The following is a 144,179-nucleotide window of genomic DNA, read 5'->3' as shown; positions in this document are numbered from 1 at the left end:
CCTTTAAACTCTACAGACCCACCGGCGGGTCCAAAAGGGGCACTATATCGTGAAAAACATTTACACTTAAAATGTTAAAGTCTCCATATACATAAGTCAGGCATGTGAGGTATCATTTGAAACATTAGAATCTGAGCTTTTCAGAGATCACTTCTGCATTTACGTTACTTAAAATAACAAAATAAGGAACTATTTATATAAAAATAAAAGTCCTTTATCTAGCACATATATGGACAAGTCATATATGAAATGAAAGCTCTCCCTCACAGGAATGTGTACAGTTACTTCTGAACAATTTTCAAAAGAATCACAAAGTGAAATATGATTTCTGTAGGTCATCAAATACAAATGTTTATGCTCCAATAACTGCTGCTGTAAGTTCCAAACAGCTAAAAACTTTATATCTGCTTTTACCTTAGGAAGTTATCTAAAAAATGAGCAATTGATTACTTGTCTGTGAGCTTGCTTGGCTGAATAATCAAATGTTATATCGTAGATGTCCAGAACAAAATATGCCATCCAGAAGGAAAAGCATACAAAACAAATCATCAGAAAATATGTTTTCGGCTATTGATGATAAAATGCTTTATATCTTTGCAAAGGGGAGGCCCTCAGCTTTCTAATGACACTTAGATTGAGCTTCTAGACCACTGAAAGGCTAAGATATTCAATGAAACAACAAGGGTGGTGCTTGAACTGAAAATTAGACTGAATGTCTATGGACGAGCATGTCTGTGAGGGGTAAAATGCAGTTCTCTGAAAAATCAGACAAATGTTTTGCAATTATTCCACAGTATGTGTGAATTTGAGTGTGAAAAATTGCAGGAGGCATCCCAACAATGCCCCAGATCTTAAATAACACCTGTTTGTAACTTTACACTGCAAAATATTCCTGTTCCATGAGGTAATTCTGTGTAATGTCTAAATTGTAGTTTTGAGGTAATTTGATCTATTAATTAATCCTTTTTATGTAGCTAATGAGAATCTCTTAAATTATCACATTTACTTTTAGACAAAATACTTATTTGTCATTTTCAGTTTTGCTCAATGTGATTAAATCAAAATTGTTTAAAAATAACTATACCCAATAAGCGAATGGAAATTATTTGGGGTAAAAAATAAAAAATAAAACCTCCCTGTTGCAGGGGCTCAAGTGGGGCAAACAGATTTGTTATGAAAAATATTCAAAGTGGGCTCACATTGACTGATCCATTCACAATAGAGATAATAATATAATTATATAGCCTATAATTATAATTATATATAATTATATAACTTATAATTTGTAAATAGAATACTTGAGATGTTTTAAATGCAAAATATTATTGAAAGAACAGAAAATGGTTAACCCTTTTCTGAAGTGGTTGTTCTGAATAAGTATTATCTTATTTTGTTACTCAAAAAAGCATCTTGCTGTCTCAATTTTCTATAAAATCTTGATACACAGAAAAAAAGGGGAAATTTTCCTTAAGGTGTAGCTACCTTTAGCCCCGTTGCACCCTATTATTATTACAAACTATCACTAAACCCATCGTCTGCCTAATTTAATAATTTGTTTATGGGTTAATGTTTAATTACACTCAGATAGGGTAGGATAGCGCCATCGTCTGGTCAAATATGAACAGTATTATGGGCTACTTGCAGAGGACACATGCACGTCTACAAAATAAAATGAAGCGCAATAACTTTGATCAAATTAAAATCGTATTTGTAACACAAGTAACAACAGAACAGAAGTTATGATTGTATAGCTATAAAGACTCATTCCTTGAAAAATAAAGAGTAATTCGGCTCTGACCTCCCACACACAGCGCTGTAGGATAAAAGCGCAGAGCATCCTCAGTCACTCTCTGTTCAGGTGGAAGAACTCAGGAAACAACCTGAGACACCACAGGTCAGAGAGTATCCCCACTCACAAGGCACGCTTCTATAACAGTTTTTTTTTTTTTTTTTTTCAGCCACTGTCAGATTGATTGCAAAGGACATTATGCTGGAGATCGTGTTTTTATACTTTACTACTTCAGCCCCTCTTACTTTTTTGGGAACCTTTAAAAGTTTGGACACCCCTGTCTTAAAGGGATAGTGCACCCAAACATGAATATTCTCTCATCATTACTCACCCTCATGCCATCCCAGATGTGTACGACTTTCTTTCTTCTGCTGAACACAAAGATTTTTAGAATAATATTTGAGCTTTGTTGGTTCTTTCAATGCAAGTGAATGGTGATCGGACATTTGAAGCTCCAAAAATCATATAAAGGCAGCATAAATGTAATCCATACCACTCCAGTTGTTTAATATATCTTCAGAAGTGATGCAATCACTTCTGAGAGAAACGGATCAATATTTCAATCCTTTTTACTATAAATCTCCACTTTCACTTTCAGAATTTAAAAGTGAAAGTGGAGATTTATAGTAAAAAAGGACTTAAATATTGATCTGATTCTCACCCACACCTATCATATCACTTCAGAAGACATGGATTAAACCACTGGAGTTTTATGGATTACTTTTATGTTTCCTTTATATGATTTTTGGAGCTTGAAACGTCTGGTCACATTTCATTTGCATTGTATGGACCTACAGAGGTGAAATATTCTTCTAAAAATCTTCGTTTGTGTTCTGCAGAAGAAAGAAAGTGATACACATCTGGGATGGCATGAGGGTGAGTAAATGATGAGAGAATTTTCATTTTTGGGTAAACTATCCCTTTAATTAGGTCAAAATGACCTGCTCATGTTACAGGGCAGCCAATTTCAGCAGTGACACCAGACATGCCACAAGATTTTAAAGTGAAACCACCCGCAGTAAGGACCAGTGCATGTGGTCCACCTGCAGTTGCAATAATCATCCCTTTGCCTAGACTAGTCTTGACAAAGACTAAACCCCTCAGAAGATCAATAATTGAGAACATAAAAATAACAAGTGACTTTATTTTGGAACTTCAAGAAGAGCTGCTGACATAAATATTTTTTTATTTATTTTTTTATTTTTTTACTCTACCCTTACTAAAATAAATAAAAAAAATAAAAAAGCTAAAACCAGCCTAAGATGGTTGGCTGGTCTTAGCTGTTTTTTTCATTCTGGTTTTAGAGGGCTTTGGTGCACTTTTTTTAGCTGGGTCTGGCTGGGAGACCAGCTTGCACCCCAGCTAAAACAGCTGATCAACAGCTTGGCCAGGCTGGGAGATCATCTTAGACCAGCTAAAACCAGCCAACCATCTTAGGTTGGTTTTTAGCTGTTTTATTTATATATTACATTTATTATGCAGCTTGTAGAGAGCAATTATTGTATTTCTGTTTCACTTAAATTGAAGTTATTCAAAAAGTCTATATTTTATTTACAAGATCATAGGTCATTAAGAAAATCCCTTATTATTCCAGTCCCTGTGGAGCAAGACATCAAAACATGATGCGGTGGAAATGAGATTCCAAATGAATTTAGTAGCTCATAATGAACATGATTAAGGTTTAGAACAAGCATCTATGTGAAACTGCCCATTATAGGGACCGTGGTGGACCGCGAGTGCCCAGATGTATCACGTCACGTCAGCAGCAGGATCATAAGCACCAGACAGCACCAGATAAGGCGTTACAACCAGCTGGCTTGTGTATCTGCTGGACTTCACACCTGCAAGGAAACATGGAGAACCGCTGAGTTGCTTTTACCAGATTACCTATGAATTGGAAATGATTGAGTGTCAATATCATCGGAGACTCTTTCTTATCGGACCATGAAGCCTGAAGACTCGCGCGCACTTCACAACATTTCGCCAATTTTGGAGCAGGACGGCATGGTCAACTGTGGCATGCGTTTTAGAGGAGAAATTAAAGGCTAAAAGTATATACTCCAACCTATAGTCTTCCTGAAACCACATACAAAGGTAGGTTCACTCGAATAAGTTATATAACCTAAATACTGTACGGGATGATACGCAATTGTTTTGGCACTACACAAACAAAAAAGTAACAAAAAGTAGCATGGTACTACCATGTTTTTTAAAAAAATTTTTTTATATACATGTACCCGAATAGTTTGGTATTCCTTGAAGTATCTTGGAGATAAATACCATAAATACCATGTACAATGTAGACTAAATATCATGATATCAAAGTACCATAGTATTACCATCTGAAACCATAACTGTACACTGAAAAAATATGCTTCCTGTGCTAACATCTAAATTATCTGGTTTCATTCCATTCAAAAATATTATTTAAAGATATAGTTCAATCAGAAATGAAAATTCTCTGATCATTTACTCACCCTCATGCCATCCCAGATGTGTTTGACTTTCTTTCTTCTGCAGAACACAAATGAAGATTTTCATAAGAATATTTCAGCTCTGTAGGTTCATACAATGCAAGTGAATGGTGACCAGAACTTTGAAAGTCCAAAAAGCATATAAAGGCAGCATAAAAGTAATCCATACGACTCAAGTGGTTAAATCTATGTCTTCAGAAACAATATGATAGGTGTGGGTGAGAAACAGGTCAATATTTAAGTACTTTTTTACTATAAATTATCCTCCCTGCCCAATAGGTGGCGATATGCACAAAGAATGCGGAACGTAAAAAACAAAAGAAGAATGTGAAAGTGAAAATGGTGATTTATAGTAAAAAAGCACTTAAATATTGACCTGTTTCTCACCCACACCTATCAAATCTCTTCTGAATATGAGGATTTAACCACTAGAGTCTTACGGATGACTTTTATGTGCTTTTTGGAGCTTCAAAGTTCTGGCCACTGTTCACTTGCATTGTATGGACCTACAGATCTTTGTTTGTGTTCAGCAGATGAAAGAAAGTCATACCCATCTGGGATGGCATGAGGGTGAGTAAATGATGAGAGAATTTTCATTTTTGGTTGAACTATCCCTTTAACAATTGCAGGTTACCACTTTTTACAGTAGCATAAGGGTATGAGTGATGATATGAGCATGACTCTGGCTTTGAGGTGTCATATGGTTTGAAAATTAGGTGAAAAATCAAAGGTGTTATGGAAGGGAAAGGCAGAGGAAAAAGCTAAAAAACATTTTAAAAAAATGATGATGATGATGATTTAAAAAACGGTTTTCGATTAAAACAGGCAACAAGGTAACATTGTCAAATGTCTCTTGGAATCATGATCCCGAACATCAACTGCAATCATAATCCTGGGAATAGCCTTTGTAACACTTTAACAGTTGGTGTTTGACAGTTGACTTTAATATGTAAACTCATGTCTTCATCTCATTTCACACACCTATACAATTACTTGTACCAGTTTATACATATCTATTAACACTTGCTGTAATTGTTCCTTACACAGTTACGCAAAGCTACTACTGTAATACTTATGTGTTTTATCTAATCTTATAGGCTATATTTCTACACCTCTAGCTGAATAGGAACCTGTTGTAAAGTTCAGAGAAACAGAGATAAATATCTTTGTTTGGCCCTAAAGTTTTGTTGTTTTGGTCAGTAGCGTGCACAGACGTCAGCAGGGGTGGAAGGATAAAAAGGCACTGATATTTTTTTTGAATGAGTAGTAATTACACTGGCAGCCAAAAGTTTGGAATAATGTACAGATTTTGCTCTTATGGAAAGAAATTGGTACTTTTATTCACCAAAGTGGCATTCAACTGATAACAATGTATAGTCAGGACATTAATAACGTGAAAAAGTACTATTACAATTTAAAAAAAAAAAAAAACTACTTCTTAAACTACTTCAAAGAGTTCTCATCAAAAAAATCCTCCACGTGCAGCAATGACAGCTTTGCAGATCCTTGACATTCTAGCTGTCAATTTGTCCAGATACTCCTTTGTCCAGATGCACCTTACAGTCTAGCTGATCCCACAAAAGCTCAATGGGATTAAGATCCATAACACTCTTTTCCAATTATCTGTTGTCCAATGTCTGTGTTTCTTTGCCCACTCTAACCTTTTCTTTTTGTTTTTCTGTTTCAAAAGTGGCTTTTTCTTTGCAATTCTTCCCATAAGGTCTGCACCCCTGAGTCTTCTCTTTACTGTTGTACATGAAACTGGTGTTGAGCGGGTAGAATTCAATGAAGCTGTCAGCTGAGGACATGTGAGGCGTCTATTTCTCAAACTAAAGACTCTGATGTTCTTATCCTCTTGTTTAGTTGTACATCTGGCCTTCCACATCTCTTTCTGTCCTTGTTAGAGCCAGTTGTCCTTTGTAAATAACAATGAAATGCGAATATAATAATCATTCAGTACCATAGTATTGCCCTTGTAGCACCACAGTGCTGATCCTTTCTTGTCTCATCACTCTTTTCACTTTCTCTCATCTCTGCTTCCTTTTGGCACGAAATCGCAGGCATACGTCATTCGTCCTTGCGTGTTTACGTCATTTCTGTAAGCTCAGAAAGAAGGTCCGACTGTGTCGCATGAGTGTCGGCGAAGCAGGAAGTGGGTGCAACAGCTTTTCAGCAGCGGTGTGAAATCACTCTCCTGGTGGATTTGTAACTGTTTGGTGAAGTTTTTTACCTGCTATAATGCTTGGATATGTTTAGGGGTAGGGTTATTGAAGCTTATATTGCTTGTTATGCTTTAATGAATCGAACATTACTGGTGTACGGAGCTCAATGTGTTTATAAGTTTCGTTTTTACCCGGTGAAGTTTCATTTACATATTTATTAATATTCATGACTTCTGAGAATTTTATAACATCGCTGCAGTTTCAAGATTCCCAAAGTGTGTGTCTCTAAAGTATGTGTGTGCAGCTGTTTTCTTAGGCTTTATTATTTATTTATTTATTTGATCTCAGTCACAAATGCACACGTTGAAAGAGTACTATTGTTTAATTTAAATTTTTTTTTTTCTGATGAAGACCTAATGAGCTAAACGTTGCAAGCAAGTGTAAGACAATAAAGTAGTTTTGGAGCAAAAAATCGTGCCATTTTTTTCCCTTTTACCAGATAGCCCATTTAAACAGATCTAAAAGCCACTAGGTGGTTCCCCATGAATATATGCTAAACTCAAGTTGTTTATAATGTACCGATTTTATTTGTTTGTTTAGCGTGTAACCATCTCTGTTGTAACTTTACTTCCAAATAAACTATCAATAATGTTTTAATTGTTATATTGCATATTTATACAAATTATTTTCATGTTCAATAAAATATATTTTGCTTTTTTATGTTATAGTCTTATTGTTTGCAGTGCATAGACCTACTATTGTAGTATGATGGTTAATTTGCATTGTCCACTGAGGCTATAAATTGTAATATAAAAAAAAAGTGTCTTTAGTTTAACTCATATCAGCAGTTTCACGAGTTTCACCTCTTACATTGATATGTGTTGTACAATTGTGTAGTGGATTAAACACTTTAATAATCATATTGAAATATAATTAAGAGTGTTGTTTATCCTCCTCAAAGTAATATATCGGTTATAAATGTTTAAGTGAATAACATAATATCATCGTGAAAATAGCTCGTCATGACTCCACTCTGCAGGTCATCTCAGAGTCCACAAACCATGAGATTCATCCGCCAGAAGAGCAGTGCCAAATCACAACTCACATAAAGTGTTCCTCCGCAAATAACATGCAGTTTTATGCTTCAACCACTAGAAGGCCAAAAGTTAGTGTAGCTTTATAGAAAAAGTAAACTGGTTTTGGCTGAATCAGACTGTAACGATGCGCTGGCGCTGGCAATGACAATGGAGACGATGACGATGGAATGAAGAACCCAAGTGCAATTTATTTGACAAAAGTGAAATCCAAAACCCTAACTGCAAACATGAAACATAAACATGAACTTAACTATAAACTTGATTAACATAAACTTGACTTGGCATAAACAGACATGACAACGTTACCAAACGTACATAATACTTGACAAAGGACAATGGAATACATGAAGCTTTAAATACATGGACATGGGAGAACAAACCAATGAACAACCAGAACTCTAAACAATATAATTAAACAATCAACCAATGAAAACAAGACACATGAACATGGAGGGAAAACATGAAATCACATGACAAGGGAACCACATGACATGAAACAGGAACTAGAATTTTCAAAATAAGACATGAAATACAAGAATCAACAAAATACACATGACACAGACAGCTTCTTCAGTTTATGAATGTCTATCTACACTGAGAGTGACGAGACCATTCCCATTATAAATAATAAAGCAGTCTACACTGCAAGTGTGCGATGTCAGAAATTTTTTTAATGCACTTACACTACAATACTATACATAGAGTGGACTTTTTATCTGACCTGTTACTTGTCCGAGGCAACGGCACTTCAATAATCACAACCCATATCTCATGAAAAGTCGTACATAATTTACAATTTGGCTGTTTAGTATGGTCTCGCACAATGTTGTTCGCATAAACTCGTACGACTTCATCACGTGCAGATTCCCGGATGTTTAATGCGGAAGTAAGCGCAAGTTCCACGCACGAGGCGTTAAGGACATACTTATTAATATTATGCCCTTACTCAAACTCCTTATCTAAACAAAGAGTGTGTAAACATGATAGGAAGCTGTCGTGTGAGACAGAAGCAAGTAATTGTCATGTATTAGATGGAAACGATGTCCAGCGACGTCATTGGCTGTAGTGAAAGTCGTTGGAATTCAAACGAGTGCAGTCGCACGATATCATACGAATTAGCCAAATTTAGAAAAGTCATACGAATCTTGACGATTTCACCATGAGATTTTGTTGATAATCCCGACATTTTTACACCCTTGAAGGGCACTGCTGCGGGAAGGGGATGCCACTAAAAGAGTTGTTCCAAACAAAAGTGAGGAAATGAATCTAATTTCTCGAAGGGTCCTTCCACAAGACTGTTAGCAAAGGGAACATTCATACAGTAATGGTGCCATCATGTTTCAGAATACTTACTTAAAAGGCTCTGCTCTTCGGAGTGAGTCATTTTATGTTTATTATTAAAATGTCCCCACTTTTTCTGGTGCCCCTGCTGTATATGTTGTCAGATATTGTAGCAAAAACCACTATTGGTATAAACACTGTATAATGAATTTTCAGGAAACCTAAAGAAAGGTGTTTCATGTGGTAGGCTGACCTCTAAATAAACTGGTCTATTAAAGTAAAACATATTTAATATCACAGAATTATTTAATACAACTACATTAGATTACACCAATAAAAGTCATTTTTTTACAGTTACATCAGGTAGAAATAACTACTTGAAACTGCACTAGAAACCAAAAAAGTCACCCAAGGCCAACTGGTCAGGACCAATTAAATTCTGACAGGTGTAACAACATATCTAGTGTCCTGGGTGTAAAAGGTGTGTCATCATTACAGTACCATAAAATAGAAAAAATTCTGTTTTTCTTCTCCATGGATACAGGATTCTTGTTTTTGGTACTAATGTACTTAAAATATGCAAGATTCAAGAAAAAAACTGAGAGTAAAACCTTAACATGTTTTTGTGCTTAGGTTTAACCAGATTAACGGATCATGCACAAAATTACTGTTGATAAACAGAATCGATTCTGATATACACTGAACAGCCACAACATTAAAACCACCTGCCTAATATTGTGTAGGTCCCCCTCGTGCCACCAAAACAGCACCAACCTGCATCGCTATTCTTCTCACCACAATGGTACAGAGTGGTTATCTGAGTTACTGTAGACTTTGTCAGTTCAATCCAGTCTGGCCATTCTCTGTTGACCTCTCTCATCAACAAGGCGTTTCCATCCACAGAACTGCCGCTCACTGGATGTTTTTTGTTTTTGGCACCATTCTGAGTGAATTCTAGAGATTGTTGTGTGTGAAAATCCCAGGAGATCAGCAGTTACAGAAATACTCAAACCAGCCCGTCTGGCACCAACAATCATGCCACGCTCCAAATCATTGAGATCCATTTTTTTCCCAATTCTGATGGTTGATGTGAACATTAACTGAAGCTCCTGACCCGTATCTGCATGATTTTATACACTGCACTGCTGCCACATGATTGGCTGATTAGATAATTGCATGGATGATTGTTGGTGCCAGACGGGCTGGTTTGAATATTTCTGTAACTGCTGATCTCCTGGGATTTTCACACACAACAGTCTCTAGAATTTACTCCGAATGGTGCCAAAAACAAAAAACATCCAGTGAGGGGCAGTTCTGCGGATGGAAACGCCTTGTTGATGAGAGAGGTCAACAGAGAATGGCCAGACTGGTTCGAACTGACAAAGTCTACAGTAACTCAGATAACCGCTCTGTACAATTGTGGTGAGAAGAATATCATCTCAGATGCTACACTGAGATGCGGGTTGGTGCTGTTTCGGTGGCACGAGGGGGACCTACACAATATTAGGCATGTGGTTTCAATGTTGTGGCTATCGTGTAGGTTGTGTAGATATATTTTAGGTCATATAGAAAAGTTAGTAGTTTTTAATGCATAAATAACAGTTTATCACAATATAACATTTTCAACACATTTTTTAGATACACTAATACATTTTACATACTCATGATTTGTCTTCAGTGTTTGCTATTCAGTAGCTTTATGGCAAGTTGAGTTCCCATGTGATCATGTTGTATTTATATAGGACTTCTGTTTATGACAAATTTTGCAGCTGCATATTAAATGTTCATTTGAGCAGATAATGTGTATGTAGGCTGTTGTATATATAATCCGTGCATTTTTTACATTTTTTTATTGGCAGTTGGAAATCAGAATGGATTTCAATGCAACTCCCACTGAGAATTCCAGTGACGAGTCCAATTCATCTCAAAACATTAATGCAGGTAAACACAGTTCACTGTAAAAATGTTTTGACTGGTAACTAAAATGTGCTTCATGTGGTAACATCTAAATTAACCAATTTTATTCAAGTCAAAAATATGATTTAATATGACTGAATCAACTTCATTTCAACTTTTGTATTTCATTTAGTTTTAGATTTTAAGGGCCAGGTCAGGTAGAAAATAGACCCTTAAAGGGATAGTTCACCCAAAAATGAAAATTCTCTCACTCTCATGCTATCCCAGATGTGTATGACTTTCTTTCTTCTGCTGAACACAACCGAAGATTTTTAGAAGAATATCTCAGTAGGTCCATATAATGCAAGTCAACAGGGTCCAAAACTTTGAAGCTCAAAAAGCACATAAAGGCAGCATAAAAGTAATCCATACGACTCCAGTGGTTAAATCCATGTCTTCTGAAGTGATATAATAGATGTGGGTGAGAAACAGATCAATATTTAAGTCCTTTTTTACTATAAATTATCCTCCCTGCCCAGTAGTATACGATATGCATGAAGAATGCGAATCGCCAAAAACAAAATAAGAAGAACTCTTAGGAGGGCGGAGAGAGAGGAGCACTTAGGAGAGCTGTTTGAAAGTGGAGATTTATATTAAAAAGGACTTAAATATTCATCTTTTCTCACCCACACCTATCATATTACTTCAGAAGACATGGATTTAACCACTGGAGTTATATGGATTATTTTTATGCAGCCTTCATATGCTTTTTGAGCTTCAAAGTTTTGGACCCTGTTAACTTGCATTGTATGGACCTACAGAACTTATATATTCTTAGAAATTGTCATTTTTGGGTGAGCTATTTCTTTAAGGTAAAATGCACACTTTGACCTTTTACATTTACATGTGATAAAAGCATTTAAAAAACTTTATATAGCTTAATTTTCCTAATTTATATAATTTGTGTTTTTTTATATGCAAGTAATATTCTCAAAAGGCCTAATTAACAAAAATGAATTCAATAGTTGTGATTGCTGATACAGGTTACTGCCTGATGAAAATGTTCTGTTTAGTAATTCCACACTAAAGTCTCTCTTTGTTTCCTGCAGATACTGACGAACAGTATCACAATGTTCTCATGCCAAGTATTTATGGAGTCATCTGCTTCGTCGGCATCATAGGCAACTGCACTGTCATCTACACCATTGTCAAAAAGACAAAGTTCAGGGCGCAACAGACGGTGCCTGATATCTTCATCTTCAGCCTATCCATCGCAGATCTTCTGTTTCTTCTGGGCATGCCATTCCTCATACACCAGCTCGTGGGAAATGGTTCTTGGTGTTTTGGTGCAACCATGTGCACTGTGATTACAGCATTGGACTCCAACAGCCAGATTGTGAGCACTTATATCTTAACTGTCATGACGTTAGATAGATACTTGGCGACAGTTCATCCCATCCGCTTCAAACATATACGAACCCCATGCATAGCTGTGGCAGTTATCGGGCTGGTATGGATTCTCTCTTTGCTCTCCATCACGCCAGTATGGATGTATGCCGGACTTATGCCATTGCGAGATGGCTCTGTTGGATGCGCTCTACTTCTCCCAAATCCAGCTACAGACACATACTGGTTCACTCTCTACCAGTTTGTGCTGGCTTTTGCATTGCCGTTGGTGATCATTTGCGTAGTCTTTTTCAAGATCCTCCAAAATATGGCTGCCACAGTGGCGCCGATCCCCCAACACAGCCTACGAGTGCGCACTAGGAAGGTCACTCGAATGGCTGTTGCCATATGCCTGGCGTTCTTCATTTGTTGGGCGCCCCATTACATCTTGCAGCTGGCGCATCTGAGTGTGCACCGGCCCAGTTTCGCCTTCCTCTACGCCTATAACGTCGCCATCAGCATGGGTTATGCCAACAGCTGCATTAACCCACTACTTTACATCGTGCTTAGCGAGACCTTCAAGAGGCAATTTATTGTTGCCATTCGGCCAGCACACAAAGACTTTCGGGACGATCCGGGAACTGCCGATGGGAGCGTCAGCCTACGTTTGGCCCCAGACCGAGGACAACAATCCCAGTCCTCTAGGGAGCTGTTGCCGGTAACCGTGGCTGTGCATTGAGATCAGTTGAAACTAAAGGCGAAGTCCCTTTAAGGCGAGTCACTTCACTTAAGGGCCATATTCGTACATATTCACAAGTACAGCTCTTATCTACTTGAATGGTGAAAGACCGAAATGTCCAAAACTGTTGGTCAAGATTACTTTCAAATAACATATTTCATAACATAAATCAGGAATAACATCTGGCAACAATGGCATCATAAATCGCACTTCTCATAAATCACGCAAACAAAAACTGCTCCAACATGGTCTCATAGAACAACATTACTATACCTACATTTTTGCCAAATGGTTTTAAAGTGGCCCGTTGTACTGTAAGTATTTCTGCAGTTTCCTGGTGAAATAAACACTAGAGGCTCTACAACAACAATGAAATGTTTTCACTTTCACATACTTTGAATTGCAAGTTAAACGGCAGATTTTCAGATCATAAACACTTTTCGCCTTGTTCCTCACACAGTGCTTTCGTATGACATCTAAACACTTACTAAAATGCATGACTTGTAAGGCAATACGTTTTAAGGTTTGCATTTCATAACCAACACATTCAAGTTTATTCAAGCATGATTAAATTGCACCATAGCGCAACTGATTGAGCGTTGCACTTGCAATGAAATGGAACGGGGTACAAGTCCTGAAGAGCACACAAGTTGACACGTGAGCCGAAATGGTCAGAAAAGCACCACAAAATGACGTGGTTGCTTCAGCAAATGCGTTTTTCTTCACTCATTTGATTTTTCTGTCACTATCGGTTATGTTTAGGTTTAAGGTTTAGGGTAGGGAGGTTGGTTTTGTTGATTTTAAACTTGATACAACATTAACTGTAAAAACCTTATCTGTTTGGGAGAAAATGTAACTCTCTTTTAGAGCCATGCAGTGGACATTTCACCTCAGAACTGCTTTGATATGTGTGAGTAACAACAGACTGGTCTAGCTAATGCTCATGAAATGAACAAAGAGGTGGTTGACTCTTTTAAAGGGATAGTTCATCCCAAAATGAAAATTCTCTCATTTACTCACCCTCATGCCATCCCTGATATGTATGACTTTCTTTCTTCTGCTGAAAACAAACGAAGATTTTTAGAATAATATCTCAGTTCTGTATGTCCTTTCAATGCAAGTGAATGGTGGCCAGAACTTTGAAGCTCCAAAAATCACAAAAGCAGCATAAAAGTAATCCATATGACTCTAGTTGTTTAATATGTCTTCTGAAGCGATGCCATTACTTTGGGTGAGAAACAGATCAATATTTCAATCTTTTTTTTACTATAAATCTCCACTTTCACTTTCAGAATGTGTTTCTCACCCACACCTATTAAATCGCTTCTGATGGATTACTTTTTGCTGCCTTTATGGGATTTTTGGAGCTTGAAAGGTCTGGTCACCATTCAATTGCATTGTATGGACCTACAGAGCTGAAATATTGTTCTAAAAATCTTCGTTTGTGTTCAGCAGAAGAAAGAAAGTACATATGTAACAAATAAAGTTCATGTATGATATTTGGTAAGTAAAATTATGTTATTTCAGATGGACAGGATAATAAAGTGGCTGGAGTAGCTCTGCAGCATGTCAGCATAAGAACGGGGGATCTGTGCAATGAGCTTCCAGTGTAGATAGCATCATTGATTATAATTGGAGCTGTTTGCTTTTGACGTGGCACGACGCTCGCATCTGGTTTAGACAGGGTGTCATGTTGTTCCAAACCCTTATGACTTTCTTTCTTTCGAGGTGCACTAAAAGGGATGTTAGGCAGAATGTTATCCTCAGTCAACATTCACTTTCCCTGAATGAAAAAAAAAAAGATTAAATGAAAGTGAATGGTGACTGAGACTAACGTGCTGCCTAACATTTCTGTTTGTGTTCCTGTGAAGAAAGTAAGTCAAATGGGAACAACATGATAACAGAAAAATATAAATTTTTGGGTGAACTATCGCTTTACCTGTAAGACAGGACTACAGCCGCCATAATTTGCGTTACAATTTCTCCCATTCATACATATTTGAGGGGTCTGCCTCCCTCCTTTTGATGTTTCTGCTATAGCTCAGCAAGTTCTCAAAAAAAACAAAAAAAAAAAACAGGAAACTGCACTGATCCATGCTGAGCTGAATTGTGTGAGGATGTACAGTATATAATGAGCAGCAGGTTTAAAAGAATTCCAGGAAGCTTTTTGCAGAAAGTCTCATTAACAGAGTTCAAGTCAAGTCAAGCTATTTTTATATGTATAGCGCTTTCCACAGCACTCAACGTTTCAAAGCAGCTTTACAGAAATCATGCATTAACGAAAAAATGAAACTGTACTATCTATAAAGTCTTAGAGTCATCATTGTGTTATTGCAAATTGTGTATAAAAATAAATAATTAAATAGTTTAATAATAATTGTATTTAGAACCCCTGTGAGCAAGCTGAAGGCGACTGTGGCAAGGAACACAAAACTAAGATGTTGGTTAATGGAGAAAAATAACTTTGGGAGAAACCAGGCTCACTGTGGGGGCCAGTTCCCCTCTGGCTAAACAACATGAATATAATGCCAATATTAGTTATTTATGTGCAGCGCAAGTCGTGGTTTAAAATTAGTAAACTAAGTAAGTGTTAAGGGTCAGTGTTTAAACAAAGATTTTGTTTGAAGTGTAAGATTAATGACTAATGTCTTTGAAGTTCATCCTGGATTAACTGCAGAAGTTCACATAGATGCAATTGTCCTTGTTAGTTGGCTAATGAAGAGTTTTGTTTGCAGTTAAATGATAGTCTATGTATTCCATTTCAAGAGTGTAGTCCATCATTAGACCGAGGTGATGCAGGCAGAGATCAGTGATGTGCATCGCAGTTCAACCGGCCGGTAATTTCGGTGAGGTCTATCCTAAATCCAAGGTTCAGGCAATGGCATATGAAGTATCCCATGTCTGAGTTCACGGTATGAAATAAATGTGGGAAGATGCATACTTTCATTGTCATGTTACTGTGAAACTTCTATAATGTGATCCAGTGAAAGTGAAGTAATGTGTATACAACTCAAGTATAATGACACATCTGCATCAAAGTCAATGGCTTAATTGCAGTGGCATTTGAAGTCACTTGCCTTCTTTAAAAACTGGGCCCCAAAAATATGTACAGTATATTTAAATGTGCAAATATTCCTGAAAGAGAGGCTTTTTAGGCTAAAATAATTTTCTCCACTCATGTAGAGGCATACTGTATCTAGATGTAAGTTTCTTCGATTTATGTATTATAAAAGTTTCACTTTTGCTACCGCCAAAAAGCTTGTTTTTTCATTATTTAAAACTTTGTTTCATTTTGTAGTGTCAGTGTGATCGCTACTATTAATCATGCTATGAGAAGATCACTGCATTTTAGTGGAAACAATGTAAATGTCATTGTGTGTAATGATCCGACTCTGGAAATGACTTTATCATGTTTTGTATTATGGGTGCAATATATGCAAAATGTGTTTGTTTTGCAGGAACATTGTAAAACTCATCTTTGATCATATTAGTGTATTAAATTATTTAATTGTCTGAACATATAACCAAAATATGGATTTCTATTAAATGTAATTTATTGTCAGTGAGTATACCAGTGTGAAAATACAGTATATCTTCTCTAAGTGTGTATTTATAGGGAAACAACAGTGACAATGGAACATTGTAGACAATGTCAAGCATTGTTGTTCTGACAGAACACTGTATAATGGCTGAAACAATTGCTTTCCCTCATTTTATGAGTATTGTTTGCTCTTCAAATCAACATATAAAGTAAATTCTCATCAAAAAAGTTCAAAGCGTTCCATTCCCTCTCATGATTACATTGCAAGAACAGGACATGGCAAGTTTGTTTTTTAAATATTTTATTATGGATTTAAAGTTCAAATTCATATGCTTGTTAATGAATTTTGGTTGAAAGAACACTGCAAAAATAAAATTTAACCAGTATTTTTGTCTTATTTTCCAGTAAAAAAATTCTAAACAAACGTAAAACAAGATACATTTACTTAAGAAGCAAAACTGTGTAAGACATTAGGACCTTTAATAGAATATATCTTTATTTAATTAAAGTTTTCTTCCCCCATTGGCATTTTTTTATTTTTATTTATTTATATTTTTGTATTATTGTTTTAAGCATAAATTTGTTAGATTTATGCTTTAAACGAGAAAAAACTCAAATATTCAGTTCAGTTGTGTTTGTTTAGTGCTTTTTACAATACATATTGTTGCATAGCATGGGGGGAAAAAAAGGAAAAATAATATTATCTTATGTCATTCATGCTTCTCAAGTAAATGTAATTTTGCTTCTCAAGTAAATGTATCTTGCTTTAAGTATGTTTCGATATTTTTACTGGACAATCAGACAAAAACACTGATTTAGAAAAGTTTTTTTTTTTTTTTTTTTTTGTAGTGAGGGCTGACTATGCAGACACAACCTCACATTAAACCCTAATAAATTAGCAGAACTCAAAAATGTAGGCAATCAGTTACATCAAATTGAAGTTAATAAACTCCCAAGTTTAAGTTATATTTTGTTTTAGTCAAGGTAAATTTATTTGAGCAATTAAATAAATAAATAAAAACAATTATATTCTTCCTCTGTTGGTGTAAATGTTCCTCAAGTAAGGAAATAATTCCCTGCACATATGTGAACTATGGAAGCCCTCATGTCACATATGATAATGACTGTGTAAGCCACGAACTGAAATGAGTATAAGCCGTAGTTTAGTGTTGTTTCTAGGAAACCATGTGAACTCCTGTAGAGTTTGTTGCCTGCAGTGCTCGGAGACTGTGGCGAAAGTTTGGACTGCATTAATGCATTTAGTGGCTTTTTTATTTTATTAATGCGAGTACACACTTGAATAGAAGATGTAATAATGTCGAGTGCCTGAACCTGGTTTAGAAATGAGCCACTTGCTATTTATGAAGATTGTGCTGATATCTCCAAACTTGGCCTAGTAGATTACGCTCTGTTGTGATAGAGTTGTGGACAGCAGAAAAAAAACCAAAAACAAAAAAAAAAAAACAATGCTAAATGGAAATAATAAAATGTAACAACCAAATAATCATGTATAATTAGGATAGCAAGATAAGTAGATTTATTTTTTAAAAGGGAGGAGACATAGGTTGCGTGACATGCCACCTTCCTTTACAATTGCAATTTGACCAAGGATATTTATGTTTACTTTTTATGATAAACAATTTTGGTACAATACTACGTTACATTGCAAATAAATAGTTTAATTTATGTTTAGTTGAGATTTTCTATTTCTGTGGATGCAAATCAAGATATAGTTCTACTAAGTAGTTTTTAGTATCCAAATGAGTTAGTAGAAATTTAAATGTTAAATGTTTGTAAATAATTTTTTAAAGGGATAGTTCACCCAAAAATGAAAATTCTCTCATCATTTACTCACCCTCATGCCTTCCCAGATGTGTATGACTCTCTTTCTTCAGCTGAACACAAATGAAGATTTTTAGAAGAATATTTCAGCTATGTAGGTCCTTAAAATGCAAGTGAATGGTGGCCAGATCTTTTAAGCTCTAAAAAGCACATAAAGGCAGCATGAAAGTAATCTATACAACTCCAGTGGTTTAATCCATGTCTTCTGAAGCGATATGATGGGTGTGGGTGAGAAACAGATCAATATTTAAGTCCTTTATTTCTATAAATTCTCCTCCCTGTCCAGTGGCGATATGCACAAATAATGAGAATCGCAAAAAACAAAAGAAGAATGTGAAAGTGAAAGTGGATTTATGATTTATGGTAAAAAAGGACTTAATTATTCATCTGTTTTTTCAACCACACCTATCATATCACTTCAGAAGACATGGCGTTAACCACTGTAGTCATATGGATTACTTTTATGCTGCCTTTATGTGCTTTTTGGAGCTTCAAAGGCCTGATCACCATTCACTTGCATTGTATGGACCTACAGAGCTGAAATATGCTTCTAAAAATGTTGTTTTTGTTCAGCAGAAGAAAGAAAGTCATACACATCTGGGATGGCATGAGGGTAGATAAATGATGAGAGAATTTACATTTTTGGGTGAACTATTCCTTTAATGGCAGTGTCATAAATTAATATTTTGCCTAGAGATATACTGTACTATTTTAAAAGTAGATGGTGGCCAGAAACCAGAAAGAATTAAAAAACTTGTGAACACTAAGAAGTAGTAGACAGACTACAGCTGCATATTTCAGACTGGTTTTGCTTTTCACTCTGTTTCTATGCTATGAGATGTGGTAGGTTATATGTCACAGAATCGAGTTAAATCTCTTGACAGTGTCTTCTTGACAGCAGTTGCTATGATTGCCATGATCTGCGTTTTCAACAATAAGATATCTAGTTTTCTAAGAAAACTGAATTTCTTGTGATACCTGGGAGCACGTATTGGATTTAGCCTAGGGCCATATAGAATGCTCATGAGCAATTTTTGAGTTGATGTGAACAACAACCACCAACATCAACTGTAATAGTGGCTTTGTGATAAAATCAGTAATTGGTTATTGATTGTGCTCATTGCTCGTCACTCTTCTTTTGTTTAACCTGGCAAAAGATAGACATGCTTACAGTGATCTGAAAGGAAACTAATGTTTTGCAGACAATGAACACTTTTCATCTTTAGTAGATTAAAGGCGGAATTGGTGAATTGCTCCCAAGGTTGCACAAAACTTAGATAGGACACTAAACACAATATATGAGTAGTTGAAACGAAACACTATCACCATTTTATTTTATTTTTTGAACTTTTATGCCTTAAAGTTTAAATGGTACTGTTGTGTGAAACATTTTAAATTACAAATATTAGGCTACATGTAGTCTCACAATTGAAATGAAGCTGCTCATTAAAGCTGCATGCATAATAACTATAAATTAATTATCAAAATGTTGTTTATAATATTTTTTAGATGGACTTTCATTCTTTTACCACTGTCTCCTCTCTAGTTGTACTTCTCTTAGCAATTTGCAACTTTGTATTACAGCACAATTACTGCTTCCTTAGGATGAATCGCTTCTGTTATATTCCTCATTTGTATGTCGCTTTGGAAAAAAGCATCTGCTGAATGAATAAATGTAAATGAGTATAGCAATGTGACACTGTAGAACATGTTAACCTCCCAAAAGTTTTCCAAAAACACAGTTTCTCTTTAAAATAGGTTAAAATTAGTAATGTATATTGACTGCACAGGTCTATGACTGCATTCATCCGCACTCACAATTATATGTCACGACTGAATAACTTCTTGATATGGAATGAAAACTAATTACCAACTACTACATCAATAATTTACCAACTACCACATGAATAAATAATTTCCTCCACATTCCCGCTCGACAATAGACAATAATTGTCAGAGAATATTGATTATCCTGGCAAACTTTTAAAAAGAAGTTTCACTACCCCATAATTAAAAGATGGGTCTCATCACCTAATACAGTAAGAACACATCTCATATGAATGCAATTTCAATACAGAATAAATGCAATATGTCAAATGAGTAGGATGTCAATACTCAAAGTACATGACAACACTCGTGTTAAAGGTGCACTTAGTAATTGTTTCCTCATTAAAAAAGTTTATCATTAAAACTCCTTTAGACATGAATTGTTATTTTACAATATACTGTATGTAGGAAATCATGACCACTCACATTAAAATAAAGACTCCAGTCTTATCAATAACCTTATAAAAGCTGTTTTATTCTACATGGAGAGGGTCCGCACATGGGGGCTGCCATGTTAGAATCACATGACCAGCCGAATACTACTCGCTTAATCTCAGTAAGCGTCCTGTTATTTGACATTTTCACTCACTGATTAATGATATCTTGACTGACTGTGTACTACATTTCTACAATGGCATCTGAAACTGAAAACTATTGATTTTAAATGATGCTGCATCCAAGCCACTAGGTGTCAGTGTAAGTCCAAGATGACACAAAGACAAAAGTTACTGAGTGCACCTTTAATGTTTTTGCGGTTGTTGTTAGTATGTCATAGGTCAAAGAACATACAATATGAGTCAAAGAGGGATAATGGCAACATGGTGGATGTAGTATAGACCTTATTCACAGTAGCGCCATTTTTGGCTGTGAGGGATAGACTTACCATCTCTTCAATGGCACACACAGTAAGCTGTAAAAAGCTCCTAGATTCATTCTGAATTTCCACAACTCATGTTGTCTAGAGTTTATTGTCAACTGAATGATTGTCTGTGGAACGATTCAAAAACACTTTAAACTGCAGTACAACCCATTGAACAGACTACGTCTATCCCTTGTTGTCATTCCTGTCAAATATCAAAGATAGCGCTACAGTGAATAAGGTCTGGGGATGTATTTATATGAGCAAGATGCCTTGTACACATACTTCAGCAACTCCATGAGACCTCACTTAAATGTAATGCATTCTAAATACAGAAAAAATGCTTCCCTGGTTTATCTTCATGTTAACCCCACTGTGTTTGCTTGTTTGTTTGTATTGCCAACCATAAATGTGAAAGACCAGGAGCGGACATTTCAGGTATAATGTTGAAAGCTTATCCAATGAGTACAGGGTTTTAATTAAAGCCAGTGCTCTGATAGTGATGATGAGTGAATCTGATCAACATACTGTAATTATCTTTAATCTATCTTTATGATGATTTTAATGTGAGAAAACAAAATATAAATCAAAATAATAAATTGGGAATGGATTACCTGTATGAGTATTCCTTTGTCTCAAATCACACATTGTCAGTTGTACATAGGTATAGCTGCAGGCTGGAAATCTCCAAATGGGGCGGAATCTCAAAAAGAGGGCGGTTCTACTCCAGAAGTGGGATGCGCCAACTCCACACGTTAGCGTCACTTCCACACACAGTTAGGGAAAGGGTTAGGTTAGGGCAGTGGCAGACTGTGAAGAGAAATCGGCCCTAGATTTTAAATAAAAACCGGCCAAAGGGGGGGTCCCTTCGGCATATCGCGGCCGGCCCACCGGGAAAACACCCAGTTCTCCCTATGGCCAGTCCGCACGGCCCGTGGGTTAGGGGCTAACTACAGGTGCATCTCAATAAATTAGAATGTCGTGGAAAAGTTCATTTATTTCAGTAATTCAACTCAAATTGTGAAACTCGTGTATTAAATAAATTCAATGCACACAGACTGAAGTAGTTTAAGTCTTTGGTTCTTTTAATTGTGATGATTTTGGCTCATATTTAACAAAAACCCACCAATTCACTATCTCAAAAAATTAGAATATGGTGACATGCCAATCAGCTAATCAACTCAAAACACCTGCAAAGTTTTCCTGAGCCTTCAAAATGGTCTCTCAGTTTGGTTCACTAGGCTACACAATCATGGGGAAGACTGCTGATCTGACAGTTGTCCAGAAGACAATCATTGACACCCTTCACAAGGAGGGTAAGCCACAAACATTCATTGCCAAAGAAGCTGGCTGTTCACAGAGTGCTGTATCCAAGCATGTTAACAGAAAGTTGAGTGGAAGGAAAAAGTGTGGAAGAAAAAGATGCACAACCAACCAAGAGAACCGCAGCCTTATGAGGATTGTCAAGCAAAATCGATTCAAGAATTTGGGTGAACTTCACAAGGAATGGACTGAGGCTGGGGTCAAGGCATCAAGAGCCACCACACACAGACATGTCAAGGAATTTGGCTACAGTTGTCGTATTCCTCTTGTTAAGCCACTCCTGAACCACAGACAACGTCAGAGGTGTCTTACCTGGGCTAAGGAGAAGAAGAACTGGACTGTTGCCCAGTGGTCCAAAGTCCTCTTTTCAGATGAGAGCAAGTTTTGTATTTCATTTGGAAACCAAGGTCCTAGAGTCTGGAGGAAGGGTGGAGAAGCTCATAGCCCAAGTTGCTTGAAGTCCAGTGTTAAGTTTCCACAGTCTGTGATGATTTGGGGTGCAATGTCATCTGCTGGTGTTGGTCCATTGTGTTTTTTGAAAACCAAAGTCACTGCACCCGTTTACCAAGAAATTTTGGAGCACTTCATGCCTCTTTCTGCTGACCAGCTTTTTAAAGATGCTGATTTCATTTTCCAGCAGGATCTGGCACCTGCCCACACTGCCAAAAGCACCAAAAGTTGGTTAAATGACCTTGGTGTTGATGTGCTTGACTGGCCAGCAAACTCACCAGACCTGAACCCCATAGAGAGTCTATGGGGTATTGTCAAGAGGAATATGAGAAACAAGAGACCAAAAAATGCAGATGAGCTGAAGGCCACTTTCAAAGAAACCTGGGCTTCCATACCACCTCAGCAGTGCCACAAACTGATCACCTCCATGCCACGCCGAATTGAGGCAGTAATTAAAGCAAAAGGAGCCTCTACCAAGTGTTGAGTACATATACAGTAAATGAACATACTTTCCAGAAGGCCAACAATTCACTAAAAATGTTTTTTTTTATTGGTCTTATGATGTATTCTAATTTTTTGAGATAGTGAATTGGTGGGTTTTTGTTAAATGTGAGCCAAAATCATCACAATTAAAAGAACCAAAGACTTAAACTACTTCAGTCTGTGTGCACTGAATTTATTTAATACACGAGTTTCACAATTTGAGTTGAATTACTGAAATAAATGAACTTTTCCACGACATTCTAATTTATTGAGATGCACCTGTATATCTTTGTTGCCGGTTTGGAGCTCCCGCCCCTTATTGGGGACCTCCCCAATAATCAAAACAAGCAAGTACAATCCCCCCTTTATTTATACCATGCTTCACACTGCACACACTAGCTCCATACATTACCATGCTAGTCTGAATGCAATCAATCTTTCAGAGTGGCAGTCCAAGTAGGATTGCAACCTGTCCCGTAAAATATGGGATTGTTCTGTATTTAAAGATTAAATTATGCATCCCATATTGAATCAATACGGGATGCGGTTTGTCCCGTATTTGAGCGTATCTGATGGTGTCTTACAACTTGGTGGATCATGGATTACTGGCACTCAAAAAAAGGGGGTTGCAGTGGGCAAAAGGTTGAGAAACCTTGCTGTACATTATATCTCTTACAATTGAAAAGAGACACCTGACTCACACTTCTCCGCCGTTCTTTTAAATCAAATGTATTAAACGTAACATCCTCAACTCCCGAGGCATTATGGGATAGCAAAGTTCTCAGTCAATCCGCATTTAAGAATCTTTCCGGAAATAGTAGGTCATTTTGTTATTTCTCGCTTACTGTTTTATGAATCCTGACAATTCTGACATACTACTCCATTGGCGTACTGTTTTTTGGCATACTATATATATATGTAGGGACATATGGATATTATTTTTGTAGTTTTGGAAAGTTAGATTAGTTCTAATGAATAGTTTTTTTCAGACAGTTCATGTAAATGAAGAAAGTTATAAACCAATTCACCAGTTTGAGTCCCTGCGCTGTTTTTTATGTCCTCTATATAATATTGAAATATTAAGTGCTGGTGTTCATTACTGCTATGTTTTCGACTACTGTTTTCGATATGAATTAGATTATATTGTTTAGAATTTATCTGTTCAAATTGGATGCAGTCACTCTAATTGAGATTGTTCATGTAATCAGAAACCCTCGTTATTTTGTACTAGAAAATACGGCTTTGATTAAATTGTATAGTTATACAATGATCTAACCTATTAAGTAGCTTCAGTATAGTTAGCTACTGTTTGCTAGTAGCTTGTAGTGTATCTAACTACTTTTTCAAAAGAGTACCCTGACAGTTTAACTACTTTAAATTATGAGTAGCTTGAAGCTTTTTCAGCATGTACATTTAAAAGTCACTTCAACAACACTGGCATTTCAGGAATAAAGATAAACATTGAGCCCATTTTTGACACATAAGGCTACCAACAGTTGGCACCAAAGAGTGCTAGCATCAAATCTCAGGGCATCTTGTTGTGAAACTGTTATAAATTGGTTTTTGGAGAGCTTTGGTACCAGTGCACTTGGTTTTCTCTTTGCTTCTGTTCATGAGCACTATATACAATTCCCAGGAGAAGGCACAGAGTTTCATACTGGATCATGATTGTCCCACTGCAGGCAATTTTCTGTCAATTGTCTTGAAATAGAAGCACATTTCCACCTAAACAGCAGTCAAAATAAATGAAATGCTATGCTGTACTGACAACTAGAAACTGAAAGGATTAGTTTTAGAAGTAGCCTATGTTTGTATGTGGGGCAGTGTCACCATTTCAGGACGATGATGATGTGGCAACAGTCTCACCAACTTGAGTCAGACAATAGACTCAACTGGTGTATATGAATAGTGCTCCATTACAAAATGGGGCCATGAAGATGGAGGGGAGATTTTGGAAGTGAGTGATATATAAATAATTCAGACAGCCAATACTAGCAAGTGAGGAAAGCTTTCGGAAACAATTTAATTTGTTTTGGGAATAATGAAGCACTGACTAATGGGAAACTTACAACCTCTATTTAGATCTTAGCAAAAAAAAAAAAAAAAAAATAATAATAATAATTTGTCAACGGCTCTGCAACCAGTAATGTATACTAGAAACTTTGCCAAGAATTTGACAGAGAGGAAAGACACCAGCTCCATATATATGACCTTTTCTTTACTTACTTATTATACTAAAAAAGAGAAGGCAATACCTTTTTTGATGAAAGATTATGACTTAAACAATTCAGACAGATCCTCCTGTCTAAGTGGTCAGTTCTTGGCCAGAACAACCTGCAATGAGGACCTCTTGACATTTAGTCAAAGATCTGGCTACATCCCCCATTACCGTGTACTAAATGGCCTCTGAAGGCCATACTTCTCATTAGCTGAAAATCAATGGATGGTGTGACGTAGTAGCTAAGACACAAGTCTGATCATTGCTTGGTCAATACCTGCAAGGAGAAAGCCAAGAACTATGACCACTGTGCCTTCGAGCAAGGCACTTAACCTCAGGTGACTCCAGGAGGATTGTCCCTGCAATAAATACGCTGTGAGTTGCTTTGGATAAAGTTGACAGCTAAATGAGTACTTGGTTATGTGTACATATTGTCTGTTTCGATTATTTTGTCCAAGTACAAATGAAGGGCAGGAAGAAATCCAGTGACAACAATGGTAAAGATCGTAAAAGCATAAAAGTAAGCAATAATATGCCAGTGGTTTAATCCATGTCTTCTGAAGCGATATGATAGGTGTGGGTGAAAAACAGATCAATATTTAAATCCTTTACTACTATAAATTCATCTTCCTGCCTAGTAGATGGTGATATACATGATAAAAGAGAATTGCCAAAAACAAAAGTAGAAGAATGTGAAAGTAAAAGTTGAGATTTATGGTAAAAAGGACTTAAATATTGATCTGTTTCTCACCCACACCTATCATATCGCTGCTGTAGACATGGATTTAAACACTTAAAGTTGTATGGATAACTTTTATGCTTCCTATATATGCTTTTTTAACTTCGAAGTTCTGGCCACCATTCACTTGCATTGTATGGACCAACAGAGCTGAAATATTCTTCTACAAATCTTCATTTGTGTTCTGCAGAAGAAAGAAAGTCATACACATCTGGGATGGCATGAGGTTGAGTAAATGATCAGAGAATTTACATTTTTGGGTGAACTATTCCTTCAAGCCAAATAGTGTTTCTTAAATATTGTGGAAAACTAATACAGTCCAGAAAGAAATATATAGTTCTGTCACAGTTATTTGTTACAAATGGAGATAGTTTTTGCTTATTGGTCACAGTATTATAACCAATTTTCTCTATGCTTCTGTGCATACGGTAGCATGTGCATAGAAACGATGCTCCAATCTTCATCTTTTGCACTCACGACTTTGCTTCTCATAGGTTTTTTTTTTACATTGGGAGCTTAAAATAATCATATTTGAAGCTATTTTAAACTCCCTGTGCAATAATGCAGGAACGTATGGACAAATTGAAATTGGTGGGGACGCATTAAGGCACATATTTTTGAAAAGCAATGATAATCTCATGGATGATTTGAAATTTCTCAAAGCAATGTCATATTCCTCCTGTTAAAAAAACTGCTGCACCTGCAAAAACATATAATAAAAGTAATGATTTATGCAAAGCAATGTGCAGATCTTGTGGAACATTTTGCGTACAGTAACAGCAACATTTGGACTCCCATAGGAAAGAAAATTCCCAAATAAGATCTCTAATATCTCAATTGTTTCTCAGAGACAACAATGAGATTAAAATGGAGAGCAAATGGTGACTTTTGCTGAAGTCTCCTGCTTCTCAGATGTTTCTCCTATGGAAAAGACTCCAGTAATCTCACATGTATTTCCTGTAGTGTTTCAGAAGAGATCTCAACCGTGTTTGTCAAAGTCTGCCATCAAAAGTGTGAGATTTTAATATGAACTCAAACATTTCTCATCCAATTCTTCCAAGAACAAATGATAAGATATACATTCATTTTATAGCTCTATTCTCTTACTTTATGTCAACAATTGTCTCAGTTGTGTCTTGTGCCAAACATCTGAGACAATGTTGATACTTCAAGGGATAGTTCATGATGATGGGTGAGAAAATGATGACAGAAATTTCATTATTGGGTGAAGGATCCCATCAAATAAACCGTTAATGAGACCTCGTTTAAATACCCTGGGCAACAAATGAATAACCTCTGATCAATACGATTGTCCTCTGGGCTGACCCTGTTATCTGGCATCAAGCACTTATAGTTTCATCTACAGGATCTGCTGGCATGTGAGTCAATATGTCTTCTACATACTTTAAGAGGCCGGTGACTCAGAGAACCCCCTGGAAACTGTGATGTCAAGCTGTGTTCAATATGATGGGTTCACTTTCTTTAAGGAATCAATAACTGTGTTTTCATGTTGAGTCACACTCAGTCATGAGCACTGTAATGTGAACGGTCAAAATCAATGGTGCCTTGCGTCATCCTACACCAGCTGGACTCCTAAAGGTCCTGCTCAACAACATCTGCTATATTTTAATAAATTAAAATTATTGATATTATTGCAAGAATGCTTTACAGTATGTAAGTCACATGATGATGTTCTCCCATATTTAACCAAATACACATTACCTACAATTAGGGCTGTCAACTGAATAAAAAATGTAATCGATAATGCTGATTAATAAATTGAATTAATTGCAAATAACCACATATATATTTACAGAGAAAACAGTCCCAAACGAAGATAATTCAAAGCTATTCCTGTAGTAGATGAGTAAATAATTGAAAAGACATTACAAAAGCTGGCTTTTAGAAATCAACTGCATTCTGAATTAAAGGGATAGATCACCCCAAAATGAAAATGCTCTCATCATTTACTCACCCTCATACCATCCCAGATGTATATAACTTCCTTTTTTTCAGCAGAACAACTATCCCTTTAACAAAAGCGCAAACTGTCCCTTTGCGCCACCTGGTGGAGATTTTGCATACAAATGTCACATATGGATTGTGTGTATTCACCGCGTTAGCTTTATCGCGGCGATACATGTGTCCGCTACGTGTCCACTGGAGCGAGGTGAGCGAAACTGAGCTGGCAGTGGATTTGAAAAACATAGGATGGCATGAGAAGAGTCATTGATATTTGAGTAAAGTGCTACCTGATTTGTAAGGGTTAGGTTTAGGGTTATGGTTAGGTTGTAGTTTCACCAAACCAATCAGGAAGCGCTTTCCTGATGAATATTACTGAATCGTCCAATCAGGTTTTGCTTTTCTCATGAAAATAAATGACTCTTCCCCTGCCACCCTAAACTTCAGAAATTTGCGAGCGGACATTTGCAATTCATCGAATGCGAGCTGAGCGACATGGTCGCACGGGGGATTGTGGGATTGACAGTGAAGCGGAGCAAGCGCTGAGATTGGTCGAGAGCATCAAACATTTTTAGAGACTTTATGCAGCTATATGTCTATATTTAATTTACGTTTAATGCAAATGAGGACTGAATAACGCTGGGCAATTACTGTGAGCTGAAGGCAGTGTCGTCTGTCATAAGCGCTTACTAATCTGATGTGTTGCAGTTTCTGGTTTATTTTGTGTTCAAATAACATTGTGATTGTTTAATTCAGACTTTAAACCGACTTTAAATGAAGATTGCATGCAGTCATTGTGGCAATGCTGTGGATGGGTAAACAAAAGTGTAATAAATCAACAATGTTTATATACTACGGGCATTTGGAAATGCATCTTTCCAACTGAAATCTCGCATATATAAGTTTATATTGACCATGAACTGAAAACAATGATAAACAATACTTACTCGGTGTACATGTTATAGACATGCCCCAAAAGTGGCAGCTCTCTAGCACTGTGAAAGGCATTGAGCAAATTTCTTCTGTGCCAGTGTACAAAAACTGGGTCAATTGGGTTGACTACCTGCTGTATTGTTTCAATTAATGCTAGCAGTAATGATTCTTATAGTAATTTTGAGAATAATTTGTGAAGGTGCATCCCAAATCACATACTTCTGCACTATTCTATGGCATTTTGTATAGTAAGTAGTGCAAGTAGTATATTCACAAAGCAAATGCAACAAAAAGAAGTTTACTACAAGTACCCGGATGATGTACTTCTTAAAAAAATAAATAAAAAAACCTGGAATATTGGACACTTCATGCACTCAGCGGTCGGGGCTTGTCTTACATACCGGAAGGGGCGGAGTTACCAGCCTGCGATCCTAAGTTGACAAAACAATTGTAAATAATGGTGAATGTGGCATCTAGCGAAACTTCTGTGAAGACAGCAGCTTACAAATGTGATTTGAATGCATTACCATCACTCCACACTGTGTGAATTATGTACTTTATTTGACATATAGGGTATTTTCCAAAACCTAGTGAGCTGCCTCCGGAGGCAGCATTTTAAGACATCAAAGGTGCGCTCCCGACGCAAAGGCTGTTCCAAAAGGTAGGTATGTTAATCAGTGGTGTGCACAGACATCAGCAGGGACAGGTCGAAAGGATAAAAAAGGGCACTGATATATATAAATTTTATATATATATATATATATATATATATAGATGGATAGATAGATAAATAGATATACATACATACTGCATATATTTATTTATTTATTTTAAAGAGTAGCACTTATATACTTAACTAATTCTTTGCTTTTGAATATTTAAACATTTTCTTGTATTATAAACATATTTTTTTCCCCTTTTTTACACTTTTTTTTCCCAGTCTTTGATAATCCCATGTTTTTGACATGTGTCATACAAAACCATGGTATTTTTTGAAGTAACTTTGAGTATTATGACAGTATTATGAAATACAGTGGCGGGCCATGCATTTACAGTCTAGGCCTTCAGTGTGATTCATGTCATTAAGAAAACACAGTTTCACAATAAATAAGACACCCTATGCTTTTGGGCATCATACATTATGTTGCAGCTAACTAGTAATACCAATTGACATATTAAAAACACACCCACGCAGGAAAGTCAGAACTTGAAAGGACACTTAATGCTCAAGCAAGCATAATTTTAACTGCAGCATGACTGTTTTGTGAAATGAACGTCTCCCAAACAGACATTCAAAATCATAATTTTTCATATGAATCTACCAAGGAGGTCAATAATACCTGGAAAAATCTATCGAATAATATTTGCAATTTAAATGTTGCTTGCAATAAATTTCATTTCGACATGGTACACGGTTATGCTGCGTTCCATTCAAGTTGGATGAGGGATATTCCTACTTGATATCTCCGACCATAAATGCATTCCATTCCCTGATATTCGGAACTGCAATGTTCCTGTTAGCTTAGCAGGGGTTTGACCCTCATTAGAGATGTCTCCTAGCAACCCAACCGATAAACAATGCTGCAGCACTAGCATTTGTGCATCGGGTGTACGATTATCAAAAGAGATTATAATTTACCATGTTTTATACACCTGTTTCTGCAGGCGTTTGTTAAACAAGTTTTAATATCATGTAATGTGGAAACAAACTCATTTATCGATATTACTTAATAAAGTGAATGTTTATCACTTTGTATATCTCCCTGAGTGCTGACATGTTTGTGTGACATCATGCACCTGCATCTCGGTGAAATCGGAGTTGAGAATTTCTGCACGGGCCTACAAGTTGTAATTCTGACTTCAAGATGCATTCCATTGCACTTTTCCTTGTAGGAAGTTGTAAAATCCGACTATGGAATGCAGCACTACTTCTCAAAACATGATCCGACACTAAATGCTCAAGCAACCTAATTTACACTTAGAAAACTCCTGATGTTGCTATAACAATGCAAAAAGCACTTACCAATTTACTTGAAGTGAAAATCAGTCCTCCTTTCCTGTTTAATAAATTAAGCAATCACACGGTCATGCAGAACATCTCCTGTTTTTAAATCCATAAGGATCTCTTTCTCAACGGCAATACCAGCATTAATGACAGCCGACTCATCAGACAGCTTGATCTTACGATTTTCGCTCTTGAATTACATACATCACATAAAGCGTGACTGCGTCACTCAAGGCCAGCTAGAAGGCCTCGACCGGGACATATCCTAAAGATCACACCAACCAAGAACAAATAAATCAATCTGATTGGCTGATATAATCTGACAATCTGACATTAGTTGCTCATTCATTTGCACTGTTGAGGGATTCTGTGGAAATTCTGAAAGGGTGGAGCTCAAACTCAGGCGCTGCTTCGGGCATGCGATTTGTGAAACAGTTGTCACACTTTGCTGTAAGAATCAAGGAATAAATTCTGACTGGATAAACTTTTTGTTTTTCTCTATTTGTAGATTAATTAAGAGTGGAAAGCGATTAAAAATACATAGGCAAAAAGGTGATTGAAGCGATCAAAATATATATATATATATTTTTTGGCATGTTAGGCCAGCAGAGAAGGCTTTGCTGGCCCTGAGAATTCGCCACTGATGAAATATGAATATAATCATTCAGTCAATAATACCATGGTATTTTTCTGATAGTGATTTATCTATTAGTTTAAACAAAAACCAAACTGGGTTTGCCTGAATCAGACTGCTCCTTCAGTTAATGGCAGTATTCTATAAAAGACGTATTAAATTTCTATCACTGAAAACGATGCTACCAATCTCATTATAATTTATAAAGCTGTTTACACTGCAGGTGTGACATATGATGTCGGAAATGCGGTAGCAATCGAGTATTAATCTGTTGATGAACTTACAATACAAAACACCTTTAAGTGCACCTTTAATGGTCGAGTGCATACTGTAAGTGCACAGTGTATAGTGCGTCATTTGGGACACAGCTTATGTCTTTTTGACTAATTCATTAGAAAGAACCGACTTATTCAATCATTTGTTCACTTATCGGACTACACTGGTAGTAGTTTGTTGCTGTGTGCAATAGTGAGGACAATGCAATAGAAAGATGTGTTGATTGTTTAATGTCTTTATTGTTCCATGGTATTATTATCAATTCCTAATCTAACTGAAATGCAGGACTTCCTTTCCTATAGCTGCAAAATGTAGCATTTTTTTTATCCCATTAATTTGTTCATGAATGGTCTTTCTGTCTCCTGCTTATATACAGTCTATGGATTTAAATGTATGCATGATCGAGATCAGACACCCACTCTGTCTCAAGGTAAGCTAAGGTGAAACTTAACAGTTGCTGAGATCATAATCCAGTTCTATTGTTATTTTGCCCTTGAGCCTCACTTAGCTCCTGCGGGCTGTTCCTGCAATTACTGTGCGCTAATTTGTTTTTTTCACATTTAATAAAACCTTTTTGCTGAAAAATTGGCTCATCAAACAAGGAGAACACCTAGAGGGAGTAAGTTAAATTGCAAATTAATAAGATTTATCACACATTTTCTCAAAATCAGACATAAATAGATTCATATAATGTTCAGCAGTTGTGCTATGCTGTAAAACACTGTTTTTAATGAGTCCTGTGACAAAGTTGCCTTGACCTGTTTCCAGCATATAGCAATCACACTTTTTTTTTTGGAAATATTTCAACTAGTTTGTAGCAGAAGGCCTGAGATTATTTGTAGAATGTAGCATTGTAGAATTTTTCTTTTCTTTTTTTCTAATTTGTTATAATGTACATTTAATATAATTGTTCGACAACAAAGTTTGGTTATATAAGTTTGGACTCTTAAAAATGTGGTTTCCATGTCATGGATGAACTCTGGAATATAATGGGATGCCCTGAGCGCTGGGACTATTTCCTTCAATATTATACAACAATTTTGCAGTTTAATATGCATAAACTAAACACAGACAAAAATATGTTTTCTGTCCTCTATCTTCAATACTTTTTAGATATTTTTACAGAAAAAGAATATTTAAATTCTCATTAAGAATACGATTTTTGCAGTGTATCTTTGCTCTAATATCAAAGGTCTTAACAGAGAAAAAGGTTATGCTCCGACGTGCATTTTCGTCATAGAATTCATTATAAAATATAATTGCACCTGGTAACAGAAGCATGTAAAGGCAAGAAATAGCATTTTAGCTTAGCATAAAGCTAAATGTTCATGACAATTTACACAAGGTTAACTATTTTGCTGCTCCAAACTTCAAAACCCCACATATTGTACACAACGACATCCTTTTCTGATTGTATGTGGATTCTGTTCATAGAATGAGGCAGAAAAAATATTATTTGTAGCTTTCTATACAATGTTAAAGGCTACATTGGTTAGCATTGCTTGTCAAAATACCCTAACCACATAAAAAACATTGACATGGTATGTTATCGTGTATTTATTGGATTTATGTTTCATCTGTCAAAGCGTTTCTAACTGTTTTTTGTTAAGTTGACGAAACATCATGTAGCTCCTTGATTAAGCTCCAAATGAAAAGTTCCTCAGTGACGTCATATCCACCTTTTCATTCACAACAGTATGAATGTAACACATCATAAGAAAGTGTTTCATTGCTGTTCAAACGCTCCTCAGATTGCATCGTTTATATGGATAAATGTTTTCCAACTGAACAGATTAAATATGAAATTAAACAAATGATAATAAAATGCAAACTGTTTCTGATTACTGATGATTTAGTCGGATGTAGTAGAATACAGTTACTTATGTTTTGTATTTTAAAAACGTAATCCCGTTACATCAGCGGTGTAGTAGTGTCTGAAGTGGTGGGCATACAGTGAATTTATTAAGATTGTCCAGCATCGGAGTCACGTGACTCCATGCGAGGAGCAGATGTGTAAACAGAGAACTCTGTGCACTTTGCTAGTTTTGAATTATTTTTGTGTCATTGTGAGATTCGATACATCCTGCTACATATATGTTCTTTGAAGTCAACATGGCAAAGAAGTCAAAATCCTCAGGCTCTGGAGATATAAAAAGACACTTACGTGCTCAAGCTGAAACCTCTGACGGGTTTACAAACTACTGTATATTTTATATATACTATATATACTATTTTTATTGTATAATGTGTATTCTATATTGTGTGTATTGTATAATGTACATTGTATGTTATTATTTGTATATTGTGTTGTGTGTAATTATGTGTATATTAGATTTTAAATTGTGTTGTGTAAATCTGATGTTTATTGTAAATTGGTATGTGTCCCATCACTGTCATGACTGCTATGTTGCTCGGAGCTGCACCCAAGAATTTCACACACTATTACACTTGTGTATATGGTTGTGTGACAATAAAGGTGATTTGATTTGATATATTTATTTATTTATTTATTTATTTTGTGCTGGTTCCTCTAGAGACTAGAGCTTGTTTTGTGGAGGAACACACCTTCGAGACAGTTCTGTGAATGAATCTACACGCTCTTTGTGTTTATCCCGCCTATTGGCTGGAGTTTGTTTTATAGATTATTTTCTATTATGTAATTTTGCCTCACAAAATTTATACAGAAGCACCGGACTTGAGCAATCCGTCTGCAAAGTTGTCGTGGGGGCTCTCGTAGGCGTACATGGATTCTTTGAGTTTAGAGGGACTGATGCCGGTTGGCGCTGTCGTGCGTGGGGTTAATGCACATGTTTTTCTTTTTTCTGTTTATTTGGTTCTGAGGGAAGTTTGGGGTTTGATTGTTGCACTAATGGGGAATGTGGTCTTTATAATCTTGTTTTTGACACACAATCTATGTTTTCTAATATGTCAAAATGTAAAACGTTAATATGAGTGGATTGTCTCTCTCCACGTGGTATGTAAATGGTTTGGGCACCCCATAAAAAGAAGGAAGGTTATTTCTTTTCTTAAGTGTAAGAAATATGATATAGTGTTTCTTCAAGAAACACACCTTTCCCTGCAGGAAGCTGAAAAATTTGGGAAGACATGGGGTGCACATGTTTTTTTAGTGCTGGTTCAAGTAAGAGCAGGGGGGTCATTATATTGATAAATAAACATCAACAATTCAAATGTGTCAAACAGATTAAAGATAAATTAGGAAGAGTCATTATTGTTTTAGCAGAAATTCAGGGGCAAAGGTTGAATTTGGCTAATATTTACACACCTCACGTTGATGATCAGGGCTTTTTTATAGATCTTGAAGGGATGTTGCAAGCCGCTGGCACCCCTCATGATATAATATTGGGAGGAGACTTTAATCTTTTGATGGACTCAGTCCTTGATCATAGTGAAGCAAAAGTGTGTAAGCCCCCTAGAGCAACACTGATGCTTCACAGGATGTGTAAAAATCTTGGTCTTACAGATATTTGGAGACTTTTTAACCATCTGGTAGGAACTATATGTTTTTTTCATCAGTCCATAAGATTTATTCTAGAATATATATATTTTTTTATATCCAAATCCCTCATTTCATCTGTTGTTGATTGCTCAGTTGGAAATATCTTAGTCTCAGATCACGCCCTGGTGAGTGTAGAGCTGTTGCCACATAGAGAGAAAAAGAAATCATATAGTTGGCGCTTTAATCTATCTCTTTTGCAAAATCCTGATTTCCAACAAATGTTAAAGGCTGAAATCAGTGTTTATATGGAGACCAACTGGTCCTCAGTATCGTCTGTGGGCATGGCTTGGGAGGCACTTAAGGCAGTTCTTAGGGGTCAGATTAAACAGTATGCCTCATTCATCAAAAAATTACGCGATTACTTGTCATTACTTGGGTTCAATGTGGGGTCCGAACCCGGGTCTCCCACACTGCTGACGCGACATGCTTCCAGACGAAAAAGGTTTTTCATAAACTTATTTATGTTATCATTATCAAAATTTGACTCAGAAGAAGAATAATATCTGATGATCTTAAAAACCTTTGTTCTAAATTTTTATGCTTAAATGCTCAAAATTACTTTTGTAGACAAATATAAGTTGTACTAACCAAAAGTTAGACAGCAAAGTGAGCGAAAAGTAGCATAAAGTGGCCAGCATACTTTGAATCTCCTTCAATACTGTTTAAAAAGCATCACAGGTGGCACCTCACGAAGTTGGTTGAGAGAATCACTGTAAAAAAAGTGAGCTCGCTAATATTGAAAGCTTAAGTATTGCTGCCATTGTTTTTTTTTTTTTAAGTACAATCAAAGTGGTGCTGAAGTTGCAAAAAAATTAATTAAGACTTTTTCAAACACTTTTCGAGTTGGATGTTTCACCCAAAAATGAAAATTCTCTAATCATTTACTCACCCTCATGCCATCCCAGATGTGTATGACTATTTCATCTGCAGAATCCAAATTAAGATTTGTAGAGGAATATTTCAGCTCTGTAGTGCAAGTGCAATGCAAGTGAATGTTGGCCAGAACTTTGAAGGTCCAAAAAGCACATAAAGGCAGCATAAAAGTAATCCATACGACTCTAGTGGTTTAATCCATATCTTCAGAAGTGATATGATAGGTGTGGGTGAGCAACAGATCAATATTTAAGTATTTTTTACTATAAATTCTGCTCCCTGCTCGTCGATATGCACGAAGAATGTGAATCGCCAAAAACAAAAGAAGAATGTGAAAGTGAAAGTGGAGATTTATAGTAAAAAGGACTTAAATGTTGACCTGTTTCTCACCCACAACTATCATATCACTTCTGAAGATATGGATTAAGCTACTGGAGTCATATGGATTACCTTTATGCTATTATTACTATTTCATTGTTTTGATGACTCAACTATTATTCTAAAATGTGGAAAATAATAATAGTAAAGAATGCATAGATATTTCCAACCTTTTGACTTGTGATGTATGACTAGAATTAATGTATGTTTAATTTAGAACTGTTATTTTGTTAATCTAGGGTTCAATTCTACATTCTTTCATTGAGTGTTGTACAATCAGAGAGCAAACCCAAGGTGTGGAACATCTCTACCAAGCTCATAATCAGCAAGAAAGTGGTAAATGGGACACATTGGAATTAAAGCTGACAGATCTGAGTTGTTTAAATGGCTTGATGTTAATCCTACTGAAGGGCTAAATGACTCATGCAGGAGAGAAAATGACTCACGTTCTTTTCTACAAGCAAAAAGACAAATTTAATTGCAGTAAATATATGCAATCCTGAGAGCGCACTTTTCATTTGACCTCAAAGTGATTGAAAGAGTTCAAGCACCATAGCTTTCAAGGGCTTTCAAGACAAATAGGGTCATTATATAAAAGTCTCAAGTATTCATTTTCATACATAGGGGAGAGAAATATGAGAAGATTAAACTGATTCATGTATCTCCTGTTATTCAATATCTTTTTCTGGGCTCTTTATATTCTGTGACATACAGCACAGCTTTTCTTGCAGCAATGTGTATTATGTGTATACAATGACACCAAAATTACTTTTATTGATTTTGGATAATTTAAAACTTCTAGCAACTAAGAACACCCAAACAACCACAGAGCAATCACCCATAACAGACAAGCATCATGGTGGTGAGTTTTATACAGGACAAACTATATATGCATTCAACTTGACTTGCTGGAAAATGTAAAATCTCAATTATCTTAGGAATGGTATAGTGGCAAGAAAAAATACGTGAACCCTTTGGAATAACCTGTGTTTCTGTATAAATTTGTTTTAAAAATCTGGTTTGATCTTCATCAGTTGTATGATTGTGCACATGTCACTTTGATTGATGAGAGGGCGTGGCCGGAAGTAGCTGACAGATGTTTATGTTTGATAACAGTAGCCGGAAGTAGACCGGATGTCTGTTTGGAAGATAACAATAGCCAGAAATGGTAGACCGGATGTCTGTTTGAGAGATAACAATAGATCGGATGTTTTGACAGGATGTGTATTTTGTGACTGATAAAGTTTGATAGGATGCGTGGTTGTGGTTACAGGATGTATGTTTGACCACTGGTTTGATGTTTGTGACTGATAAGCATGTGCCGACTGATTTAAAAGGTGTCCTTTTCCTGATTGTGGATAAGTCAGCACATTCAGAAAATATTCTGAACGTCGGTGACCATGGTTGTTTCTCCAGTGCGAGTGTAAGTGGAATTACCTGAAAGGTTGATTTTTCCCCCAAAGTACAAGAATGGGGCGAGTCCGCCCACGTCAGACATTGTGAAGCGTTAGTTTCTCATATCTGGTAACTATTTTGCTGGATTCGTGTTTAATAAAACGACACGTACCGTCAAGATCTACACTAGGGAAGTTTATGATGACTTGTTCGACAACTCACCTTTGATTTTTGTGGAAAAAGATTGGTTTTATTTCTATACTTACATCTGGAAGAGGGTGACAGCCGCCCGAGACACACCTTTGTCCATTATCGTATGGAATGGCGTAACCCCAAATATACGATTCAGAGTTCCCAGTGATTTTATGAACAAGAAGCTGGACGATCATGTCTTTATAGGCACTTCGGGGGTTAATACAGAAGATTCTGATGATGACTCATCTTTTTAAGAGACAGTGACACCGATTCCTGTGATACAGACTCTGAAGACACAGATGATGAAAGCTATGACCGTGTTCTTGACATGCCAGTCTCAGTGTCTGAGCCTGTGTTGGTCCAATTGCTTGAGGAGATTAAAACAAACTTTATTTTTGACTTTGCGATGTAACGGTGCTGAATGAGATGTACGCTATTTAAACTTGATTATCAATTTAACAATAGAGTGGCTTATTTAAAAGTATTTTTGGTTTATTTAAAATGATTTGCAAGCTGTACAATATTGATGATAATTAAACAAAATGGTAACCATATGATGCTAAATTACATGTTTGAACCAAATGTAAATAAAATTAGGACTATGCTTAACACAACATTCCATATCATACACACTTCTACTAAAGACAGATTTAAACAAATGTTTAGTTAGATGTAAATAAGTTTAATTCTACTTAAGTTTAGTGTGAATACTTTTAATTCTGCTAAGTTTAAACGAATATGGATAAACAAATGTACTTACACTGGTCATTTAACTAACAGACGTATCTAAAACTATGTTTTTAAAGATTATACATCTCATCTTCAATTCAATATTTCACATTTATTATTTTGTTCTGAATCATAACATGTATCCTATTTCAGACTGATGAAATCTGATGAAATAATTTGAAGTATATTATTTAAAATTAATACATATTTTTAAATGTCTGAGAAGTGTCTCTCTCTACCAAATTGTTAACTTACCAAGGCACTTTTCAGTGGATTTACTCTCTCACCAAAGACCATCTGGCGAAACTTAAAGATAAGACAGAGACCTCCCCACATTTTTGACACCACCAAATATTCACTCTTTCTGGACAGCACACGCTAAAACATAAACCTTTTACTGGAGAAAAGACTTATTTAAAACTTGTAGAAAAGACCAGTTGAGTGTGCTGAGTGACTCCAGCCAGGTCTCCTTAGCAACCAAATTGGCCCGGTTGCTAGGGAGGGTAAAGTCACATGGGGTAACCTCCTCGTGGTCACGATTAGGGGTTCTCGCTCTCAATGGGGTGCGTGGTAATTTGTGTGTGGATCGTGGAGAGTAGCATGAGCCTCCACATGCTGTGAGTCTCCGCGGTGTCATGCACGACGAGCCACGTGATAAGATGCGCGGATTGACGGTCTCAGAAGCGGAGGCAACTGATACTTGTCCTCCGCCACCCGGACTGAGGTGAGTAACTGCACCACCACGAGGACCTACTAAGTAGTGGGAACTGGCCATTCCAAATTGGGAGAAAAGACCAATTGATGTATAATCATAGTTCTCTTCTAACAGGGTATTGATGTTAAAGTAAGTATTGATATTTTTGTCATTTTTTGATCTTTCTAATTTTCACCTATGGTTGCAAACAATACATAGACTTTTATTTTTAAAGTGTTATGCATGTACAATTTTATTAGAATGTCAAAGTTCCCATACCAGGAGGGTAGTCATACAACAATACAATTATATATATCAAATAATTACAGATATTTCTTAATCTCACTCATCAAAGTTACGATTAACACAGAAAATATGATTTTAGCACAACACTGATAACATTGAATAAGTGATTAATCACTGCTGTATTCATATTATTTCAAATGGCAGAGACATAATTTTGGGGTAGAAGCAACAAACATAAGCCTGTCGAGTACATGTTCCCTAGTTTGTGATGAAAACATAGTGAAATAATAACAATGCCAATAATATTAATAATAATGTTTTAAGGTAAGCACTTACGATTTTCTTTTACCGCTGTAAATGTATATAAAATAGTTTAGAGAGTATAAGCAGAGGTAGAACTAAAAAAAAAAAGTATTTAGTTAGTTATAAATGCTCAGTCTACTCTATCTTACCCCGCTGATCCAGACATGGTACTTACTGAGGGTATATTAAGACAGAGAGGAGTAGCTAGGAGCCACTCTCTGTAACACAGGACAACTAAATAACCGAAATGCAAACTTTTGTAAAAACCTATAGTTTTAGTTCAAACAAGTTTAATATTCAGTGATCATAAAACCTATTAAGCTAAATTCAATGTTGTAAATTAGAAAAAAAACTGGTTGTTAGTAAACAACACAGCAATTTATGATAAGCATAAAGAGAGTATGCATACTGATCTGCTGTGGTTCACAATTTGAAGGTGGTCTTTTTCTGCTCTTTGTGCAATTCATTCAGTGGATGAGACTGATCGTAGTTTTGATTCAAAATATCTCTTTGAATGTGTCAGTCAGACAATGTTATTATGTAAAATAGAGTAAATATGAATATATTTAATATAAGAAACAGGTTTTACTCTCTGTGTAAGACATTGTTTGTTGAGTTTAGTTGCTTTCATTGATTCAAATCTGATCTGTTAATTTTACAAATAGGCTTCTAACTCAAATTATAACACTTAAAACTAAACATGCTCTGATTTTTATTTCTTTAAATTTTTTGGATATCCCCTTTTATTCCCCAATTTGGAATGCCCAATTTCCAATGCGCTCTAAGTCCTCGTGGTGGTGTAGTGACTCGCCTCATTCCGGGTGGCGGAGGACGAATCCCAGTTGCCTCCACGTCTGAGACCGTCAATCCACGCATCTTATCACGTGGCTTGTTGAGCGCATTACCGTGGAGACATAGCGCGTGTGGAGGCTTCACGTTATTCTCTGCAGCATCCACGCACAACTCACCACGTGCCCCACCGAGAGCGAGAACCACATTATAGTGACCACGAGGAGGTTAACCCAACATGACTCTACCCACCTTAGCAACCGGGCCAATTGGTTGCTTAGGAAGCCTGACTGGATTCACTCGGCACGCCCTGGATTCGAAATTGCGACACATGCTCTTTTAAGTTGCCGGCCATGCTCTGACACAGATATTTTGGTCCACAGATCTAGTGTTTACAGTTTTACAGAACTATATTAACTCCAGGTACGGTTTTAGGATCAGTAGATACATATGAGGGATCATTCTTTGATGAAAATAGGAATATAATACATTTTATAATTAAAGTTTACATCTGTGAGGACTCATTCATGTAAAGTATATTTTAAAATATTACTGAAAACTAAAGGTAGCACTAACATTTGTCTCGCCTTCAGATAAGCTCAATGTACTTTTAACAGTATTCACTATTTTAAAACATAATCACAAAAAGCTCTTTTTGTGACTTTCTGTAGTTCAACGTACATTGTGTACAACTGACAGTTTAAATAATTGATTTGTCGGTTGTTTTTAGAAGATAGCAGTCCAATAGTATAAAGTAGTTGCTGGATCTGGCAAAGTTAACAAATGTTTTTGTTCATTGTTAACATAATATAACTACTTTTACATTTGTCAGCAACATTTCCACACAGTTTGTATTCAGACTTACACTGTAAAAAGTGGTAACCTGCTATTGTTACCTTAAGGTGACAGTCTAGAGGAATCTGCCCAAAAACTGTGAGTTCCACTCAACCCGACTGCATTTTAATTACCATATTACTACAACAGCTAATGAAAGTGTTAAAATACCCAAAATTCTGGGTCACTGTGCCATCAGGGGATCATACCCTGTGTAGAAGATTATTATTTATAAATTGGTTTTGGAGGTAGGCTATTGAGAACCATTGCAGACAAAGGAGTGCCTGACTTAAGAGACTGTAAATATTAAAGAAACATTGGAATGTTTGTCTGATGAACAATTGAGATTGAAAGATTATTTACTACTTCTAATTATGCTTCAATTGAACTCATGTACGTTTTAATAGGAATGAAAAAAAAAAAAACATGGTGGAGACTAAAGATTAAGATTGTTTTGTTTTTTTGGACAGATGTGTGTCTCGGGCGGCTGTCACACTTTTCCAGACGCAAGTATAACACCAATCTTTTTCCACAAAAAACAAAGGTGGATTGTCGAACAAGTCATCATCAACTTCCCTAGTGTAGATCTTCACGGTACGTGTCGTTTTATTAAACTTGAATCTGGCAGAGAAACTAACGCTTCACAATGTCCAAAGTGGGCAGACTCGCCTCATTCTTGCGCTTTGGGGGAAAAGTCAACCTTTCAGGTAATTCCACTTGCACTTGCACCGGAGAAACAACCATGGCCACCAACGTTCAGAATATTTTCTGAATGTTCTGACTTATCCACATTCAGGAAAAGGACACCTTTTAAATCATTCGGCACATGCTTATCAGTCACAAACATCTGTTAACCAAAAACCAATGGTCAAACCAGTGGTCAAACACACATCCTGTAAGAAATGAAGGAACTTTCAGAAATCAGATATTTTGCATTTTTTAAACTATTTTATAAATACATTTGAAGTCATAAAATAATCTCTAATATTCTGGGTGGGCCTGGGTCTAATTTGGGTGGGCCCAGGTCCACCCTGGCCCACCCTTGGCTACGCCACTACTTTGACTTTTCACTCAAACATTTTGAGTTTGGTTTCATATGAAGCATCTGCTGACGTGGACCATGCCTCACAAAAAAAGAGATCAAAGTTATCTCGAAGAGCTTAGATATTCATCTGTCCACAGTTAGACAAATTGTCAATTAATGGAGATGATTTATTACTGTGGCTACTCTGCCTAGAAGTGGCCGTCCAGAATGCTCAATAAGGTAAAAATGAACCCAAGAGTGACAGCTAAAGATTTGAAGGAATTTTTGGAACTGGTTAACATCTCTGTTCATGAGTCTACTATATGGAAATTATTAAACAGGCATGGTGTCCATGGCAGGATACCGCAAAGGAAGCTGCTGCTTTCTAACAAAAACATTCTTGCGTGCCTGAAGTTTGCCGAAGACCACATTGACACTCCACAACGCTACTGGGAAAATGTTTTGTGGACTGATGAAACTAAGGTTGAATTGTTTGGGAAGAACACACAGCACTACGTGTGGCGTAAAGAGGGCACCGCATACCATCATGAAAACATCATCCCAGCGGTGAAGTACGGTGGAGGGAGCATCATGACTTGGGGCTGCTTTGCTGCTTCGGGGCCTAGACCACTTGCCATCGAGGGAAAGATGAATTCCCAAGTTTATCAAGATATCCAACAGGATAATATCAGGGTGGCTGTGTGCCAGCTGAATCTTAGTAGAAGTTCGGTGATGCAGCGGGACAATAACTCTAAAGTAAATCCACTACAGAATGTCTTCAAAAAAAGAAAATCCACATTTTGGAGTGGCCCAGTCAGAGCCCAGACCTTAACCCAATAGAGACCAAACGATATGGCAGTGGATAGCTGTGTCTGTTGTGTGAGAATGTGTGTGCATTTTATTTTATCACCGGTCTCCTCATTGGTGTTATTTTGTCATAAACCATACATCATCATATGGTCTCTGTTTAAACACTATAAAAATATAATCTTAAGTAAAATTTGTTTAGTTCACACCAGACATCCTAAGAATATGGCTGAGCTGAAGCAGTTCTGTAAGGAAGAATGGTCCAAAATTCCTTCTGAACGTTGTGCAGGTCTAATCCGCAGCTACCGGAAACGCTTGGTTGAGGTTATTGCTGCCAAAGGAGGATCGACCAGTTATTAAATCCAAGGGTTCACTTACTTTTTCCACAGCACTGAGAATGTTTAATGGGATGTGTTCAATAAAGACATGAAAGATTATAATTGTTTGTGTGTTGTTAGCTTAAGCTAATTCCAAAGGGTTCACATACTTGTTCTTGCCACTGTATATTACTTGCAAATGTATTACCATTTATTTGTGTTGTCTCTATTTTCCTGTATTCATACATGCATTTATAAATTATTTGACCTTAGGGTTAGAACGAAAAGTATCACTGGTTGAAGAATAGATAATATCCAGCTACTGTCTGTGTTTGCATTGGAATTAATATTAAAGTGGGAGCTTCCAGGAAAACTGTTTAAAAGACACATAGTTGAAACTAATTTTAGTATTAAATTGTAGTCTGGGCAAGGTGTTTTGACACCTTTTACTGGAAATATAAGCGCAGCGTAGTTCTAGCGGGAAGACTCACAGCTGTTCATCATTGCAACATTAGCAAGGTTACTCCTAGCCAATCATGCGTCAGCCATCGCTTTATAAGCCTGCACACAATCTATCACATTGCTGTTTCAGTGTGCCAACACGGCAACCTCCACCAGCCCACCGCCACCAGTTGAGTCCCGTCCTGCACAGGGGTAGGCTTCTCGCCCCCTGCCTCCTATCTCCAACAGGATATGACGGTTCCGAGTACAACTTCTTCGGACCAAAGAGAGACATTACATTTCTGTTTTCTATATTCATCAAATAAATGTCACGAGTTCGAATCCAGGGCGTGCTGAGTGACTCCAGCTAGGTCTCCTAAGCAACCAAATTGGCCCGGTTGCTAGGGAGTCACCTTGGGTTAACCTCCTCATGGTCACTATAATGTGGTTCTCGCTCTCAGTGGGGCACGTGGTGAGTTGTGCGTGGATGCCGCGGAGAATAGCGTGAAGTCTCCACACGCGCCATGTCTCTGCGGTAACACACTCAACAAGCCACGTGATAAGATGCGCGGATGCACGGATTGACGGTCTCAGACGTGGAGGCAACTGAGATTCATCCTCCAACACCCAGATTGAGGCACTACGCCACCACGAGGACCTAGAGCACATTGGGAATTGGGCATTCCAAATTGGGCAGAAAAGGGGAGAGAAAAAAAAAAGAAATGGAGGGATGAGTCAAAATTATTTTTTGTGGTAATCAACATTATGCAAAAATGCTGTCAATTGAACCCAAAATATAACAAATACAACTTTATTATTATATACTATTTTTTATATTATAATTTTGATTATTTTGTTTATATTATTATTTTAAATAATAATAATAATAATTATTGGTATTATAACTTTTCATGCAGAACAGACACAATATAGGGCCACAATGTTTTATTTGTATCTTTATAAAGCTTTTATCGCTGTAACAATAAGCAGGTTGGTAGATATATCAGGCAATGCCATGTAACAGCATACTGTATGTTGCTATTGACATCCAGAATGCACTGCTTCATTTCAAAGCATGAATTATTAAAATGATAATCTCAGAGTCAAGGAAATTTTTTAATGTATAAGATTCTAATCCGTCTGGGTTTTTGTTTTGTTTTTAGAGCGGAACAAACAGCCCACACAAATCTTTAAAAAAGTGCTTTTTAGAAGTTGTGACAAAGTGTTTAATTTCCTACACTAAAAATAACTCCAGTTGCAATGTATTATATAAAACACACAATTTTGAAGTTCGTATTAACTTGCTCCCTCATAAGCAATAATAATACAGCCAGTGTACATTCATTAGACTGTGCTGTTTAAAAACGTTTGCATATAAAACTTTTATCCCTTCGAAGCAAAAGGAATTTTTTTTTTTTTTTTTATATCTTTCTTTGGGTCTTTTTGTATAAATGTACCCAGTAATAATTCAATCCAACAACCTTAAGTCATAACACACTGATTTTTAAGTATTACATAACCACAGCTCTACATGTTTTTTGCACATTAGCAATAACAAAGAGACTCCAATTTCAGGTCCACAGCATTGTCATATTTAAATTGAGTAGGTATATGAGAGGTCCCTTCACTTAGGGACTGCACAGGAAAAGGTTGGGAAAGAGCATTCTGATTATCATTTAATGAATTACTTAATGCGTAAGTGGTATAATAGAGTTAAGTAAGATTACATGAAGCTTGTTTGGTAATTAGACCCCCTGGCACATGGCAGTGACATCTATAACAGCAACTTTGATGAGTAGTACTCACATTCAAATATACAAAATGAATAGATAAACCCAGTTAAACTCTGTATATTAAGCTGGGACAAGAAAGAATTTTAACATGAAAAAAATTACATATTATATCAGCTTTAATATATTGTCCCCTTTTTATGACTCATTGCATTTCCATTCTCTGTTCATTTCCCTAAATGTACACATATAAAGGTTTAAGCAAAATGCAGTAATGATACCAATCACAATACAAGTATTTATTTGAAATGTATTGCGGCTATTGCTACTTTGCAGAATCAGCATGCTGATTTGAGCAATTTAGAGGTTTCAAGGTACATTAGTGCTCACTTTCCAGCTACTGCTTAAACACACTGATGATAATAATAATAACAGAAGGGCAGGATATATACATGCACCATGTCTGATTGTGCTTGCATAGCCCATTCGTTTCGTAAAAAAAAAAAAAAAGTGAATCAAGTGCACAGTGATGTGAAATGTTTAATGCATTTTATATGTGCCATTTGGGATATTGTGGAGAGTGACTTAAATTATTGCATCCCTGTGAGTTTGTGTAGGTTTGTGTTGTTGACCTGTGTCTATACCGAATGGATTTATTATAACTGTGGAGAGATGGGCCCATGTATATTCAGACATGTATATTCAGTAAAACCAGACACTCTGTTCCAATGTTAGATTGTTACTCTCTTGAGATAATTGCAAAAAGGCACTTGGATAAATATACATGGCAGTTCTACTAAATGCATAAAGCAGACTTCCATTTTGTGTCATCAGACAGAGTAGTTTGACTCTTTTGGCAAAACTGTCGTGGATCCTACAGTATTATTAGTTATAATGTTAATTGGGTAATTATTCCACTTACCAACTCCTTCCAAGTGTAATACTGCACATGTGACCCTGCTGAAAGAAAATAGCTTACATCAGCCTAAAGTGGTTAGGGTGGTCTGTTTTAATTTAGAGGGGTTTAAGGCACAGCTGGTCAGGCTGAAAGACCAGCTTAGGCTGGTTTAAGCTGTTTTTTCCTCAAACCAGTCTTTGAGATATGCAAGTTATATATTGTTAAAACCACAAGTAGAGTGAGGCCCTCTGTTATAACAGGAAGAAAGAGGGGCGAATTCATTTAACCAGTCTGATCTCATAAAAATTACGTGACTGTGGCGACATTTTTGTAAATTATATTACATAGTTCATTACACGTATCGCAGCAGTTCTGAGGTGAAATGTCCACCGTGTAGAGCTAAAAGCGGGTAAAATTTATCTCAAACAAACAAGGTTTTACGGTTAATGCTCTATTGAGTTTAAATCAACAAAACCGACCTCCCTACCGTAAACCTTAAACCTAAACCTTACCGATAGTTTCATAAAAGCAAATTTGAGATGAAAAACGCAATTGCTGAAGCAGCCACGTTTTCTATGACACTTTCGGCTCACATGCTCTTCAGGACTCGTACTTTTCTTGAGCTACCACGCAATTTGACCAAACTAGTACAAGCTTGTAAATGTAGTTGGTTATGTAACGCAAATGATAAAATTAGGGTTGTCGATTTTAACATGCTAATTCAGTGCAATTAATTATATATATATATATATTAAAAAATTATCACAATAATGTCCCCGGACCGTAATAAGTAATATTCCAACGGAGCAATTCAAGCTTGAAGTACCTCCTGTTTTCTCCAGGGGGCAGTAAGCGAAACTCCAGTTGTATATGCAGCACGCAGCTTATACAGAGAACAACAAACCACACTTATGGACAGCAGACAGCACAAGATGCATTCTTGCATTCAAACACAGCTTGATGGAGCGCAAATCCAAACGCAGGGATCTCAAGACGTGTTTTTCTAAGTTTCAAATTACGTTAAACGTGACACAGCGACCTAAAAATGGTATGTTTATGAAGCAACGGAACCAAAGTGAGACGTTCCAAAAGCGTCTGTCTGATGCAGGTGTACATTGACATGTCCTTAGATAATCCTTTCTAATAAATCTATCTTGGACTGATTTATGAATACAATTGAAAAATGGATTGCTGTGAACTGTAAGCCAATGAATGTTCAATAATAATGGAAATAATCAATGCTTTAATGTCATTCATTTTAATTATCTGAATTATTATTTTGTATAATATATTTTATTTATTATTATTTAAATATAACTATTTCTAATTACTAAATCAATATATATTGAATTATTGTTTTTTGAGGGATTTTTCAGCAAATATTTAGATATGCAATTAATTAGATTAATTAATCAGCATACCATGTAAATAATTTGATTAAAATCTTAATCAATTGAAAGCCCTAGTTAAAATGTATCGCATTACAAGTCATGTACTACTGTAAAAGTGTTCTAATATCATGGCCGCGTAACGAGTCAAAAAAAAAAAAAAAAAAAAGGTACTGTAGGTATATTAACGCAATTCTATGAGACCAGGTTGCATTAAACAGTTGTGCCACTGTAGTACCTTGTATTTTAGCACAAAAACCAGCATTTTATTTACAAACCTTCCACAGTCCTTCATAACAAGGCACTATTTTGGTGCCATAGCGCTACAACATGAACATTTAAATTAAGCTATTGTCATTTTTTCTGGGCAAACATGCCTAATTTCTATGCAAATAAGGCTAATTTTAGAATATACCAGATACACAAACAACACCCCTATTTGCTTGACACAATTCACATTATGCCATTACAGCCCACAAAATGCTAGGTGGTTAAAAGGGATGTTTGTGTACATTTTCTTGCGATCATGGTAGCAGTAATTGTAGCCAGGCGAATTGGAATATATTCTAAGTTTCTGTGGAAAAACATTGAGTTCCCATTATGAAATTTGACCACTCGCTGTCTTTCAGCCATTGTCTATGCACATATGTTCACTGTTATTGCCCCCCGCACAATTTGCAATCAGCACTAATTTCACCTTATTTGTTTAATTGGGTGCATCTCCCCAGCGCAAATTGTGATCAGTGCTAATTTTATGGCCGTATTCGCGTCGTTAGCTGATTTGCCTAATTCCTTTAGTCAATTGGGTGCTCAAACAATGCAGACAGTGCATGGAAACATTCATTAGTATACTAATAACTAATTTTCTTACTACATAGTGTCAAGATCTGGACTATAGTTCTAAAGGTTGGAGGTTCGATCCCCACCCGGCAGGTATTACACTTGAATTTCTATGAATGGGTTACTGTCGCTCAACTGGTAGAGCATGGCGCTAGCAACGGCAAGATCATGGGTTAGATTCCCAGGGAACAAACAAACTGAAAACATTTATGCCTTAAATGCACTGTAAGTCACTTTGGATAAAAGTGTCTGCCAAAATACATAAATGTTGTTACAGTATCAGTGGGTGCAATTCTTTCTTACTAAATTCCCCCCAGAGTTTGTAGGGGAGACTATGTTATGCCAGATGCCTACATACAAACAAAATATATAAAAACCACTCTTTTCCACAGTGAATATGAAACATGTCAGAAGCAGGACTCAGGAACAGGTCTCTGTCTGCCAAGTGAAGTGCTGCTATATCTAATTCTCTGTAGCGTTGCATAGGAGATTTTATCTACCGCAAGTCCCTTATGGGTTGTCACCAGCGGACCGTTTCTTTGGAGAGACAATGTCCTCTTCAAAGTCATATCTAGCTTGCTTTGAATATTGGATGAGCTGTGGGCACGTTTTATATCAGCTGAGTTTGAAGAAATCTGGATTTCTCTTGGTTTATTGGTGATCCTGTGGGTATAACTGGTTTTCCTCACTTCAACACCCTTACCATTTAGAGTGCCATTGGATTGAGATGATTTGGCCAAGCTCTTATTGGAAAGAGATTTCCCATGCCCCACCTCCTTAGACCTCCCATCCTGGAATTGGGCAATTGTATGTGTAGGGCCAGAGTTGACGGAAAGGATGCCATCTTTAGTCCTACGTTCCTCAGCTTTGGACCCAGTGACCACCTGTGTTTGACCAAGATTCCTGTTAGTTGCATCTGGTTGGCTTCGGAGTCTTTTTAATGTAGTTTCTCTGGAATGAGAGGCACCATTAATTGCTGATCTAGTCCCATTGTGTAACCCAGTAGGGGAACCTCGAAGAGACTTTCTGTCCTGAGTCCTTTCTGCTTGCTCCTGCCTGGTTGTTTTCGAACTGTTCTTGGCCACTGTGCCATCAGTTCTTGCATTGCCATTAGAATGAATGCTGTGAAGATCCAGCGCTAGTCTGCTCTGGCCTTCGGGTAATCGGGGCGAATCTGGACCTTGATAGCTCCTTCTCTCCACACCGTTGAGACTGCTACAACCACTTGGGGAGCTAAGAGAATCATCTTCACCAAGCTGAGCTTCAACCTGTGAAGGACTTGCTACAATGCTAACTATGGGCTCCTTGGTACAACGAGGCCGTCGGCCAGACTCAAGGTACTCCACCAGCTCGTCAGTTCCAGTTTGTGGTGCTACAGTTGAGGGTTTTCGACGATCCTTGGAACCAAATGACCAGCGTAGTGGAAGAACTTTACCTGGGCCTGCCTTGGATTTGGAGTTGTAACGCATACTCATACTGTGGCCCCGACTACCCCTTACAAATCGCTTTGGCTCAATTCCATCTAAAAAGTAGAAAATGGGGAATTAGTAATTTGAATGTGGACATAAAGGTGCTTACACACTCAAATTTACTCAAATTTGCGTCACAAGGACCTACAGGAAAAAATAATAATATGTGTGTTTGATAAAGTGATAGTATAGTGTGTAAGCATCCTAATGGTGAAACAAACCAATTATTGTGTATTGTCAGGTGCAGTGTCAGAGTAGATGTAGAGTGTACTGACCAATGTCTTCTTTAGGGGGCTCATGGATAACAGGAATGTGTGGGGTTTGGGGTTCAGGAACTGAAGATGTGTTGGACAGCTTGCTAGAAGGACTGGAAATGTGGTTGTCCGCAGTCAGTCGGAAAAGCCAGTGATCTGATGCAGAGGAGCTGGTGGAGCCTGTAAGACTAACTACTGTCAGCCAAAATAATGCCAACATTTGGAGGTGTTTTAATGCATAGGTGCTCTGGGGCACACTTTCTTGGTATTAAATTACATAACTACATTCAAATCATGACGAAAAACACTGAAATTGATTGCCAACACTTCACAAATGTGATTACCATTGAATTCAGTAACCAATTTCAAACTATTGCTTGAAGCTGTTCACAACGATTGCAGAGTTATCTCGATTCAGACTCCTAAAACTATTTTCTACCGCTTGTGAATGGTAGCTACTGATAACAGGTCTATGTTAATTTCTCTCACAAACATTCTTAAGGAGATACCTAAGGCCACTGCCTGACTTTTCATGGTTAATTACAAAACCTTTGATGTTATACTATCAAACTATATTATTAAGTAAGTGTAAAATGCACTACTTACAGTATATGCACTGTGCAATGTTAAATATAAATAAATGTGGCTTGCTGCACTACTAATCTTTTGACATTTTAAACATTTTCCAATGTTTAAAAAACTTTAAGTTCACAAAACTCAAACTGATTCTGACAAAGTCAGAATTATCATGAAAGATGTATTGTATTATACTGTATACAAAGTAACAAAATACAACACATTTAAATTGAGATAGGACAGGCTTTATATAAATGCATACGTACTCTTCTGATTTTGCTTTATATGCAGGTCTATTACCTGTACATACACTATTTCATCTGTTAATTCACTGTATTGTAATCATAACCACAGTTAGCCTGTCTGTTTCAATAGAAAATAGTATTCATCCTGCCTGTTTTGACTTGCAGAAAATTTGCTTTTGGTCAGTCAAAAATACATGCAAATCTAATTTGTGGAACATGTCAAACCCTCAAACCTCTGAACAAAAAATCAACCCGCAACAAGAGTTTTGAAAAGTTGCTGGAAAACCACAAAGTTGGCAACCCTGGTTGGTAGGCTTAGTAATTATGGCTAAACATCTAAATTGTCTTTACATTATTATAATTTTTCAGTTTTTTCACACAGTGAATATTCAGCATTACAAACTTATTTTATTAGGAATTACTTATTTCTTATGTGCACTTGGTGGTTGCAATCAAGGCTGACATTTTTAGACCTATTAGGTGCTACTATATTTTATTAATTTTCTTAGGGTGTCTAAATTTAAATGTTTTTAATTGACCATTCACTAAGACCCGCCTTTTAAATTTTTCTGACTAATCCTACCTTAGCGACCGATAATTCATAATATTTGGAGACCGACAGCCGATATATTTGCCGATAATTCTAAATCTGGATATAAATCAACATTCTGTGTGCCTGATTACAAAAACAAAAGGTTCAGCTCATAAAGCCACATCCAGAGCTCTTCAAATTAAATCAAACATGTAAAGTGGATTATTGCTTTTATTTAAAAACAACTTAAAATGCAGAAAACAAGGAACTTACAAGGAAACATCTAAAGCTTTCTCTTCCCATAATCATTTACCAAATGTAGCCTACTGTACTTTAAACCAATTAAATATATGGCCAACATTTTTTTATTTAAAGTCTATTGACTGCAATTTATAATTAATTTGACGAGCTACTTTTATAAATACAGTCCATTGTAATTAATTCAAACTTGTCAAAAGACCACAATAAGGAATGCAAACAAGTCTCAATCTCACTAGAAACATGATAATATGCTTTAACATACAAAAAGAATGAAGAAACAAAATGCATGTGTGGCATGGATAAGTAAAATGGAGTGTTTTCTCAGATCCAGTCTGATCTTCTTAGACAAAGTCTGCTGCGTACTGACGTGTCACGTTATGCAGAAGGCACCAATCAAAACCCTCATGGTGAGTAGTGTGTGCCTGAAAAAGCCATAATTTATCGGCTTTAAAATATCGGCTAGATTTTCTTATCAGACCAACAACCGATAACTTTAAAATTCACATTTATCGGCCGATAACGATATGGCTGCTGATACATCATGCATCCCTACTATTCACTAACATTAAAGGTGCACTCAGTAAGTTTTTAGCTGGCTCTAAAGGCCCAAATATACTTCATACGATATCAAAGAACTAATGGGTATGATGTCATTTAGAACAAAGTCTGGCCAAAAAGAAGGTGCATTTGCATTCATTTCGGTGGTTCGTAACATCTCGGATGGGCAAACTTTTAGGAAAACTTCTAACCAGCTGCTAAACACCTTCTTACTGCCATTGGTCCATGCCATTGGTAGCTGTGACCTGAAGCTCCACCTACTACTTTGTTTACGTTTTTCAGTCAGTATTCAACATGAACACACCGGCGGCGGTTTTTGTTTAATTAGTCTACAAAAGGAATCAAATCTACTCAAATACTGTCAAGTGACATCTTCAGTGAAAGCCATTCACACATCTGCCCAAAGTAAGATACGCCTCTCTTATCATCATTCCTTTGTCTGTATTTTGTCCATTAAAGCTCTTTTATACACCCATCTTTGCAGTAGTATCAGTGTCATCATAAATTACAAAAACAGAGTCTTATCGGCGCATATTATGGCCGCATATAGCATGTTAGTGCATTAGCATCATGAGTTCAGAATCTAAACAAGACAAATTAAACATTTTCCACTACATATATTTTACTTGGTTAAAACAGCTTCTTTTACTGACCTAATGTAAAATCTACTCATTGAATGAGGCATAAAGTCATTGATAACATATTTTAATGGCACATTAGTTTAGGTTTAACATGTAGTGTCCTCATATTTAAATGCAGTTCTAAACGATTCCCACAGCGGTGTAGCGGGTGTCTGAATGTTCGCAAACAGTATACCATTGCTTGACTGTTTAGAACTTCTTTTTACCCCTGAACGAACAATGAAGAAGAGCTTCTCCCGAAGTATATCGGGCCTTTACTCGCCTCATCGATCCTAGTTGTGGTTTTGGACTGACATCCATCATTCTGGATATTGAAAGTTTGTTCACTAAGTGCTGCCCTTTAGACAGTAAATGTTTGTTTACCTTCTGTTTAGTTACTTTTAGTATGTGTTTTTCTCCGTCTCATACTACACACATCACTATTATGGACATTCTTGGATTTCATCTAAACAAATTGCCACGTGCTGGACTGTGACCGGGCAGCCGCGCCGTGAGAGCTGCAGGTAGTAGCGGTTCGTTTCATCACTTCAGCAGGGACCTCTTGTTTGGACATTTTATCTTTCCATTGGCACTCATTCTGTTCATTCATGTTATTATTGCTGTCATTATTAGTGGTAGTAACACAGAGTCATGTGCATTGCAGCGCCCATGAGGGGGCGACCCACTCTATGTAAAATGAAACAGCTTTTATTGAGTTACTGATATGACTTGAGTCTTCATCTAATTCAAGTGTACATCATTTTTTAACATATTTCTAAAAAATGCTATTCACGTTGTGGTGGAATGACCCGCCCCTCACATCCTGGACCATTCCTCTGGACACTTCCCATCCTGCACTGAGCCCCATTTCACAGTGAGGACGCCAGATTCCCCTTTTTTTTTTGGACACTTTCCCCCATGAACACTTTAATTATCTTATTTTGAACATTTTATGTTGATTTATTTTTTAAAATAAATGCCTCTTTGAGGCCTGGCACCACACCCACTGTATCTGTTTCTTGCTAACCCCACCACAATGTCTTTATGTGTAAAACTTTTTTAATTAGTAAAAACTTACTGAGTGCACCTTTAATGTTATCAGTTGTAATTGCTATTAAATTAGCCTTTCCTCTTTTCAGGCGACTGTGGTAAGCGTTTGCCTCAATTCTGATTCACAGTCTCCACTGTTCTTAATCATGTAGCAGCATAATTTAACAATTTCTTGAAAGTGAAACAGTAAAAAGGTGCTTTGAAATGTCACATTAAACTTCAGCCCACATTAGAATAATATCCATAAAATCTTTACCCCTTTATGCGCACATTTTACTGACAATCGCATTGTTCACGGAATCTCCAATTAATTCCTGTGGGATGTTCTGTAAAGCTCCTTTGAGCGAGCAACAGTTACCAAGGGGACGGAGATTTGCGAAGGGTCAGTTGTGATGTTACTGGAGAGATTTGATTTGTTGAAGTAATTGACAAGCCTGAGCATAATTTCAGAGGAATGGTGATTAATTTGGATCAAAAAGCCAAACAACAGCAGAGACAGTGGGCCAGGAACGGAATGGGAATCAACTTGTGTGTGGGTGTCCTGTTCCTTGTGATAAGCAACTCAAAGCCATGTCTATGTCCACTGAGGCTAGTCACCAGCTTTTGTCCCTGATTCCTGCACCAAGGTCTTGTTGTGGCTGCACAGTGATTGAGCCGACTTTGAATGGTATTTAATACATATCATTTTTGGGTTTTTTTTGTGGTAATGTCTGTCTTTATTTTTTGGATTCTGAAGAAGTAAATTTCCTACAGAAGTTGAAAAAGCATCTTTTTAAGAAAAGCCCTTAGAGCATACCAGGGGTTGGCTGTGCCTTGGTCCACTTGTGATTGTAAAGCTAAACATTGTCGCTACAAAATATTTATTGTAAAACAACTTGCTTTCGAGAGGGAAAGAGAGAAAGAGAGTTTTAGCTGGAGGCAAAGTCCTCCTATGTTTTCTTAAAAGGGGTAGTTTACCCAAAAATTACAATTATTATTTACTCACCCTCATGTCGTTTCAAACCCGTATGATTGTGTCTAGCTATTTTTTTGGTGCAAGAACACATTCGGTCTGAATGGCCCCTTAGGGGATATTCTTTTACTTTTTAGAATGTATTCTTTCTCTCTCTCTCTCTCTCTCTGTGTGTGTGTGTGTGTGTGTGTAAACAACTGTCTGTAAAGCCTGCACTGCAGACATAAGACATCAGCACTTATTAGTGTGAGTATACAGGATGTTAAGTCAGAGAGAGAGAGATGAGTGCTCACCTCGTAGGGAACAGCTAGCTGACCAGGATGGAATTGCGTCACGTCTCTGGTAAAACAGGATATAAGCACCACGTGTGCACACTTCCCCCTCGGGTACTAGCTCAACACTGCTGTCATCATAGGCGTACCACTGTCCATCCATTGAATTCCTGCAGTATGCTGCTCAAAACACAGATAATGATGTTCAGTAAGCAGTCTACAAAGTACTTCCTATTAGTGTCTCTACTTACACTGGGAGCCAGAATTAATTATTTTCATTTTTGAAACAAGTATTTAATAATTTAGCACATGATAATACTAACAGTAGATAAAGTAGTTAAAGTTAGTATTTTGGCCTGTACTTTGAAGTAAGAGATTATTTAACTTGGTTTTAAGTATAAGATTATGTAACTTCTAAATTTACTTCTTTGACAGCTACTATTTTTGGCAAATTCTGGCCACTTTATCCAGCAGTTTGTGCAGAAATGAGGCTGGAATACTGTTCCATTCCTCCCGGGTGAACATCAGGAGCTGTCTCATGTTGCATGGCTGCCTCTTTTTCACTTGCCTTTCAACTCTGTCCCAGCGTTGTTCAATCGCTCAGAGGACCGGGGTGGACAGACCATCACCTTACTACACTATTCTGCTCTAATTGGTTGGTGCAGAATTTTGGAAAGAGTTTGGGGTCATTATCCTTCGCTCAGCAGCCTGAATCTACTGTACGTGGGATAGTATGTTACACTGTAAACCCTAATGCTCACAATAATTAATTGTTTTGAGTAGGGAAAAAATTAATCATACAAATTAGTTCAAATAAATTAACCTTGATGAGTATTTAGAGAACTTTCTTTTTCTTTTGAGTTCACAAAACTGACACCTTTTAAGTAACCTGAATTGTTTTAATGTTTTAAGTTTAAGGAACTTGTTTCTTTAAATTTACAGGAACGTAAATTGTACTGAAACTGGCAGAGGATTTCTATTTCCCAGCATGCTTTGCATGGCACTTGACAGGAAGAGTAAATGTTAAAATGAAGTGTTAAATAATGTGTCTTTGTGCAAGATGAATGTAAATAGGGAGACTTGTTAGTGTTTAATGTTTTGTTGTGTTATTTAGAAGAGTTTCTGTTATATTGGAGTTTTGGGCGTCACCAAGGTGAATAGTGGAGCTTACAATGAAGACAGGTACAAGTTAAAGGTGTACTCAGTAATTTTTTTTCTCATTAAAAAAAGTTTAAAGTGCACCTATTATGATTTTTAAGCATGTCTAATTTTGTTTTAAAGGTCTCATACAATAGATTTACATCCATCCAAGGTCAAAAAACACTTTAATTTGCTCATAATTTAAATTGCAGCATTACCTTTTTTTCCCTGTGTCAAAAACGACTCCTTCAATGATCCGTTCTAAAGGATTCATTCTAAACTCCTCCTTTCAGAGAGCCTACTCTGCTCTGATTGGTCAGATGTCCCAGTCTGTTGTGACTGGTCAACCGCTTACAGCACGTGTCGGAAAGAAATGCCCACTACCAATGTCTGTTTTACCTTAACAATTTGAGCCCGAGTCCGATAGTGATACATCGGAAGATCAACCCGAACCACCATCGCAAGCACGAGAGAACAGGACGTTTCTCAGTGGTAAGTTTATATGTAGTTTGACAATAATGTGAGTTAGCTGGTTGGCAGAGGCTAACAGCTAACAGGCTAACAGCGTGCACTGGCTGTACATGTAAACAGACCAGAGGTGGGTTTTTTGTTACCAAATTACGTAGGTTAGTACAGGAAGTAAGTCTGGAATTACTAACGACTTGTTTCAGGTGTTCAGAATCGGTTCTTTCTTTTGGTTGTCAATAACTCCATATTTCATGCACTTTGATTTTTGAGACTTTGCAGACTTTTTTACATTCACAAACAGCTATATAACACACTACATGAAAGGTAATATTTGAAAAATCATAATAGGTGCTCTTTAACTCCTAAAGACATTAATTGTAATTTTGCAATATATGTAGGAAATCATGACCACTCACATTAAAATCAAGACTCCAGTCATATCAGTAACCTTATAAAAGCTGTTTTGTTCTACATGGAGAGGGTCCGCACGTGGGGGCTGCCATGTTAGAATCACATGACCAGTCGAATATTACTCGCTAAATCTCTGTAACCGTCCTGTTATTGGACACTTTCACTCACTGATTAAAGTAATCATGTCTGACTGTGAATACTAAATTTCTACAATGGAATCTGACACTGAAAACTATTGATTTTAAATGATGCTGCATCCAAGCCACTAGGTGTCAGTGTAACTCGGAGAGGACAAAGACAAAAGTTACTGAGTGCACCTTTAAAAATGCTCTATATTGCTTTACTCATTGATCAATTTCTATGCTAATCATAGCATAGTTTTACCAATCAGCATGCTAGCATTCAATGTACTAGCTAATTCTAGATAGTACTAGCTGTTTCCACTACTTGAAGTATTTAAGAGCAGATTACTTGTTAATTTTAAATTCAGCAAGAGTTAAATTTTAAGTGCCATCAGAATGATTTAGCTTACTCAATATTTCAAGTAAAGAGCAATTAACATACATGTGTAGTACAAAGTTCTATTAACGTAAACTATGAAGTTTATTAACTTAAAAAATTTATGTAACTAATTGCCTACAATTTCTACTAACTTATTAGGGTTTTGTTACAATTAAGTAGCACATAGAAGATAGCTGTACACAAATGCAGGGATATTTATTAACTGAAGTTCAAATAATGACAGGAACAGAAGAAAACGAGTGTAAATAGCGCACACACAAATAAGTCTCTAGCAAAGGCTGGCAAGGACTTGAGCTTGTCAACGACAAGACTAGACAATGAAGTGAGGAGTAGAGGATTATATATAGCATCCTGGTGATGAGATGATTGAGAACAGGTGTAACTAATGAGTGGTGAGGCTCAGAAGACCAGGGAGTTAGTGTGGCAACAGAGGAAGGAGAGACTGACAGGTTTACAGTGAACCTTCTTTGTGATTCCATTATTTTGGCAAAGATCTCCAGACCATCACTCTGGACCAAGAAGGTCTATAATACCAAAGTAGTCTCCAGTATTTGGACATTTAAGCCAAAAAGTTAAAAGTAATTTGTTTCTGTGGAAAGGTCCACTTTAAAGTGTGGCTTGTAAGTGTAGCTTAAGTTACCAAAAAAAAGTTTAAGTGTCAGTGTAGCCGATAGTGCCTTTAAAGATGCAATGGTGATAAATCATCCTAACTTGGGAACAGAATTGAGGCAGTTAGACCTTTTTTTTAAATGGCATGTCATTAATTAAGGTACTTTATCAATGGAACCATCTAAAGACATAATTTGGTGCCACAAAATAAGCTTTTTTCGGTCATCCTGATCACATGAAAATTACATGACTGCTGATGTTTTTGCAAAATTATATTACATTTTTTATTACACGTATCGTGCCCATTCTGAGGTTCAGTGTCCACTGTGTGGTGTTAAAAGCGAGTTAAATGTTCTCCCAAACAGATGAGGTTTTTAAGGTTAATGCTCTATCAAGTTTTAAATCAACAAATCCTACCTACCTATCCAAAACCTTAAACCAATCAAATAGTGTCATAAAAAGCCAGCATGAAATGCTGAAGCATACGTGTATTTTTGTAGTGCTTCTATGACACTTTCGTGATGTTCACGTGTCGACTTGCGTGCTCTTCAGGACTCCTACCCTGGTTCTTTGCATCGCAAGTCTACGGCACAAAAGCTACTGCACAATTTGATCGCTCTCAAACAAACTTGAAAATGTAGTTGGTTTTGTAATGCAGACGTTAAAATGTATCGCCTTAAAAGTCATGCATTATAGTAAAAGTGTTTAAATGTCATAAGATAGCAATGCGTGAAAAAGAGGGCGAAAAGTACATTTTTTAATTTATGAACTGACAATCTGTTGTTTTACATGTGATTTGTTGTTGTAGCGGTTCTAATGTTTATTTCACCAGGAAGCTGCCGCGATACATACAACAAGCCAAGTAAAAATCCTTTGGTGAATTTGTAGTTATAGTAACGTTATTCTATGAGACCATGTTGTTCTCCCTCGCTCACACACCTGTGTAATGGCCCCCATGCATGCCTCCATGATGGTTACACACAGCATACAGGTCGTACAGGAAGTCTGGTGAATTTCTGCTGCTGTCAAGCCTGTTGTGGGCTTGATGTTTCGAGCCAGGTGGCAGTCGGGCGCAGTTGCTCCTCTTGACCACATGGCGGCTCATATCGAGACCCGTAAGGGGGAAGTGGACCAGTGTGGAGAGCTTGTTGCGGCGGTCTCCTACCTGTCGGAAACGTTTGAGGTGGAGGATGAGGATGTCGGGGAGCGTCCACAGACTCATCTGCACCATACCCTGCTGTAGCTGCTTACAGTGAGGGCATTTCCATGCATCATCAGGGGCCAGCTAAATAAACAGCAAAAAAGTTGTACTGTATGTACATGTATGCATTTGACAGACACTTTATCCAAAGAAACTTATAGTATATTCAGGGGCAAATTCACTAAGAATGAATTGTGGCCACTAAAAGCACTGTTTTTTTGCACGCACTAACTGCGCTCGTTTAGCGCCCGATTCACTAAAGGATGCTGCAGATCAGGCAACGACGCAAATGCGGCCACAAAATCACTGCTACATAAAATTTGCACATGCAATTCTGATCTCGCGGTCCAATTCTGAGCACAATATAGCCGAAGATGCAGTAGACCACCGTATTTGACCCACCCTGTGGGGACTGAACAGGATCATTTTGATCCAGACACATCGATCATCTCTTAAACATGAAGAACGTGTGCTTGACAGCACCACGCATCTGTATATATGCCAGGTTATAATGCTCTTCAACATCATTTGATCATTATTTGACTATTACTGCTGAAATGATTGGTTGAAAATGTTCACAAACATCTCTTTTAAATAAAATTAATTTGGCGGTAGTAGCGCAATGTAAATTGCGCAGGGCAAATTGCATGGAGTTTTGTGAATGAAGCGCAGTCTTTAATGAGCCTAATTTACACTATTGGCCAAAACTTTTGAAACACTTGACTGAAATGTTTCTCATGATCTTAAAAATCTTTTGATCTGAAGGCGTATGCTTAAATGTTTGAAATTAGTTTTGTAGACAAAAATATAGTTGTGAAACTATTGATTTAATTATAAAACTAAAATGTAATTAAAAAAAAAAAGTTTTTGAAATTGATGACTTGGACCAAATAATAAAGAAAAGCAGCCAATAATTGCCCAACATAGATGGGAACTCCATCAGTACTGTTTAAAAAGCATCCCAGGGTGATACCTCAAGAAGTTGGTTGAGAAAATGTCAAGAGTACATGTCTGCAAATTCTAGGCAAAGGGTGACTACTTTGAATATTCTAAAATATAACACAGTTTTGATTTATTTTGGATTTTGTTTAGTCACAACATAATTCCCATAGTTCCATTTATGTTATTCCATAGTTTTGATGACTTTACTATTATTCTAAAATGTGAAAAAAAAAAAAAAGTATAATAAAGAATGAGTAAGTGTTTCAAAACTTTTGACCGGTAGTGTACATAGAAAGGAGGTGTGTTTGCGCGGAAAGGAATGACAAAGACTTGATTTAAATATTGAAGATGCAGCACAATTTCAGTGCTGACTGCCCCTCCTAAACGTGATTGTGGGTGGTTAGTGAATAAGATGCAGGTATTTGCGATGAAATACCACACGAAAAAGTGCCGCACCTGTTAGTGAATTTGCCCCTCAGAGTATAGTATATTTTTTTATTATACTCTGGCATTACTAAAGCCTTGCTCTATCAGTTGAGCTGCAGGAACACAAATCAAGGAAATATTACTTTAAGGATAGTGTGCCTTTAAAAATGTTCATGTCACAGTTGATTAGATGACTCTGTATTTAAACTAATTCCCATGGATTAACAGAAAATAAATAAACAGTAAAGAGCTGCTAAAACGGCTGGTAACACTGTACATACTAATAGTTATCTCAAATTGTAAAAAGAAATATTTTACTCAACTTAAGCTTAATTTTGTATTATTCTTTCTAGTTTTAATCAAGTTACCATTACTCTCTAAACCCTAAAGTTGGGGGGCCTGGGTAGCTCAACGAGTATTGACGCTGACTACCACCCCTGGAGTCGTGAGTTCAAATCTAGGGCATGCTGAGTGACTCCAGCCAGGTCTCCTGAGCAACTAAATTGGCCTGGTTGCTTGGGAGGGTAGAGTCACATGGGGTAACCTCCTCGTGGTTGCAATTAGTGGTTCTCGCTCTCAATGGGGCGCGTGGTAAGTTGTGTGTGGATAGCGGAGAGTAGCATGAGCCTCCACATGCTGTGAGTCTCAGCGGTGTCATGCACAATGAGCCACGTGATAAGATGCGCGGAATGACGGTCTCAGAAGCGGAGGCAACTGAGACTTGTCCTCCGCCACCTGGATTGAAATGAGTAACAGCGCCACCACAAGGACCTACTAAGTAGTGGGAGTTGGGTATTCCAAATTGGGAGAAAAAAAAGGGGGATAAATAAATAAATAAACCCTAAAGTTGTCATTAATAAAAATAAAAAAAAATTCAGTGGTTCTAATGTAACATTTTGGAATCATAACTCAAATATATACGTTCTTTAAAAGTTTGGCTTTGAGTACTACTAACTGAAAATAATCAAGCACAAAATTGCAGCTGTGTCGAATACCCATAAGCCCTTGCGCTTGAATTATTTTTGTTTGGTCAAAACAAGGGAACTTATGCATAAAAATAATAATTGTTATTAAAAATGTGTGTGTGTGTATATAATATATATATATATATATATTTTTTTTTTTTTTTTTTTGGGGTGGGATTTTCTCCCCAATTTGGAATGCCCAATTCCCAATGCGCTCCAAGTCCTTGTGGTGGCGTAGTGACTTGCCTCAATTCGGGTGGCAGAGGACAAATCTCAGTTGCCTCTGCATCTGAGACCGTCAATCCAGGCATCTTATCACATGGCTTGTTGAGCGCATTACCGCGGAGACCTAGTGCGTATGGAGGCTCATACTATTCTCTGCGGCATCCACACACAACTCACCACACGCCCCACTGAGAACGAGAACCACATTATGGCAACCACGAGGAGGTTAACCCAACATGACTCTACCTACCCTAGCAACCGGGCCAATTGGTTGCTTAGGAAGCTTGACTGGAGTCACTCAGCACACCCTGGATTCGTACTTGCGACTCCATGTGTGGTAGTCAGCGTCTTTACTTGCTGAGCTACCCAGGCCCCCAATGAATATAGTTTTAATTCTTGTTGTTTTCTTGTAGCTGGTTGATAGTTGTGTTTTATGTGAAGTCACAATTAGGGTGATTAGTGTTACCTCTGGTCAACTTGGAGCCTGTTTAATTTTAAGCCATTCTTCTTTACTCAATAATACTTCACAAAATTGCAGATTTATGTGCACTACGAAGTACTGAGGAGAATCCAAAGTGCCATATGGCTAACCGAGATTCCAGTCATAATTTTATCTTATACGTTATGGAGACATGCTGTATTCAATTTAAATAATTAAATACAAACAATAATACTTTAATTACAGATGAGTTAAGTTTACTTGTAACTAGTTAATGTTACTTAAAAAAATTACGTTCAGTTTACTTGATCCAAATGTTTTCTTACAATAAGCATGCACAACGATTGCCTTAAAAATCTAAGGTCAACTAATTCGATTGTACATTGTATAGAATTATATTTTTTTGTGTGTTAAGGTTTTTAAGGGGTCTTGTAGCCTTTCTGAAAATCACACTTCCCTCTAGCACAATTTGCAAAAAAAACATTTCATTCTATTTTAATATAAACAGCACAATATATTTCACCATTGTTAATCTTGTCCTGCATTTGTCCTTTTTCATTCTGAAACACCTACATGTCACTGTTCTAGTTGGTCAGGATCAAAGGGCAACTTCACAATAATCACAATACTGTATTTCAGACAATTTCCAGAACTCAGCTCCTATGCCTGTTTATCTGAAATTTCAAAAGTTACTTCAAAGGCTTTCCACTGTTATGCTTATGAACCAAGAGTGGGAGTAAACTGCTTCTATTTCCTTATTTAGAAAATATAACATCACAAAACTCCAACAAAACTAACTGCAGAATGAAAAGACCATTGTAGCGAATCCAATAATGCTTAATTAAGTATTATTCTTGAAAACGGGGCAAAAATACTCATTGGCTGTGTTGGATATCATCTAATGATCTACAAAAAAAGCAAATATTTATTGAATACAATAGTTGAAACAGAATGATATGTTGAAAAAAACCGAATGGAATCTTATAATTTATCATAATATATTAAGACTTGTTTTCAGAGAATATTAATGCTAATATTAATATTAAAGTTTTTTTCCCTTACCCCAATGGCAAATAGTTTTTCTTGTTTGAAGCATAAATCTAACACATTTTAATGAGGTTTATGCTTAAAACAAGAAAAAACATGTACGTTTTTGCTGTGTGTGTTTATGTATTCTTTACTTGTTCTTCTTTGGTGTAAAGCTCAAAGCACTCGTCCAGTGTGCAGCTTTGCTGTTGAACGTGGTGTTGCTGTTGAGTACGAACACTCTCTGAGTCCTTCACCACCTCCTCCTGTATATTACCAAACAGACTATACACACACCCACCCACACACACACACACACACACACACACACACACAGAGTAACCCAGGCTCATTGGAGCATCACCCCTGCTTTGTTTATTTTAAATGCTTTAAAATGAGGGGCTGATAGAATGTTCTGTCTTTTTTTCTTACGATTGTAAAGGGACGAAAGATTACATTACCAGTCTTTGATTCTGTGCTCCCATTCAACAACGAGCTTCACATGTGGAGGTCCACCTGCGCTGCACAGCTTTAATGCCCTGAGGAGATTAAGAACAAACCAAATGGATTGTGTTTACAGATTTTCTCACAGATACAAATACAGACATTTATGTTTAGTGTTCCAAACGTAAGGAAGGCTGCTCAGTTAAAGTGATAAGGCTGTGTAGGACCAGATATACTGTAAGAGCATGAATAAGGTAAAATTGTACTTATTATTTGTTTTTAAATTAATTCTAGTAAAATTATTTAATTAAATACATATGTATTTATTTACATTTAATTATATTTAAATCAAATTAAATTACTATATTAATATAATATAAATATTATTTATAGCTAGGTGATTGTTTACTGGCCCAAATAAATAAAGCCCATCTCAATGATATTGTGGTCCCTCTATATGGTGTTGTCAGGTGAAAATTGTAAATATGAATGCTTAGAAAAGTAAATTTTCTCCTCAGAATTGGATAGTATATATACTGTGTGGGATGAGTTGAATACTTGGGGTTAGTATGAGCAATACTAAGTTTGGCTTCCCTTAGCAAATACTACTAACTATACTAAAACTACTAAGCATGAAAATTATAAAATTATTTAATTCAATAAATATTTATATTTATATATTTTTATGTATATGTATTATTTATGTTTAATTTAATTATAATACAATTATTTATTTAATTACATAAATAGGTATATATTTATATTTAATTATATTTACATCAAACTAAATTATTATATTAATATAATATAAATATTATTTATATTATTATTGTTTTAACTTATATTTATTTGAGGTTATATTTGCTTATTCATAACCAAGGAATGTAAGAGATTAATATGCAAACACAATAAATAGTTATCTGCTTCTTTCTGTTGTTGCTTGGGTAAAGTTAAACTAAACAAAAACTAAAAAAGAAAGGATACTTAAACTAGATTTTTACATTTAAGAAAATGTGAGTGATTCTAAAACTACTGAGTATGAATGAAAAATGTATGCTATTTAATGGGTGCAAAATGCTGCAGTGAACTGGACTTTGGCTTATAAAAATCTGGGGGTTTCTAAAAACCTGTAATTACAGCACATACAGAATATGATTGAGAGAATAGTCAAGATAATTTCTATTATAATAATTATTATTATTATAATTAATTAATTATAATTATTAGATAATTTCCGAAGGAAAAAGTGGAAATAGGCTTTAAAATGATTATGAGATTAGTGTCGTCTTTAATGACGCAGATCTCCACAACTGTGTGCCATTGATTATTCATGAGTCTCTTGTGTTCCCCAGGCCATGACAAAAAGTTATTTGTGAAAATATTTCATAATGAGGGTTGATGTTAAGGTAAAGTCTTTATTTACCCGTGCATGCTTTAAAATAATAATGAACATCACCCCTTAAAGAGTGTAGAAATGTTTATGAAGGCCATAAACATTGGTGTCAGCTCTGAAGCTGAGATAAATGAGATGCATTTTAAATTCCATAAATTTTCTGTTAGGCAGTGTTATGTAATATAATACATTCTCTGTTATGCAGTAATGATGCTTGTACATTTACATATTTACTATGTATTGTTGCTGAAGATCATATGAAATGTGTTCAACTGAATCTTTATTTCATTTGGTGCATTAAGTCAGGGTTTTTCACACAATAATACCTGTCCACTGCAGGGTGATAAAGTGGTCGTCGATCTTGTGGATTTAAGTAGCTATATGATGGAGATCCCCCCACAACACGAATCTTGAACAACACCCTGAAGTTCTGATGAAAAACATATGGAGGCTTTAGTGAAAAAGGTCAAAAAGAAAGAATAAAGCATTGAGAAAATGCTGTCGATTTCTGCTAACGTGTAACTATATTAATACTTTAATATTGCTGTTGCAATATTGTGAACTTTGCAGAGGCAACCATAGATTATATGAGATGTTGTTTCTTTTGGCCATAATTAAAAACTAGATTTTTACATTTTCAGAAAACAACATTCTGGTCCCTAAATATGGCTCCGGTCCTACTTGAAGTTGCTACTTGATCTTTAATGTAAAATCTGGATCCTCAAGCAAAACCACAAACCACTGTTCTATATATCTGTTTACGGATCATTTGTGTACCCCCATTGAAAACCCTTGATTTGGACTGATATAGTGAGCTATGCTGGTTGGTATTTCTAAAAAAAAGCCCAGTAGGGGGCAGCCATTAACTACTCAAAAGCACAAGAAAGTGACAGGAAGGAGTGTGATGTTTCAAAGGAAGTGATGGAATCTTGTGAGAGACTTGACTGTTTTATTAGCCTTTATCAAACGTTCATTCTCTGAAACCTAAGAATCTTGGATTGTGATAGTCTTTGGTTATTTGGTATGCACTCAGTGCTGCTTGCTGAAAGTTTACTGTGGGCTTGGCAAAGGACCCCAACACTAAATATAGTATAAAGTGCAGAGCTGCAGAGAGATCGCTTTGCAGCCAACAAATCACTTTTGTGCATCATATTCCAAAGTCCCTCCGGAAAACAGTCAAAGACAGAGAAATCTGTGGAACAGAGATGAGCTGCTTGGGTTCAGATCACAAATATCAGTTTCAAAGAACTTTGTATAAACAAGAAGGAAGCCATCTGTTCAAAGTCTGCACTGATATACTGAAATTGTGTATTTTTACTTGGGCTGTCAATTAATTAATACATTTAATTAATTAACTACATGATATGTAGATAACTTGATCAAATTAATAACATATATTTCAAAATTTTCCATGAAATACCCCCAAATGAAGATATATCATTACATTATGAACGATGCTTTAGAAGTCTATATCCCCCCCCCAATATATTTGATATTTACTTATGTTGCATTTTGTATTGTTCTGCATTATCTGTAGATTTAAGGTATTGACACCATTATCTGTGAGCTTCAGGGATAGTTAACCCCTTGGGTGGGGGGGCTTGGGTTGTGTTGCGGCAACCTCCTCTCTGGCGCCCCTCCCCAGCAGGTGGTGCCCTAGGCGACAGCTTAGTTCGCCTATGCCTATGGTCCTGATCTACTCTATATCAAACAGTATCCAGCTCTAAAAAACTTCAAACAGGTAAGATAAGATAAAAACAGACATTTTCAGACTTATTATTTGTAATAATCGAAGTGTTTGTTCAGAGTTACTTGAATAAGAGCGCACGCTCTCTCTCACTCTATCACATGCGCAGCGGGCGTTGAGATTGAGGGAGACATGCAAAGCAAAGCTGGTTAAAATTAAACTGACACTGGTTCGACTGGAGGACAATGAATTAACTGACTACAGAGAGCACTTCAATGTGAAAACATGCAAATCCCGGGCATTTAAGGCAATTTAGAAATCTCGGTCTGACTTTTTAAAATCCCTTTTGGGGTAAGGATGTATTGTCACCCTAAACAAGCAGATATTACAGCTTTTCCTACTTACATTACAACTTGTGGACAGTTTTCCTGCTTCCTTTGGTGATTTTTGTGCTGCACTGATAGACTGGGCAGGTGAATGCTCTGACATCACGATCCGCAAATATCCATGAATGTTATACATAACAAGCAAATCAAACATTAAACATGATTGTCACTTGAGCACGTAATGCAACTTTCGTATCCAAAGGTCGGAGACGGTGAAATGGGGGTGTTTTCTTCTGTCAGTCATTGACGCTGTATGAGAGGTTGGGCATACTAAGATAGCCGCTCGAACACTTCCGGTGGCTTCACCTCCTGTTGGCAGTTTAACGTTGCATCAGCGATCCAGTTCTATTTATATATCAGTGGTTCGCACGGTTATCTCAAGATGTGTTTTTCTAAGTTTCAAACTACATTTAACTAAGGATGCACCGATACCACTTTTTGTCTTCCGATCCGATATCGGAAATCTCAGTATTGGCCGATACCGATCCCGTTCCGATACCAGTGTTGTTTTTTTGCATAATCAGTTTAGAATATCTTTACAGTATTGTGTGGAACTAATTGGGTGTGCTCTTTAATATGTAAAGTAACACAAACCTCTAACTGCACATTATTTCAATATAAATGTATATCTTATTAAGAAAAACTTTATTGTTAACTAGTATACTGGATAATGTAGCAGCAAAATTAACAGTAACTCCAGTATAAGTCATCAGTAGAAATGAAGCCGTTTTTTTTTTTGCAACATTTTCTCAACTTGTATCTGGACTTTAAAGGATTCAGATCTCTTTTTTTGTTCAATTTAGTTATAAGATATCAGCTCAATTTTCATTCACACAGTTATTTTTTGAAACCCATTCAACTTAAATATTATTATAATTTGTAAACAAATGATAATAATAATAATACATTATAATAGTTATATATAGTAATATATCTCAATCGTGCACCTTTAACTTTTAAAACCTCACGCTTTCATTTTGACATTCTGAACTCTCCAGGAAGTCCTGTATGTGTCTGTTTGTAGGCAAGATCACAGTAGTTTAATTCGCTTCTTTTTCAAATTCTGGTAAAAAAGCACCCCCAGTGCCATTCTAAATGCATATTATAAGTGAACCAAACTATTGAGCATCTGCATCTGAGATGTTGTTCGTGAGTAGCGCTCAAATATTGCGCACCGTGTGAAGGCTAAAAATAGCTGCGAGTGTGTGTGTAAACAGAGCAGCTCCATTCACTGACGCGCTGGAGCTGCACGTGCATTTTATATATTTACTTATTAAACACAGCCTTTTGTGATTCACAGAGCTATTGCATGTCTTCAGGTGGCTTTGAATAAAATGCAGGAGTCATTTAAACTACTTTAATGGTGTTTTAATGGTTCTTTTATGTCATTTTTGGAGCTTGACAATAATGAACATGACTAACACACAGTATCGGATTTGGATCGGGCTCGTCGGACCGATACCCGATCCGTTTAAAAACATCAGTATCGGAGCCGATACTGATCCAGGTATCGGATCGGTGCATCCCTATGTTTAACTTGACACAACAACCTAAAAACTGTTTTATGACGCAATGCAACCAAAGTGTGACGCTATAGACCAGGGGCGTAGCAGTCATTTTAAAAGTGGGGGGGACACAGCTGTCAGTAGGTGGCTCGCACAAACCCAACACTTACAGTGCAGTATTAATATATTACAGTATATATTAAGATATAAGTATTATATTAACATATACATATTATTCACTTTTAATATTTGTAGTATTTTAAAGATTCAAGTATTGCAAAATTTGGCAAAATGATCTGCAAAAATAAAGGGCATCTTGTAGAGCACTTGCTTCTGTTTCCCACATGACAATAAAAGACTGAGCACAAGCTGGTCCTGAATAAATTATTTAATCAATTACAATAATGACAATTGTGCATGTGCACAAATTTATTTTTTACCCTGTGCTTGTGCATTGTGGGATTTAAATGTATCCAAGTGGCTCGAGTGTTTTGACTACGTTCACCAAAATTGGTTCAGATCCATTTAATGATTCGGTGACCATTTCTGGTGATGTCAGAAGGTGGTGACAAATGAGTGTCTTGTGTGAAATTAATCCTTTAAAATGTGTATGTCTACATACCTACAAAGAGACTTTAGCAGAGGTAAATAAGCCTTATAATAAATCTCAGACTGATTGACGACTGATTGATGATTTTCGTATCAATGCTTTACTCGTCTACCACAATAATATAATGCATTTTAATTACCTGTATTATTATTTTTAAAATATCAATATTTTGTTTATAATTATTTAAGCATTGAAAATTTAATTATTGTTATTTGATGGACTTTCTCCGCAAATATTTATATATGCGATTAATTGCGATTAATTTGATTAATTAATTGGCATACCATGTAATTCATTTGATTAAAAAAATTTATTCCATTGACAGCCCTATCAGTAACTATTCACTTTCAAAAAATTAAAGTGAATGGTGACTGAGCCTGTCATTCTGCCTAACATCTCATTTTGTGTTCCACAGGAAAAGGAAAGTCATCCAGGGGTGGAACGACATGAGGGTGAGTAAATAATGACAGAATTTCCATTTTTGGGTGAACTATCCTTTTATCTGTACCTCTCAGTATGAGCGTGCATATCTCTGATTAGCTCTATTGCTTGTGATGGTAATAAAGTTGATGTTACCTGTGCTTGTGACCCATTGATCATTAGATAGTAGAGTTTATTGAGGATGCTCTGCTGTAATTGGTCCCAGGACACTGATCTGTCATCTCTCATCAGAAATGGAGGGCCAAATCTGTAAAGGCAGACAGTATAATTTTGTTTAGTACTTAAAGTAATATGCTCATTTAACATTTGTATGTATGCACTATTAAACTACATACAGAGTATTTTCGAAATAGGTTAAAATATTAATAATAATAATATTAATAATATTAATATACATTATTATGTGTCCTTGTGTTTAAATGCAGTACAACAGTCCATAATTACAAGATAAATTAGATATATAATATCATATAGATTACATTCTCACTCTATATTCCGATGTCCTCAACAATGTCCTTATAATACACAATGTTTTAGCAGAAGGAGGGTAGTGATCATATTTCTAGCCAACATTCTGCTATAGGACTCATGCGGAATTAATACAGGAGACAAAACAAACAAAAGAGAGGATACCACAGGATACCAGAAAGTGGCTGTTTACACAGAGGTAAACCCAAATAAACAGACGTGCATCCTCTTAGAAAAGTAGTCCCCCAGACAACTTTGCAGCTAAAATAACACACGTTGTTGTATGGAAGACTTAATTAGTGCTTTAACAAAAATACGAGTTGCACATTTCTTCTTTGAAACCAAATGGAATGTCTTGCCCCATTGACTTCCATTGCTGTAAACACGCTTTTTGTTTGTTTTTACGAACCGAGGGATGAGTCAAAATGATTTCCTGTCAATATTATATGTCGATAAAATTTAACCTGTATGGAACCTAAAAAAATCCTGTTATGGCATCTGCCTAACATTTGTGTAATTGATGAGTCATGTTCTATATTTACAAATTCCCAATTAATGATCTCAGTGCTATAACTGTACAAGTGAAATCTAGTTCTTCCCAGACTCTAACTTTACAGTGATGGGAATATAACTTGAGTCAGTCCCTAGAGAGATGAAGAAAATATCACTGTCTTCAAAATGACACCTACTCCCTCAACCTCATCAATAAGAGACAACCATATGTTCCAAGCACACTTTCTCGCTGCCTCTCTATCAGTTCCATTAAAGTGTGAGAGAAACATCAGAAAAGGCCATGGAACAAAATTAGATTTCTGCAGGCATTCACACCTTGCACATTCGCAACTGTTACTCTCAAAAGTCTGTCTGATGGATCGCTCTGTCGCTACAAATGTCAAAGAATCTCTGAGAAGCTTTAAGAGCAACAGTTAAAAAGGTGACGGAAAACTTGTCATAAGCAATATTTGATCAAGTCAGCTTTACATGGCTCAGCATGGCTTTACATGGTGCACTAATTTTTTCCTCATTAAAAAAGTCTTACCCCATTAAAAGGTTTTAAACTTGCACTCAGAATATGTACATGCCATGATTAATACATGACTAGTAAATATTATAATTATCATAGTAACGGTACTATATGTATCATGATATAGTTAACCCTTAATTATAAGGTTTGTACATTAAATAATGTGGTAATTCCATGTTGTTGTTGTTTTATAATTCACTACATTAAATACTACAGAGCCCCTTAGAGGACAGGGCGGGAAATGTTTTTTCTGAAATAGCTTTGCATTCCCTCGCAATAAGCTTTGCGCACCCTCACAACAGTTTGCATTTCTTCGCAAAAAATGTACCATGGTTTTACTACAGTAACCATATTTTAACCTTGATATTCATAGTGAAACCATAGGTATAATACAGGTATAAAAACATTTTTGGGGTTATTATGGTTTTACTGTACAATTACCATAGTTTAACTATGGTTTTACTATAGTAATATTGTAGACTGTAGTAACCGTTATTTTTGGTGGAATTTCATTTTTCTATAGTAATATTGTAGACTGTTGTAGGCTAACCATATTTTGTTTTTTGGCAGAAACCATGGTTTTACTATAGTACTTTTGTAGTAACTATGAAAAGAAAGTTAAGTAACCATGTTTTTTGGCAGAAACCATGCTTTTAATACAGTATACTGTATCCATATAGAAACCATGGTTTTACTAGAGATTAACCATGGTCATTTTGGTATAGCAAAATTATAATAACCACACAATTATGATTTTTATTACTATAGTTTTCATTTTCCTGCATTATTACTAAGGTTTACTACGATTATCAAGGTTAACATATGGTTACTATAGTAAAGCCATGGTAAATGTATTGCAAGGGAATGTAACACTATTGCGAGGACACACAAAAAATTTCAGGGGAATGCAAACTATAGCGACTTTGCGAGGGAACGCAAAACATATTGCGAGGGAACACAAACTGTTGCGAGGGAACGCAAAACGTATTATGAGGTAATGCAAAACTTATTGCAAGGAAACGCAAACTATTGCGAGGGCAAGCAAAACTTATTGCGAGGGAACGCAAAACGTATTGCGAGGGAATGCAAAACGTATTGTTAGGGAATGCAAACTTTTGCGAGGGAACGCAAAACTTATTGCGAGGGAATGCAAAACGTATAGTTAGGGAATGCAAACTTTTGTGAGAGAACGCAGAACTTATTGTGAGGAACGCAAAACTTATTGCGAGGGAATGCAAAACGTATTGTTAGGGAATGCAAACTTTTGCGAGAGAACGCAAAACTTATTGTGAGGAACGCAAAACTTATTGCGAGGGAATGCAAAACGTATTGAGAGGGAACGCAATCTGTTGTGAGGAACGCAAAATGGATTGTGAGGGAATGCAAACTATTGCGAAGGAACGCAAAACTTATTGCGAGGGGACGTGAAACTTACGAGGGAACGCAAACTATTGCAAAGGAACATAAAACTTATTGCAATGACACGCAAAACTATTTCAGAAAACAAAATTCTCACCCAGTCCTCTAAGGGACTAAATACTTCTACAAATTAAAAAAACAAAAAAGAGAAAAAAGAAATGAACTGTTCTTTAGACAAATTTTACATTTTAAAATGATGTACACTTGCATGAGATGTAATATCCAGTCATATCAATGGCCTAAAAAGGTTGTTTTATGCTATGGAGTGGGTCGCCATATGGGGGCCATGATAACATGACCAGCTGAATACTAATCATTTTATCTAGCTAACCCCCTATTTTCCTCATGAAATAAATTAATCATGGCTGGTTACATAATCAAAAACAGTGGGTTTTTTCTTTCAAGCCAGATACAGTCATGGCAGAGCAACAGTTTAATAGCAAGTTAAAGTCATATTTATAGCAACTTACTCCTACTAATAATAATCACATTCAGTTTAGTGGCACAGACGTTTTACACAGAAAGTAACTCTATCACCCCTTGAATACTGAAGATTATTTCTGCAACAGTAATGCAAGAATGCACATTAAGCATGTTCAACTGGACCGCGATGTGTTGGCCAATCGCTCGCATCTGCATACGCATTCTTGCGTAAAGTACATTTCTGGCCTTAATGTGCCCATGGTTATGACGTCATAACCATGACATTTCTGAATTACCCATTTTTGTATTTATGTTTTAACGAATGGTCTGGTGGACTCTATTTTAAAATTGCAAAGAAACATCCTGTTTACCATGATATGTTCCATTGACAGGTTTCATTAATGACATGAATGCCGCAAATACTGGGATATTCTGAGAATAACACAAAATATATGGTTTTTGCTCTGCTGTACCTCACTGCCTGCTGTCCCACTCCGGCTGTATTACAAACCAGCAGCAAGATCTTTAGCATCCCATCAGCCTGGTTGAGGAACTCAGAGGACAACGCTCCAGACACAGCCAGTCTCTGACTCTCCGGCCCACAGGACGAGGCATACGGGGAGGACGGAAGACTGTGGTGGAACCCTGGAGACAAAGGGAGAGCCAAGGAGAGGTAGAGGTCACCTCCTAACACTGATCTGAGCTCAGATTTATAGTCTCCATGTGGCAAAATAATGCAAACTTTATTGAGCAACAAAACAAGGAGAGAGACTCAAGGATAGGAGAGAGAGACAGATGGAGACATGCAAATGGAGCACAGCAGACGGTAGACTGTACACAGTGGGGTGTATGATCTGACACCAGCCTTCACACACACACACACACACACACACACACACACACACACACACACACACACACACACACACACACACACTAAATGGAAGTGAAGCTTTCAGATGTGGGTTTCTTTCTAATACATTACAGACAACTATAAATAAGCCATTTGTTGACTGATTTCTCCAAAAACCTTAAACACTGTCTGTCCCAACAGCCAAACAGCCCAACATAGCAACATTGGCTCAACCAATGTCATGTCGGGACTATTTGTGCATCCAACCAGTGGTGATGCTAGTTACGCAAAAATTATTTCCAGACACCCAGTTAAATTTATTGAGGTTGCAGGCACTGATCTTCTGATCTTCAAGGTTATGCCCCCCCCATCCCTCCAACACAAAACATAAACAAACAAACCATAAAAACATCTACTGAAAACCAATGCTGTATAGGTAACTTTATAGGTATAGGTACAAATTTAATGTGAGTCTAATAAGAGGCTATCCAGAATTCATTTAATGTGAGTTAAGAATCTTAATGTGAATTAATAATATGCTTTTTGTTTCAGTGTTTTGTTTATAACTAAGACCAGTTACTCTGAAACATATAAGAAATGTAGAGACTTAGAGAATAAAGTTACTATTTAAATTTATTTAAAAATATCGTGTAATCAATTATCAGTTATTTAAAAACAAGGTGGAATTAAAAAACAGAACCACCAAACTATCTGTATTGTGTCTGTAGATGTTGTTCTAAATAATCTGATATCGGTATCGGCACACACATTTTTTTATTATTGAATTTATTTCAAAGTTGTGTAATTATAAGTGATTTGAAACAAGGTAGTATAAAATAGAAGAATTTACAAATTATCTGTATTTTGTACGTAGATGTTGTTCTAAATAATCGGATATCGGTATCGGCACATACATTTTGTTATTATTTAATTTATTTCAAAGCTGTGTAATTATAAGTGATTTGAAACAAGGTAGTATAAAATAGAAGAACTTACAAACTATCTGTATTGTGTATGTAGATGATGTTCTAAACAATCGGATATCGGTATCGGCACACAAATTTAGTTATTTAAATTTTGTTAAAAGTTGTGTAATTATCAGTAATTTAAAACAAGGTAGTATAAAACAGAAGAACTTACAAACTATCTGTATCGTATCGGTAGATGTTGTTTTAAATAATCGGACATCGGCACACAAAATTAGTTATTAAAATTTCTTTCAAAGTTGTGTAAAATATCATTTGAAACAAAGTGGCATAAAAAAGCAGAACCACCAAACTATGTTTCACTATCTGTCACTCACTCGATGTTGTGTCGATGTAGTGACACTAGGGGTCACTCTTGGGAGCCCGAGACACCTCTGGTAAAAGGTCAATGAAAATTGGCGAGTGGTATTTGCATGCCATTCCCCCGGACATAAGGGTATAAAAGGAGCTGGTATGCAACCACTCATTCAGATTTTCTCTTCGGAGCCAAACGGTCATACTCACTGAGCTGAATTCCCACGAATGTTCATTCACCTCTGCTGGATCTGACGGCGCATTTCAGCGGCTTCTCCCTCCTCTGCACTGGTGCACTGCAGAGAGTGCCCCTGGGCGCTTCGGCAGATATAAGAGTATATTTCTCTAAAAGAGTATATTTCTCTAAAAGAGCGGCACACATGGAACGTCTTTTTAAAGATGCCTTTCCTTTGTGTGTTATTCCTGGTTGCGCTCGTTATCTCTCGCCTTCTGATGGTCACGATCTCTGTCTTTCGTGTCTGGGCACTGCTCACGCGGAGACAGCGTTCGTGGATGGGTCATGTACTCATTGCGAGGCCATGTCCATGGCAACGATGCGGTCGCGGCTTGCCTTTGTAAGAAAGTAAGCCTCCCCAGAGGCTCCCCGCCTCAGTCCTTTTACCCACGGATATGAGGCCAGCGCGGCTAGCACTGGGGGCGATTTGGGGACCCCAATGGGACCGCCTCTGCCGGGTATCCCCCCGCGGACCTCCCATTCCCCAGCACGCTCGTCTGCCCTGATCGGGCTTCCGGATGAGTCCGCCGGCTCGTCTCATGGCGAGTTCGACTTCTTAATCGGAGCCCGCGAAAGTGATGAGCTCTCGAGCGCAGCATCGGAGAGTGGGCTCGTCCAGTTGGACGCGGAAGCTTCAGCTGGGCTCCTCCCTTCGGGTGCGGTCGCCCGGTCACAGGCTGACGCGGATATGACAACATGCTTTCCTGGGCAGCCGCGAGCGTCAGGCTAGAGTGGAACCCTCCGCTCTTCCCTGAACCCTCGCGGCTCGATGATTGGTTCCTGGGCTCGCGGCGCCGCTCAAAGCCACGCCCCACCCCCGTTCCTTTCTTCCCGGAAGTGCATGAAGAGCTGACATGGACGTGGAGGCACTTTTTACTGATCTTTTCAGCTTCCCCGCCCTCACTACCCTTGATGGTGGGGTGGCCAAGGGCTATTCGGCAATCTCCCGGTAGATAAAGGCGCTCGCGGTGCACCTATGCCCGCAGAGCACTGCCACCTGGCGCGGGTGCCCAAAGCCCCCGTCCATAGCCTGTAGGCTTACGTCGTCTCTGACTCGCCAATTTTCATTGGCCTTTTATCAAAGACCAGAGGTGTCTCGGGCTCCCAAGAGTGACCCCTAGTGTCACTACATCGACACAACGTCTCGTTCCCTCCATCAGGGAACGGAGGTTACGCAAGTAACCATGACGGTATCGTATCAGTAGATTTTCTAAATAATAAGATATCAGTACCGGCACACAAATGTAATTATTATTTACATTTCTTTCAAAGTTGTTTACTTATCAATGATTTGAAACAAGGAAGTAAAAAAACAGAACCACCAAACTATCTGTATTGTAGCGGTATATGTTATTCTAAATAATCAGATATCAGTATCAATACACAAATTTAGTTATATTACTTAAATTTCTTCCGAAGTTGTGTAATTTATCAGTGATTCTAAGCAAGGTAGCATAAAAAAGCAGAACCCCCAAACTATCGGTATCATATTGGCAGATGTTTTTCTAAATAATCTGTATAGGCACACACATTTTTTATTGGTGCATCCCTAGTTAAAGGTTTGTTTAAAATTCTAAAATTAAAAACCAGAGGATTTCAATTCCATTTGTTTTAGTTGTTTCACTGGTAAAGTGTTTGCATTTGTACCAAATTCCTTGTATATCTTATTTTTGTTGAATAAAGTTTAGTCCAAACTAATCATCACTATGCATGCAACCATTCAAATTTCTTACATATTTAACAGAAAATAGGCATTTTTCAAGTACAATTCAAACATAATGAAGTAAGTCTCAATCATAGGTGTCATCCAATTGAGTGTATAATGAGGAAATATATGTACCTCTCTCCATTTATTAAAGACATTTTTAATCTAGCTACTGATCAAACCTCTTGCAATAATCCACTATCATTTGCATAAACACTGGCCAATGACTCATCATGATTTATCTGAAATCAACTAGTCTGTGATGATAAGAGAGACATGCTACATGATATGAACACATTACAGCAGGGAGCCTATATGTTTCATCACAGACACACAAAGGGCTCCTCAGTGATTAATCAAGGAGGGACGGTTTTATGGGTGAACATAATTACACCTGTGTTTCCCAGCATTAAATCTCAAGGTCTTCTCATATCCAATTTCAAAATGAAGAAAGTGGAATGCATTGGAATGACCTGTGCTGACTTAATGTACTGTAGGTATGCATGTGCAATCTTTGTTTCTCACTTGATGAGCCCTACTGAGCAATCTTTATGAGTGTGTTTGACGCAACCTCTCAGGAGAAACTCAGTAAGGTTCTTAATTAAACACCTCTGCTCTCCACATATATCAAATGCACAGGGTACTGCCACAGAAAATCACCTGAAGCCATTAGAAAACCCAACTAGACATTGACTGAAGAAAATGCCCATGCAAAGTCACCATGTGTTGCTTTCTCAATGGAAGTCTACGGGATTTTTTTCACCCACATTTTTTCACAGTATACGGTCAGAAGCATAATTATTGTTATTTTGTTGTGGTTATATATAAAAATTTAAAACATTCCTTAATACATGCCTGTAGTGCTGAGACAAACACATTCTCAACAGTATTTGCCCACAGTTACCTGAGATTCGTGCAGATCCACCCCTGATGTAAAGGGGCGGAGCTTGGAAGGCATAAATGATGTCACTCTCTGCTATGCTGGTCAAGTCATCATCATCAAAGAAAGAACGCTGGAAGCCTGTTGTGTAGATCTCAGTCAATATCACCTAGTAGTACAGAGCATTAAGATTTAAAACTGATTAAAATGACATTATTGTGTCAGGATATTATCTGTAGATAAAGAAAAAAAACATCTTCCTTCAAAACTAAATTCACATGTTTGAAGCACATTGATTTGTCAAGCTATTTAAATAATCCACATTTATAAATACCCATAACATCTATTACAGTTAGGACATGAAATAAAAAGGGTTAAAAAATACATTACAAAATGACATTATCCATTAAAAGCTGATAATGCTCTCATGATGGATAGCTGTATGTATATATTAGTTGTATGTAAAAAAAAAAAAAAAAAGGAAAATTTTTGGACATGGTACCTTGGTAATACCATGTTTTTGGAACATATACCATGGTAATACCATGGTATTCTTTGAAGTCCCTTATGTAAATACCAATTGTACATGAACATGGTAATTATTCAGTACCATGGTGCAGTATATGTCAAAGTACCATTATATTACCCCCTGATATCATCACTGTACCATGGTACTTTTTATAAAGGGTGTCAGGGGAAAGAGTAGTCAGGTAATTTGCATGCATGAGGTCTGTCTGTGTGCAACTGTGTGCACATCTGTCACCTGATCTGGAGAGATCTTGCCCTCATCTGCCACCATCCTGCGCAAACATGCCAAAGATCCGAAGAGAGGCACAGTGAGCCCCACTCGCAGATACCGCTGCCCTTTATTACTAAACACCAGAGTCACACAGACGGGTCTGCCGAGATAGAAAACATCCTTTTATGATCATAAGGTAGTAACATCTCAAAATCTAGCAACATCTATCAAAATATCATCGATTGAGGGCAGGCTTGATATTTTGCAGCGCTCTCATATGTGTTTGATATTTGTTAGTGTAATTCAATGTGTCACTCTGACCACATAGTCATTTCTACCACATCTCAAATTCTGTATTGTGTTCAATAGAAGTGTGTGGTGGTTATGATTTGATGGAACTGACATGTTTTATGTTTTTGAAATGACGTACTCCTTTTTCCTGCTATGGCTTATTTCATAGGTGTCATTTATGGGTGGGATGGGTAGGACATGTCCCTACCACTTTTAGCCTTTGCCTGTTTTGTCCCCACCACTTTTTGAAATAGCTTTCGTCAGGTAAGTGTCTAATGTAAAAGAAACATCTCCAGTTCTTGAGCAGGAGTTTCCAGTTTGTTCGTGTGTGTTATCCAGCGCTGGAGTTTGTTGTTCCCTATCTGTCACTCACTCGACGTTGGTGTCGATGTAGTGACACTAGGGGTCACTCTTGGGAGCCCGAGACACCTCTGGTCTTTGATAAAAGGCCAATGAAAATTGGCGAGTGGTATTTGCATGCCACTCCCCCGAACATACGGGTATAAAAGGAGCTGGTATGCAACCACTCATTCAGATTTTCTCTTCGGAGCCGAACGGTCATGTTCATTGAGCTGAATACTACTGTTCATTCACCTGCTGGATCTGACGGTGCATTTCAGCGGCTTCTCCCTCCTCTGCACTGGTGCTCTGCAGAGAATGCCCCTGGGCACTTCGGCAGAAAAACTAGAGAGTATATTTTCTGAAAGAGCATTTTTCCCCTCTAAAAGAGTATATATTTCTCTAAAAGAGCGCACACACGGAACGTCTTTTTAAAGACGCGTCTTTTTAAAGATGCTTTTCCGATTGTGTGTTATTCCTGGTTGTGCTCGTTATCTCTCGCCTTCTAACGGTCACGATCACTGTCTTTCGTGTCTGGGCACTGCTCACGTGGAGACAGCGTTCGTGGATGGTCACATTCTCATTAGGAGAATGTGTCCATGGCAACGTTGCGGTCGCGGCTCGCCTTCGTAAGGAAGCGAGCCACCCCAGAGGCTCCCGCCTCGGTCCTTTTACCCACGGGTTTGAGGCCAGCGCGGCTAGCACTGGGGGCGATTTGGGGACCCCAATGGGACCGCCTCCGCCGGGTATCGCCCCGCGGACCTCCCATTCCCCAGCACGCTCGTCTGCCCCGATCGGGCTTCCGGGTGAGTCCGCCGGCTCGTCTCACGGCGAGTTCGACCTCTTATTCGGAGCCCGCGAAAGTGATGAGCTCTCGAGCGCAGCATCGGAGAGCGGGCTCGTCCAGTCGGAAGCCTCAGCTGGGCTCCTCCCTTCGGGGTCGATCGCCCAGTCACAGGCTGACGCGGAGATGACGACATGCTTTCCCGGACAGCCGCGAGCGTCGGTTAGAGTGGATTTCACCGCTCTTCCCTGAACCCTCGCGGCTCTGTGATTGGTTCCTGGGCTCGCGGCGCCGCTCAAAGCCACGCCCCGCCCCGTTCCTTTCTTCCCGGAAGTGCATGAAGAGCTGACAAGGTCGCGGGAGGCACCTTTTACTGCCCGGTCCCGATCTTTTCAGCTTCCCCGCTCTCACTACCCTCGATGGTGGGGCGGCCAAGGGTTATTCGGCAACCCCCCGGTGGATAAAGGTGCTCGCGGTGCACCTATGCCCGCAGAGCGCCGCCACCTGGCGCGGGTGCCCAAAGCCCCCGTCCAAGGCCTGTAGGTTTACGTCGTCTCTGACGGTCAAAGCCTACGGCGCTGCTGGACAAGCCGCCTCCGCCCTGCACGCCATGGCTCTCCTGCAAGTCCGCCAAGGCGCTAAAGGAACTGCACGAGGGTAGTTCCGCCCCGGGATTGATGCAGGAACTGCGCTCGGCGACCGACCTCGCTCTCCGAGCGACGGAGGTCACGGCGCGGTCTCTCGGGCGGACGATGGCCACACTAGTGGTCCAGGAGCGCCACCTTTGGCTCAACCTGGTCGAGATGGGTGAGGCCAACAGGACACGATTCCTTGCTGCCCAATCTCCCAGGCTGGCCTATTCGGCGACACCGTCGAGGACTTTGCCCAGCAGTTCTCGATGGTAGAGCAGTAGATGGATGCTAGCCGGCTTGTCCTGCCCCGGCGTGGCTCAAGATCCCGCACCCCATCTACTCATCGCCGAGGGCGTCCCCCTGCGGTGACTGCACTGGCTCCGCCGCAGCCCGCCCCTCCGGCCCGGCCCCGGCGTGGAGCCCACCGCAGGAAGCCGACGCCACCCGTCTCACAGCCGGCACCGAAGAACCCACGGAGGTCTTCGAAGCGCCCCTGAGACGGGCGACCCAGGGACAACGAAACCCGCTGCTCTGGAGCTGGTAAGCAGATCTTCTTTTTGTTACCTTTTGCATTTAATTGCGCTGCATGCCCAAGTGGCTGCAGTACTCAAGAGCTCCGCAAGAGTGGTTTCCTTGTTCCCTGGGTCACATATTCGGTGTGTACGGCTGGCATCACGACCACCGTCCACCACTCCATTTGGCAGGTTGGCGCTCCAGCGGCGGTCTCCCGCCCTGAGCGCCCAGCTGTGGCACAAATCCGCCCCCGATGTGACAGTCTCCACGGGTCATGAGGACAGGCCTCTTCCTCCCCCGTCCCAGGCTGTTCCGGGGGTGGTCACAAGGAGCCAGGTAAGTGCTTCGATGTCCTCGGACTCAGCACGGCCATGATGTGGTGTGGCACCTCAAGCTCCACCCCGCCGCGTGTCCCCACCCGCCGGTACATCCGATGACGTTGTCCCTTTGGTTCCCCTTGCGCGGAACTCGGACGCATGGCTTGCGCTTTCCAGTCCGTCACGAGGGCTGGTCCGGACCGTCTGACTCGGCTGCACGATTCACTTCGCTGGACATCCGCCCAGGTCCAGCGGTGTCCACTTCACCTTGGTGAAAGACGGAAACGCTGCTACCTTGCGCGGAGATCGCTACCCTCCTACGGAAGGACGCGATAGAACCTGTCCCTCCAGCCGAGATGAAGAAGGGGTTTTACAGCCCCTACTTCATTGTACCGAAAAAAGGCGGTGGGTTGCGGCCAATCTTGGACCTGCGAGTACTGAACCGGGCCTTACACAGACTCCCGTTCAAGATGCTGATGCAAAGACGCATTCTAGCGAGCGTCCGGCATCAAGATTGGTTCGCGGCGGTAGACCCGAAGGATGCGTACTTTCACGTCTCGATCCTTCCTCGACACAGACCCTTCCTGCGGTTTGCGTTCGAGGGTCAGGCGTATCAGTACAAGTCCTCCCTTTCGGCCTGTCCCTGTCTCCTCGCATCTTTACGAAGATCGCAGAGGCTGCCCTTGCCCCGTTAAGGGAGGTGGGCATTTGCATTCTTAACTATCTCGACGACTGGCTAATCCTAGCTCACTCTCGAGACGGGTTATGCGCACACAGGGACCTGGTGCTCTCACACCTCAGCCGACTAGGGCTTCGGGTCAGCTGGGAAAAGAGCAAGCTCCTCCCGGTTCAGAGCATCTCTTTTCTCGGTTTGGAGTTGGACTCAGTCTCCTTGACGGCGCACCTTACGAACGGGCGCGCCCAGTCGGTGCTGGCCTGTTTGAAGGCGTTCAAACAGAAAACAGTGGTTCCACTGAAACATTTTCAGAGGCTCCTGGGGCATATGGCATCCTCGGCGGTGGCCACCCCGCTCGGGTTGATGCATATGAGGCCGCTTCAGCACTGGCTCCAGACTCGAGTCCCGAGACAGGCATGGCGCCACGGGACACACCGCGTGGCCATTACGTCGGTCTGTCACCGTCTTTTCAGCCCTTGGACCGACCTCTCGTTTCCACGAGCAGGTGTTCCGCTAGAACTGGTCTCCAGGCGCGTCGTGGTCACGACAGACGCCTCCAAAATGGGCTGGGGCGCTGTTGGCAACGGGCACGCAGCCGCCGGCCTCTAGACGGGTCCGCGGCTGCATTGGCACATCAACTGCCTCGAGTTACTGGCAATTCTGCTCGCCCTGCGGAGGTTCCGGCCGTTGATCCAGGGCAAGCACGTGCTAGTTCGGACAGACAGCACGGCAGCGGTAGCATATGTCAACCGCCAAGGCGGTCTGCGCTCCCGCTGTATGTCATAACTCGCCCGCCGTCTCCTCCAATGGAGTTAGCAGCACCAAGTCGCTGCAAGCCACTCACATCCCGGGCAACCTCAACACTCCGGCGGACGCGCCGTAACAACAGGTTACCCTCAAGGGAGAGTGGAGACTCCACCTTCAGGTGGTCCAGCTGATTTGGAGTCGATTCAGTCAGGCACAGGTGCACCTGTTCGCCTCCCAAGACCGAGGCCTTCCTCGGCATAGATGCGCTGGCACACAGCTGGTCCCCTGGCATTCGCAAATATGCGTTTTCCCCAGTGAGCCTGCTCGCACAGATCCTGTGCAAGGTCAGGGAGGACGAGGAGAAGGTCGTCCTGGTAAGCACCCTACTGGCCCGCCCAGACATGGTGCTCGGACCTCACGCTCCTCGTGACAGCTCCCCCCGGGCAAATTCCCCTGAGGAAGGCCCTTCTTTCTCAGGGAAGGGGCACCATCCGGCACCCGCACCCAGACCTCTGGAGTCTCCATGTCTGGCCCCTGGACGGGACGCGGAAGACCTAAGCTGTCTCCCACCTGCGGTGGTAGACACGTTCACTCAGGCTAGGGCTCCCTCTACAAAGCGCCTGTATGCCTTTAAGTGGTGTCTGTTCGCTAAGTGGTGTTCTTCCCATCAGGAAGACCCCTAGAGGTGTGCAGTCAGATCAGTGCTTTCCTTCCTGCAAGAGAGGTTGGAAGGGAGGCTGTCCCCTTCCACCTTGAAGGTGTACGTTGCTGCCATAGCAGCACACCATGACGCAGTCGACGGTAAGTCCTTAGGGAAGCATGATCTGATCATCAGGTTCCTAAGAGGCGCCAGGAGGCTGAATCCCTCCAGGCCACGCCTTGTTCCCTCATCGGACCTCTGTAGTTTTTCAGGGTCTACAGAGAGCCCCCTTTGAGTTTTGCAGTCAGCCGGGCTTAAGGCACTCTCCTTGAAGACTGCCCTCCTGACTGCGCTCACTTCCATCAAGAGGGTAGGTGACCTGCAAGCGTTCTCTGTCAGCGAAACGTGCCTGGAGTTCGGTCCGGGCTATTCTCACGTGATCCCGAGACCCCCGACCGGGCTATGTGCCCAAGGTTCCCACCACTCCTTTTAGGGACCAGGTGGTGAACCTGCAAGCGCTGCCCCAGGAGGAGGCAGACCCAGCCCTGTCGTTGCTGTGTCCGGTGCGCGCTTTACGCATCTATTTGGATCGCACGCAGAGCTTTAGAATCTCTGAGCAGCTCTTTGTCTGCTTTGGTGCACAGCGGAAAGGAAGCGCTGTCTCCAAGCAGAGGATCGCCCACTGGCTCATTGACGCCATAACTATGGCATGTCTCGCCTAAAACATGCCGCCCCCAGTAGGGCTACGAGCCCACGGCTTCTTGGGCCCTGGCCAGAGGTGCCTCTCTAACAGACATTGTAGAGCAGCGGGCTGGGCAACACCCAACACCTTTGCAAGGTTCTACAACCTCCGGGTGGAACCGGTTTCGTCCCAGGTAGTGGCACGCAACACAAGCGGATAAGCCCGGGATAGCCGGCCGGGTGTATCGCTTGCACATAGCGCCTTCCACCTCCTTTTGAGCTGAAGACATGCGCTGTTAATTCCCAGTAGTGTTCACAAAAGTTGTTCCCTGGTTGACTTCCTCCGAGCCCTGTGGCAGTCGAGTTTTCAGAGAGACTCGCTGCCGGCCCAGTACTCGCGCTAACTAAGAGCCCGGTTCTGGGGTAGGTGCTCCGCATGTGGCGGTTCCCTGTAAGGCTAACCCCATGCGATCTATATCTTCCGCTAGTTCGTTTCCCTACTGGCAAACTGCGTCTTCCTTGGGCAGAGCCCCTCAGTCTCCATGTTGTAGTAACTCCTCCCCCATTGGGTAGGATCTACCTTGAAGGCTCTCCACATGGTTGGAAAGACCATGTGATGTATTCTTCCACTTAAATATCCCCCCCTCTCTTGGGGCGAGGTGTGGTCTCCGCGGTGTCCTCCCCTTGGGAGGGACACCCCCCGACTAGACCTGGCGGCCCAGTCAGATAATCCCCCTTCTTTTTTAGGGAGTGGAAAAAGAGAAGGGGAAAGAGGCCACGACTGCGTTAAGCCTGTCTCTATCTCTGGGTAGACGACTTGTCCCCAAAAAGGGCCGTTTGACACTCATAACTGTGTTGGGGGAGGTTACGTGTCGACCTGGTGCGCTGGCTATGAGGCACGCAGCAAGTCTGCCCACCACACACCGCCAGTTCACGTAACACAGTTCAGCCTTGTGGCGTTTTGTATAGGGACCCCTAGTGTCACTACATCGACACCAACGTCGAGTGAGTGACAGATAGGGAACGTCATGGTTACTGGTGTAACCTCCGTTCCCTGATGGAGGGAACGAGACGTTGGTCCCTCCTGCCACAACGCTGAACTACCCGCTGAAATGGCCGGACCTTATATCGGCTCCTCAGCGTAAAACCTGAATGAGTGGTTGCATACCAGCTCCTTTTATACCCGTATGTTCGGGGGAGTGGCATGCAAATACCACTCGGCAATTTTCATTGGCCTTTTATCAAAGACCAGAGGTGTCTCGGGCTCCCAAGAGTGACCCCTAGTGTCACTACATCGACACCAACGTCTCGTTCCCTCCATCAGGGAACGGAGGTTACACCAGTAACCATGACGTTTTTAATGTTATCATGAGTGCTCGTTGCAGTTGTTATAAGTGGTGTTAAATGACAGCAGGTGGCGATGTTCTCTCATGCATCCAGACACGCGCTCTACTCGTTAATAGGGAACTATACTTTGAAAAAATAAATGTGTTTCTAAATAAGACTTGGCAATGGTTTAAAAAGAAAACAACGTTTTTTTTAAAGGTTAATTTCACTAATTTAATTAATAGTAAATTTTTTCATTATTTATTTAATTTAATTTCTATCAAAACAGTCATGACAGTTTGCCTGAAAGAACACAACACGTTCGGATGTCTTACGCATGATTACACGTGGTCAGGAGCAGGTGTAAATTTTGTTCGTGCCAATTAACGTTTTGAAAATACAAAAACTTTCATGAATCCGAGAGATTAAGTCAGACCGGCTTTACGACCGTTTTACACAAAAATTCGTTCTGCTTGTGTTTCATGAATGAGGCCCAATGAACACAAATTAATCTTTGTTTAGATGATCATAGTTGTAAACATATAATAATTTGTATATCCATACTCTATTTAATGGATTTTTTTAAATAATTGATATGAACCATGGGAGGAGCACATCCAGGTGGGCATGGTTGAAGCATTAAGTTTCCTAAAGAGATTCCTAAGTTAACCTCTCCACGTCACCTGCTGCTTCAAAGTGACTACATCAAGTGCACCATCATGTATACTCCCATTAATTTAAGAAAGAGTTACACAACATGGCTGAGATATGATCTAAAGCGTGAAAAGTCCCTCTCCAGACATAAACTATTGAGAAAAGGGGTGGAGTCAGGGTGGATGCTGGAAAAATTGCTGGAAGGGGTGAGGCAAGTATTGGATGTATTATGTATTATGCAAGTATGTCATGTATTAGAAAGTGCCACAACTCAAACAGTTATACTGTACATGTAAGAGTGGACATTTGTTCTGCCTTAAACAACAGAAATAAAGCATAAAAACTTTATAGATACACTGAAGGGTGTTTACCTGTAGTTTGTGTGCACATCTGATAGGGACAGTTTGATCAGTGACATTATACTGTATTTGGAACAACGATTTTGTGTTTGTGAGAGTTTAAATGTTTTGTTTCCTTCAGTACTTCAGGATTTCCCATTTGTAATCCATCTAATATAGTGTGGGGTATGTGTGCCACAAAATTACTGTTTGAATGCCTTCTTGTTTCTGAGTTCAGAGGGGCAAAAAGGCAAATCAACAACCATAAAAACACAAAAAAGACCTGAACATACATATGCAGCGTTGAATTTTACTCACCTTGTCTGTCTTAAAGGAATAGGGAGAGATATACACAGAAAAGGATCAAATGTATTGCTCTGCTTAAGACAATGAGGACACGTCAGAGATGACCTGAAGAGAATAAATAACAGGAAAAAATGAAAAACTGGATAGTTAGAAAGACTGAAACAACAAGGGACCCACTTTATGTTAGGTGTCTTTAATCACTATGTACTTAAGCATTTGATACAATGTTCTTATTATGTACATATGTGTTGTTGCATTGTACTTCCATTTAAAGTACCTGCATTTAACTCCTAAACCTAACCCTAACCCTACCCCAAACCCTGACACTATCTCTAACTCAGTAGCAGCAAATGTGAATCTTGTGAGAACTTTGCAGACCAACATGGAGTTGCACAATAAATACACTGTTTTGTATATATTTTAATGATAGTACATAGTAGTTAAAGACACCTAATATAAAGTGGGACCAAAAGTAATATAATATAGATATATGCACTTAATCTATTAGTCATCGTATTGCTTGAATGAGCCTAAAAGAAAGTTCAGCGTAAGAGGAAGTGATGTCACAGGGAACAGGAAGCACAAAGTTTCACTGGAGAGGAATTATTCTAGCTACGGAAACTGATGCTCACAAAATCTCAATTTCAGTTCATTGCATCATACTTGCCAACCATTTACAGCATGCGTGATTTCAAGCCCAGTCTCTCATCACGGCACATGGGCTTGATCTCTGTTCCCTTTCTGTCTGTTAGTCTGTCTATCTTAAATAACCTTTAAACCTTTAAACAAAGGTTTTATGTTTTTAATACTATGTCTATAAAGTTATTACATTTTGTCTTCTCATAAGATCACCAAACTGCATAAATACGAATGCCTTTTTGATTGAAAACAATACTCTGCATCATCACATTGCTTTTTTTGCAAGGGCATCCTTTCCCTATTGGCCCCTGTCAGATCTGTGTGGTGGAGAGACAAATAGAGAGAGTTTCAGAGTGTTAAGAAAAGGCCTGTTTATCTGCCACCAGCTGTCAGAGTCTTATGTGGAGTCTTCTCTAAGCTTTACTGCTACAGCTCGCCCACGGATGACTTATCCCTCAAAAACACACATCAGCTGCCATTGCTGCTTCAAAACAAACAATGCTGCAGTACTGCAGTTACACAGAATACAGTTGAAGTCAGAAGTTTACATACACCTTAGCCAAATACATTTAAACTCAGTTTTTCACAATTCCTGACATTTAATCGTAGAAAACATTGCCTGTCTTAGGTCAGTTAGGATCACTACTTTATTTTAAGAATGTGAAATGTCAGAATAATAGTAGAGAGAATGATTTATTTCAGCTTTTATTTCTTTCATCACATTCCCAGAGGGTCAGAAGTTTTGTTAGTATTTGGTAGCATTGCCTTTAAATGGTTTAACTTGGGTCAAACATTTTGGGTAGCCTTCCACAAGCTTCTCACAAAAAGTTGCTGGAATTTTGGGCCATTCCTCCAGACAGAACTGGTGTAACTGAGTCAGGTTTGTAGGTCTCCTTGTCGCACATGCTTTTTCAGTTCTGACCACAAATTTCTATCAGATCGAGGTCAGGGCTTTGTGATTGCCACTCCAATACCTTGACTTTGTTTACCTTAAGCCATTTTTCCACAATTGTGGAGGTATGCTTGGAGTCATTGTCCATTTGAAGACCCATTTGTGCCTGAGCTTTAACTTCATGGCTGATGTCTTGAGATGTTGCTTCATATATCCACATAATTTTCCTTCCTACATGTGCACTTGCAAACTGTAGTCTGGCTTTTTATGGGGGTTTTGGAGCATTGGCTTCTTCCTTGCTGAGCAGGTTATGTTGATATAGGAATTGTTTTACTGTGGATATAGATACTTGTCTACCTGTTTCTTCCAGCTTCTTCACAAGGTCCTTTCCTGTTGTTCTGGGATTGATTTGCACTTTTCGCACCAAACTATGTTCATCTCTAGGAGACAGAATGCGTCTCCTTCCTGAGTGGTATGATGGCTGCGTGGTCCCATGGTGTTTATACTTAAGTACTATTGTTTGTACAGATGAACGTGGTACTTCCAGGCATTTGGAAATTGCTCCCAAGGATGAACCAGACTTGTGGAGGTCCACAATTTTTTTTTCTGAGGTCTTGGCTGATTTCTTTTGATTTTCCCATTATGTCAAGCAAAGAGGCACTGAGTTTGAAGGTAGGCCTTAAAATACATCGACAGGTACACAGGTACATTAGCCAATTAGCTTATCAGAAGGTTTGACATCATTTTCTGGACTTTTCCAAGCTGCTTAAAGGCACAGTTAACTTCTGTAATGTAATGTAAACTTCTGAACCACTGGAATTGGTATATAGTCAATTAAAAGTGAAACAATCTGTCTGTAAACAATTGTTAGAAAAATTACTTGTGTCATGTACAAAGTAGATGTCCTAAATGACTTGCCAAAACTATAGTGTGCTAATATGAAATCTGTGGAGTGGTTAAAAAAATGACTTCAACTGTGTATGAGAACCTAAGATTGTGTGTGGTTCAGAACAGACTGGCTTTTTTTCAGAAATAGTCCTGGTTAATATTATTTCAAATCTTATGATATCACCATCAAAAGTTTACAATGCATTAAACTGAATTTATTAGGGCAATGATAAACACTTCACTAGGAGACCAGCTAGACCATCTTAAACCAGCTTAGGCTGCTGCCATCGCACTTAGTACACCCCATCTTAAAAATAAAACTACTTTATTCTATATTGCACTTTACATTAGTGTGAGTATACAGTATATTTTTCCAAGAATCATAGAGAAGAAACCTCACCGTAAATGAGAGCACCACGAGCTTAATTACTTGATGGAGAATATGCAGAAAATAATTTTGTATACATATAAATCATTCATAACCAAAATATTGATATTTTTGCCATGTTAACTGACAAATATAAAAGTTATTAATTAATATGCCATTTTTTTTTAGAAATAATAAAATGTTGCAATTTTTTGACATTTTAAAATATACATTAACAACAATGATACATGATGCACAACCAATGTGATACATGTGAAGACGTCTTTCTTATCACTTTCTATGAAATTTCATCTAAATATAACATAATATACAATTTATATTAACATCTAATGTGAGAATTACTTTTAATTTGAATGAATTTGCTATTTCTCATAACTGCTCAATAAAATTTGGTGGTCAAAAGTTCTGAAACCAATGTATTATTTTTCAACTAAACATCATTAAAAAAAATGCACAGCTCAAGTATACAACATTCATACTTATTTAATATGCAAATTTAATAGCTAAAGCTATTCTGTTTACTTGCTTGAACTGCCAAATGCTGATGCGCGAGTATGCTGTAAGCTTGTTTGGCATCGGATGGCTGCAGAGTAAAATGTGGACAATTTCCTCTTTCAAGCCCTATTTAAACTAAAGTATACATGAGCTTTTGCTCTCACCACACCCCCTTTAGACAGCAGTACCTTTGATTTAGTTGATTTGTTATGTTTGCTGTTTTGTACAGAAATGTGTGTGTGTCTGTGTGTGACTGTATGTGTATGTGTATGTTTGTAAACAAGATGCAGTCCTAGTGAAAGACAAAAAAGTGTAACAATACAGACAAATGTGTAAAGCCACAATTGATGCCCGGGTCAAAATTGACCCGTAAACTCAAAAGATGTAACTTTTTTTTTAATGGTTATATCTCAAACAATTTTATGAAAAAAATCTGAAAAAATAAAATAAAAATAAAATGTATTATGTGTATTTTGATAGTCTTGATAAAGTCCAAAAGTTTGGTTCCCGTTCTAAAAACTACAGTATGTGGTATTTAAAAATTATTATCTACGTCTCCTGGTTCAAAAATAACCCAAACGCAATAGGAGGGTAAAGCCTACATTTTAAGTCATAAGACCAGGTTTATACATACTGCAGCTAAATATGGCTGTCACGTCTCTTCAGAGTTTCATAATTTACAACCGAATTCACTCCCAAAAAATCCCCAGCATTCTAAAAGGAGAGTGCTGTTTAAAACAAAACATAAACAAAACACACAGTCCCTTCATCCGAAATTGCATACTGTCAGAGTATATACTACATTTGATGAAGGACACACTCGGCCAGTTAAACAGTACGTTCTTTAGGCATGCATGTGAGTAGTATGAATAGGTTCTGGACTTACTTCATCTGGGGATGTGGGTATATTGACCCATGACCCCGAAGATATGACGTAATAACAACAACCGCAAAAATAATCTGCTCTGGTTTTTTTGAACAAGCAACATTTAAACAAAAGGAACTATGTTCTTGGTATATACTGTATATCACTTACAGTTGAAAAGAGCACCGCTGTTCTTTTAAATCCAGCGTTTTGAATGTGACATCTCCCCAGCTCCCGGAGGATTATGGGATAGTAAAGTGTCCATTTCATCTGCACTTCACAATCTCGCCGGAAATAGTAGGTCATCTGGGTATTTCTTGCTTATTATTTTATGAATACTGAGGATTCGGACATACTACTCCATTGGCATTCTATTTTTGGCGTACTACATAGTAGGGAAGTATGGATTTTCGGACGCAGCTTGTGTATCTGTTGACGACAGTCTGATAATACGTAAACAATCGCTAATATTACTTAGCTTATATAAAAATTTTTAGCTGATGCCAAAGTTTGACAATTGACCTCCGTGTTTCTTGTTTACAGTTGCGAGATGCTAAAATGAAGCTATGGTTTTAACTATTGATCATCGCAATTTCGTAACAGGCTGTTCAGACTGAAGAAGTTCTATAAAATAAGTTAAAATTAGAAACGTAATTTTTTTTAAGTATATATTTTATTTTATTTGACACAGCATCTAAAAACACGGTACTCCTGTGCGAGATGCTGCAAAAACATTGAGACGCAGCGCAGCGGTCAAAGACATCCATCTAGCACGTATTTACACTGAAAAATAGCACAGACAGATGCAAAAACGTGTTTGGTGTAAATACTTCTTGCGCTAAATAAAGCTAGACTTTGCAAATAAACATTCCACATCTACCTGACAATCTTGCACCTACCTAGCAGGGGGCATGCTCACCTTGACCACGTACACACCTGTATCAATGGTATCCAACTGCAATTGCAGTTGGATACCATACACTGCCGCTTGCTCTGTGTATTGTGAAATACAGTTTTATCAAGCATGCTTGATGCTATTTCTTAGTTCACCTCCGGATGGGATTTGCTGATGCCTGTTCATCTTTTGAATCACATGTATTGGAGTTTGGAGTTTTGTGTTGAAGTTAAGTATTTTACCAGCTCATGCATAAATTTAGGAAATGTATATAAATTCATGGAATTTGCATTTTGGATAATTAACTAGATTTGCAAATACACCAAATGCATACTTGGTATCAATTTACTGCAATGATAACGGGGGCCTGGGTAGCTCGGCGTGCAATGACGCTGACTACAACCCCTGAAGTCACGAGTTTGAATCCAGGGTGTGCTGAGTGACTCCAGCTAGGCCTCCTAAGCAACCAATTTGGCCCGGTTGCTAGGGAGGGTAAATTCACATGGATTACCCTCAGCAAGCCAAGTGATAAGATGTGCAGGCTGACTGTCTCAGAAGCGGATGAGATTTGTCGGAAGCAACTGAGATTTGTCCTCCGCCACCCGGATTGATGTGAGCAACTGCACCACCACGAAGACCTAGTGAGCATTGGGGAATTGGGCATGCCAAACTGAGTAGAAATTACTGCAATCATAAACATTTCAAACAATAGTATGCTACATTGTTGTTACATGACCCCGTTATGTTGGTCACATGTTGTCATATGAACAGACTACATGCATGTTTATTTTAACGAGTGGTGTGCAGTTATCATCCCGGAAATAATAAATACAGCTATTTTACTTTTTTTTTTTTTTTCAAAATAACCATATTTAATCTTAAGTACTGGCTATCCAACCAAATAATGAGTAAAGAAAGAGATGTAAATAAAAACAAAAAACAAAGTTGAATTTTACTTCTGGTTTAGTCACTCTGGAAAGGAAGGTAATTTTCCTGATCATGTGACATTTATGAAAGTATGAAACCTGACTAATAAGCAGGCTACTTGAGATATGAACTGACTGACAAGCAGACCACAAACATAATTTCCTTTATTGGTGTTCCCTTTAAATGTCTAACTAAATATATTGATCACGTTTGTACAGTTATCATTTGTTTAATTTTTGTATGTAATGACAGACATCGTACTGGCATAATACATATGGCAATCAATGTGCCATTTGTGAAAAACTTACAAATCCACGCCCCTAAAATAACTCTGAAAGACCTCTTTTTAATATCTCCAATATAAAGTATATGCGTATCCAGACAACAGAAAGAGCTAGTTAAATATTTGGAAGACACTGATCTGAATTACATTCATGACATGAGGATCTACATTAGAATAAAGGCCACTTGGGTGGGAGAAGTCATTTAAATTCCAAACAGGATCTGTGTTTCAGTCTGTTTTCCTATGCTGAACCTGAAGCATTTTCAATGCATTTTTTAGTGGTCGACTGATATGGGTTTTCCAACGGCTGATGATGATACTGATATCTAGAGAGAAGGAAGGCCAATGGCCGACATAGAAATGCCGAAATATACATAATACTATTGAAAAACAGCAAATCAGGTGTACACAAAATTTATAAAGTGAAACGAACACAGCCTACTTTCTACAATATTTACTCAGATTTGATAAAACTTCACTAAAAACCTTGAAAACAGAAATGGTTTACTATCAATTATGACAAATCTATTGGTAGATTGTAGAACTGAAGGAAGGGAAAGTTAACGCTTCCTTTACTCAGCCAAGCGCAAATGCTTATTGCCTGGTGATGATAATCGCAAAATGGCCAATGTGACGAGGAGGAGGGCGGGGCCGGGCCGTGAGTGTGCACGGCCGGCCCCAATCGGGCTAATCAGCCGAGGAGAGGGATAGGGCCGAGCCAGATGCGGCAGTTCCCGCCCTCCTCCTCGTCACAGCCAATATATCAGTCTATAACTACCATTTTTCCGCATGCGGTCAGAGCCCAAGGAAAATCTCAGGAGCCTCAGGATTAATGTGACTATGGTATGATCCCACCTCACCAGCATTAGAGCAGTGGTTTTTAAATTGGGAGAGGCGAGAGGTAAAATTAGGATAAATTCATCAAGTTAAAAATGGAAAATAAATAAATACAATAATGATGTATTGTAAAGTGAAAAAATAAAAAAAATATTAATAATAATAATAATAAAAGGCACACGATTTCAGCCTGGACTGTTGCGTTTCAACTGTTAAGTCATACAATTATCCTCCCTCTGTTTACGCGCTTTAGCAAGGAAGAAAATAAATACCAGAGTGACGGGATTAAAACAGAGTTGACCCACTCACCATTTGGCCGGTAGCTTTATAAGGAATTGCAGAATATACATGGTTTTATTCGTCTTGTAAGAATGACAGTCCGATGCACGTTGATGAAAGAGACGTTAGCGAGTCTACTAAAGAAAACATCTGTTGCGACTCACGTCTTCTAATGACTTTTACCTCAGTGGACAATTTACCTTAAAAACGTTATCTATGATGCATAAAGTCTCCCAAGAACTCCATGTAGAGACACATATGTGGAAAAAAAAATCTGAAAATACATGGAACAAAATCAAAACGTGTCTTGATGTGTCTTCGTGTTTTTGTGACAGGTGCAGTTTCACATAGACGGAGACGGGCTCAAAAGGAAAAAAGAAAAAGCTAAATAATTCCACTGTCATTAAGGACAAAAAGCGTATTTTTAATGAACATTTTAGAATAATGATAAAGTCATTCAAACTATGAAATGACACAAAAAATGACTAAAAAAGAGTGACTTTTAAACAAATCTTATATTTGAGGTTCTGAAAAGCACAAAACAGTTACTTCCTTTAGAAGCAGATGTCTAGCATACTGTCATTTTCAAAACTACTAATTACAGCTCTCAGGAGTAAGAGATTGAGACTGCGTCACATTTAATCAGTGTTTTTACAGTATATTTATGTTGATTCGTCCATGTAGATGTTTTTGGGCTTATTCTCTTAACACACCCAGATGTTTGTGCAAAACTTTTTGTCAGCAGTTGGATCGAGATAAACAGTCATTTCCGACACATTTCATAGATCCATCACAGAATGAACATAAAATGGACAAATTAGCCAGCTACAAGCAGATGGAAGATTGGAAAAAAGCGTATGGATGCCAAAAGAGAAGTGTAAAGAAATGTAATGTCTCAAACTTCAGTTAGAACATTGGTAACAGCTTAAAACAGACAGGATGAGTGCTGCTAAGACACAATTCAATGGAGAACAGCAATGGAGGCAATGGACAAAACTTTATCTGTTAAAACTGCTCAGAAATACTTCAGCCACTGAAGCAAGGAGAGGATGTATGTCGTGATGGTCTGTGAGGTCTGTAAGTTACAGAACACGTTTGTTTTCAAAGAGGCTTGTACAAAATTTTCATTTAAGCTCCTTATATTGGGAAAGCAATGCTTAATCTGCATTACATACAGTATATGTATTCACATGTAGATGCGGCAATTTTCAACAGTTAAGGTTTTGCTTCAGTATATGGGGCTACATGATTCACTATATACATCTAAAAACCAACTAATTAGGTTATTACCCCAAGAAATTCAGCCTGAGGCTGAAGTTGGTTTCAGGAGATATTGCCTGAAGGTATTTGTTGTAGAACTTTAAATGCACCAGTAAATTAAAAAATGTGCTTCTTTGATGCCGACTTCAAATGCAGGTCCCTTGTGGACAACTAAACCATCTGGCCTGACTGGAGTTGGTTGATGATGGTCAGCTTGGATCTTCTGTCAAAGAACAGCTTGGTGCAATCGGACATATGCCGCCTCTCAAATGTTGGCTCCATCACATTCAATTATCAATATTGGTAATCTACAGATAATTAGCCAGACTGTGGGAACAGAAGGGCCTGTATCCCAGGAGTTAACATTAACTGATTCATCACATCTCATAGTAGATGCTGAAGTGCAAAGTGTCAGATCTGGGAAGCTGGTCACAGGAACCAGTTCGCCTTCAACTGCTTGTCATTCTCTAAGTTTCACAAGTCTGGCTTGTGAACCAACAGTGTAAATGCTGTTAACACAGGCTCCACAACAAATATGCACTGCTTTTGCAGATGCTGTAAAACAGGCCTAATAAATCTCTATAATTAATATACAGTTTAAGTCAAACATTTACATACACTTAGGTTGAAGTCATTAAAACAAATTTTTTAACCACTCCACAGATTTCATATTAGCAAACTATAGTTTTGGCAGTCTAATTTGTCCATGACACAAGTAATTTTTCCAACAACTGTTTACAGACAGATTGTTTCACTTTTAACTGACTATATCACAATTCCAGTGGGTCAGAAGTTTACATTCACTAAGTTAACTGTGCCTTTAAGCAGCTTGGACAATTCCAGAAAATGATATCAAGCCTTTAGGCAATTAGTCATCTAGCTTCTGATAAGCTAATTAGCTAATTGGAGTCAACTGTAGGTGTATCTGTGGATGTATTTTAAGGCCTACCTTCAAACTCAGTGCCTATTTGCTTGACATAATGGGAAAATCAAAAGAAATCAGCCAAGACCTCAGAAAAAAATAAAGGACCTCCACAAGTCTGGTTCATCATTGGGAGCAATTTCCAAATGCCTGAAAGTACCACGTTCATCTGTACAAACAATAGTACGCAAGTATAAACACCATGGGACCACACAGCCAACATACTGCTCAGGAAGGAGATGCATTCTGTCTCCTAGAGATTAATGTAATTTGGTGCGGAAAGTGCAAATCAATCCCAGAACAACAGCAAAGGACCTTGTGATGATGCTGGAAGAAACAGGTAGACAAGTATCTATATCCACAGTAAAACAATTCCTATATCAACATAACCTGCTCAGCAAGGAAGAAGCCAATGCTCCAAAACCACCATAAAAAAGCCAGACTGCAGTTTGCAAGTGCACATGGGGACAAATATCTTACTTTCTGGAGGAATTTCCTCTGGTCTGATGAAACAAAATTTGAACTGTTTGGCCATAATGACCATTGTTATGTTTGGAGGAAAAAGGGTGAGGCTTGCAAGCCAAAGAACACCATCCCAACCCTGAAGCATGGGGGTGGCAGCATCATGTTGTGGGAGTGCTTTGCTGGAGGAGGGACTGGTGCACTTCACAAAATAGATGGCATCATGAGGAAGGAAAATTATGTGGATATATTGAAGCAACATCTCAAGACATCAGCCAGGAAGTTAAAGCTCAGTCACAAATGGGTCTTCCAAATGGACAATGACCCCAAGCATACCTCCAAAGTTGTGGCAAAAATGGCTTAAGGACAACAAAGTCAAAGTACTGGAGTGGCCAACACAAAGCCCTGACCTCAATCTGATTTGTGGTCAGAACTGAAAAAGCATGTGCGAGCAAGGAGGCCTACAAACCTGACTCAGTTACACCAGTTCTATCTGGAGGAATGGGCCAAAATTCCAGCATCATATTGTAAGAAGCTTGTGGAAGGCTACCCAAAACATTTGACCCAAGTTAAACAATGTAAAGGCAATGCTACCAAATACTAACAAAGTGTATGTAAACTTCTGACCCACTGGGAATGTGATGAGAGAAATAAAAGCTGAAATAAATCATTCTCTCTACTATTATTCTGACATTTCACATCCTTAAAATAGTGATCCTAACTGACCTAAGACAGGCAATGTTTTCTACAATTAAATGTCAGGAATTGTGAAAAACTGAGTTTAAATGTATTTGGCTAAGGTGTATGTAAACTTCTGACTTCAACTGTACAGACCCATTAATACTGAATACTAAAATAGAATGTTTTAATATAGTTGCTAATATATATAGTATATTCCAGGACTGGAAAAGTCATGTAAATGAATAGTCTTAAAAGTCATTGAAATTTCTAACCGAATATACGTTTTTCTATTTGTGTTTACTCTAAAATATTTAATCACCAAGATATTGCTTTTGTGTGGAGTAAAATTTATTGCAAGTCATAGTGATGTCTGATTTGTGAGCAAATATTTATTTTGAGTCGGTTCTATTCAATGAATTGGTTGAAACACAAATTGATCAAAATTATTATTTATCATTAGCAAATCGGTCTGAATCAAAGTGATTTTTAAAATTAGAATTTTAAATAATCACAAATGACTTGGAAAGTCATGGAAACTCATTGATCAAAAGGGGTGGGAACCCTGAAAATAAAAAGGGTAAGTGCTAACAATGCTAATGTCCAGTCACAAGGTCACGCCTCCACTGTATTTAACCTTGTGCGACCCCGCAAACACATGCGTGGACATGGTATTTTAGCTTCACTATATGCAACGCATAATTAAAATTCATTTAAACTGACTGGTCTCAGTTTAGGAAACTCTGTGCTGTCAGCAAAGGGTTAAACTTTTGATGTATGGAGTCATGTGTCAAAACATCATGGCGCTGACCACAGCAGAGTCTTTGGGAGAAACGGTAAAAAAACTACATCTGGTAAAAAAACCTAATTAAGTTTTTACTTTGAAACCTGTTTGAGTCAAAAGATTAGAGTCTCTAGTTTCATCCGATAAGCCATTTTTTTTTTACATTTGATAGATTTATTGTATAACGCCACGTTGCTAAACACAATGTACTCTAATGTGTACTTAAGTGAATCTTTTCCTTAGAAATCCTATATTTACTGTGCATTATCACATTGAGAATCAATGGGTTCATCCAAAAGCTGAAATATTTTGCTTTCAGAGGCTTTATATGGAGTTAGGTGCACAGAAAATAAGGTGCATTTCGAACTGTTCTGAGACCAGTGCAGACAGACAGCACACTGGAAGTCATTCACTACATAGGGAGCAAGGGAGCATCCTAAGTGCATTCAATCAAAACTTCCAAACAAAAGTTCAGTTTCAGACTGCAGATGATGTTTGGACCACTCAACATGTTTGACAGACATGGGGCAATGATAATCAGTGCATAGATTCAGAATTTATAATGTATAATTTTATTTTAATATGGTTGGCAGTGATTGGATGATGCTGACCATTACTTTGAATCATAATTAATTATTAAACTTTCTGATGTAATGTCTATAACGTCTCAAAAACATGAATAACCAACACTCCTGGAAATATAATAAACAATCTGATTAAAATAATCAGACTTTCTATTGCTTGGTATTATTTAAAATGTCAAAGCTTACTCCTGCTGTCCACATACAGTATGTTGCCATCAATTTTTAGAAAACTATTTGCATTAGAAAGAAAAATTTTTTTTTGGGCATGTTTATTAGGTGCTACTAGTTACAGATCAAAAAGGGAAATGGAAAATGCACAAAGCAGTCACGCTCGGGTCTCAGAAGGTTAAAGATCTCTGCATTTGATTGGATTTAGTCCATTTAGTAAACAAACCACAAAAAATGCTTTGGGAGCAAAGTAATACTGAAACATTGACTGTCCAGCCATATGGTCAAGGCCTGTGTAACTTTTTTTGTCCTTCAAAGCAATCTTTGCTGTTTGACAGTTTTATATACCAGTATAGACTACTAGTAAGTACTTGGTAGGCAATTATATAAAAGTGCCTCTCTCTAATACACTTAAAAATGGTGCTTCGTAAGCAGTAGTAAATTAAGTCAGCACTTGAGTCATGTCACAATTATGTCACACTCATTTGTGTATTTGTGAACACTCACTTGTATTGCGCTTGGAAATGCTCTTGTACGAAGCTGTGGCGTACACCAGGCTGCATATTTGGTGGGGTCAGACCATCAAGCTTCTCTTCACCTCCTTCTTGAATCTAAAACAAAAGACCAATAAAAAATGCTGACATTTATATAGATGGATGAGGCCTTCCTTGCTGCATGTTTCCAGGAAGTGCTGCTTTACACAACAGGCGATATTGTATTCTTATTTTACTGCTTTAGCAGGGTAAATATAGCAATAAACTTTATTTTCATTTTTTAGCCTAATTAATGTCCATTTATATCATTACTCTATGTGTTATATTACCCTAGCAATAGCATAAATAATAATAATAATAAAATAAAATAAAAAAACAGTCACCACTGCTGCAGTGGGGTTTCAAATGCAGCTGCTAAAGGAGTGACAATAAATTTGGCATCTTTCTCTTTTCAGACTGCTGTAATCCCACACTAAAAACACTAATAAGTTGACTTTACTCAATCCATCGAGTAAACTCTATTGAATTGAGTAATGCCTTCTCCAAAACGTGTAATTAAGCTCACTTAACTTGGTGTTCATATAAAATGAACTTGACTATTTAAGTTAAGGTAACTAAATGCAAGTAGACATAACTCAGATATGCTTTTAAAATATTGTTGTTTTTACTTAAAAATTGTAATTGAATGGACAAATTTAGGTCATGCAATAACAGCTTAAATAAAGAAGATTATAACTAATTCTAGGTCAATCATTAAATAAACGTATTTCTGTACAGAAATGCATAGACTCCTGTACTTCCGTTACACACACACACGGAGAAAGGAGATAATGTTAACAGGGTCCAACTTAACCAAAGGTGACACAGATCACCCTAATGGTAACATCACACGAAACAACCACATAACTAATACTACAAAAGAGCTAAAACCTCTATGAATTTTTAAGACAAACTATTTAAAGGCCCCCGTATGTACACTTTGACCATGGAAACATAAATAATTCAATCACAAGGGATTATGGCAGTTTCCCATAGCCTCAGTTTTTTTACTCAATAGTTTGAGTCTATGGATTAATAAGAAAAAATAGGTTTAAGGATATTTGAGTTATAAGCCAAAAACTTGACATTTAAAGTAATGTTTAATTAATACAACTAGATTTTTCCAGTAAAGACAACATAAGGGTTTATCAGTCTTATTTTATTCCTCTTTTGGAAAGTTGTAAAAATGTAATAGTGGATTTTTATTGTTGCTGGCGGAGCAAATGGAAACGCAAAAATAATATTTGCTGTGGTCTCTCATTCACCGCTATAGATGTTTGCCCCACTATAGTTCCACAATTCGAACCTGAAAATGTAAAAAGGGTCCAAAGCTGCCAGTCACTTTACTCAAGACGGGCAACAGAGAACATGAAAACAGCTGAAAAATGGAGAATATCAGACCATAGGGAGTGCTGAAACTAACTTCCCAAGGTCAAAAACAAGTTAGACAGTATGCCTGATACAGCTCACACAAAGTTTAATGCGCAAACACCCACTTAGACAGAGTGAGAAAGAGAAACGAGAAAGGAAAGAGACACTGAAAGATAAAGATATAAACATATAAAGAGAGAAAGATGTAAGGGGAAAGATGATGATCACAAGAGCGAATTCATAACTCTACCTGAGCATCAGGGCAAGTGTATAAACTACGACTGGCTGAAAAAGTTTCACTCAGTTTCATCATAGATGAAAGTAAAGTGATGTCCACCGAGACCAAAAAACCTATTAACAATTCTACATTCCTTGCATAAACTTTTTTAGACTACAATAAGCCATTATAACCAAGATCTGAGGATTTGTAACTTCAATCAGAACAACGACTTAAATACATTATTGATAAGTCAGTTACAATTTTAAACAACAACTCATTAAACTTGTTTCTTGATTGTAATTCTTAGCCAAAATTGGTTACAAATACCAACAAATTTAGTTTATTATACCATTTCTTACTTTGAAATAAATGTATAAACATTCCTTAATGTTTCATAAACTAGATTTTATTTTTTTAATATATTTTTTTAAGAAAATGTAAGTGGTACTTGTCTGTGCGGTTGCTTTAGGGTGGCTGCTGCAGTTAGGTCTCTACCATATTATGGTCTCTAGACATGGCTTGGGTAATGTTGGGTACAATATGTCTATTTTTTTTTCAATCAGGCGAACAATAAAATAGCCGTAAAAGTCAAATCACTTAGAATAAAGTCTACTAGAATAATACTTCAGTTTAATACTTAAGAGTAAGAACTAATCCCTAACCCTAAGTATGAGCAATAGCACTAAAGATGCTTGCTTTAGCAAAACTCACAATCACACAATTCAGTCTTAATAGCAGCCTCAGAAAACTACTGGAAATACAGTATATTGTCCTTATCTAACATTTGCTGTTTGATTGAGTTGGTCAGTCTTTTTTAAATTTGTCTGGCAATGCAAAATACTTTTTTTGAGAGACACTCCCTACGATTCCCAGCTGTCAGCTGAGTCATGTCATCCTCCTCTCTGAACATCTGAACATCTCTGGAACTTGAAAAGTTGTGTTTTGCAAGAGAGAAACTAGAGCCACAACAAAGCCAGATTAAATAAGTCCATCTTTACAAATGTATACATGAAACTTTAATTCTATAGTAAACCACCCAAGAGTTTAAATTATAAGGTTCATTCAACTCTCCAGAACAAAACTTGCTGTCTTTATTTCTTCCCCTTTCTCTCTTAACACCACTTCTCTCTTACCCAAAACTTCAGTCTCTTTTTCATTACCTGTTTTACTCTGTTTCACTCTTCCTTTATGCCCCAGTCTACTTAACACTCCTAAGCTAATAATTAGGGCCTTGATTTGATGCAAAATGGCACTCCGGTTTCTCAGTTTAATATGCAGAGACAACTACATGTGAGCCATTCGTAGGTTGATTTCCTTGAAAACTTTAAACACTGGGTCTCTGTGGTGCAATAAATATATTGCTGTTTTTTTTTTAGCTGTACATTCGCCCAATTCAGCAACATTTAGTATGTTTAAATATGCTGTTATAATAAAACTACAGCGGGTTTTCGCATAGTCGAGCTGCAGTCTTGATTTGTCTGTCCAAATATACATGACACAATGCGTAATTGAATATTTTAAGAAAGGACGTCAGCCTAGGATGTGTTAAAAACATGTCACCTCTGTCTTTCGGAATGCAGAGAAACGCAAAGGCTAATTGTCATCCTGTTAACATGTGTACATGCTGGATGACGCCGAAGTACAATCACATTATCTAGGTCTGTTAGTTTACCTTGCAAAAAAACGGACTGGTGCGATTTTGGACAAAAGCGTTTACATGACATTTTAAAAAGATAAATGATCGTTTTAGTCTGACTGAAATGTAACTTTTAAAGTGCATTTAAAGGTGTTGATTGCCAATTACGTGAGTTTGGCGCGGGACTATCTGTTTGTTCAATCAACGGCAGATGAGGAGTATTCAGGAACGCTGTTTTTTGCAAATCAGTTCAATCCGGTCTTATGCACTAAAAAAAATATTTTAGCTTATTTGTAACATTTACACATTTAAATTTCATAACAAAATTCCATCAAATTGAATTGTGTAATTTTTTACAAAATGTAATTCATACAAATTTAAATATGTAGTTTTTTTGTGCACGAAGTGCAAATAGCGATAGATATAATAGCAATAAAAAGCATCTTGTTTGCACTATGTGCAAATAGTGGCAGATACTGTATGCACTCCTAATAAAATACTAACATACAGTCTCACTGCAGTGTGTTTATTGTGTTTATTTACAGATAAGTCCCACAGACAGGTTGCGAGGCAAACAACCTTTATATTAATGCTTATTTAATAAGTAGTATTAAAGGTAATATTAAGAGTGGGAACATGTAACAGGATGAGTAAGGAATCAAACCTGGGTCGTCCCCATGAAAATAAGCACATCCACATCGCAGTGAAACTTTGGGGCACAGTTTGTCTTCAATTTCTGTGTTTCTACCAGACTATTGGAGTGCAAATAGCCATGCTGTGTGGCAGGTGCTTTTTACACCTAGTGCAAATAGTCACTAGGTTTGTTTAATTAAAATTAATCAATTAAATTTAATGGAATTTTGTTATGAAATTGAAATGCATAAATCGTAAAACAAAATCATTTTTTTGGAGTATTAATAATAGTACAAGATGGGGAAATCGCAAGAAATCAAACAAGTTGGCTGGTACAAATACGTACAACCATTAAGAAAAATAAATTAACTTAAACCAAACCCTAACCATAAAGTTTAACTCCTAAACCAAACCCTAACCATAAAGTCTAACTCCTAAACCAAACCCTAACCATAAAGTCTAACTCCTAAACCAAACCCTAACCATAAAGTCTAACTCCTTAACCAAACCCTAACCATAAAGTCTAACTCCTAAACCAAACCCTAACCATAAAGTCTAACTCCTAAACCAAACCCTAACCATAAAGTCTAACTCCTAAACCAAACCCTAACCATAAAGTCTAACTCCTAAACCAAACCCTAACCATAAAGTCTAACTCCTAAACCAAACCCTAACCATAAAGTCTAACTCCTTAACCAAACCCTAACCATAAAGTCTAACTCCTAAACCAAACCCTAACCATAAAGTCTAACTCCTTAACCAAACCCTAACCATAAAGTCTAACTCCTTAACCAAACCCTAACCATAAAGTCTAACTCCTAAACCAAACCCTAACCATAAAGTCTAACTCCTAAACCAAACCCTAACCATAAAGTCTAACTCCTTAACCAAACCCTAACCATAAAGTCTAACTCCTAAACCAAACCCTAACCATAAAGTCTAACTCCTTAACCAAACCCTAACCATAAAGTCTAACTCCTAAACCAAACCCTAACCATAAAGTCTAACTCCTAAACCAAACCCTAACCATAAAGTCTAACTCCTAAACCAAACCCTAACCATAAAGTCTAACTCCTAAACCAAACCCTAACCATAAAGTCTAACTCCTAAACCAAACCCTAACCATAAAGTCTAACTCCTTAACCAAACCCTAACCATAAAGTCTAACTCCTTAACCAAACCCTAACCATAAAGTCTAACTCCTAAACCAAACCCTAACCATAAAGTCTAACTCCTAAACCAAACCCTAACCATAAAGTCTAACTCCTAAACCAAACCCTAACCATAAAGTCTAACTCCTTAACCAAACCCTAACCATAAAGTCTAACTCCTAAACCAAACCCTAACCATAAAGTCTAACTCCTAAACCAAACCCTAACCATAAAGTCTAACTCCTAAACCAAACCCTAACCATAAAGTCTAACTCCTTAACCAAACCCTAACCATAAAGTCTAACTCCTAAACCAAACCCTAACCATAAACCAAACCCTAACCATAAAGTCTAACTCCTTAACCAAACCCTAACCATAAAGTCTAACTCCTTAAACACCCTAGATCTAACCATTAATTTAATAGGCAAATAACTTTTGTGTACTATGAAAAAAAAAAAAAAGAATAAGATGAGGGAAGCCTATTACAGGTTATTGACATATATCAGACATTTGTTTTGCGAAAAGATATATGGAATGAGTAACCAAATTTGTTCACAGGCATTTCCTTTCTTAAGTTGAAGTGTTGAATTTTTATTTGAAGTTGTAAAATATCTTACCATTTCGCCATCTCATACGAATTATTACCATGTTTTTATTACTCATATGAATTATTACGAGTTATCATGACACTATTTTAATTTAGTTTGGTGTTGCTTCAGCTTGAACGAATTTTTTTTTTTTTTGTAGTGTGACAGTAGTCTCGCTGTTTTTTCTATTAACCAGCAGTATAGAGTCAACAAACGGTGTAATGTGAGACCCAATTACAGTAGATCTTTAATTGAATGTCAATTATCCAAATTTTGCAAAAAAGGAATACATAGTGCATTGAAAATTTTGCTGCATCATATTAAGGGGAATATAAATAGTTTTGTATTTTTTTCACCAGTGGAAATGACATATGGTGTAAGCTGCTGAAAGTAAAGCCCCAGCAGCACTACACTAAGAACTGCACTGTTACGGATGCATTCCATTGTTATCTGTGTATGGCAAAATGGAGGAAAGACTCCAGGCCATTTTTCAACAAGTGTGCTTATCACTTCACTAAATTCTTCCGCCAGCCCCGGCCTGGTTAATGAGTGTTAAGGCCTCCAAAGATAAAGGCTTCCAGACCCTGAGTTAGGAATGTTTCTCCTGATAAGTACAACACTGGCACAAGAAACTAATACTGGATAAAGAAGGCACACTTGCCACGAATGCCTTAAAGGGATACAGTAGTTCATCCCAAAAATGAACATTGTGTCATCATTTTCTCACCCTCATGTTGTTCCAGATCTGTATGACTTCCTTTCTTTCAAAGAACACAAAAGGAGATGTTCGGCAGAGTGGTAGCCTCAGTCACCATTTACTTCCATGTCTGGAAAAATAGGCAATAAAAGTGAATGGTGACTGAGGCTAACATACTACCTAACATCTCCTTTTATGTTCAGTGGAACAAAGTCTTCCAGAACAGGTTTGGAACAATGGAATTAATATAAAAGTGGTTTGAGTATAAATGAGTTGTACAGTAGATGTAAATTAAAGTTCCATTGATTAGATCTTTTATGATTAATGGTTCAAGTCAAACTGCAAACTGCACTAAAAATAGCCAAAATTAATTATAACACAGTCCATTTGAATCACTGGCACAAAACTAGAGGCACTATTATGGTTACATTTTAAGTAACAGTGATCTAAAACCATTTTGCTATAATTATAGGACAAACAAAGACAGTGATTATGGTTTTTATAATTTTTTAAATGTTAAAATACTTTCTCCAAAGCTTAATACCATCTGCAGAGACAACTATAAACAAGTAATTTGTAGGTTAATTACCTTGAAAAGTGTAAATGCAAGTGTAAATCAGAACATTGCTCTGTTTGTTTAAGCATCCCAACCAGAGACAGCAACATTGGCTCAACCAGTGTGGCAGGACTGTCTGTTTGTTATTATAGTCATTATTTTTGCAGTTCTGTTTGGTGATGCTAGTGGAGCAGAAATAACATACTAAACCTCGAAATTAAAGGACATTAAGGATAAATAAAAGGGCCGGTTGATCTTGTACTTGCCAGCACTAAGAATTGTTCCTGCTTGAGGAAGAATTAGAGGTTGTCCAATATCAGAGGGTTTGTGAGATCAACAGTGTGATCCTTGTTTTCAATTAAGTGGTTGTGGGTGAGTGAGCTGGTCCACTCAGAATGGGAGAGCCCAGCTGCTTGAAACACTGCCATATGTACCCGGTGCCAAATGTGTCATTTCAAAATGGCAGGTTGGGTGGTGCTTTGATGTGATGCATTGGAATCTGAAGCTTTTAACTGAGCGAGTTTAATGCTGGCTTCCTTTTTAACCATGTCTTGACCAGGAAGAAGGGTCCACTTCTCTTGACCTTTAATAATGCCATGATTGATTTTGAGGTTTTAGATAAATGATTAATGATTAAATTAATGAACAACTGGTTGAAAGTTAAAGGGACTGACCTGCCATCCACCTCAACAGTGGTTACCTATAATCATTTGCCCATTTAAAAGGATAGTTCACCCACAATTAAACTTTTGTCATCTTTTACTCATTTTGTTTCATAAAATGGAGGTGAATATGTACTGGTGCTGTCAAGCTCCAAAACAAAACATACCAAAACATTACCATAAATGTGGTATATTCGGTATACAAATTTAAACATTAAAGAATGATATAAATGCATTAAAAAAAAAAAGATTGGTTTCTGTGATTGATCGTCATTGTTGTCATATCTGGAGCACCATATTTGAATGTATGCAAGTGACATTTGAGAGCTGCAGCGGAGGGGAACATTTTCAGTGAATAACCATTTTAACCCTGGAACACATACGTCGGGTCTTTAGAGACCCGGGACCTAATTTCACACACTCAGTTGTAGCCTCATAACCAATTCTATATAGAGTATGTGCACACACACATATCTATATATGTTTTCTATCAATCTATCTCTTATAAATATGTGTATACACACACACACACACACAAGAAATAGACCAATAAAAACAAAAAAATAGTGGCACAACTCAAAGAATGGATGATATATATAGTATGATATTAGGTCCAGGTATATATATATATATATATATATATATATATTTTTTATATAATGGTTTAAGTACCAAAAGTGTATAGGGTCATTAGAGACCCCAGGTATGTAATAGACTCTGATTTTGACTCTGATGGGGCACGCAAGGGATAAAGGCGGCCGGGGACGACAGTTCGAGAGAGAGAGAATTACAGGCAGCTGTACTGTGTGTTTATGGTTGTGTGTTTTTGGTTAAGTTTATTATTAAACTATTATTTATATTCTTAAGCCAGTTCTCGCCTCCTCCTTTCCTCAAACCCCCTTACAATTACAAAATAAATTAGTACTATATTCATAAGAATAAACACTATATCACATTGATTTTCTGTGCAACAATGGTGAACTCAGTCTCTCCTACCCATGTACACATACATATTATAAATGCTATTTCTTACATTTTATTCTTACATTCTTACATGCTGTTTGGTTACATTTTAATCTGTTCCTCACACAAAGCTATTGTATAGCTTTGAAAGACTTTGAATATAGCGAAGGAGTCATATGGGCAACGTTTATGGTACTTTTTTGTCAGTTTTGAAGCTTGACAGGCCTAGTCCCCATTCACTTTTATTGTATGGAAAAGAGCCGCCAGGACACTCAAAAAGCAAAACATGCTAAATAACTCCTTGTATATTCCACAGAGTCAATGATGACAGAAGTGAAATGTTCCTTTAAATGGACTCTGTTTTATTGCATTCGAGATAAGAGGTCACACATGGGCCAGAACAAGAAAATGAAACCGAATTAAGAGGCCAGTATTAGGTGTAGATTCTTCTGCATTTATTAGCATATACAGTACGGGACATGCATTTCTGCAAGCTTGCACAGATCTTCTGTTAATTAAAGCACACCAACATTAAACATTAATGCAAGAAATTATTTTTTTGCATGAGTGAATATGTGATCATTTCTAGCTGAGCTTTCAAAATCAGCAGTTAGGTTTTCGTTCAGTGCGAGAGACATTATCTGTGTTATATATAGTGGCCCCAAAAAGTATTTGGACACTTAAACCACACTTAAATTTTATAATGCCTTTTCATTAAGTTACTACAGTAAATATCAAACAAATGGCATTTATTATATATATATATATATATATATATATATATATATATATATATATATATATATATATATATATATAGCACAAACAATTTTCAAGCAAAACATTTTGCAAAAAAAAGTTGGGTTTTAAATGATAAAAACAGATATCATGTTTAAAACGAAGGCAAAAATCTGGACACTTTCACAGCTTAAACACAGGTACACACACATACAAATTAAGCATTAATGAATAATGGAACTGCCACTCCGTAAAGAAAGACAACCCACTGGGCTCCAAACTAAAAATATTCCCCCTTTGAAAAGATGGAGAAAAATAAAGATGAACGAATGCACCTCTACTTGTGGCCTACAGGAGATCTCACTCACTTCCTCTGTAATTGTTATGCTCTGCACTGATATTACAATAAAGAGCTTGTGCCGTACAATAACAGTCTAGGCAATTCTACATGGAGAAACTAATGAGTAACAGAGTATATCAAAAGTGGCCCCAAAAAGTATTTAGACACTTATGCTACACTTAGAAACATGAATGTCATTATATTAAAAAATATTAAATAAAGTGGCATATTTACTGTTAAGAAATGAGACAAAACATATTTGGACACTTTCTGGTTGTAACGCGCAAGAACATTTTCGGTCTATATGGCCCATATTCAAGATTGAAATTAGTTAAGATGGAAGCCATTTGTTTAGGCAATCCTGTGCTTGAATGTTTGCGATGTTTATGTTCAAAGGAAATTTTTCAAACAAATATTTTTAGTTGAAAGGAAGATGTATCTTACACTCTAGTGTATGAAGAGGAAGTACAACAATAGCTAAGAATAGACTGAGTGTGGTAAGGAAATGCAAAATAATTGTGCCTTTTTTAAAGTTCTTGTTCTCTCTCTCTTCTTGTCCCTAGAGGTGGGCAACAATTCATCCAGCAATGCTGTGAGGCTCTGGGTTCATACCTTGTGCTGGTTTCTATGGAGATGCCAGTGGGCAAATACACAAAGAGACACAGAGAGACTGAGATAAAGAGAGAGAGGGGGAAAATAAAAGCTAGTCCTCCATGGAGAAGAGCTCTTGGCAAGCTTTCAGAACTGGATGCAGAGCAGCATTTGTTTCCTTTCAGTTGTCCCAGTCAATGTCTGCCAGTGTGTGAAATGAATAATAATGATGTGATGGGTACTTCAGGAAGTGTATTTACCTCTGTGAGGTGCACCTGTAATGGAATGAAGGGGATATCAACTAAAATAAAAGGCAGGGTGGCTAACTATCTATCTATCTGTCCATCCGTCCGTCTATCTATATTCATTTTCGGACAAGGAAAACGTCTTGGCTATGTATGTAACCTCGGTTCCCTGAGATGAAGGGAACGAGACGTCCTTCTACACAACCTAGTTGAAACCTTTCTACAATAACGGCAGTATTGGCTATGGTGTTTAAGCCCCACCCTTTTAGGCACGAAGCTGTCCGGTATAAAAGCAGGTGTGCAAACACCATTCCTCAGAATTTTCTGACTGAGGGACAAAGAGTGCATTGCTCGCACCTCAAAAAACCCTCAGTCTGTAGTGCTGCCAGCTTACGCATTGTCTCGTTCCCTTCATCTCAGGGAAACAAGATTACATATATGTAACCGAGACGTTCCCTTACGATTCAGTACACTTGACATTGCGTCACTAAGCTGACACTATGGGGAACAGATTCCCATCACGCCGCGCTATACGACATAACCTTCCCAGAGAGGAAACATGACGCCGCAGTCCCATGGGACGGCGACTGACATAAGTATGCAGCACGTGAATGACCCTCATGGTGAGCCAGGAGGGGAACACTCAGAATATATATATGAACTATGGTAATATAGTATGAATTAACCCCTTCACGAACCCAGTCAGGAAGGAAGTTTATTTGTAATGAAAGTGCCTGTGGCTTTTGGGAAATACAATGGTCTGAATGCAGGTGGTTGTGCAAAAGACAGGGAGCCCATACTTAAAAAGAGGGGCATAAGTAAATGTTCGGCTGATGAAATAGCAAGCGCTCTACACAGAGATGACTTGCTATGAGAGAGACGTTATGTGTAGGGTGTAAAACCTTGCAAATGTGTTTTGAGAAGACCATCCTGCTGCAAAACATATGTCTTGTAAGGACACACAGTTTGTCCATGCCCATTAAGAGGCCACACCTCTAGTTGAGTGTACTTTAACACCAATTGGGCAATTCGCACCCTGCGACTCATAAGCCAGAGCAAACGCATCAACGATCCAGTGAGAAAGTCTTTGCTTGGAGATGGACATTCCTTTTGTGCATCCTCCACAGCACACAAAGAGCTCGTCAGACAGTCTGAATTGGCGAACTGGTGCGCTCAACGTATGTGTGTAGCGCTCACAAAGGGCATAACAAATGCAAGGACTGTTCCTCATCTGAATTAAATGGAGGAGGGAAAAAGGCTTGAAGGTGAACCACCTGTGTTCTGAAGGGTGTGGTTAGAACATTCCTGGGTTTGACAGTGGTTTTTGAAAGACCTGGACCAAACTCTAGGCATGAATTGTCAACTGACAGTGCTTACAAATCACCGACCAGTTTTACTGAGGCCAAAGCCAGCAGTAATGCGGTCTTAAGAGAAAGCACACGCAATTTAACATAGTCCAGAGGCTCGAAGGGAGGCCCCGCGAGCGCTTTTAGGACCAAAGTTAGGTCCCAAGTCGTGACTGTAGCCAGGCGAGGGGGATTTAGCCACCCGCCTCCTTAAGGAATTTTATGATTTAATCCTGTCTGCCTATAGAGGTGCCAGCTTCAGGTGCGTGATACGCAGATATAGTCACCACATAAACTTTGAGCATTGACAGAGTGAGCCCTCCGTCCAATTGCTCTTAAAGAAATGTAAGAATTTCAGGTATGGGGCAGTTCACTGGGTCTTTGCCATGTGAAAAGCAGCAATTAGTGAACACATTCCATTTCAGTGCGTAAAGGCGTCTTGTGGATGGTGCTCTAGCCTGTAAAATGGTGTTCATAACCGACTGAGCCAATTCTGGCTTGTCCACTGTTCCCCCTTCAAAGGCCACATGTGTAGGCTTCACAGCTCTGGCTGGGGATGCCAAATCGTGCCTTGTGTTTGAGAGAGGTCTCTCCTCAGTGGTATCTCCCACGGAGGCCTGTTCAGTATTTCTACCATCTCCAGAAACCAGGACTGATTGGGCCATTTCAGCACAATTAACAGAACTGTTTCCATGTCCACTCGGACTTTTCTGATGACAGAATGAAGGAGGTGCACCGGGGGAAACACATACTTGCATTTCGCTGGCCATACATGGGCCAGCGCGTCCTGGCGACTTATATACATCACTGCTGTTGTGTTGTCCGAACGAATCAGGATGTGGTGATTCACGATGTCAGAATGAAAAGCTCTCAAAGCTAGAAAGACACACACCCACATGCCACGCCTGTTTCGCACCTGTCCAGGTGTCGAAAGTTGGGCGTCTATCACACACGTGCCCCAACCTGTGTTGGATACGTATGCTGCCGCCATAAAACCCAACATTCTCTGAAATGACTTCAGTGGTAATGTTTTTCCAGTTTGAACTGAGACAGACACCGAAGAAAGTGTGCTTTTTGCCCAGTTGACATTAGACCATTTTCCATATGGCAAAGCAGCAAGTCTCTGTGTTCACTCAGTAGTGCCTCTGATTGGCTAGTAATAACCAATCGCCGAATTAATTCAAAACATGCACACCATTAATTTTCAATGGGGCGAGCACTGCATCATTACATTTCATGAACGTGCGGGGAGCCAGAGACAGACTGAAATGAAGGACTTTGAATTGATACGCAGTTCCCTTGAATGTGAATCTAAAAAGCTGCCTGTAACGTGATGCAATGATGAAACGAGGAAATTACGGCTGTAAATCCTGCTGTGTGTGTCACAGTCTGGGGAAGTCTCTATCGTGTTTTTTGCGAGGAGACTGTGAATCTCTGCGCACAACACCTGCACCTCCTGTGATCGGACCACAGAGTGCAAAGCGCCGGTGAAATGAGGTGGCCGACGTACAAACTGAATCATATGACTGTGCTTGATCGTTTAAAATACCCAGTCTCACATGCCCGTGAGGGCTTGCCACGCATTTGTGCAGCGTGCTCTTTGCGAGAAGATTGTGTATTTCAGCTCGTAACACCGGCGCATCTTCGGATGGAACCGTGGAAGACAGGACACTGTTGAAACGGGGCGGCCGAAGTGCAAATTGGATTGTATAACCATGAGTGGTCGAGCGACGTCTGTGGAGAGTGAGGCTGAGAGAGGAAGAACGTAAGGACTGACACGTGTGGGAAATTATCTCTAACAGCTGTTCTGTGTTACAGTGAGAGCTGGAGAGGGATAAGAGGGCAGTCCAGACTGCCAGAGGAGAGAGAGAGAGATGCACAAAGCTGTGTGTGTGCGTGTTCAGTATGTGGCTGAAAAGCATTGTTGTAGACTGAAAAGTGTACTGAAAAGTGTACATAATAAAGAATTACGTGGACAGTTAACCTGGCCCCCACTAGAGAGCTAGTGATTTATCACACCATGTTTGATCATTTTCAGCACCCAGTCGGAAATGCCCATAAGGGCTCGCCACGCATCCGTGTAATGGGACAGAGGGCAATTTGGTTTGTTCATAGTATGATATAACGCGCCGCTCACCATTGGGAAGCGGTTGTGCATAATGTGTGGGCTTTGAAGTGGGAAAGAACTCTTTATTAAAAAAAAGTGTGTCTCGTGCATGTGCAACTATTGCTGTACTCTTTTTTGCATTCTTTATTGCATGTGATTGAATGTGAGACTGTAGTGGATTTACTTAGATGTTTATGGTCACTGTCCTGCTGCATCACCCAACTTTTACTGAGCTTCAGCTGGTTCACAGCCACCCTGATATTATCCTGTAGGATATCTTGATAAACTTGGGAATTAATTATTCCCTCGATAATGGCAAGTGGTCCAGGCCCCGAAGCAGCAAAGCAGCCCCAAATCATGATGCTCCCTCCACCGTACTTCACCGTTGGGATGATGTTTTCATGATGGTATGCGGTGCCCTCTTTACGCCACACGTAGTGCTGTGTGTTCTTCCCAAACAATTCAACCTTAGTTTCATCAGTCCACAAAACATTTTCTCTGTAACGTTGTGGAGTGTCAAGGTGATCTTTGGCAAATTTCAGGCATGCAGCAATGTTTTTGTTGGAAAGTAGCAACATTGACACCATGCCTGTTTAATGTTTTCTGTATGGTAGACTCATGAACAGAGATTTTAACCAGTTCTAATGATTCCCTCAAGTCTTAAGCTGTCACTCTAGGGTTCTTTTATTACCTCACTGAGCATTCTGCGATGTGCCCTTTAAGTCATCTTGGCTGGATGGACACTTCTAGGGAGAGTACCCACAGTACTAAATCGTCTCCATTTATAGACAATTTGCTTGACTGTGGACAGCTGAATATCTAAGCTCTTTGAGATAACTTTATAACCCTTTCCAGCTTAATGCAAAGCAATAATTCTTTATCGTAGGACTTCTGAGATCTTTTTTGGGAGGCATGGTCCACGTAAGCAAATGCTTCTTTTGAATAGCAAACTCAAAATGTTTGAGTGCTTTTATAAGTCAAAGTAGCTCTAACCCACACCTCCAATCTTGTTTCATTAACTGGATGCAAGGTTTGCGAACTCCTGACTCTAATTAGCTTTTGTTGACCTCATTAGCCCAGGGGTTCACATATTTTTTTCCAACCTACAATGTGAATGTTTGAATTAAGTATTCAATATTTACAAGAACAATGCAATAATTTGTGTAATTAGTTAAAACTGATTGTGTTTGATCACTTAGATGAAGATCAAACCAGATTTTAGGACAAATTTATTCATAAATGCAGGTAATTCCAAAGGTTTCACATACTTTTTCTTGTCACTGTGATATAGTGTATTTTGTGGAATATCTGTATATGTGTTAAATATTTTTAATCGCTTTCCACTCTTAATTAATCTACAAACAAATAGAGAGAAACAAAAAGTTTATCCACTCAGAATTAATTCCTTGATGCTTACAAGCAAAGTGTGACAACTGTTTCACAAATCGCATGTCCGAAGCAGCGTATGAGTCTGAGCTCCACCCCGTCAGGCCTTAAGAATTCCCACAGAACAGTGCAAATGAATTCATCAGCCAATGAATTCATCAGCCAGATTCATCAGCCAATCAGATTGATTTATTTGTTCTTGGTGGATGTGATCCTTAGGATATGTCCCGGTCGAAGCCTTCTAGCTGACGCAATCACGCTTTAAGAGATGTACATAATTTGAAAGCGAATCTTGCTGACGAGTCGGCTGTCATTAATGCTGGTATTGCCGTTGAGAAAGAGATCCTTATGGATTTAAAAACAGGAGATGTTCTGCATGACCGTGTGATTGCTTAATTTATTAAACAGGAAAGGAGAACTGATTTTCACTTCAAGTAAATTGGTAAGTGATTTTTGCATTGTTATAGCAACATCAGGAGTTTTCTAAGTGTAAATTAGGTTGCCTGAGCATTTAGTGTCGGATCATGTTTTGAGAAGTAGTGCTGCGTTCCATTCAACACGGAAAGTCGGATTTTCCAACTTCCTACTAGGAAAAGTGCAATGGAATGCATCTTTAAGTCAGAATTACAACTTGTGGGCTCCTGCAGAAAATAAAAATTCGCCGAGATGCAGGTGCATGATGTCACACAAACATGTCAACACTCGGGGAGATATACAAAGTAAGTGATAAACATTCACTTTATTAAGTAATATCGATAAATGAGTTTGTTTCCACATTACATGATATTAAAACTTGTTTAACAAACACCTGCAGAAACAGGTGTATAAAACATAGTAGATTACAATCTCTTTTGATAATCGTACACCCGATGCACAAATGCTAGTGCTGCAGCACTGTTTATCAATTGGGTTGCTAGGAAACATCTCTGATGAGTCAAACCCCTGCTAAGCTAATGGGAGCATTGCAGTTCCGAATATCGGGGAATGGAATGCATTTATCATCGGAGATATCAAGTAGGAATATCCCACATCCAACTTGAATGGAACGCAGCATAACCGTGTACCCTGGCGAAACGAAATTTACTGCAAGCAACATTTAAATTGTAAATATTATTCGATAGATTTTTCCAGGTATTATAGAACTCCTTGGTAGATTCATCCGAAAAATTATGATTTTTGAATGTCTGTTCGGGAGACGTTCATTTCACAAAACAGTCATGCTGCAGTTAAAATTATGCTTGCTTGAGCATTAAGTGTCCTTTCAAGTTCTGACTTTCCTGCGTGGGTGTGTTTTTAAAATGTCAATTGGTATTACTAGTTAGCTGCAACATAATGTATGATGCCCAAAGGCATAGGGTGTCTTATTCATTGTGAAACTGTGTTTTCTTAATGGCATGAATCACACTGAAGGCCTAGACTGTAAATGCACGGCCCTCCACTGATATATATATATATATATATATATATATATATATATATATATATATATATATATATATATATATATATATATATATATATTATATATATATATACACACATTCTCACTGAAGTTGGGACGTAAAGTTCACACTAAGGGCTTAGTAACTACTAGTTAGTTTGTAATTAAGTCAGTGTTTAATTTGGTTGCACCACCTGTTCTTAAGGCAAGACTTAACTAGGTCGTAAGCTCTCTGTAAAGTAATGTGTAGTCACATAATATGACGTTTACCTGTATTGTAATAATGCTGTAATAAATTATATCCCCATTTAGATTTGATAAATAGTATATTTGCCCTGTGTAAATAACAATATATAGGAACTGTATCTAAAATAAATAGGATAAAGGATAAATTTATCTTAGGCTCTTAGGATAAATTGGTTATGCAATGTTCCTCACTTGTAAGGGGTGATAAATAAATACTAATACAACAGGCTGGAAAAACAGACATTTATTCATTTTAAAATCCTATATATATTTTGAATGTGTTGAAACTTGACACCGGGCGATGCACTCTGAAAACTGCACCGTTTGATCGGTTTCATGCTGAAGTGCCGCTTAAAAGTGCGTTTTTTTCTCTTTCGTAAATGTAAACGAGTGTAAATGTCAACAGCATAATGTATGTCGAAATGATTGATGCCTGTCACGCAAAACATGAGCTCACTGATGTCATAAAATATCAGTCTGCTTTTTTATTCCATCCGTTACTCCTCGTCGGAGGCTTCCGTAAATATTTAGTTTATACGTAGGGTTACGCTCTACCCAAGTTTAATGGTGCAACGCTCAAATATTTAGTAGTGCGTAAATTGTGACTCAGTGCCCATTTACGCCACAACTAGGCTAAGTTTTAACTTACGCACAGCTGGTGCAACCGGCCCCTGAAGCACAAGTTAAAAGACCAGTGCATGTGTGTTTTCAAAGGCCAGGTTCTTGTTGGACTGCACTATTTTTACACTCTCTCGCTTGCTTCAATAGTTTCAGAGGTTTCCTGATATGCTGGGAATCCAACACCAACTCCTTTGTCTTACGGATGTCAAGCAGCAGGTGGTTTTCACCCCACTACAAAAAAACAAAAGTCCTCCACCAGCTTCCTGCACTGACTCATCTCTATTTCTGATGTACACTACAATGGCAGTTCATGTAAAGCATCTGCAGGTGGCATGAGCTAGTTTTATATGGAAAGTCTGAGACAGAACACAGTCCCATAGTATAAAACAAGTGCTGCCAGGACACTGGATCATGGTCTGTCTTTGAAAAACTTAATTAGAAATAAAATTCTTCAGCTTACTAGAAAGGTTGCCGATTATTTCTGACATGTGTTACATCACTCCCTGTCTAGGGTAAGGGTGTGAGTAACATAGCAAAGAAAAAGAACCAAAGTTGGAAAGAGAAAGGATATTCCAATCTCCCACCCCCAGCACTTCAAAAGAACAACAACAAATTAGAAAATAGTTTATTTTTTATTAACAAAACATTATATATATATATATGTGTCAATGTATGTATATGAACAATAATCTTCAGGGGAGGGCAAGGCCAAAACAACAAACAAAAGTACTCTAACTATCAGGAAGTTACTTAAATAACCTCAGAAAAAAAGCAAAAACAAATTAACAACATAAAATTTCCCTAGCTCCCTCTCTAGGCAAAAACAGGAGAAAACAAGATTTACACATAAACGGGCAGCCTCCCCCTACAGTTCTTAATAAATAACTATTTATTAACTAAGGAAACTATAAGTGAGAAAATAGAATAAAATAAAAGCTTACACCAAGGTGTTTTCTGGTAGTCTGACACATAGCACCACAACTGAAGTTAACAGACGCGAACAACAATAAAAACACAAACTCAATGTCTGGGGACAGGAGACGGGACCCATACTAATGGAGGAGGCCTCTCTCCCTCTCAGTGTAATCTGTGGCATTTTATCCTGGCTTCAACACTCCACAAACAAATCACTGTGGGCACTTAATAATTGGTGACAGCTGATGGCAATCAAGTACCTGTGAGAGGAAAGTGGAAGCGCACAGAGCAGGAACAAGATGGCACCACAACACTGAAAAAAAAGACAAACGCACACATCTGTAATATATAAGATGTATGAATACGTCTTAGGCCGTAACACATGGTGGGTTGCAAAATACTATGACTATTTATCAACCGATGGTACTATCTCCAGTGTCACTCATTATGACAGACAGGCAGATAAAATAATGAGATGAATTACAGTAATCTGTAATGTAAGAATTCTGGATGCAGTAATGATCACATCACTGTAAATGAATATAAACCCATACTTCGCAGCAGTGGAGTTTCCCACCTCTCTTGCTCTCGCTCTCCTTCAGTCCATATGTGCGGAACAAGCTCCTCTTTCATCTGCTTTTTCACAAAAGCTTCCTTTCATTATGTTGAGAGATGGCTTCACACCAGCTCTGTTTCCAGAGTGATACCCAGTAAACACAGCACAGAGAATGCCAAAAATCGGTGGCCCCGGGGTCACTGTGTGTGTGTGTGTGTGTGTGTGTGAGAGAGAGAGAGAAAGAGGGTAAAGCCTGGTGCACACTACGAATTTTACTTCTATTTTACCATCCGAGATACATTTCAGAAATCATTAAAGATTTCCTTCGTCACAGGGCAAAATCATCAGACATGCTCACCGGCAGCCAAATCATTGCTTTTGCAATTAATTTTAGCCTCTGATGAAGTTCTGATTTTGGGTTGCAGTCCTGCAGTGTGACCGCTCTAATGAAGAATCAATAAGAGCACAGCAGTTGATTGTGTGTGTGTGTGTGTGTGTGTGTGAGAGAGAGATAGAGTAAGAGAGAAAGAATAAGGTTCAGTTAATATGTTGATAATACTTTGTCTTATTGACATGCAACATAAATATCTTAATTAGCCTTCCCTTCATGTATTGATCGAATTATTAAAATTACTGAATGAGTAATACACTAATTCCTTCTTTCGTCGAGCTACAACAGACTTCAGACACACACGACTGATGCTAGGGGCTATAGCCTTTAGCTTCCTCGTTAGCGTGCCTGCCTCCAATGCCGGAGACGCTGGTTCGAGTCCCGTTCGGAGAGGGTTGAGCAGGACCGGTTACACTTGTTTGCCTCTTTTAAAACATATTAAGCATGACTTCTAGAGTAAGTCTGAAATACTCCATTGGACTCAGTCTGTGACTTTACACTGTCTTGTATGGCGGGGTGTGTGGTCAGGGCCAGTTCTAGACATTAAGAGGCCCTAGGCAAAATTTATGATAAAAATTTGTAATTATTATTTTTATTATTTAATGTGGTATGACATGCAACAAAGTGGTAACTTATTCAAATAATCACTTAATCACATCATCTGCTTCAAGCAGTACTCTTTCATTTTATTAAAAGATGAAATGGCAAAAAAAAAAAAAAAAAAAAAATTCTGTCAGGGGTGCTCATTGTAGCAGCCTGGTAACTTATCTGATAAACTGATAAAAACCTGTGCACCAATGTCTTATAAGAGTTGCCTATAGCAGCCAGCAAGTCAGAATGGATTTTCTCCCAGCTTTTGCCATTTTTGTTGCAACATGCATCATGCTTGCTGTGAATGGTCTGTGGGTATTCCATGCTGTGAGACTGAGACTAACCTTTAGCACTGATCAAATTTAAATATCCTTGAAACTTCTTTGTCTTAATTGTTGGATGTTTTACAAGAACAGCAACTAAAAAATAAGAGCGCAAAATAAACAATCCCATAACACATTTTGATATAATTTTTATTAGCCTACTATTAATATTAATGTATGACCATTTAAAAATACAGATAATTTATAACCATTTCTAATGCTCCAACACACCAAAGAATATACATTTTCTTATTCCTACTTTGTAATAAACACTAATATAATAAATATAAGTATTTTAATAAATGTTTTTATTAACATTCATTTTACTGGTTTAAGAATAGACCACTGAAAACCCATTATCTGTCGACCACTAATACAGTATGAATAGCCTAACAGGAACGCATCGCATGTTCTCTAAGCAACATGCTGAATTCAGTTTTTCTGAATCAAAGCCCACCATATTTAAGCTCGTTCTCTATAAGTCAAGCATCTAGATACAGCACTCACTTGACTCTCATTTTCTGCTGCTGTTGTTTTTGTTTACAGCACATAAAATGGAAGTTTGCGGCTTTTGAGGGTGGCCATGTGAGTAGCGCACAGCACAAAGGGAACATTAGAGTTATCCCATCAACATGCACTACCAAGACGGTATTCGCAGTTGTGCGCTGTCTCCGTGTTTATCTGTGTCTCCCGCTGAACATGTTTAGACGCTCTACAGAATGGAATATTGAAAGTTTCTGTGAACCTCCCTCCCCTCTGGATCCCCCTCAAGCCAGGGCCTGGAACAAAAGGTCCAGTTGTCCCCCCTTACCAGAGTCCCTTATATATATATATATATATATATATATATATATATATATATATATATATATATATACACTGTACAGTATCACTGAGATCAAATATTTTCCCCACTCTGATGGCTGATGTGATCATTAACTGAAGCTCCTGACCAGTATCTGCATGGTTTTATGCATTGCACTTCTGCCACACGATTGGCTGATTAGATAATTGCATGAATAAGTAGGTGTACAGGTGTACCTAATAAAGTGGTCGTGAGTGAATATAATATAATATATGGTGTGCTGTTCAGGTGGTTTTCCAAGTACTTGTACCTAAATAGAAATCACTCATTCTAGGAAATGTTTTTTTTTTATTTTTTTTTAATAATCTTTACTACTCATGTCATAATGGCACTACCAATGTATACTTTGAATCAAAAACTTTGTATCATGGTATAAAAGTACAATGCTTTTACCATCTGATACCACCACAATGCTTTTTTTGTAAGGGTGATGCTTCTCACACAAAACAAGAGTTCTCCATTAGCTTTATACATAAAATGTATCAAATCCTAAATACCAACTCAAACAAATCCACAATCAAATTTTACTTACCTTGCAATGGCTTTTGTGACTACTAGTATCTCATGTTTTTATACAGAGATACTACAAGCCTTTAAATGGGAATGTATATTAAAAGAAAATATACAGGCTTTTAATAATGGATTAAGTTCAGTCAAAAGGGCAACAACAGAGGGAAGATGAAAGTACTGCTCAGAGATAAGCCGTGCTGTAGCCACAGGCATAGCTGGAGGAACTCAACCAGCCCCAAGATAACAGCACAAACACACACCCGTACACACAATAATAATCAATTAAAAGACATAATGCTGCAGCGATACCACATTGCTGTTCATTAAATTAATTGTTTCACTTAAACTGAAAATCACAGTCTTGCACAAATCTTAGTTCATATTTAAGCAGTGGTTCGAATTCATGACATTAGCAAATTATTAATTAGCTAAACAAACCAAGAACATCAAACCACATCTGATAACCTTTTAAGTGCTGTGTGGTTCAAAAAGATAGAATCAGCATGGTGCCAAGACCCCAACAGCAGAAATCGTAAGCTGTTGAAGCCTTGTACAGTACGATGTTTCTATGCTTAATGCTAGTAAATGCTAGTAAAAGCTAGTGGGCCATCACATTCAGAAACTAGTGTTACGGCAGGTTCAAGAATTAGAGCTCCCTATCAATTCAGTCCTGAATGCTGTATCATAGGGGTTATCCCCACAGGCGTAGCCAATCTCTGAAACTCTCTAAAATCGTAAAGTATCCTTTGAATTATTGGATTGTATTGGATTTTCTGTAAGCGTGTAACAGAAGCGCTATAGCCTGATTGTGTTTAACTGTAAATTTGTATCCTGTGCACAATCGTAAAGAGCAGAGTGTAATAAATTTAAATTAGCAGAGTGTATCAATGAAATCAAAGATTGGATGGCTAGAAATTTCCTTCTACTCAATTCCGACAAAACAGAGGTACAAATTATTGGGCCAAAAACCTCCAAAAACAAGCCACTAAAATATAATTTGACTCTTGATGAATGTACTGTTATATCGTCTTCAACAGCGAAGTACTTAGGTGTTATATTTGATACCAATCTGTCCTTTGAAAATCAAATTACCAATGTTCGTAGAACAGCATTCTTCCACCTAAGAAATATTGCTAAATTACGACACATGCTCTCTGTTGCTGATGCCGAAAAGGTAATTCATGCGTTCATTACCTCAAGACTAGATTATTTTAAAGCATTACTGGGAGGATGTCCAGCAAGTTCAATAAATAAGCTTCAATTTGTTCAAAATGCAGCAGCCAGAGTGTTGACTAGAACCAAGTAATATGATCATATTAGTCCCATTTTATCATCGTCACACTGGCTACCTGTTAAATTTCGCATTCATTTTAAAATTCTGTTAACTACGTACAAAGCTTTGAATGGTCTAGCTCCGCAGTACTTAAGTGACATTCTACCACGCTATATTCCATCACGTACATTTCAATCGCAAAATTCTGGCCTGTTAATAGTCCCTAGAATATCAAAATCCACAAAAGGAGGTAGATCCTTTTCATATTTGGCTCCTAAACCATGGAATAGTCTCCTTAACACTGTTCGAGATGCAGACACACTCACTCAGTTTAAGTCTAGACTAAAGACTCATCTATTTAGCCAGGCATACACCTAATTTATCCTTCAGCTCACAATTAGGCTGCTTTAGTTAGGTCTGCTGGAACCAGAAACCAGAAACATTGATTATGATCTATAACTCTGCAATAAATTGAATGGCACCTATGCTAATATTGTTCTATTTGTTTCCCTGTCTCAACCTCAGGACTCCTATCCTGAGGTCACCAGAACCGGCTGGATCCAGCTCCATTCCTGCTTCGTGTTGGACTCCACTGCTGTGTGTCGCTGAGTGATGATGACTAATAGCAACCGGTGCCAGCCAAACATCACTTCAGTCTATTACGATGGACTTCAGAGGATGAACTGATGCCAACTCCAACCGTAAGACATGGGATACTTCATATGCCATTGCCTGAACCTTGGACTTAGGATAGACCTCACCGAAATTACCAGCCAGTTGAACTGCAATGCACCTAAATGATATCTGCCTGCATCACCTCGGTCTAATGATGGACTACACTCTTGAAATGGAATACATAGACTATCAATTAATTGCCAACAAAACCCTTCATCAGCCAACTAACAAGGACAATTGCATCTATGTGAACTTCTGCAGTTAATCCAGGATGGAATTCAAAGACATTAGTCATTAATCTTACACTTCTAACAAAATCTTTGTTTAAACACTGACCCTTAACACTTACTTAGTTTAATAATTCTAAACCATGACTTGCACTATACATAAGTAATATTGGCATTATATTCATGATGTTAGCCAGAGGGGAACTGGCCCCCACAGTGAGCCTGGTTTCTCCCACGGTTATTTTTCTCCATTAACCAACATCTTATGGAGTTTTGTGTTTTGTAATTATTATTTAATTACTTGTTTTTAAACATTCACAATCGTATTTTATCAAACTACACAATGATGATTCTAAGACATTATAGATACTACAGTTTAATTTTCAGTTAATGCATGATCCTCTGTAAAGCTGCTTTGAAACGATGTGTGTTGTGAAAGGCGCTATACAAATAAAAATGACTTCACTTGAATAAAGCACGGAGATTAGAGGAGGATTTATCACCGGCTCATGCCTTGCATTTCTCCTCTCCTCTACATTAAGTGTCTTCGCCGTTCAACCCAAATGCTGTGATTGCCTGGGCAGAGCCCACACTGACACAGTGCTCGCTGAGTTTGATTACATTTTTGGTGGGCTCATAAAAACTCAAAACACTTTGCTCTCCACTCGCTTTAGTTCTAAAACCCGAAGCCAGTCCCCTCTCCTCTCGCCATACTCCTTCTGCAGCGCATGAACTTGAGGATGTTTTGCACCGGCTCGCATGATGCGATCAAGTTCGGCGGAGTTTATGATTAGAGGGGTGCTATGTTACTAACATTATCCCTGCCTGGCACGCAGTGCTTGTTGAGATTGATCGTGTTATTGCGAGCACATAATCCTCAAATGCTTTGCTCTCTACCTGCTTCTGAGGAAGCTGACACCATTCCCCTCTCCTCCCAATATCTAGCGATAACGGGACACAGAGTGCTGAGAATTTGAGGGTGATTTTCACCAGCTTGAGCCTGCGTCCCTCCACTTCTCCATATCCAGCGGCCTCGCCTGTTCCGTGGCAATTGATGGCTCGCTCCGGCACGCTGCAGTCGTTCATGGTGGTTTATGTCAGGGATACTTTGTCACTGGGCTGCATTATTGGACATGTACATGCTCAGGTGAGACGTTTACCGTAATTTCCCCCCGTGGGTGGGAAAATGGTATGCAGCGGCAATGCCTGAAGATTTCTTTCTTAAAAAAACAAAAAAACAGTGTTCACCGTGTTGGCGCGCCTCCAGTGCTGTTCTGCCAGAGCTGCTGAAACAGCTTATTATGGCTTGATGTTCTCCCTATTCAGTGAGAGTTCAAGTCTCTCGCACCTTGCTGTGCTTATTAAACATGCTTCTCCTTTACCCTGCCGTTGCAAGCCGGGAACAGAGTGTGTAATTTCCTCTGTAACGCAGGACAGTTCGCCTTGTTTTTACTATGGTTGGCAACATGCTAGGAGACAGCCTACGCTGCAACAGAGTTTTTAGGTGCCTCCATGTCACCTAATAACCATCTCGCTTTCCCCGCCACTACAAGCTGGGAACGAGTTAGTGCCTTGACTCAGGTCATTTCAATGCCTGTTTGTACTTTTGTTGATGCTGTGCCGCTACGCAGATATTTTAGGCGCCTCAATATTGCCTAATAGCTCTCTCACTTTCCCCGCTATCGCGAACCAGAAATGAGGTCCAGCTACATGCTCGAATGCGACTACATGCTACAATTCGCGAGGCTGCCACCCCGTTTCAATGCCATTATGTCCTCCACCGTAATGGTGCAGTACGTGCCGAATCTCAGCTCAAAAGACCCCATAGAGATAGTATCAACGGACAACGCCCACAGCGGATGCCACAGCCGCTATTTTCTATTTGCCAAAAAGGACGGAGTATTACGTCCCATTTTGGATTTGAGACACTTGAACAGAGCACTCGTGAGGTTTCTGTTCAAAATGAATACTCAAACAAATTCTGTCTCACGTTCGTCCTATGGACTGGTTTGTATTGACAGACCTGAAAGATGCTTACTTTCACGTACACTTAGCCCCTCATCACAGTCCAATCTTGAGATTTGCCTTTGAGGGGACTGCTTACCAGTTTAAAGTCCTGCCTTTTGGCTTATCCCTGGCTCCTCGCACATTTATGAAATGTGTTGATGCGGCACTCGCTCCGCTGAGGCTGAGCGGCGTTTGCGTTATGAATTACCTCGACAACTGGTGGCTCTTAGCACAATCAGAGGAACAAGCGCTGTTGGTCAACGACTCCTGCTTTGAGTTTGGACTAGGCTTATCAAAAGCCATTCTTAAACCCAGGAAAGGCTATGTGCCGAAAGTTTTGACCACTCCCTTCAGGGTGCAGGTTATTATTCTTCAGGCTTTTTTAGGAAATACCCAACTTTTGTAATTGGCTAACTCTGATTTCTGGAAAAAGTTCTGCCTCTACAGCTAGTACAATGCACTGGGCAAAATATGCTTGCATCCTTGTTGAAATTTGTCTGATAAAAGGTAAATCAGACAGGCAGTAGCTTGTTCCACACCTGAAAGTGGTCTTCTCCATTATTAGGGCTGAATGTATTCAAACACTAACAGTGGAGATACTGTGCAGAATGGGTATATTATTGTTTGAAAAACTACTTGCCCTGTGTAGATATTATGTTTTTGATAAAAATATTGATTTTAGAAGTCATTGCAAAGTTAGATTTCTCTCTTACATGCAGTTTAAAATCAAAGTGATAAACAACAAGGACATCTTTGCATATCTTGTTTTCTCATCTCTATCACATGACAATAATTGTGGAGAGCCCTGCTGTCTTTTGCTGCCATGGTGATGTGGCTCAATGTGAGGTCAATGATGGGCGGAAACCTTTATGCACTTGCAGACCTGCAAAATGTTATGGCTCTTCATGTCAATTTTTTTTTTACTCTCTCCCTGAGAGTCTTGCCCTGTGTAGGTCACAAACACTGTAAAAAGCTATTTGTCTTGGTAATCCCAAGGTTACATACAAGACCACTACAGCATTAGAGGCAGTGCACAATGTGCCACTTGGCATGACTCTCCATATTTCATTAACAGATGTGTTGTGTGCGGGTGGCAGGGGCATGTAGACAAGACTCTGACCTTGAAAAGTAATGTAAAAGTTAGGTTAACAGCTATTTGGTCAAATGTGGGGTTAGAAAGCCATTCATAGCTCATATAAACAGAATGCAAATATTTATGCATAGTAATTATTATGAGTCTTCATACTGCAGATATTTCAGCTGATGATTTGTGGAATGCGCCATAGTAATGTAACATGAAACATTCCAAATGAAAGAATCACATTTTGAGTTATATTAAATTATAGTAGCCCCAAAATGTATTTGGACATTCTCGTACACTAAATTCACACTTAAAATAATCTGAATGTCATCATATTAAATACAAAATTACATTTGTAAATTTTTAATGTGTGGTTTAAGAGTCTAAAGTTTTGGGGCTACTGTATATTTTATCCTTTCACTAGCTTTTGTTCGGTTATATTTTCATACTTTCTCAAGTGTTGGGCAGGTATTGCACCGGTTCTCAGACACACTCTTACCTTTCCACTGGATTTGCTTTTGTTATTCCCACTGGGGAAGGTGGAGGACAAGTTGACGTCCTCATGCAGGCGGTCCAACAGCCAAAGCAGGAATTCCAGAGCATCATGCTGGGAGTTCCCCTGGAACTGTGCTCCATATTTAGACACAGTCATCTGGAGACAAGGCACAAGATAAAGGTCACCTGAGTGATGGCAATAGTGTTTGTTTGTTTCCATCACTGAGTTGGTATGATTGCAAGACTAGGGGCTCTATTTTTTTTTTTTTTTTTTTTTGTGAGTGAACAAAGCGCAGCACAGTTTTTGTGAGAGTGCTTATTCAAAGCGCAATTTTCATGCCAGCGCAAAGCGCAAGTGGGCGTAGGTGGGAGTGTTTGCGCTTTCTGTGGGTGTACTGTATGTAAATGAAGTGCCACAAAGCGCAATTTGCTATTTTCTTGAGAAATAGGTAATTGCGCTAAGATGTTTCAAAAGCAGGTCTGTTTGCAGCCTAAGTCTAAACAAAGTTCCTGCATTTATTTTGCAGTTTAGAGATTCCACCAGCAGGTAATTAAGTTCATTTCCAAACTCTGAAAATATAATGGAACATCAAAATATGTCTATGACGATCACTGTTGATCACTGCATTGTTTTATGAAACAAATATTTATGAGATATGTGTTAAACTATCTTTAGGTCATGGTTTATTTTTCAATTATTATTATTATGTTTAAATTTACAATTGTATTTAGGATTTAATTTGTATTAGTATTTTTCCACTTGTTGATGTACTGATTTTTAAGTCACTGCAAAAGGGGCTGGGTGAAGAAGTTGGAGTGAGTAAAATGTATGGATTTGGTATGATTTGTTTGACCACATTTTTAATATATTTTCAGTTCCTTTGAGGTGTAATTTGAATTTAGAAATATTTTTGACTTAATTTTTTCATGTTTCAATAAATGAATTACATTTTTCCAAATCAAACCGGTAGAAGTGAAGTACTTGCTGATACAATCCCTGTTAATACTAGCCATGATTTAGTAGATGAAAAGGACTAATAATACTTACATTCTCTATAATTTAACAGAGCATAAATCTAAATCCTGACGAGAACCACATTTTCCATGCGTACAAAAGGAGCGTCTCTGTCAAAGAAATATGCATGCCATTCAACAGAGATGCAATTAATGCACAAAAGAACATAATTCCATATTTCTATTCTTCTAATTCATTGCAAACAGTCCATTTATGAATGTCTTTGTTTATATCACTGGTGCTTGACAGGGAATAAACTTTATAATAGGATGCAGACGGTGCTGAAGAAGTACCTCAGAATTAAATTGCACTTGACCCAGCCTATTAGCGCTTTGCATGCAATTTCGCCATTCTTGCACAAAAATACCAAAACTTCATGGCCATGCCCATTGACTTTGCATGTATGATGTATCGCTTAGTGCCAGTGCTCTTAAAATTGGGCCCTCTTTTAAAAAAGCTGGCATATTATAAAGTCCTGACCAATGCAATTACATTATGCATTTATTAATTCTTTGGATGTCTATTAAATCTCTTGAAAAACACATCCTTCGGTTATTAAATAATTGCTCAAATTGACTCAGAACAGACAATTTGTTAGGGACTGGGATGCAATAAAGACCAGCTGGAGGATTTCAATTGCATTCTGCTACACAGTGAATGATGTTCAATCACTGCTGATCATGGCAGCAGCTGTGTAAATGAATAACTGAAGACACCTCTTCACACATCAGTGACCACAAAAAAACAAAAACAAAAAAACAAACAAACAGATCTTATCAAATGCGGAGTCTACACTACATGGTTGTTTTAAGGTTAAGGCTGTCATTGATCATTGATATCACATCATTAAGCAAACGAGACGTGAACTTTAAACCCACATAATTCTTTGTTAAAGCAAAAGGACTTCTGTTTTAAGTGCTGCCTGCCCAACATGATCACACGTGAAGTCAGAATGATGTTTCTGATAATTTCGATACCCTGATGCGCTGACATGCAGCATTCAGACATGTTTGCAGTGGTTTTAATGTGTTTACTTTTCCACCTGGCATGATTGGAAGCACGTTGCATCAGCTGCATGGGAGACTAGGGTTCAAAGTCAGGCAAAAACCATGTTTGAATAATCAATGATGAGCATGATTTGGAGGTTTCACTTTTCCCTCTAACATTACTTTTTTACTCCACTAATGGTTAAGGTAAGGTTTGTGTTGGGGTATAGAATCTATAAATATATGCTTTTCTCTTCATTGTATAACATCCTTTAAAGCTGAAAACAACTTGCTTCACTACTAGCTTTTGGCAACCTCTCCTGGACTTAATGGAGCTCACACGTGCCCATATGCCCTACAACGCTTACCGCTTTGGCCACTGGGGGCAGTGTTTCGAAATTTCAGTCAACATATACCGATTTTGACGAATGAAAGTTGGTCTACTCTTTCCGATTTCACTGTGAGATCAGGCTAGCCTGCCAAAGTCATCCTGGGAAGTTACATCATTTTAAATGCCATTTTGTACATGCTGTGCAGTGTGTGACGCAAATTTCGATTATGCTTTCAAAGCCTGCAATGTGTAAGGTCACATAAACGCCTTAAACTGTTTTCCTTTATCGCAGTAAGGTCATAAACGGTTTTGAGCATAAACTGATTACATGTCAAAGGACCAATCAGCTTACATCATGTGAGCTGATTGGCTTAACATGTCACATGTGAGCAATGTAATGTACATAGATTTTTGCTCATACCCCAGATTTCGTGTTCAAGTAAACACCTTTACCAGCATTCTTACCCGCTTATCCAATGTGTGCAAGTGCTGTGCGCATGCCTGTTTACATTTTGATGTCAGAATCAGGAAATAATCTGATGGTTTCAGGTCTCATGTAAACATGGTTTTCTTGCATTGTCTGATTTTTTTTAATGTAGCGTATTGTAACGTGCACACTTATGCACAAAATCTATACAACCTAAATTGTGCATTCAAGATTCCCAACTACAAATTAGCTTCTGCCATGATTCTGTAATTGACATTAAAGAAAATGTAGTAAAGAAAATACATTTTCCACTAGTAATTATGACTTTGTGGTAGCGTTACAATCATTTTAACATGACTTGAAGGAAGGAAAAAGTCTCAAATCGCGAAGGTTGAAGTCCACATCAAGTCTCTTGCCACTTCCTCAAGTCTCTTGCCGCTTCCTCAATTAAGTTTAAAATAGTCTTGAAAGTCAGGTGTATTTTAAATACAATTTTAATGCTGAGTGACATAAAGATTAATTACAATGGTATTAACTATCTGAACTCAATCTAGCAGCAGGAGGTAAATTGCAGATAATAATGTGAAGCTGTACAGAGATAACTTAATCTTATCATTAGTTATATAGTGAGAAAGTGGGTCATATAATCACGGAGTTTACACTCGTCTTCAAAAGAATAGAAGTCTAGTTTTAAAAATGCTATACTCTTCTGAATCTTCTCCCCTTGGTGCTTCAACCTCAAATGAGTTAATCAGTAGAATGTCTTTCAACATGAATACGACATTCATTCAACAAAGAACTCTCTAATTAAAACATGTGACAGAGGAACTGCTATATACATCTCACAAAAAATAAATAGAGGTCAAAGATGATCACAAGACTTGCGTTATGGAAGAAAATGTAGCACAATGTATAATATATAACTTACAGTCACTGGATACTCTGAGAATCTTTACATTTATGCATTTGGCAGACACTTTTATCCAAAGCAACTTACAGTGCACTTATTACAGGGACAATCCCCCTGGAGCAACCGTCTTGCTCAAGGACACAATGGTGGAGGCTGTGGGGGTTGAACCAGCAACCTTCTGTTTACCAGTTATGTGCTTTAGCCCACTATGCCACCACCACATTATAATCCCATAGAATAGCCTTAGCTATAAAATAGCTGAGAAATGATTTGGGGCTATATTTTCATGACCTTGCTAGGCGCAGCGGGCAATGACCGTGCGCTACGTTTTATTCAATTTTCGTGATAGCACTATTTCTAAGTGTAATTTTCGTGCCAGCCCAAAGCGCAAGTTGGCGTGGGTAGGAGTGTTCGCGTTATCTGAGGGTGTATGCGCAAAAACTGTGGGTGGACTGTATGTTAATATAGTGGTGCACGGGGAAATTTGCTATTTTGCTGAGAAATAGGTCATTGCGCTAAGACATCTGAGACATGTCTAATCTCACTGCAAAGTGTAAAATCAGTTCCCACATTTGCAGTTTGGGGATTCCACCAGCAGGTGATATTAAAGAGCTTTTAATCACTTTTAAAACCATGATTTGTGTGTCAGTAGATCAATAATAATAATAATAATAATAATAATAATAATACGTTTATTTTGTATAGCGCCTTACAGAAATTAAACATAAAACAGAGAAACGTATAACAAATATACATTACAAAACAATGAACAATGGGAGAGCAGCAAAGCATCAAGCGTCCCATAACACCGTCAAGACTACAGATAAAACATACATAGATAAAGAACACATACATTGTGTTTCGGAGGCAGCAGGAAACACATACTTCCACTGTAGTATTATACCGCTAAGTATCATAGCACTGGAACAATGGCAGACAAAACAAGAGAGAGTTCACAGCAAGGACGTATTTACTGCGCAAAAAACATTAGACACAAATGAATGGGCTGTTTTCATTTATCGACATTGCTTGACAGGGAATGGAATATATAATAGGATGCTGGCAGTACAATAACCAGAGAAAAACCTCAGAATTAATTTGTGCTTGACCTGGTCCATTGGCGATTGCTCACATGATTTCCCCAACCCACTTGCACCTAGATTAAGCACATGCTTGCGTGAAAATACCAACTGACCTTGCACGTATCATGCATCGTATAGCGCTTAAGGCATAGCACTTTTTAAAATAGGGCCCCTGATATCATAAGATAGCATTGTGTGAAGAACAGAGCTAAAAGTAAGTGTTAATGAATTTATAATCTGCCGTTTTACTAGTGATTTGTGTGAAAGTGAATATAAGTCATTGTTGTAGCGCCTCTAGTGTTTATGTCACCAGGAAACTGCTACGATACTTACAACAAGGCACGTAAAAAATCATTTTGGGAAAATTTCGGTTTAGTAAAGTGATGAACACATAAGACCAGGTTGATCAAAGCAATTTAACAGAAATATTCCAATGTATTGTTTTTATTTCAAGACATAAAGGCTAAGCCATCTATAATCATCATGCATTAAATAATTAAACATGAAAACAATTTATTAAAGAGAGTGGACATAAAATGAATGTTTAAATATCAAAGCTTTGTTCTTCAAAGTTTTCTTGATTAATATAATTTCAGTGAACCCATGAAGTAAGGATAAAAGACTTAATTGTGTCTTAGAAAAAAAAACAAAAAAAAACACACAATTCTCTTTTTGTGTTTTGACGTATTTCCTATATACAGGCAGTTGGGGCGGAACATATCGAAGAGATTGTCCCATTTTTTAAGAGAAAGACTGTACATTTCAAACACTTACGTATATCTGCCAAAAGTTTATTTTGACCATTTTTAAGAGTACATTAGCCAATAGATGGCCTTACTGCTAATAGACATGGACTAAATGCCACCCAACTCTAGTTTTTAGTTCATAAGGTATTTAAGGGGGATAGCAAGGGGCTTAGGAAGGACAAGGCAGAGAACACCACGCCACTGGGAACTACTCAGTGTGATTCCGAAAACTGACATGTTTTTGCAACACTAAGGAGTTAATGTAAACTCAAATCAACCATTAACTCTGCTCCACTCCCCTGTGAGTTGGATTAGTTTGACATCAGTCACCGTACACAACATGACCTTGTGCTCTGTAAAATACCAGACTATCATCCCTCAACCACATACCATCTCATTACCATCTCTGTCAACAAATGGGAGCCCTTTTTACCCTTTAACAACTCATTTATTTGAGTTTCAGTTTACAAGTTTGATTACAACCAGTGAAGCACTGTTAAAACAAGAAAACCACATATGAATAGAGACCTTTCAGTTACACATGATGTCATGCACCTTTTTTTATGCAACACATTAACGGTGTTACGTTGTATTAAACAATGGAACATAAATTATATGGAATAGTTCACCCCAAAATTTTAATTCTGTCATAATTTACCATGGCCAAGTCTAAGGGAGGGCTGGGGAGGGTGGGTGGGGGGGGGGGGGGGGGGGTGGAGACTGTGGGGTATCTTCCTTGTGCCCCTCAAACCATCACCAATGATCAAGGGGGACCAACCCAAGCAAGGAGGAGCACCCCCCAGTCAAACAAAGAGATAAACAGCCCACCCCAAAGATCAAAATGGCCCCCGATCACATCCTAGTACCGCCCCTGTCATTTACCTTCATTTTGGTTAAGGTAACCTTTGGTGTAACCAGGGGCGTAGATTCTGGGGGGTGGGGGAGGTAACCCCACCATTAATCAAAACAAGCAAGTACAAGTTTTTGTGATTTTGGAGCTTGAAAGCTCCAGTCTCCACTCATTTGTAATTGCATGGAAAAGAACAATCAATTCATAATTTTTCCTCCAGTGTTGCATGGAACAAAGAAATTTATATGGGTTTGGAATGACATGAAACTATAAGAAAATTACCTGTCTCCTTATTACAATTTTAATCCTTTTACTATGTAAATCAGATCCTTTCTGGCCTAATTACAAATAGATTGCACTTTACTAAAGCTGATATTAAGGAAACGAAGTTAAGCATAGTGGGAGGTTTAAATGATAGGGTAGAGCTCTTGATTGTTTATAGATACCTCCCCTTATCTGTGGTTAGGCACTCATTAACTCTTTCAGACGTCTGAGAAACTGTGAGTTTATTTATGTCATCTCCAGACACAAACCCTGCAGAAAAGATACTCTGGTCTCTGTCAACACAGGAAAAAGCAAATCAAGCCTCGTACAGACGTTTACATTTTTGACATGCATGATAGTAGATTCAATTTGTGTGTTCTCTTTGGAAGAGAATCAGTTCAATTCAATTTCTGAAGAAAAAACAGTTTTAGTAAAGTGGGCACAGCCTTATCACACAGTTGTAAAAGTAATTCTCTATCTGTCAGAAAAGGCGGCTCAGACTGGGTCCATCAGGACAGTAATTTCAGTATTTTGATAGTAGGGTGTGAATAGAACTGGGCCTCTGTTTCCCATCAAAGCAGGGTTGCCTTATGGTTATAGCACCACCTCTTCTCCTCAAATGACACTTTACACTGAAATCCACTGTGGATTTATCCAACCTGCTTTCATCTTCAGTTACTCATACCCAAAGATAACTGGCTTAACTAGAGCTTTAAAAAGCAGATGATAACAGAAATTGAAGCGTGTAGAGTAATAATAAATGCATTTATTTAATTTACTATTTTAATCCATGTTCCTGTGCATGATTAATCAGAGCACGAAAAAAATAATTCGTTAATCAAAATGTAATAACTTGCTGCGCCTCTGAAACAACTTTTCTTTTAGCTGACTGCATCAAAGCTGCAAGTTTCTACCATAGGGTGCCAGCAGTGTTTCATGATGGGAAAAACACAATTATCCAACACAACTGACTGCAATCTGTAGAATGAAATGCCCACTCTTCATGACCAAATTTAGTATATCAAGTCTTGTCCTACACTCTTGTATATCTTGTTTCACTTGGAAATACGGCACATTATAAATGGGTTGCAAATGTCATTTCATATAGACTTTAAAGAGGACAGTGGAATAGCAAAGTTTAAAGGTTTATCCTCCCACTTTTTGGGACATACAGTAGTAAAAACTATTATTATATGTAAAGGAACATACTGTGAATATATCCATATGTTAAACTTAAAGGAATATTACGGGTTCAATACAAGTTAAGCTCAATCGACAGAATTTTTGGCATAATACTGATTATCACAAAAATTAATTTTGACTTGCCCTTCCTTTTCTTTAAAAAAGCAACAATCTGGATAACAGTAATGCACTTACAATGGAAGTGAATGGGGCCAATCCAAAACATTAAAATACTCATGGTTCAAAAGTATGGTCACAAAATGTAAACAATAAGCGTGTTAAAATGATTTAGTGTGATAAAACTGCTTACTAACCTTTTCTGCGTAAAGCTATATCCAATTTTACAACTTTGTTTGCCATGACGATGTAATGTCAACAAACCCTAAAACTGCTTTAAAAATGATTTAAACAACTTTACAGCTCAAATAATACACGCATTTAAACAGAAGAATTCATGTAAGTGCTTTTATAAAATTATAAGCTTCACATTTCTGCCTTTAAACCCTCCAAAAATTAAGTGCCTCACTGTAACCTCTATTTTTGCTTTTTTTAAAGAAAAGAAGAGACAAGTACAAATTATTTTTGGTGTTAATCATTAAACATTATGCCACAAATGCTGTCGATTGAGCTTAACTTGAATTGTACCCAGAAGACTTGTGTGTTTCAAAATGCAGTCTTTATTGTTAGCAACCAGTGAGAAGACCTTTATGAGAGTTCATTTTATGGAGATAATGCTATCAGTTCAAAGTTTCTCATCCTTATGCACTTTTTGCCTGGAGGGAAATTATCTTGAGGAAAAAACATTTGCTCACAGTCTAAACACCAACTGACACCAATAAAGTTAAAGTAATAGTTCGCCCAAAACGAAATATTTTTCCAATTCCCAATCCGCTCTAAGTTTTGCCTCAATCCGGGTGGCGGAGGGCGAATCTCAGTTGCCTCTGTGACTGAGATAGTCAATCCACGCATCTTATCACGTGGCTTGTTGAGCGCGTTACCGCGGAGACCTAGCGCGTGTGGAGGCTCATGCTATTCTCCGCGGCATCCACGCACAACTTACCATGTGTCCCACCGAAAGCGAACCACATTATAGTGATCATGAGGAGGTTAACCCAACGTGACTCTACCCACCAGCAACCGGACCAACTGGTTGCTTAGGAAGCCTGACTGGAGTCACTCATCATGCCCTGGATTGAATTTGCGACTCCAGGTGTGGCAGTCAGCGTCTTTACTTGCTGAGCTACCCAGGGCCCTTGGCAGCATGTTAATCTCAGTCACCATTCACATTCATTGGGTTTTTGTTCTACCCAGTGAAAGTGAACGGTGACTGAGGTAGTCATTCTACCAAGTCATATGGGTTTAAAACAACATAAGGGTGAGTGAATGATGACAGATTTTGTATTGTTTGGTGAACTACCCCTTTAAGTGAACTTGCTACAGTTGATTTGAAGTTGCATGTACAAAGATGGCTCTGTAAAATACTTGCAAAACTGGCATAAACTTTAAACATTGTGCAATAATCACTGTCAAGAAAAAGTTACAGAAAATATGCATTTCATTTCATATTATAAGAGATGTGGGCTAGTAATTATGATCAGTATTCACAACGGCTTATTGATGAAGATCAGATACATCCTTAACCCTTAAATTAGCGACGCGGTAACTCATTCCAACCCCTTTATCTCAACAATTTTTTTGAGTTTTGCCCCCACATCTTTAGTATTCCACAACCTTTCTCTTATAAATAGTGTCACAATAAAAAAAAAAAAAAGCCAAAAATAAATAAATAAATAAATAAATATTTCGAACTGCTTAATTACCAAAAGTGTATAGGGTCGTTAGTGACCCGAGATATGCAGTAGTGTCGCAAAATATATTTGCGCTTCCATAAATATTTGTATTATTATTTCATATCAATGTAAGTTTACAATCACAGGATATCTATTTTTTTTTTAAGTAGTGCTATATTCCTACAAATGACTGCAATATCATGTCGATTTTCTGCACTATGGTGGTGAATTATTAATATCCCATATGCGTGTATACATACATATTTAACATATTATTTGTTACTACAGGTGGCGCTGTTGTTTCAGTGACTGACTTGATTTACATTTGACATTGCTATTTGACAAAGAAGCAACGTGGAAGTAAACTATAGCAAGTACAACACATGAACAGTATGATATGGCTATTGCCATTTTGGTGAACTATTGAAATTCTGTAAGTTGTGCATCTATTTAGACTCAATAAGTGAAAATAAATATGTGTATCTTATGTGTAGCTTATGTGTTATGTGCAGCTCAGTGTGTTTGACAGAGAGTTTGTCTCATAAAATTTCAGCATGGAAGTAATTAATCGTCTCTTTGAAATATGAAAAATAAAACATAAAACATATTCTATTCTATTATTTTCAAATTGTCTTGAAAATTATTTTACAAATGTTCATTATCTGGGTATTTTGTAGATCCATTTGAGATAGGTATAGGCCTATGTACCAGGTTAAGACCCGAGATATGTAATAGTGTTTGGCGAAACACCCATGCATTTAAAGGAATATTCCGGGTTCAATACAAGTTAAGCTCAATCGACAGCATTTGTGGCATAATGCTGATTACCACCAAAATTAATTTAAACTCAAATCTACCTTTCTTTAAAAAAAGCAATAATTGAGGCTACAGTGAAGTACTTACAATGGAAGTGAATGGGGCCAAATTTTGGAGCGTTTAAAGGCAGAAATGTGAAGCTTATAACTTTATGAAAGCATTTACATTAATACTTCTGTTAAAACACATTTATTATTTGAGCAGTAAAGTTGTTTAAATCGTAATTTTTACAGTCATTTGAGGGTTTTAGTGTTTGTTGACATTACATTGTCATGGCAATGAAGTTGTACAATTGGCTATAACTTTACACAGAAAAGCTTAGTAAGTGATTTTATTACACTTAAATCATGTTAAAATGCATATTGTTTATGTATTGTGGCTATACTTTTCAAACAGTGTGTATTTTAATGTTTACAGACTGGCCCCATTTACTTCCATTGTAAGTGCCTCACTGTAACCCAGATTATCGCTATTTTTAAAGAAAAGGAGGGGCAAGTCAAAATTAGTTTTTGTGGTAATCAATTTTATGGCACAAATTATGTAGATTGAGCTTAACTTGTATTGAACCCGGAATATTCCTTTAAGGGTAAAAAAATAAATGTTATTTGATGGTTCTTTGAAAAGAACCATCTTATCAAGAACTGTTTGAGCTGTATGGGGTTCTTCCGTTATAGTGCTCTATGACTATACAGCTCTGGAAAAATTAAAAGACCACCGCAAAATGATCAGTTTCTCTGGATTTACTATTTATAGTTATGTGTTTGAGTAAAATGCACATTTTTGTTTTATCTATTAAGTACTGACAACATTTCTCCCAAATTCTAAATAAAAATATTGTCATTTATAGTATTTGTTTGCAGAAAATGACAACTGGTCAAAATAACAAAAAAGATGTCGTGTTTTCAGACCTTGAATAATGCAAAGAAAACAAGTTCATATTCATTTTTAAACAACACAATACTAATGTTTTAACTTAGGAAGAGTTCAGAAATCAGTATTTGGTGGAATAACCCTGATTTTCAATCACAGCTTTCATGTGTCTTGGCATGCTCTCTATCAGTCTTTCACATTGCTGTTGGGTGACTTTATGCCACTCCTGCCGCAAAAATTCATGCAGCTCTGCTTTGTTTGATGGCTTGTGATCATCCGTCTTCCTCTTGATTACATTCCAGAGGTTTTCAATGGGGTTCAGGTCTGGAGATTGGGCTGGCCATGACAGGGTCTTGATCCGGTGGTCCTCCATCCACACCTTGATTGACCTGGCAGTGTGGCATGGAGCATTGTCCTGCTGGAATAACCAATCCTCAGTATTGAGGAACATTGTCAGGGCAGAAGGAAGCAAGTTTTCTTCCAGGATAACCTTGTACGTGGCTTGATTCATGCGTCCTTCACAAAGACGAATCTGCCCGATTCCAGCCTTGCTGAAGCACCCCCAGATCATCACCGATCCTCCACCTGGTCGTCTGATGGTTAGACGGAGACCTGGAGAGGCCTTCAAGCCACAGTGTCTCTCACCCACTGTGAAATCTGGTGGAGGATCGGTGATGATCTGGGGTGCTTCAGCAAGGCTGGAATCAGGTAGATTCATCTTTGTGAAGAAAGCCCAAAGCCCAATCTCCAGACCTGAACCCCACTGAAAACCTCTGGAATGTGATCAAGAGGAAGACGGATGGCCACAAGCAATCAAATAAAGCCGAGCTGCTTGAATTTTTGCGCCAGGAGTGGCATAAAGTCACCCAACAGCAATGTGAAAGACTGATAGAGAGCATGCCAAGACACATGAAAGCTGTGATTGAAAATCAGGGTTATTCCACCAAATATTGATTTCTGAACTCATCCAAAGTTAAAACATTAGTATTGTGTTGTTTAAAAATGAATATGAACTTGTTTTCTTTGCATTATTCGAGGTCTGAAAACACGGCACCTTTTTTGTTATTTTGACCAGTTGTCATTTTCTGCAAATAAATACTATAAATGACAATATTTTTATTTGGAAATTTGGGAGAAATGTTGTCAGTACTTAGTAGAATAAAACAAAAATATTCATTTTACTCAAACACATATATATAAATAGTAAATGCAGAGAAACTGATCATTTTAAAGTGGTCTCTTAATTGTTTCTAGAGCTGTATGTTACATGTTCTTCACGTGTGTTGATTACAAGGTTCTATAAAGCACTTACACAAAGAACTATAGAATAAAAAGTTCATATGGAACTAAAAAAAGTTCTCCTTTTTTCACCTTGTAACCGTTCTTTTCAATAAGTGATATTCTCATGTGTAAATCAAGTTTTTCAAGTCTGCAAAGGTGATATAAAGCATGATATAGGCTAAGATATACAGTACTATTAACTTAAAGTTGTTTGACCATTGTGCCCTTGAGCAAGACACTTACCTCAGGTTTCTACTCCAGGGGGGCTGTACCTGTAATAAGTGGATAAAAGCGCCAGCTAAGTGACAAATTAATAAACATAGTAATTCGTTGAGTGTATACCTTAAAATCCGCCGAGAGTTGAGGCGTGTATTGAAAAGTCCAAAGCGCTCTAACAAGGGACGCGAGCTGTTCCGTTACTTCTCCCTTCTCGTGCTGTACGTTCCCACTCCTCACAAACCCGTTTATATGACACAGATCCTGTTTAAATCTCTCCAAGCCCAGGTATTCAGCGAGCAAATCCGTGTTGCTCAAGCATTGCACAACGGCGTTCATGAAGCAGGTGTTCCCGTGGTTCTTCAAACCTATCACGCCTGGCGTTTTATCGCCGTATAGCGAAGACTGTCCGGTGGGAAGCGATGAACTTTTCATCCCCTGGCCACCTTCCTCTTTTTTCAGATGTCCAGAGTTTCCAGTGCAAGGTGCGCTCTCTCCAAACCCACCATCGTCTTCGTCAGCCTCCGAGCGTTCAGTTGTTTCTCCACCGCCAGCCCAGCTTCCGAAACTTTTCATAATCCTAGTCACCAAACTTTCCACGGATTTCAACGATTTCCTCCGAAACAGCTTCCCTGTGATTTTATCCTTGCGTTTAGTTGACTTCCCTGATTCTTCTTTCGCCGTCTTGTCGCGTTTATCCATAATTGCTTGTTAATTTCCCCTCAGGACCTCTGTGTCTTCAAGCATATATAGTGTTGATCCTGCGACGACATGCTGCGGTCATTGTGGATGATAGTGGTTTCACGCGCAGTTCGGCGCACGGGCTTTCCATTCGCTCGCTCGCGCTAAGGAATGATTGACAGATCTCCCATTGAGCGGTCTGTACTGCAACACACGTGACGTCACAGTGGCGGGAGGCTGTGACTGCGCTGGTGAGTCGTCAGCTCGAGCGCTCCTTCTACTTCGTAGGGGCGGGAAGCCGCGAGTGATGGAATGATGGACAGGATTTCATACCGCGGTCGGTACAGCAACTCATGTGACGTCATAGTGAGACAAGATTAACAGCTCTCTCTCTCTCTCTCACACACACACACACACACACACACACAGAGCGGTAAGCACGAGCGCTTCTGATACTTCATAGTGGCGGGAAGCTGCGAGTGATGGAATGATTGGCAGGTCTTTCATAGTGCGTTCAGAACAGCACCTCTGTGACGTCATAGTGGTTGGTAGCTGTAAATGCGCGATTCACTTTTTCAGGTATTCGTGTTCAGCTAACTTTTTAGAACAATAATAAGGGGTGTGGAACAAGCGCGGTGCTATGGGTGGGCTTACCGGGCTTAAGCCCCGGATGTTCACTGACCCTAGAACCACCCCTGTTGTGGAATATATATATTAATCATTTTCCCCTCATTATTTAGTGATAATATTCAAAAACTTTATTTGATATATTATGTTTGTGTATATGTAATTTGTAAAAAAATCTGCTGTAAACATTTGAGTGTTTCACATCAAGCACAATAATGTGTTTTACAGAAGCCCTGAACCGCAATGTGATTTTATTTTTATTTATTTTTTTATTATTTTTATTTTTTTATCTAGACACAATTTTTTTATTATTATTATTATTGTACAGTGCAGGCCTATTCAACTGGCCAGTTTGAAATTTTCAGTGGCCAACATGAGGTTGTCGGTTGTCTTAGGGACTGTTCACACAAAATGCGTTTTGTGTCTGATGGTGCTGTTTTTCAGTTGTTCTCCTATGTAAATTTACACTAGAGGGAAGTCGCAGGTCTCAATGTTTTTACATTTACATTTACATTTATGCATTTGGCAGACTCTTTTATCCAAAGTGACTTACAGTGTACTTAATACAGGACCAATACCGCTGGAGCAACCTGGAGTTAAGTGCCTTGCTCAAGGATACAATGGTGGTGGCTGTGAAGATCGAACCAGCAACCTTCTGATTACCAGATATGTGCTTTAACCCATTATGCCACCACCATCTTTTTACAGTGTCTTGTGCAGGAACGCCACGTTTTTAGACGCTTTCTGAAGTTGTGCTACAAATAATAATTATCCGGAATTGGGGCCTGGGTAGCTCAGCGAGTAAAGACGCTGACTACCACCCCTGGAGTTGTGAGTTTGAATCCGGGACATGCTGAGTGACACCAGCCAGGTCTACTAAGCATCCAAATTAGCCCGGTTGTTAGGGAGGGTAGAGTCACAGAGGATAACCTCCTCATGGTCGCTATAATGTGATTTGCTCTCAGTGGGGCGCGTTGTGAATTGTGCATGGATGCCACGGAGAATAGCGTGAAGCCTCCACACGCATGTCTCTGCAGTAACGCGCTCAACAAGTCATGTGATAAGATGTATGGGTTGATGGTCTCAGACGTGGAGGCAATTGAGATTCCTCAATCCTCCGCCACCCGGATTGAGGTGTCACTACGCCACCACGAGGACTTAGAGCGCATTGGGAACTGGGCATTCCAAATTGGGGAGAAAAAGGGGAGAAAAAGAAATAATAGTAATAATTATCTGGAATTTTGACGAAATAGGAAGAGTAAAGGACTAAAATCACACTGAAAAAGCGTTAGTCCGGAGAAACAGAAAGTTCTATTCATTAATTTGGTGAAGAAAGCATTCGAGTTTGAATCATTACAACTTTTTATTTATTTTTTTTATATACAATTTTTTATTTTCTCTGAATTTTTTTCTTTCTGAAAGTTTTTCTCTGAAATTTGTATTTTCTCTCTAAATGTTTTCTTCTCAAGAGGCAACACATTTATATTGCTATCTGACAATTCCGTATGAAACAAATGTAACTTGAGGTTAATTTAATTGTGGATTTAATGTATTAGAATACTGTCTAACATTATATTTGTTTGTATATGCTATAGCTATAAATCCCCAGATGAAGCACCACAGACATTCTGTGACATTGAAACCATTCGATTTCATATTTACTGATA

General features: G+C 38.2%; 2 protein-coding genes across 2 annotated transcripts; one reads left to right on the top strand and one right to left on the bottom strand.

Annotated features, from left to right (window-relative positions):
• The first annotated feature begins 10,671 nt into the window (after window positions 1-10,671).
• LOC127452077 (melanin-concentrating hormone receptor 1-like) lies at window positions 10,672-12,824 on the top strand. Its single transcript, XM_051717253.1, has 2 exons — window positions 10,672-10,744; window positions 11,809-12,824. Exons 1-2 carry the CDS (start codon window positions 10,675-10,677, stop codon window positions 12,822-12,824), a joined length of 1,086 nt encoding a protein of 361 aa, XP_051573213.1. The 5' UTR covers window positions 10,672-10,674.
• A 32,375-nt stretch (window positions 12,825-45,199) lies between these two features.
• On the bottom strand, window positions 45,200-142,027 carry LOC127452059 (ubiquitin carboxyl-terminal hydrolase 43-like). The gene is made up of 15 exons (XM_051717223.1): window positions 141,331-142,027; window positions 128,443-128,595; window positions 100,967-101,070; window positions 88,226-88,318; window positions 79,994-80,129; window positions 79,255-79,399; window positions 74,751-74,922; window positions 71,079-71,190; window positions 66,641-66,744; window positions 64,939-65,016; window positions 64,633-64,762; window positions 60,193-60,538; window positions 56,125-56,283; window positions 51,059-51,217; window positions 45,200-50,836 (listed from the first exon to the last, which is right to left on the bottom strand). Exons 1-15 carry the CDS (start codon window positions 141,904-141,906, stop codon window positions 49,722-49,724), a joined length of 3,582 nt encoding a protein of 1,193 aa, XP_051573183.1. The 5' UTR covers window positions 141,907-142,027; the 3' UTR covers window positions 45,200-49,721.
• Window positions 142,028-144,179: the final 2,152 nt, after the last annotated feature.

This window comes from Myxocyprinus asiaticus, chromosome 14, assembly GCF_019703515.2.
Source record: "Myxocyprinus asiaticus isolate MX2 ecotype Aquarium Trade chromosome 14, UBuf_Myxa_2, whole genome shotgun sequence".
NCBI lineage: Eukaryota > Metazoa > Chordata > Actinopteri > Cypriniformes > Catostomidae > Myxocyprinus > Myxocyprinus asiaticus.
This window is presented reverse-complemented; position numbering and strand designations above follow the sequence as displayed.

Bases quoted from the DNA above. Each gene is read 5' to 3' on its own strand.
- LOC127452077 (XM_051717253.1), top strand. From the start codon at position 10,675: ATGGATTTCAATGCAACTCCCACTGAGAATTCCAGTGACGAGTCCAAT. The intron at 10,745-11,808 runs GTAAACACAGTT...TGTTTCCTGCAG, and splicing joins ATCTCAAAACATTAATGCAG to ATACTGACGAACAGTATCAC.
- LOC127452059 (XM_051717223.1), bottom strand. From the start codon at position 141,906: ATGGATAAACGCGACAAGACGGCGAAAGAAGAATCAGGGAAGTCAACT. The intron at 88,319-100,966 runs GTGAGTGTTCAC...TATTCTCTTCAG, and splicing joins CATTTCCAAGCGCAATACAA to GTCATCTCTGACGTGTCCTC. The intron at 64,763-64,938 runs GTAATGTAATCT...GTGTGTGTATAG, and splicing joins GAGCACAGAATCAAAGACTG to TCTGTTTGGTAATATACAGG.